At 43.3% G+C, this 142,965-nt stretch overlaps 7 protein-coding genes across 17 annotated transcripts; 3 read left to right on the top strand and 4 right to left on the bottom strand.

Annotated features, from left to right (window-relative positions):
* Positions 1 to 3,927: 3,927 nt before the first annotated feature.
* olig3 (oligodendrocyte transcription factor 3) lies at positions 3,928 to 4,993 on the bottom strand. Of its 4 annotated transcripts, none has more exons than XM_086162346.1 (2): positions 4,781 to 4,993; positions 3,928 to 4,726 (listed from the first exon to the last, which is right to left on the bottom strand). In XM_086162346.1, the coding sequence occupies exons 1-2, from the start codon at positions 4,972 to 4,974 to the stop codon at positions 4,030 to 4,032; spliced, it is 891 nt and encodes a 296-aa protein (XP_086018472.1). In that variant the 5' UTR covers positions 4,975 to 4,993; the 3' UTR covers positions 3,928 to 4,029. The 4 variants fall into 4 exon arrangements, with proteins under 4 accessions (XP_086018472.1, XP_086018481.1, XP_086018489.1 ...); XM_086162355.1 differs by having other exon boundaries at positions 4,787 to 4,993; XM_086162363.1 differs by having other exon boundaries at positions 4,805 to 4,993.
* Positions 4,994 to 21,483: 16,490 nt separating this feature from the next.
* On the bottom strand, positions 21,484 to 25,310 carry LOC147236688 (uncharacterized). Its single transcript, XM_086162324.1, has 2 exons — positions 25,294 to 25,310; positions 21,484 to 23,941 (listed from the first exon to the last, which is right to left on the bottom strand). The coding sequence occupies exon 2, from the start codon at positions 23,894 to 23,896 to the stop codon at positions 23,042 to 23,044; it is 855 nt and encodes a 284-aa protein (XP_086018450.1). The 5' UTR covers positions 23,897 to 23,941; positions 25,294 to 25,310; the 3' UTR covers positions 21,484 to 23,041.
* Positions 25,311 to 33,947: 8,637 nt separating this feature from the next.
* On the top strand, positions 33,948 to 41,706 carry ifngr1l (interferon gamma receptor 1-like). 3 transcript variants are annotated; one of them, XM_086172387.1, is made up of 8 exons: positions 33,948 to 34,209; positions 37,192 to 37,318; positions 37,679 to 37,863; positions 38,183 to 38,376; positions 38,857 to 39,028; positions 39,679 to 39,703; positions 39,915 to 40,027; positions 40,134 to 41,706. In XM_086172387.1, exons 1-8 carry the CDS (start codon positions 34,128 to 34,130, stop codon positions 40,172 to 40,174), a joined length of 939 nt encoding a protein of 312 aa, XP_086028513.1. In that variant the 5' UTR covers positions 33,948 to 34,127; the 3' UTR covers positions 40,175 to 41,706. The 3 variants fall into 3 exon arrangements, with proteins under 3 accessions (XP_086028513.1, XP_086028522.1, XP_086028505.1); XM_086172396.1 differs by lacking the exon at positions 40,134 to 41,706 and having other exon boundaries at positions 33,950 to 34,209; positions 39,636 to 39,703; positions 39,915 to 40,028; XM_086172379.1 differs by lacking the exon at positions 39,679 to 39,703 and having other exon boundaries at positions 33,979 to 34,209.
* A 1,723-nt stretch (positions 41,707 to 43,429) lies between these two features.
* il22ra2 (interleukin 22 receptor, alpha 2) lies at positions 43,430 to 47,039 on the top strand. Its single transcript, XM_086162313.1, has 6 exons — positions 43,430 to 43,517; positions 43,840 to 43,960; positions 44,733 to 44,914; positions 45,240 to 45,382; positions 45,883 to 46,040; positions 46,709 to 47,039. The coding sequence occupies exons 1-5, from the start codon at positions 43,448 to 43,450 to the stop codon at positions 46,030 to 46,032; spliced, it is 666 nt and encodes a 221-aa protein (XP_086018439.1). The 5' UTR covers positions 43,430 to 43,447; the 3' UTR covers positions 46,033 to 46,040; positions 46,709 to 47,039.
* Positions 47,040 to 47,540: 501 nt separating this feature from the next.
* Positions 47,541 to 72,938, bottom strand: map3k21 (mitogen-activated protein kinase kinase kinase 21). Of its 2 annotated transcripts, XM_086172366.1 has the most exons (11): positions 71,192 to 72,938; positions 59,059 to 59,239; positions 57,830 to 57,978; positions 57,241 to 57,416; positions 55,190 to 55,430; positions 53,585 to 53,707; positions 52,209 to 52,304; positions 51,420 to 51,570; positions 51,154 to 51,248; positions 50,105 to 50,938; positions 47,541 to 50,025 (listed from the first exon to the last, which is right to left on the bottom strand). In XM_086172366.1, the coding sequence occupies exons 1-11, from the start codon at positions 71,985 to 71,987 to the stop codon at positions 49,661 to 49,663; spliced, it is 3,207 nt and encodes a 1,068-aa protein (XP_086028492.1). In that variant the 5' UTR covers positions 71,988 to 72,938; the 3' UTR covers positions 47,541 to 49,660. The 2 variants fall into 2 exon arrangements, with proteins under 2 accessions (XP_086028492.1, XP_086028485.1); XM_086172359.1 differs by lacking the exon at positions 52,209 to 52,304.
* An 832-nt stretch (positions 72,939 to 73,770) lies between these two features.
* pcnx2 (pecanex 2) lies at positions 73,771 to 112,479 on the top strand. 5 transcript variants are annotated; one of them, XM_086172335.1, is made up of 40 exons: positions 73,771 to 74,171; positions 75,786 to 75,988; positions 76,673 to 76,790; positions 76,883 to 76,928; positions 79,574 to 80,079; positions 80,157 to 80,351; positions 80,551 to 81,033; positions 81,103 to 81,280; positions 82,249 to 82,399; positions 82,488 to 82,630; positions 83,440 to 83,515; positions 83,639 to 83,774; positions 84,525 to 84,667; positions 85,642 to 85,795; positions 86,298 to 86,330; positions 87,522 to 87,693; positions 87,807 to 87,917; positions 88,247 to 88,338; positions 88,667 to 88,776; positions 89,630 to 89,738; positions 90,778 to 90,870; positions 90,974 to 91,124; positions 91,805 to 91,946; positions 92,025 to 92,202; positions 95,571 to 95,679; positions 95,767 to 95,896; positions 97,013 to 97,071; positions 97,154 to 97,369; positions 97,452 to 97,705; positions 98,452 to 98,685; positions 101,927 to 102,030; positions 102,953 to 103,097; positions 103,349 to 103,579; positions 105,232 to 105,389; positions 105,499 to 105,615; positions 107,989 to 108,167; positions 109,382 to 109,548; positions 109,633 to 109,707; positions 109,815 to 109,991; positions 112,046 to 112,479. In XM_086172335.1, exons 1-40 carry the CDS (start codon positions 74,019 to 74,021, stop codon positions 112,217 to 112,219), a joined length of 6,405 nt encoding a protein of 2,134 aa, XP_086028461.1. In that variant the 5' UTR covers positions 73,771 to 74,018; the 3' UTR covers positions 112,220 to 112,479. The 5 variants fall into 5 exon arrangements, with proteins under 5 accessions (XP_086028461.1, XP_086028451.1, XP_086028442.1 ...); XM_086172325.1 differs by having other exon boundaries at positions 83,440 to 83,518; XM_086172316.1 differs by having other exon boundaries at positions 81,103 to 81,298.
* Positions 112,480 to 119,937: 7,458 nt separating this feature from the next.
* Positions 119,938 to 135,072, bottom strand: rgs17 (regulator of G protein signaling 17). The gene is made up of 6 exons (XM_086172349.1): positions 134,935 to 135,072; positions 130,052 to 130,433; positions 127,197 to 127,327; positions 122,662 to 122,736; positions 122,338 to 122,569; positions 119,938 to 121,611 (listed from the first exon to the last, which is right to left on the bottom strand). The coding sequence occupies exons 2-6, from the start codon at positions 130,052 to 130,054 to the stop codon at positions 121,423 to 121,425; spliced, it is 630 nt and encodes a 209-aa protein (XP_086028475.1). The 5' UTR covers positions 130,055 to 130,433; positions 134,935 to 135,072; the 3' UTR covers positions 119,938 to 121,422.
* Between the last annotated feature and the right edge of the window lie 7,893 nt (positions 135,073 to 142,965).

The raw sequence follows: 142,965 nt of genomic DNA, 5'->3' as shown, positions 1-142,965 counted from the left end.
GCGCTTCGTCCGACCAACGCCTTGTTAACTTTACGCCCATTGTTCCCGGCGACCCGCGTCGGCAGATGATTCCCGCCAGGCCTCAAACAATAATACACATGGTTGTCGCTCTGCGGCCCCATCCTCTCACTTCCCGCGACCCCCGTGTGGACAAAGGGACGTGTCAACGCCACCTCTCTAACTGCACAATTAACATGCAAATGAGCTCTGTCGCTAATGGCGATGGCGGAGCGCTCTTATGATGGAAATATGCTTTCTGTTTTGGCACTATGTGTTAAACATTAGTCTACTGAATCAGCTGAGGACAAGGGGGGCTGGAGGGGGGGGGGGGGTTGCAGAGGGCCCCCCCCCCCCCCGAGGCGTCCCCTAGGGCAGAAAGAGAGAGAGGTAGACACAGAGAGGGGACGGCCTCTGCACCTGCTTCATGACACACACACACACACACACACACGGAGACACACATGCACCCAGAGGACGACCAGGCGGTTATAATCAGGCTCGTTCAGCCTGTCAGCCCGGTCAATAAGTTATCCCCTCAACTGCTTTTGTTCTAGCAGGCGGCGGCAGAGCCGACGCGGCCGCTGCCCCTTATTCAACTGACATTTATTTTCAATTGCTGCCCTCCGGCGCAAAAAAACCCCCGGGCGTGTAAACGGAGCGGCGGTTTGCGCGCCGCCGCGGGCAGCTCGCCGTGAATATCCCGATGCGCCGAGACAGCGCCGGGAGGAACTCGCTTCCACGCCGCACGTGGATGCCTGCCAAATGAGATGGGTGTGTAAACTCTCCAAGCTCTTAAAGCTCATCCGCACTGAATCCGGCATCTGGATATGTTAACTTTTTAGCTCCGGATTTTGTGCGGAGAGGCGGCGGGGTCAAAGGGCGAGCGCCTCCTTGTTAGCTCGGTGATAAAACCCCCGAGTGGCTGGCGGTAACAGGTGTGCGTCTCCTCCGAAGCACCGGTCGTTTGTCAGGGAAAGTGGCTGAAAAGGCGACCCCGAGTCCTTTCAGCGAACCATCCTCCGAAAAAAGGGATTTACGGGGACTTTTGATCCCGTATCTCCGCACCCGTCGTTTATTTTGGGCCGATCGAGGACTGAAAGAAAAAAAAAAAGTTTACAGCAACAGAGTTGATCTAATTCGCCTCCTCCTCGCGCCGTCATTTTGACTTATTTCATCATCTCCGGGTAAAAAGAGCCTCTCGGGCCTCAGCTGAAGAGACTTTTTGTCAGCGGGGATCAATATCCTCCCGCTTCACTTAATCATCTTTCCGGACGTGATTTAACACGCCAGACTCCGTTCGGGTTTCTCGCCGGCTCAGGGGCGGATGAATAAAAAAGTTCTTGTTATTGCAAGAGAGCAAAAAAAAAAAAAAAAAACACAGTTTAATCCGATGGCGACTCCATTTGTTTGGTTTTGTCAATTTATTAATGCACGGCCTGGTGTTTTTTTTTTTTTTTTTTCTGTTTTCCGTCTTTGGCGGGATTTACGCGACCGGGCGAATAAAAGTCCCCGAGAGTCTAATGAGGATCATTAAGTTTCCGCCGTTTGCGAGAAACACGACGAGAAAAAGGATCCCGTCCCCTTTCACGGGCCGGATTACAGTTGGATAGACTTGGATGCAGCCCTCGCACGCCGTACAGGAGGGGATTGTTCTAAAAGCCTCCGTTTCGTATTCGGCCCCCCTGAATATGTCACTGCTATTTGTCTTGCGTGCGTAATTTGCATGTGCATGATCACTCTGTGCATTATTTTTGCAGCTTTCTTACAAATGATCCACACACACACACACACACACACACCCCTTCATGGGTTTAGCCGTGTTTGATGGCGGCGGCAGCAGTTGTCTCCGCTTCGCTCGGCTCCTAATTAGCCAGAATTAAGAAGTATTTCTCAGCCCATTGAAGAGTCCATTTCCTTTGAAACCAGAACATAATAAACCTTAAGTAATTACCCCGACTCGTGACTATTAACTCGCAAACCGCCGGCTTCCCTTGACAACATCCTCCTCAGTGTTGTGTGGTTAAAAGGCCACTGCAGCTACCCAGCTATTTACACCCCATCTGGCGGCCCCCGCGACGCTCAGACGAGCCCCCTCATTCCTAAAGACAAAAACAAGCGAAGAAGAAGAAGAAGAAGAAGAAGAAGAAGAAGAAGAAGAAGAAGTGTAAAATGAAGTCTTTCACTCCCTCGCAACTTCGCCACACAACTTGCGCTCGCTCCCCCTGCCGATAAGTTACAAAAGGCCTTCTTCTCCCTCTCTGTCTCCCCTTTATTATTTCTTTTTTTTTTTAAATCCACGCTTTTCATTTGCATCGGGCCGTGGAGGGGGGCCTGAATATATAATCTCCCGCATTTAGTAGCCTGTAATCCCGGTGCCTTTCTGTGATGTGATTCTCTCCTCTTGGTCCCACATGAACAATTAACTTGTAATCTCCACAAACATACATTCTGTCGTTGCAGAGATGAGACGCGGGGGGACGCCCATGGGACCCCCGGCGGACAAACCGCTCTGCTCTGCCGAGAGCGGATCAGGGAACAATTCGACGGGGGCTCCATTAGTCTGCGGCCCCGGCCGGCCCTCCTTTCTCCTCCATTGTGGCTGCTCACACACACACACACACACTCACACACATATATATATGTAGAGATATATATATATCCCGTCCCTGCATCTTAGCACACAATGGCACATGTGTGATTGAGGGTGTAAAGTGAGTCTGACTGAAAATACACAAAAAAAAAAAAACAAAAAAAAATGTGCAAGTCAAGATTTGAAAATGGGATTTGTTTTAATATAAATTTGATCAATGCAATCCAGACTGAATTTTTTAAAATTTTGATCCATAAAAACACGTCCTCTTGTGATTACAAATTACAAAAACATTACAAAAAAAATGGAGGATAATGTCCACTGTTATTATCATTAAATTCTCTCACCTTTTATTTTATTTCCCTGTGAGGGCCATTCTTAAAAAAACAAAAACAAACAAAAAAAATTTTTTTTTTCGAATCTGCATCTGTTATTTTGAGTGCAATTATGATAAATAACATAGTTATAAACCGCCCCAGGGTCTCACGCACTGATTTAGGAAAATTATCCCGATTATCTTGATATGAATTGTAAGCAATCGAAGTAAATGTGGAATTTAAATATACATTAATAGATGGGTAAAATAGAACGTGGGTCTGTAAATAGGCCTCAGTTTTATTTTTTTCTGGATGGAGAGTGAGAACGTGCACGAACAGACAGCAGTTTTATATATAAATTAAGAAGCGAGCGCGAGAGAGATAGCAGGAGACGGTGAATACGATCCATAATTTCAGTTTTATTGAAATGTCATCCAGGGATTCTCTGGGCGTTAATAAATATTTCATCAGTCATCGACAATGTACAAAAATAAAGACGCGGGCGTCTCTTGGGCAATAACAAATTCAGCAGTTCAGCAAAAATAAGAAAAAAAGAAATTAATGATAATAACAACAACCATGCTGTGATGTCATCGTCTCCATCATGCACAGAGAAAAAGAAGTTACCACGACATGAATTCCAGTCAATGAAAGAGGCCTCACATTTAAGGATAAATCTAAAAAACTTAGATTATTTTTATTCATTTATTTTAAAATCACATTTCTGCTGGAGCAGGAGTCATTTTGCAAAACATTAAAAATAACAATAATAATAATAATAAATCGTTTTCATACTGGACTGGAGTTTAAAAATCCTTGGTACAAGGCACAGAGAGCATTCTTCGTTTTCACAAAATGACGCCTGTTAAAAAAAAAATAAAAATAAAAATACTCATGCAACCGGCTTCACAATTCGACCCCCCCCTCCTCCCACTTCCACGTGAAACACGCACATCTGGAAAATCTCCCCACGTCCTTGCTACAAGGAGGAAAATAAACCTTTTTTGTGTGTTCTTTTTTTTTTGTCTTCTCATGAACCGAACAAGATAAACGGACGAAAACACCAACATGCGCGCCCCCGACACTTTCCTATTTACACCTGTGCGTGCGCGTACGTGCCCATCATTTCAGGTCGTCCTTGCCCTCCCCCGTGAGTCTCGTCAGGCCGGCGGAGGTGATGGGGATGTGCGGAGGTGGAGGAGGCGGAGGCGGAGGTGGAGGCACCTGGCAGATGGTGCACGGGCACGGCAGGCCCGCCCAGTGCTGGAAGCCGGAACCGAGCTGCAGGGCCGGGGGCGCGGCGGCCGCCGCAGCCGCCGCCGCCGCCGCCGCCGAGCCCTTCATCATGGCGTGCGGCGCACGGATGGAGGAGAGGCCCGGCAGGCCGGAGGAGGCGGAGGAGGACAGCGCGCCGCCGAGCAGCGGGTGCACCTGGTGCACGGCGGCGGCGGCGGCGGCCGCGGCCGCGCTACCGGCGTGCGTCACGGTGCCGCAGTGGAAAGCCGAGTGCTGGCCGCCGTAGATCTCCCCCACCAGACGCTTCATCTCGTCCAGGGAGCTGTTGAGCATCAGGATGTAGTTCCTGGCGAGCAGCAGAGTGGCGATTTTGGAGAGCTTCCGCACGGACGGGCCGTGCGCGTAGGGCATCACCTCCCGCAGGCCGTCCATGGCCAGGTTCAGGTCGTGCATGCGTTTCCGCTCCCGGCCGTTGATCTTCAGGCGCAGCTGGTACATCTCCTCCTCCGTCACCTGCTTCTTCAGCTTGTACTTGTTGCTGCTGGAGCTGGAGCTGCTGGAGCTGGAGCTGGAGCTGCTGCTGCTCCCCACGGACGCGGGCTTACCGTCCGCGGCGGCTCCGGCGGCGACTGCGCGCAGGTGCTCCGGTGCCTTCTGGCGCGGCTCGCCGCCCGGCGTGGATGAGGACACGGGGGAACCCGCCTGGTGGTGGTGGTGGTGCAGGAGGTGGTGGTGGTGGTGATGGTGGTGGTGCGGGAGGTGCTCGCGGAGGAACACGCCGTCCATGTCCGGGGAGGAGGCTCTGCTGCTCGGGCTGGAGTCCGAATTCATCTTACGCCGTCGCGCCTCGGAGTCCGGCGGGGGTTTGGAGGTGGCAGCCGGCCCGCCCCCCCCTCGCTCTCTCTTCCCGGCCCTCCGCAGCTCCCGCTCCCGCCGGAGATGTCGAGTCGCTCCCGGGTCAGCCCGGTGCCTCCCGCTTTTCTGCGTCTCCGTGCACCGCCGCAGCTCAGAGACCCCCCAACTCTCTCTCTCTCACTCTCTCTCTCACTCCTCTCTCTCTCTCTCTCTCTCTCTCTCTTTCTCACTCTCTCTCTCCGCTCCTGCGTTTCTCCGCGGTGAGGAAGACTCCGAAGGCTTTTTATACGCACGGGAAGACAAAAGCAGCTTTCCCTTTTTTTCTCCTCCACAGCGCCCGGTTAGGAGGATGACGTCCCGTCAGGGAGGAGGAGGAGTGTGTGTGTGTGTGTGTGTGTGTGTGTGTGTGTGTGTGTGTGTGTGTGTGTGTGTGTGTGTGGTGCTTGGACTGTCCCGGTGACCGCGAAGTGCAGCCATTCAGTTCCATTGTCGGACACTGCTGGAGGGCGCCGCGCAGCTCCTCCTCTCCTCCTTTCCTCCTTTCCTTTCCTCTCCTCCTTTCCTTTCCCCCTCTCCTTTCCTTTCCCCCTCTCCTTTCCTCTCTTGTAAAACAAAAAAATCTCACATTTTACGCGCGACCGTATTATTTCCAATGCGCACTTTTACGCATCTTTTACGCAACTCCAAAAAGCGACCAGAATTTTAGTTATTGTATTGTATCTTTATGAAATTAATTTTTCTTTTTCAGTTTTTTTCTTTCTGATCAGTCGAAATATGTTTGGTGGGGGGAGAAAAAAGTAAATAAGTGTCGGTCCCTCGGTCTCGCCCGAGGGGACATTTGCTCTCCCGTTCGCAGGGCCCCGGGGGGGCCTCCGCCGGGGGGGAAGCGGGGGGACCGCGCTCCTCTGCCGGCCATATGGCAGCGTGCGGCCGCCGGGGTTTGTCCGGCCGCTCGGCCGCGTCTGGACCTCCATAAAGCTCCTCCTGTGACCCCTTTAGAAAAAAAAAAAAAGGGGGGGGGGGGGATTCACCAATATATTAAGTTCTTTCAGCGATGAAAAGTTATAATTTAATGACTTTTAAAACAATTAAAAGTTTTAAAAATTTTGATCGGACGGATAGCAACTAAATTAAACGTATTATTATACTATTATCACACTGTTACAGGTCGCGTTTCAGCTCCCCGGTTCAGGCATGGAGCCCCAATATGTTTGGTAAATCTGTCTGAAAATGCATAAAAATGAAAATATTTTTCGATTAATGTGTTTTATGTAACGCAACGAATTTCACTTGTTGACCCCCCCCCACACACACCTCCATGGAGCCACTTATTACTTTGTCATGACAGCTGTACCTGTATTTTGTCTACAAACCTCATCTTAATAAATAAATAAAGACACTAAAAAAAAAATAAAAATAAAAATATGTATTACTAAATTAAATTAAGTTGTATTAACATGATATTAAATAGCCTTATTTTAAATTTGACAAAGTAGTACTCTGGATACTTTGCAAGTTTTATTTCGAATGCATTTCCTCGTGCAAAATTCAACCGTGCCTTTTCTTTTTCTTTCTTGCTAATAATGTTCACAAATGAAATAGAGTAAAATCATATCCAGCTACGCAACAATCATGATAACAAAAGGTTTGACCTAATGAAATCCACTTCAAAAAAAGTTCCTGGAAAAAGTTGCTCAGTTCTTGCAAGAATAATGCACATTTTCCAGAGTAGCTTTAACTTATTTAATTAAGATTTCTGCACTGTTTAACAGTGTTGTGATTATATGATTTATATAATTAAATTAAGCCATAATATCGTTTTATAATTATATCCTCACAACAGCCCTGACACAACTTATAAGATTAGAACAAATATTTATTCGTATACGTGCACGTTATTTCTATTCATATTTATTTATTCCTCCATTTGAGACAAAAACATGTTTGCTGAAACAACAAAACGCTTTGCAAAAAGCAGATGAAAAAAAAACTCTTTGTTGTATTTGATATTCTATACAGGTCTTTTCACTTTTCCACCCTTTGAAATTTTAATTCTATACTTCTTTTCTTTAAGCAACTCACATTTCTATTCCAATATATATGTGTTCTTATGTTCTGCTTTTTTTATCCAGCATATATTTTACTGTAATTTCCCAGAAATCAGTAAAATTGAATGTATTCTGATCTAATATGCCGAAATGCAGCTGTAAACAAGGGAGGGAGGAAAAAAATTTGGTAGTTAATCCGTTCTTACTGGCTTCTCTATTAGAACACAGAATGTGGGAATAAAAATGTATTTTATTCCTTGTTTATTGGTGAAATTGGTGACCGTTTCTGGGTGAAAATCAGGTCCACGGGCCTGGGACGTCCTCAGCGGGAGTTGAAAAAGCAGCTATTCAACCATTTTTGGCGCGTTTTTTTTCTTTTTTTTTTAAACAAAGAATCAATCTTATCGTAACTTCATTGAGTGCTTTTCAAAATGACAATTAGAAAGCAAGTCGACAACGAAAAGGTAAAACAGACAACCCCCCCCCCCCAAAAAAAAGAAAGATAAAGTTGTTGGAACAATAACTTCAATTGAGTGGCGTCATGGCGATATTGTGGCGATGAGAGCTTTCTCTCCACTCTGAAGAGCCTCCTGATCCGTTTTGTTGAGCTGGAGTGGAGGAGCAGGCCTCGGACAATAACGCGCGGAGGCGAGGGGGGCGCTCTCCTTCCCCGGACCGCCGCCGCTACATCCTTCCCTCCATCCAGCCGTCCATCTGGTCCCAGTAGCCATCCATCCGTCCGTCTGTGCTCTCCCCCCAACACACACACATACATACACCCTTCCCGATAATAAAGTCTGTCCCAGATTCTAGTGAGCGCTGGATCCTTGGCCAATGAGATCCCCCTGGTAGAACAGTAAAAATGTGTATTCACGGCCTCATTGTTGGCCCAGCAAAAGAGCCCTCCTCATAAAGGTGCTGCCAATGCAAAGGAGAGCGCTGGTCGGCTTTGCTCTCTCTTGGTGGCATTTGAAAGTGTAAAGCTTTGAATACCAATTGCTTGAACTGGACATATGTGAATCCGCTGTAAGCCTACTAATCCTGTCCCCGAGTGTTCCTTTGTGTGCGTGTGGGGAGCCTCGCACACCCAAGAGAAAGTGTTCCTAATCCGGCCAATGTGGAGAAATGTGTGAATGAGAGGGACAGCGGAGAGCCGGACTTGTGTGTGTGTGTGTGTGTGTGTTTGTGTGTGTGTGTGTCAGGTATCAATTTGTGCAGGAACACAAGGGTTTCTTTCGCTTTATTTATGTATTTTGCTCTGTTTTTGTTAGCATGTGTGTGTGTGTGTGTGTGTTTCCATCTGAGGCTCACGCCTGCACACCACCCATCGAAGGGGTCTAAACAGTGGCGCTTAGGCTGTCGCTCTCCCTCTCCTCTCCTCTCCTTTTCTCGCCCTCCTCTCTCATTTCCATCTCCCCATCTGCCATTGGGACAATTAGCCAGCGTAGCGTAGCGTCTGCACGCAGCTCCCCGCTCTGGAAGTCAGACGCCGCATCCACCGAGATCTAGAAACCAGTTCTGGATTGGGAGAAGTAAACTGATGCTCCTCTTTGACAGCCAACCCTTCATCCCTCTCTCTTTCTCTCTCTCTTTCTCTCTCTCTCTCTCTCTCCTGGGTGGGCCAGGCCTCCGGCCCCTCCCCTCCACTAATAAGCTCAGGGCAATAAACAGTGAATGGAGGCTTCCCCGCAGTTCCTACAGGAGGACGGTATAGATGAGTGTCTCAGAAACCGCCACGCCGCAAACTGTGCCAGTGAAACGTGTCGGAGCTGAAAGGTGCTTAACGCCGCACAATACGCACTCGGAGGGAGACACGGGGTCAAGGTCGTGGCCGGCACGTCCTTTCAAAAGTGAAATCTCTATCGGAAAGTTGTGACGGCGGCGGTGGCGGCGGCGGCGGCGGCGTTGGAGCCCGCACACTTTGGAAACGGGACTCTGCTGCAATTTTCCGCTGTGATTTAATTACTGAAATTACGGTGCAGGAACGTAATCTCGTTTAAGGTTTTTTTTTTTTTTTTTTCTCTTAAAATGCATTTCAATTTATTTTCTAATTATGGAAATGAAAAAAATCTGTGCAATTAGCCCGAGTGAGATTGGGGAGTGCAGAGCGAGGCGATGCCGTTCAAGTGTTTTCTAATTTGTCCTCTTTTCATCCGTCCATGTTTTCCCTTTTCAATATTTTACAAGGTCATCAGGTTAGCCTTTTTTTTTAAATATGTGACATCCCTGGGATGATAGCCCCTGAATTCCCACTGGTTAGGGAATATCTGTGTAAAGCTCTCCTATTCCTTTATTTATTGTCTCACTGTTGTTTTTAAAAGTATTTTCCGAGCCCCAGGGGGGCCACGAACCACAGCTTTAACCACTTAGAGCGACGTCAGCAATGCTGGGGCCTTCATATTGACTCGTGGAGATTTGACTAACTGAGAATTAGAGCCGTCAGAAATGCACTGAAAGTTAATCGCCTGTGGTTTTATATCTCTAACTTTTCCAAGCAGCTGTTGATGTCTGTCATTAAGAAATTATTATTATTATTGTCGTTTTTTTTTTGTACACAAAAACCTCCTTTGCCAATCACCGGATTTTAACCAAGTCCCGCAAGCGAGAAAATATATGAATAATTAAATACAAACATACATACATGTATAGACACACACATACATACATGTACACATACAAATAAATAAACACATATGTATACTAAAAAGTGAATATAAAACACATAATTCACAAATTGATAAAAATACTTATACACGCATAAATAAACAAATTGAAAAATTAAAGAAATTATATGTAAATAGGTAAACGCACATGCATACAAATTAGTAAATATATAGGTGAAACTTTTTCCCCAGAACTCAAATTAACACTTTAAGAGCTTTCTGGGATATTAAAACAAACGAGATATGACGGTTAATAATTATATAGACCAATAAATACAAAATGTGGGTTATCATGGAATAGAGGTTCAAGTCAGTCTCTGTCAGATGAAACCAGTGCAGATCTTTGTGATAAATCAATTATTTATACACTATATGACTGTTCGTCTATAAATATAGAATGTGTGTGTAGAGGTAAAGAAGGCGGAGGTCTGCAAGTACTGAGATTCCAGAGTGTGTGGAAAACAAGTGAAGAAGGTGGAGAAAAGCTGTTTGGTTTGGAGACACTGAGGAAAAGACAGGAGGCGGAGCTGGAGGCAGCGGAGATGAAGATGTCCAGGAGGATGGAGAGGATCGAGGACGCTGGAGATCCGGGTAGAAGGATGCTGAGGTTGGAGATGTCAGGCAGGACGTCTGGAGGAAAACCAGAGATGGAGGGAAAGATGGAGGACATGATGCTGGAATGTGTGAGAGAAGAGGTTGCACTGCAGAAGGTTAGATGGAGGCAGATGCATGGACCCCTGGAAGGAAGCACCAGAAAGGAAACCATCTATAGATATAGATAGAGATAAATAACATCCATTAGGCTAACCAGCCGTCTCTGGTATTTATTCACGCTCAGACTTGATGAAGTCTGAATCCTGCTGTTTCTTCCAGAGGCAGACTAGCTGCATGGAGCTGCGCATGGATCTGTCCTCCTTTCATTCCGGGGCCATCAAAACCGCGGTTTGATGTTTCACAAAAATCACTGAAGCCTTCAAACAGCAGGTGGACGGCGGACGCCGAGATGAAACCGAGCAAAAAAAAAAAAAAAAAACGGCGTGATTTATTTTTTTCTTTCGCATTTGAAAAAAAAAAAAAAAAAAAAAAAAGGATGAGCAAGACTTCTTAGACGCGTCTGGGAAACTTAAAAAAAAAAAAAAAAAGAGGCCTTATTTGGCTCCTGAGTTTTCTTTGGGCAAAGAATATCAATAAGATTTTTCTTTTTCTCATTCTTGTCATATGAAAAGTAAACAAACCTTCAAAATTACAGTCCGCCTTTAATTAAAGAGACGATCAAACGATCCGAAGCCTGTTAATTACAGACCTCACAACCATCTAACATGAATATCTAGGTTTTAATTAATATTTGTGCGGCTGTTTTGTTCTTGGAAGATGTCGGCGTTAATTAAGCCAAAACAAAGGAAATAAAAAAAAAACCTTCATGTTCTTGATTCTTTCCGTTTAAACTCTGGTAGAAGTAAAGTTTTCCGTCGGGAAGTTTTCATCTAAGTTCCTCCGTGCGTGTCGCAAAAACATAAATAACGGCATCACGATTAGAAGACACCGTTTTTTAGATGTTCTGGATTGTCAGGATCAGGTTTACCGACAGGGCCCGTTCCTGTTGCCATGGCGAAGCGAAGCGAGAAAAATCGGGTAAAAAGGTAATCCAAACCTGCACACCAAGACATAGTACGCAAATCTTAAAGCGGGTAATTCCGGGCTCACTGTCGCTGACTTAAAACTGAAAATCGGAAGAAAATCTTAAGAGTCCTGCTGGAGTTGCGGCGCTCACCCATGTCTTGGTCGTTTAGTGTAAGGTGATAATCTTGTAATCATTGTAAGTGTTGGGCTTATGACAATATCAAACATGTTTGATATTATCGCAAGTTTTTCAGTCTTTACAGTGACGTATCGCAATCAACCAATCGATGAGCTCCAACAAAAACGAAAATAGGAAAAAGTTGGTCGACGAACAATCGCCAAAGTGGTATTGGTGACTGGTTGCTGAGGCCCTGCTTGGACAACGTCGACTTTCCGATGTATCACGACATAGCAGAGGATCTCCAGATACCTGGTGGAAAAACTGCTGAAAGAATTTAGCTGTAGTTTTCCACAAAGTCTTTTCAAATTCTATAGATATATGAGTGACTAAAGGATATTCATATGGATAGATAAGTATTATGTGCTCCTATTACATTTATGTTATATGTCCATGTACGATTAAATATATCTGTATATTTACATATGTGTATATTCAAAAAGTTATGAATAAATAAATGAAATAAATGAAAATCCACCATTATCGTCATCCTCATCATCAGCGTCATTATTGGAAATAATAATAATAATAACACTAATTAATAACGATAATCATCATAATCAGAATAACAATAACTAGTATTATTAATGTTGTTGTTATTATTTTTGATAATAATAATAATAATGTTGATTATGATTTAGTTTTAATAATAAAATATTACAAATGACTCAATTATTCAGAATTAATACATTTGAGTCAAAGAAGCCGGAGTTGCGTCTCGTTTTCTTAAATTCATGCATGAAGTGGACGCTTCTCCTCGTTACCTCGGTCATCAGTCATCCATCCTCCTCCTCCTCCTCATTACTCTCGCACAGACACATGTACACTAATACACGCCCACACACACACACACACACACACACACACACACACATGCACCACTTAACTAGCCTTCAGCCCTGCCCACCAGCTTTTGCAACAAGGTTCTCCTTTTAACTGTCCCTTTCACTACAGGACAATCAGACACCTCCCATCGCCTCCTTTCAGGCTCCGGCCTCAGCCTCGCCTCCTCTCCTGCTCCCGGTGTCACTTTGTGTCCGCTTCGCCCCCTCGCAATGGGTGCACATGACCAGAAAATGAAGAAAAGGGGTCTCTCTGCGAGCCAGGGGAATGAAAGCGAGTGTGTTTGCACGTTTGGGCCCGGGGAGGGAGACGGGAGCAGGGGGGGATTAAGACCCAGGCCTTTGCCAGGAGGCGAAGTCTGGCCTGTGTGAAAACACCAGCGTTTGATCCTCTTGTTATCGCTCATAACAATCGCGCAGGATCGGCGACACGCACTCGGACGGGGATGCGCTCTCTCTCGACCGCGGGGCGTGACGCCCGGTTCCAGTTGGAGAGATTATCACATCATTAGCTGTTAATGGAAAAACAATCCAGACAGTGCCTGCTCCTCCCGCGCTCGCCTCTCCTCGCTCCACTGGACAATTCCAGGCGACAAGGGCGGCTGACAAAATAAGACACCCATGCCTTTTTATCCCGGTCGCCGCCTGGGTCGGGTAATTAACGACAAATTGCCGGGCAGAGGCAGAGTTGTTCAGTTTGGCCTCGCAAATGAAGATCATGCACAGCGATGAGACCTTTCTGGAGCGGCAAATCCACTTTTGAAATAATATACCGGCACGCCGGTGTCCCACTGCGGAACAGATCGGCGCTGAAGTGGCAAAATCTTGATAACCGCCACCTCCTATATCACCCGTTGCGCTCGTATCTTCAGAGGAAAGGTATCAAATCCTCCCGTCAGAGGAAAATATCTTTATCCGCGCCGCCGTCTCAGCACATCCATGAAGGGTAGCTTTATTACCATATACTCTGAGGCGGACGCAGTACGGAGAAACCCGGGATCAGATGATAAATATACTCACTGTACCGTTTAAATCATCGTCGAGTTTGCGGTAAACACATATTTGTGTGTCTGTCTTGTGTAACGAGTAGATCTAAATCTGCCGTTTGAATGTGAGATGATGCATTTAAATACCAATAAGCTCATGCGCAGATACTGTGCATGCAAAAGGGAAAAGGATATAAATATTTTCTTTTGTTTCCAGTAAACATGACGACAACTAGGCCTGACAAGAAGCTTCCCCAGGCTTCAAAAAAAAACCAAAACAGGACAATGAGTGCAGGATTAGTGGTTTTGATAATGAATGAATGAATAATCCGGTCAAAAATGGAGGAAAATATAGTTTCTATCGCAACTCATTCATACACTCATTGTGTGTGCATTTGTCTGCTGTTAGTTTACATGTTTGGCACCAGTGTTTATATTTACTTATATTTTTGTGTGCTACTGTTTTTTTTTAACTTATATATCTGATTCTCCTATCTACTTTCTGGTGTGTAAATTGAAATTTAAGACACATTTAAGACAATTTAAGACACATTCTATTCCATTCCAGGCTGTCAGGATGCTAAACTCTCACCCCACTCTCACACTCCCTCCTTCCTCCCACTCTGCCCCCCCGCCGGACCCCAAAACACTGGACTCCGACAATATATTGCACTATTTTGCACTTTGCACGATTGCTATTTTTGCAGAGTTACAGTCAAATCCATCATGCCGCGAGTGTACTATTGCATATAGTACACTAGCAGCATGTATACTAAACTATATATGCCTTTTTTATGCCTTGAAATCCACTTTTTCTCACCAAATTCTATTCCATTCAACTATTTTCTTACTTTCACTTTCATGTTCTCTTTCTGGTTTTTGCACTAAACTGTACAGAAAACTCCGCTGCTACTCTCTATTCAAATTCAAATGACATATATTCATAAACTTCAGGTTTTTATGCGGTAGCATCTGTCATTGTTCACCAGTAGATTGTATATGCGTGCGGTTTATACTTGTTTATTGTTTGTCTATTGCGCACTTTATGACTATTTTGTTCATTTCAAGTCACTGGAGAGTCAAAAAAACGCATCTCGATTCCTCTGTAATGTTGAGTACATGTGGAGAAATTTTCAATAAAGCTGATTTTGACTTGACCGTAGATACCCGGCAGCCTCCTGAGGAACTCATTGCGTGCGTTTCGATTTTGAATCACCAATCGATGTTTAGTTGGTGACAGGCGTAGCCCTGGAATGGTTGCTTTCTTTTCCCCAAATATCCTGGAGCAGCGTGGGTGCTCTGCGGCCTGCGCGTTCATGTCTGCAGAAACTCTCGGGGATTTCGGTTCCGCCCGCCATGTTTACAAGCCGAAAGCTGTCAGTTTTGCAGGTGTACGCTCAATTCCGAAACCCGAAGCGTATGCTCAGTCACTGAAAGGATTCATCTTCGGGCCAAATGAATTGCCCGCGTTTACCGGAGTTTGTGGTGCGACGGAATGAGAGATGGTGGAGACTCATCTGTCCCCTGACTCTTTGCCCGGTCACACTCGCTCCCGTTACAGCGGGTTTATAATAATGTGTCTCGCTGAACGCTTCGCTGTGTGTGCTTGACAGCACGCGTGGCGCGTGTATGTGTGTTCTGACTGCGCGCGGCGATAATAAAAAAAAAAAAAAAAACACACACAAACGCACCCGTGCAGACCACATTTTTCAAGTTTGTTTGACACATTTAAAATGCTAATAACCAGTTTATTATGTGCTACATCAAATGCAAATGCTTTGTTTTACTGCGGCGAAGTTGGGCCAACGTTAGCATTTGCATATCTTATGTCCGTCTCCTTTGCATGGAGGAAGCGGATAGCGGGCAGACTCCCAATAAATAACATTAACAGGCGCAATAGATAAACAAGCTCCGATAATGCTGCGATTAGGGAACGCGGAGCCGTAGCCTCACGTTTAAATGTAGGTGTTTGACACGGCAACATATGGTGTGCAAATTCACCCGAATCAACGGAAACGCCGACGTTATCTGGGGATGTCAGGCGGAGCAGACGGATTGAAAAAATGGTGCTTTAATGGCAGACGGTTTATGATGTTGAGAAAATGCTGCGGAGGAATTTGCCTCTTTAAGACCAACTGGCGGTGTATGTGTGTGTGTGTGTGTGTGTGTGTGTGTTTTTTGAGACTACAGTTAAGAACACAGTTCAAACTTTAAAATTGCAAATGGGAAATTTGATTCGGTTAACGTCGCCTCCCTTTAATGTCTTCCGTCAGCTTCGGGCCTCGTTCTGAAACACACTAAAGAACGGAGATAAAAAGTCACACGTTGCCATTCGAGGCGTTTCCGAGGGTCTCGGTAGCAATGGATTAAGAAAACGAGGAGATCCGGGATGACACATTAAGCTGTTTGTTATTCATCAGTTTTATAGTTTTATACTGCGTCGCGTGGCTTGTTATAGCGGCGTTCTGCTCGATGTTGACTTGTTATCGCACGACCCCCTGCAAGCTGTGTAGGGGAAATCACCATATTAAGGGGTTATTTAGGGGTTATATTAAGGGGTATATGAAAAATCAGCACCTCCAAATGTGAAGTTGTGCCCCCTCTGGGTCGGGGGATGGGAATCCAGAGGAGCTGGACAGGATGCTATCACCGCACACCTGCTCGCATCTGAAGACTAGTTTAGCCTCGGCTGAGACAGAGATTTTATAAAGAATGTGAATCTTGCAATAAAAATATTTGAAACAGATTCGTGGAAAAGTACAACCAGATTCTTTGAGCAGTTTTTCCCCCGCTGTGCGATGTTTCCAGCGGGTTGACGTTATCCAAGCAAGGCTGTTTTCGGCCCACAGCTCCAACATCTGCTCCTCTTTCTGGACGCTCCGTACCGATCGGGATGTGCCCCTCGCCGTCGCCGTGGCAACAAACGCCATCTCTGCCACCAATACCGCTCTGGCGATTGTTCCTCGATCAACTTTCCTATTTTGGGTTTTGTTGGAGCTCATCTGTTGGTTGATTGTGATACAGCACCATAAAGACTGAAATACATGTTTGATATTATCGCTAGTTTTTCCAGTATATTATCGCCATGGCAACAAGAAAACATAGAACATCTAACGTGATAGACACCAAAAATGTCTTCTAATCACGATGGTGTTTATATTGTCTTGACATGCACAGAGGAACTTAGATGAAAACTTCCTGACGGAAAACTTTACTTCCCCCTGAGTTTAAACGAAAAGAATCAAGTTTTTTTTTAAATTCCCTTTGTTTTGGCTTGATTAATCCCAAAACAAGGAGCCAAAGTATCACAACCTTAGCTGTGGATCGCCAGCTTGCCATTTTTTTTTCGGTCGAATCTTCACTCCCTGGCCCGCCCCCCCAAAAACAGGTCTTTAATGATTTTAGGGGGCTAACAAACTGAAGGTGAATATGAATTGACGAAAGCCTCTTCTTTTGGAGCAGCCGTTGTGCAGTAGATCTCTCTCATTTAGTGAGGAAGTCATTCAACGCGCCGTTGATCTTATTAAACGTCAAGGTCGCCTGCGCACAAAAAATATAATCGGATTTAATCAAGGAAACATCAGTTTTCTCATTTTATTAGAGGCGCAAGTGTGATGAAATACGATGATTACGGAAGCGATCGGCCCACTTCTGTCACTAAATGAAGTGCCGTATATTCATTTAGTTGATTCTTATAAATAAGCAGGGATTTAAGAGAAGTGTGCGAGTTAAATCAGAAGCAGAATCATCTACGGGTCTTTTGGGCGTAATTGGACTTTAAGATGCCTCGTCACGTCACGGCCCATCGTCGAGAATCCAGAGGATTCTTCCATTGGGTTCATTGGGCCGTAGAGGATAACGCTTGAAGAAGTCAACAAAATGTATGGAGGAGGAAAAAAAAAATTGTTTTTGTTTCCATCTCCTGCAGGATTAAAACATATAGGACGGTCTCTTTTTGACACGACGCTCCTTCCTCTGTCCGAACCCCTTCTTGTCCCCATCTGCTAAAAGGCCACTTGTGAAGATGCTGCATTCGCTTGTTCTTTCATTTGTACTCGCTGAAAACTGGTCACCGCAGATGAGTGTCGGCTACATACCACAAACAAACGTTGAAGTGCAGATGCTAATCTTCCCCTTTTTTGGCGAGTCTCCACTTCCTCCTCCTCGCCCGACCATAATCTCTTCTCCCTCTCTCGCTCTCCTCCCCGTCTCCTAATCCGCTCCACAGCCGTGAAAACTCCCCATGAGGGAGAGATGACCCATTCTAATGGGTCCAACACACCACCCACACACACACACACACACACACACACAACCCCAGAGGGTCTGGCCAAATGCACCCACACACACACACACACACTGAACAATAAACACTAAGGATAGAACACCACCATGATTTAAATCCCAATTTAAATCACTTATAATAATGGCTCTACTTTATTTTGGAGGAGACAGTGTTGCTTGTGCAGAGGGCAGGTGTTTGCGTCCAGCGCGGGTTAATTAGTTGCTGACCAGTTAACCGACAATCCAAATGCTAACCAGCCGATGGTTTATGTTAATCGTGACATTCAAACGGCAAACGTTCTCTGCTAGCTGCTTAAACTGCTGTTCTTTTCTCAATTGAAGGGTGTTATATTTCATTGTTAAACATTCTCATGTTTGTTTTAATAGATAAAAACTTTAAATTATTATAGTTGTTGAAGTTACAGAAATGTCTTACAATGCGCCCTGGCTGATTTATAAATTGACATATTTGCATTTGCCGCTGCTTTGCTGCATGTTTACAGCCGGGATGTGATTTAGGAGAGAAATGAAACCCAGAAATGAAAAAAATTCAAAGAATATTAAATAACAGGGACATTTAATAACTTTGAAATGCTTATGAGTGACATTAGAAGTTATATGATGCTAAAATAAAAAAAAAAACGCACTACACAACGGTGTGTAATATTCCAATAGCCTTAGCAATGAGTTAAAGCTAAATTATCATTCGCTTACTTCCTTTGCAGCAGACATATGGGTTTAAAATCTGAGAACATCTAAATATTACTTGCTGGCGATTCTTTTTCTGATCGCATTTGTTATTAATTAGAAAGTTCATCGTTTCCCCTTTGAGAGATCATATTTATGTTGTTGCAGTGATCTTCTAGTCCCAGTAGTCATTTGGAGAGCGATACTCGCTGATGCAGGCCAATTCACATGCCAATATGGGAATAACAGGGACAATTGGTACACACACACACACACACACACACACGTACGTGCACGCGGGCTTTTTGTTAGCGATCGTGCTTGCCACATAGCCACGCTACAGTAGCAGTTCCTCTGGTTCTGCTTCAACAGATGGCCTGACACATCCCTGGACGGGCCTACGAAGTGGAGGAGGGTGGGAGGGAGCGGGTGAGGATGGTGGTGGTGGAGTGTGTGTGTGTGTGTGTGTGTGTGTGTGTGTGTGGGGGGGGGGGTCTGGCACCCTCTCGGGAGGACGGCGGTGGCGGTGGGGTTGCGGGGTCGACGAGGGAGAGAGAAGACATATGTCCACAGCCCCGGCCTCTGCTGAGGAGCAGGCCTTGCTGAGACAAACGCACAGTCACAACGACTTCTTCTCTTAATTTCTGTTTTCACCTGAAAGTGAACCAACCAAAAAAAAAAAAAAAAAAAACCAAGAAAAAAAAAATCGTTGTTTTCCAGGTGAAAATCTGCTTAATCTCCTAAATAGAAAGGGATCTTTATCTACAGTTCCCCCTCCCTTCTCCATCTGCACCTAAATGTCCCACACGCCTTACAATGAGGTGACCATGTCATTGCCGGAGACCGAGCAGAGGGCTGGATAAAGAGAGAGCAAAAGGAGGGCAAGAGAGAGAGAGAGAGAGAGAGAGAGAAATTCAAGACTGGGGTGGGAAGGGAGGGGACAAGGGAGGGACACATTAACAAGCTATAATCTCAACTGCCTTATCCATAATGCATTGTGTGGGCCAATTTACATGGTGCTGGTCCCTCTGGGAGAAAGAAGATCATCCATCACGTCACTTTATTAGCTCCCTCACAGTCTCTCACAGATGCACACACTCGCGCGGCGTGCACGCGCACGCAAACACACACCCGGTCATTATTTATCTGTCCCTCTCCTTCTCTCTCTCCCTCTGTTTTGTGGGCCTGTTTTGTCATGGTTGTTGTTTCTAACTGCTGCTGCCTCTATAAAACAGCTCCGAGGCCGGCCGTGTCGTGCAGGCAGCAGCGGACAGGAAGGGCTTTTTGTTAAAAATGCACCACTAAATTATTGTCTTTTTTTTTTTTTTTTTTTGTAACGTCACAGGCACAGGTTTTGTTTTAGACTCTTCGGGTTGAGTGTCGATGATAATGCCTTTTTTTCCGAGCTGCTTTAATTTGTAATGTCGGCGTCATTATTTGTCATTACATAGCTATAAAGTTAACTTTGGCTTCTTATATTATAATACGGTTTAATTTGCTTTTGTGATTTTATTGATGAGTTTTGTTTTTATAAGCCGTTCACAGTCGGCTACAACTGACCCTGTTGATATTTCAACAACTTTGAACAATATGTCCAAAGTCATAACTTAATTGTAATTAAGCGCTTCCTTTTATAATTGGGGTTTTAATTTGTGGATATAATGGATATAGATTGGAAATGGATAATACATAAATGTAGAATACAATATTCAGTCAGAGGGCCTTTTTAGGAGAAAAAGTTAAGTTTGATCAAGGACTTACAAAAGCCATTATCGTCAAATAGGACAAGATTGTTATTCATTTGTCAATAAATGGTCACGAAAAAACAAGAAACGCGCCCGATATCAAAAACTCCTGTAAAGAAAACGTCGGAATTCTCTGCAAAATTAACAGCAGAGTTGGATTTTGCCAAAACAACCCAATATTAAGGTCTCGTGACTGCAGTGGCCCCGCGCTGGCCTGCCGTGTTTACCGGGAAAATGCGTCTTTTCTCTCGTCGTCTGCGACGTAAATTTGAAAATAATGCATTCGATGGCTCGTATCGTAGTTTACATCGAGCCGTAATTACCCCGCTCAGAGAATTTGCAAAAAATGCTGTCCTTAAAGGAGCTAAAATGCTTGCTTTGTTAAAATTACATCTATTTCGCGAAGCCTGCAATTACGCCCAGACAAATTAAATAAACAAGTTTGAGGGAAAAGACGATTTACTGTTAATTTTCAGTCTAATTTTCGGTGCAAAACCGTTTTGTCCGGTTAGTATGTAATGGCTGATCGACACTTAAGTCAGCCAAGCATGTGTCAGGGAAATTAATTGTCGGCAACGCACACACACACACATAGGCACGCACAGGCACACACAATATGACTGCAGATCCATCAGATTCTGCTGTCATCCTGTGAATAAAAGGGCCGTAATTGCAATCATATATGGAGCTTCGACACCGCGCGCCATACCGTACCATTAGTATCACAAATAAGTAATAATTTGCTAATGATAACATTATGTTGAGTCAGTTTAGGGGCAATTAAAGTGAGTGATATTTACATATGCCTAATGAATCACCGAGCGTGGCAGTTCAGACGGGCTCTAATGAATATTCATCCAGGCATTTCTCCCCTGTGCACCGCAGTTTATAAACTGAATTATGGCTGATTTGCCCTTTCAAAAAATGAACATGGGCGCATCTTCCACAAGGAGGCGGTGAACAATAACGTCTGATTATAAAAATGTTTTACTGCTTAACTGACGGCGAGGAGACGGCGGCAGCTTGGTAAAGGCTCACTTGGAGGGTGCAGAGGAGGGAAAACCCGCCCAGAATCAATCCAACCTAGTCTCGGCCTGTCCGACCATTTAGGCTGACATGAATATTTACAGTGTGCATTGAGAGAGGTCTATACATCACCAGTATCGGACTAAACGTGTAATTGATTTCATTTTTTTTTTTCTCTAATTTAAAAGCAGTAGTTTGTCTTCAGATTATCCAGAGTGGAGGCCATAGCTCCCATCAACCTCTGCACACACACACACACACACATACACACACACACACACACATGCACGGTTGATTTCCATAAAGGGACAGACCCTCCGAAAGCGGTGATTTTCACAGTAATTGCTCCCGGTGTGTGCTGACCTCTCAGGTGCAGGATCAACAGGCAGCATCAGTTTGCATTCACTGGCCATTTTAACAGGACGGGCTACGCGTTTATCATGCAAATGCTCAACTCCGTAGCAGGTGCCGGCTCGCGCACTAGCACGTGCACGCTTGGAGCGAGCGTGTGGGATTGCGGCCTTTATCACTGTGAAAAATGTACCCTCGCCGCGGACATGTGTGAGCATGGTGTGGATCTGACAGATGCAGCTGTAGCTAATAATGATTTAAAGGCAGTTATTATTCTACAGTGGAAAAACTTGCAAAAGCAAATGACAAAGATGAATATACGTAATATATAACTGTGAGTGCTCACAGAGAGCACAGACTTTTCTGGAATATTTTATGACAAATTAATGCAAAATGTTCAGATCCACCCTAAATTCAAGACTCCTTGGTACTTCCTCATAAATCCGAGCTTGTTTTCGTTCTCTTAACAGGCGAGCAAAGCCGAAGGTGTCGCACCTTGGAGGTGGACATCATTAAAAATCAATAAATGTCAATGAAATTACACAGGTTAATTTAAGATGATTTATCAAACAAAAATTTTCGATGTTTTCTCACTATTCATTTAATCCACCATCAGACTACAGGCACATTATTTGTCTGTAAAACAAAAATCACATGATCATGTGCAAGAAAAATGATAATAGACAAAATAATAGTATTGTGACGTAATAGTAAAAATAATCAATCTATATGACTCATATTTAATGTTAAATTAATTGATCAGATGACATGTTTCCATTATCTTTTTAAGTGTTATCAAATTGTTTTCTGCATTCATTAAATGGTGAAATCCTTTAAAAGTTAGAATTTTGAATATTTTTATCACTAGATTGTGTTATTATCATTAATATCACCATTATTATCATTATTATTATTATTATTATTTTTATTATTATTATCATTATTATTATTATTATTATTATTATTGTTATAGCAGCTTAAATATGTTCCCCTCGACTCCTTAAAGTGCTGGGATCTATCCACGTCTGTTTTCGACCCTGTTTCACTTCCTGCTCGTTTTCATGGCACCAGTCAATATTTCCAAATCACCCATATGTATCTGCTGCCCTCTAGTGGTTTCATTTGAGCAGTTTTCCCCACATATAAATTAATTTTACGTTGCAATTATTCCTAAAACAGACTATTTTACCTGGAATTGAAGCTTCTGATGTCCCCACACAGAAACACTGATTCTAACTTTCTGACGGAAAGCAATTCTTTAGACATAAACAACAGGAAACAGGGGATTTGCTGTTGTTAGTTCATGCGTTCATGCGGTAACTGTAACTTCTTTTTTTTTTTTTTTTTTTTGCAATTCATACCTTGAGAAACATCAGAAGAATCCAGAGAGACAAAAAGGAGAAGTAGAAGAAATAAGGAATCCCCCCCCCCCCAAACTGATAAGAAAATATCAAAATAGCACAGCCGTTTCCTTTTAGACTGTAAAGAAGTACATATAAATTGTGGAAAAGAACTTTTAAAGGGCAACATTTGTAACTGTATAAATTAACAACCACTTTATGTTCCGATTTAAATTTTTTTTCCCGACTGATTCTTACGCCCCACCACACGGGTCAGTACACAAAGCTGACGTATATGACCGAGGTCTCCGGTAACTTGGTCAGGTGGAGCTCTGGGAAGGGCAGCGCCCCGTCGCTGTCTATGTGTGTCTGGACTGTGTAGACCTTGAGTGTAGCGCCGCCCTGCAGGACGGAGCTGTCAATGATTCCCAGCCTGGCTTGCTCGTGAAACGCGGCTCCCAGCTCCCTCCCCAGATAGATGTCCTGGATGTGGAGTGAGGACCGGGCGGCCGACAGGACGTCCGGGTAGGGGTTTATATTCCCGAACAGGTCCAAGTTCGTGTCTCTGGCCTTGTATCTGTTGGTCTCAAAGTGAGCGCAGTTATCTCGCTCTGTGTCTGCGTTCGTCTCCGCGTTTTTGGCCTTCTTTGGATCCGTGTCGGGCCCGCGCGGTAGGTTTACCACGCTCAGCCTCTCCAGATGCTGCACGGCGAAATGCTGCTCCGGGAAAAGCGATCCGCGACCCGCCGATTCCCTGGATCCCCCCGGACCGCAGTAGATCAGGGTGAGGTGCCTCACCTCCGAGTTGTTGAGCAGACGGGCCGTGTTGGACGCCGACGTGTACCAAACGGTCAGACGCCTCATCCGGAAAACCGGCGAGGAGTGCGACTGGGGCCAGTGCAGCGCGGAGAGCGGGATGTCCTTGCACCTGCAGTTTGCCAAGGCTGAGAAGCTGCAGGGTTGAGGGTCCTGGTTGCAGGAGTAGTAGAAGAAGCTGCTGTGGGTCACGTAGGCCAGGCGCATGTCGGAGCGCTGCAGAGCCACGGACACGCACAGCAGGATGCACAGCAGAGGCGCGGGGGGGTTGAGGGCGGGCATCGCTGCAGGGAGCGGGGGGTTAGCTGGCATGGTGACCGGGCCACATGTGTGCGAGCGTGAGGTTGTAACCAAGGCCTGGGAAGAGGACAAATGGAGACCAGCTGAACAGAGCAGAGGGAGAAAAAAAAAAAAACATTCATCAACGAATTACAGTCGAAATCTTCTTGTTGTGGCAACTTGACTTGAATTTCTTCACTTGAGGATGTTTTGCCCCCTCACCCGAGAGGTTTCTGAACTGTCCAGTTGCCACGACAAGACGATTTCACCGTGAGCTGGGTGACTCAGAACCTCCACAGGCATAATCATGAATTATATTCATTAAATTGCCTGTTGAAGACAGCATTGCATGGTATCTAAACCACTGTTTCCCAACCTTTTTTGACCCACGGCATATATTTTACATTAGAAAAATCACACGTTTTTAATGAAATAGAATGAAATTGTAGTCTTGGGCTTTTTCTTTAAGAGGGGTTGAGCATTTCTTCTTGGATGATTTTGCAGGCAGGTAGTATTGATGTCTCTGCTGCTGTGTGTGGCTCTTTGGATGTTTTGGATGTACAGTAGCTCGCTGTCTGAGCTTTCTCACTCATCTTGGTGATTTTCTTCAACAATGGTGGCTGTTTCTCACTCTGTTTTACTCAGATGAACGAAATAGTCCGTGTTTTTATCTTGAAGTGAAGGGGTTTTAGTTTGCAGATGGAGTTTAAGTTGGCTTGGAATCATGGCACCGTCGGACAGCTCGGGCGGCTCGGTTGGTTCCCCAGAAAAAGTGAATCCAAACGCGGTCTAACTTTCATCGCATCGTCTTGAGCTCACTTTTTTTACTTGATTCTGACCACTATTCAAATGGGCCTTCATCTGGGTCTGAATGCTCTTCAGTACCAGAGGGTCCTGACTGAGCACTTTTTATTTATTTCACAACCTGTTGCCATCTAGTAGAAGAGCATTCAATTGTTCTGCCTGTCATTTCATGCTGGCCACATAGATAGACGTTCGAATAGAAATTATTTGTGTTGAATAAATAATTTTTGGACCAATCAGGTGAAAGTGGGCATTTTTCCCTGACACACCTGGTGGCAGTGGGTTGGGAAACACTGGTATAAACCATCCGTATTTGAAAATGAGATTTTCTATGTAAAGCACACACAGGCACACACACACACACACACACCGTTTTATCCATCTCATGACAGTGTTATATCCTGCTATCACAAATGCCACTTGTGCAAAATCATGCAATTTGGTGATCCTGACATAAGTTGGAATATAAGCAGTGACGTGCAGTCAGAGCCAAAATGCAAAATAAAAAAATAGATTAAATGGTTATATTTATCCAGTGATTTATACCATAAAGTCATTTTCCATGTAGCTTCACCATTTTTAGTTTTTTTTTGTGTCAAAATTGCCAAAAAAAAATTCACATTTACCGTTCAAATATGAAGAAGAGACGTCAGCGCCTCACCAGCCATGAACCTCACCGCACGTCACTGAATATAAGATATGATAAACCATCGCCAGGGAGGTGTGACGTGTCACGTCAGTTGGAGGACAACAGAAATAAAAAAAAAAAAGGAAGGAAACACCAAGCAGGGTGATATGGTGGCATGGTGGGTGGCACGTCCACCTCACAGATAGAAATTCCCTCGTTTGATTCCAACAGGGAAACCTCTGGTGTGGAGTTTCTATATACAATGCAAAAACATGCAGGAGGTTCATCAGACACCAGATCTTTCTACATATGTAAACAAATTAGCAAATGGTTGCATGTCTCTATGTGAGCAACCCTGTGTGCAGGATAAGTGGCACGGTTGATGAACAAATAAAAGAAAAAAATAGCACAAGAAACTTTTTTTTTTTTTACACTGTAAATGGTATGCATGGCGGGAAGAACGAGTTGATCTCCACGCAGGTTCCTGTTTTTCGCGTAATCCAATTACCTCGGCGACTGGAAAATACCATGGCTTTACCTCGCCGCGGATATTATTGACATGATTGCAAAAACTCATCCAGACTAAATGAGAAAGCCGGTCATCTTTTATGCAGCCGGGCTCTGAGGTCAACCCCGAGTGTGTGATTAGTCCTTCGTGTATTGCGTTACAACAGAATGAGGGGAAAGGGTGTGGACATCTTTAACATCTGGAGTAAATCATTTCTCTGTCACAAAAGCAAATCTACTGAGAAGCAGGATAGGGAATCCGCTGACAAAAAAACTCCAGATGCACTGTTGCGTTTTCAGCGGGTAATGAAAACATCAACACTGTTAAATAAACGGCGCTGATATTTAAAATAAGCATCGACTGCAAAAGTTCTCAACCTTCACTCTGTGTGTATGCATGTGTGTTTTATTATTTTTGGCAATTTAGTTACTCCCATATTTCCTCTGCTTTCAGACTGCCAGTGCTGGGTGTAATATTGGATATGACTTTACAGTAACGACGAAGCTTTTGGTGATAATAGATTACTGTACATTCATGCCATTTCTATGACTAAAAAACACAAAACATACATATATGTGTGTGTAAATATATACGGCACAGTTGTTTGCACTAACAGCAGAAAGGTAACCGCAGATCTGTGCTCTTCACGGGTTCCTCACTTTCCTCTCACAGTTTGAAAACATGCAACAGGTTCAGGTCGGAGACCCGAAAATGCCCAGACTTGTGAATGATCATACCTCTCTATATGATTTATGATTTATGATATGATTTATATGAGAATGAGTGAGCGAATGGTTGTAGGTCGTTATGTATGGCTCCGTGATCGACTGGCCAACGGTCAATTTTCATGCCTCTCGCCAAATATATGTATATTATACACACACACACACACACACACATGTATACATATTTATATAAAGTATATATATGTACACAACATAAAGTCTGTGATGGGTCAATTCCCACAGAGGGTTGCAGTCGGTGGTTTTAAGCTGAAGTTCTGGCCGGCGCCGTCTCGCTCTTTGTGTCATTCTGAAAGTTTTTCCTCGAACATTTTGGTCTAAGCCCTCTTTTTTTTCATCATCTTTTTTTCATTTGTTTTGCTATTACTTTAATGAAATGCATCCACATTCAGCACTAGCAGATTCACTGTGGAGTGGTGTTTGAAAAATATGAAGAATATAAATGTAACTTTTCCCAATATCGGTCACTTGGCCACTGGTTTTGATTCGCTGACCTGGCCGAGTGGGTTTTGGATAACCAATGAGACAATTATTATCTTTCAAAATCAGAATTGGAGTCGAAATTATTGCAGCTTGTGTTCACATACTCGAGGGATTCGGCTCCGGTCGGATTGAACAATGACTGGACAAGTACATCATAAACAATTCAAAAGTGCAGGGTGCGACGTCTGTTTCGAGTAATGGGGTCAGCGGGGTGGTGCAAAAATGAGGTAATGAGATAAATAAAATAATATTTGAAGCGATAATCAGGTGCAGATGTTATTGTTAGTGCATGGCCAGGTGTGTGTGTGTGTGTGTGAGCTGAGGCACTGCAGGGATTTATTCATTTAGCAGTGATGACACGTCAGGAAAAAGCCAGTGTCTGGTAGTTGACGTCGAGAATCTGCTGGATGATACAAAACTTTTTCCAAAAACACGCACGGTACCTCCCCGTCGCTCTCGTACGTGCTCCTCCAAAGTCAAACAAGGCGTGTGGTTCACTGCGGCCCGGCCTCTCGGATAACGGAAATGTGCTCCGCGGGCCCTTTCCGAACAGCCGGGTGAGAAAGCGGCCGCTTTGGTCTGGGTTGAGCGTTAAAACCGAAGGGCAGATGTGTTTACAAATGTATCCAGCTTGATGTAGACATGTCTGAGATGGGTGTGCTCTTCCTGCACCACAGTGAGGAATAGATTGTTTGGCACCGAGAGCCTGCATTGGATTTCATATATAAAAGCCAGACAGAGAAAATTATAACTGTGCGGAGGTTCCAGGGTCACAATGCTTTGAATTCTTGGCTTTAAGAACAGTCTAAGTAGTTTTCCTGGTCTGGCAAATACATGTACATCTGACAAAGGATACGACTTTCTTCTGCTCGGAGGGGGTTGGGACGCAGCTAACCGCTGCATTCCTCCGTTGGCATTTGATTGAATTAAACCGGAATTCTCGATCAAATCGGGGGCTTTGTGAATTAAGATCTCTATTTACCGACGTCACGATTTTTCCCCTCCGAGTTGAAAATTCTTTCCCCACTCTTCATCAGTGTTCTGTATCAGCGTGCCAGAGCCCGCTCGTAAAACTGTCATAAAGATGCTAAAAAAAACGACACGACTATATACTGAACAGAATTAGTCTTATGGAGTGGGTGGGACGGATAACTTTGCTGTTTGTTTTGATTTGCTGAAAAATAAAATTACAAGTAAAGGTTAACCAGTACTGGAGTTTTGAGGCACATAATACTGCTATTAGGCAGAAATGTATCCCAACATCAATAAATCAGTTGACATTCGAGCCCCAGTAAAACATACTAGAGCTGTGGGCTTGACTGGAACAACAAATACAAGTTAGCTGGAAATGAAAATTAGGTTCATGTTAAATGTAATGCCTAAAAACCGTCACGCTGTGGATGTTTACAAGGCACTGGTTTGTCAACAGCACAACTTTAAATCAAGATTGTGTCTTTGGCATCTGTTAATCATCATTGTCGTCATTCAAAATCAAAGTACTCTAAAACCCCGGATTGACATTACAACCTGCATCCAACCACGCTTCAAGGTCTAAACAATGCTGCTTCCAATTAGCAGCCAAATGTGATGTCAAGGTCAAAACAAATCCGCTTTTCCTGCCAATAACTCATGTCACGGAATATATTATTATGAACATTAAAGATCAGAAATTACATCAAAAGCATTCTAAGACGGCAAAAGAGACAAACATTAAACTAAGTCTCCATAAAATAAGCTAAAACACCCCTCTTTATTCCCCCTGTAAAAATGTTCAGCATGCCCGTTGGGTGTTTTCCTAGTGGTTCTTTTGAAACATAAGCTCTGTTTTCCCTTCTTCCACCAGCGGTGAAAATAATAGTGACTTTGCCAGCGCGGTACGGAAGGAGTTGAGAAAGCGATCAACCGCCATCAACATGGCAAATCACAGGAAGCACTGAGAACAGACTTGAGGTCGCGGTCAAAGTGTGGTCACATCGTACGGCCCAAAATTGAAGAAAATGCAGAAAACACAACATGGTGCTCCAACCAAAAATACTGTCTCCTCCCCTGCTGATGTCAAGAGTACCAATGAGTCCTTCATTGCTTTAGCATCTCCACTCACCAAGATAAATGAGTATTCTAACAACATCTACCTTCAGCTGAAAATTCGATTTATTCAGGCGGTGAATCAAGACAGATTTTTTTTCTTCTCGGTCAAACTCGTGGTGAACTTCTCCTCTCTGACCCGGGGAAATCTTTACCACCGTGGATTCGTTGGAAAGACGCTGCCGCTGGGAGACGCATCATCCAGCTTTCTACGCGAGTAAGTTCACCAGACTATTTCTGTTACATAACACCGGCAAAGGAATGCAGAAGATTTACAATGTATTGTAGGAATAGATGCGAGAACCGTCTTTTTTTTTCGCTTTTCAGACCTCAGCAATCACATCAGCTGCCCCCCCCCCCCATTGCACACACACACACACACACACACACACACACACACAAAACACACACATACAAATACTTGTCAGTGCTGCTTATATCTAGTTCTGAAGCCCAACTCACCTCAGGGTGCTGCTGAAATGTGAATGTGAAAGTTTAAGGCGGGGATGGAAAGGAAAACCCCCTCTTCCAGCTGACGTCAGGATGAAGGCAGAGTCCTACAGAATAAGGTGTAACTGAAAATGAGACCGGGCTAAGTTTATTCACCCGTGGTTCTGTGTAGTTGACAACTTCTCATCATAGCTTGTTGGTTGTTTTTTTTTCACAATGGGTTTTTATTGCCACAATTATGAAAAATAAATCCAGCTCAATTGAATTTAACAATCAGGCCAATTCATTCAAAGCCCCCACATTGTACTGTAGTGAACTTTAATATAACACAGCTGTTAAGAGTGTATTCAGATGTCATTTTGGGCCGGTGTTGTTTACACACATTTCTTGCAGGAGTTTTATCCCTTCTTGTGTTGTGCAATGTTATTTCTATTTTCCTATGCCAGTTATGATGACTATTGGGAGCTTCTCATGGTTCTCTTGGTGATGAAGCTTTCATGCTAAAATGGAGAGGAGCCCCAACAGACGTATCTTATACAGGTGTGAATGTTGGCACAATTCAATAAGTGGCCCCCTGAGGAAACAGCAACCCAGATTGCTCTGGCTCTTGTAAGGCCCGCCAAATCCTTACTGACCTCCAGGCCCAGCAATGGTTCAGTTTTCAGGCCATTGAAAGGGTCCTGCTCCAACGGTTTGGTTGCCGTTTCCTCTCTGAGGATGCTAGGAACCAGCTCTCCAACCGTCAGAGAAGGGGGGAGAACTTGGGGGCTTGGGCAGCAGATCTCCGGACTTATGCCGGACAAGGATACCCTTTCATCGGGGGCTCCAAACCCGCTGCCTTAAAGAGCATATCATTTAGGCCCTAGAGCTTCCACCAAGCTCTAGGACCACCTCCCAAGACCTGCTCCACTCTTTCTGCTTCCCCTAGAGTCTAGGGTGCAGGAGCAGGTCTTGGGAGGTAGAGAATCCCCTTGACGAATGGGCAGAGAAGGACCAACTATCTGTCGGGTGGAAGATGTAGCAAGTGAGAACGAAGGCACAACTCACCAGGCTCCAAGGGGAACCCTGCGACCCCTACAAAGGAGAGTGTGTACAGCTGGCAAACACATGACAGAGGAGAGTTTGGAGTGTAGGGAGTCGGGACATATCGCCAGTGCCAAAGAGTCCAGCTCCATGAGTTGCCACTTGAATCAACAACCCTCCCTTCCAAGGGGTCACGATCACGACTGTGTCATATTGGCCAACCCCAAGGATTTTATTTGGACTGTAACATCGATGTCGGGCTCTGGTGGACACAGGGTCCGCCATTTCACTTATCCGGCCCGGGGTTCTTCCTGGCACCACTAATCCGGAAAGTCACCACAGCCACTGAAATACTGGGGAACACTATCCTTCCAGTTACTGTTGCCTCCTGCCATGTGGAGCATAAATTCTACCAAGCAGGAATTCAGGAACCCTGCATCATTGGGCTGGACTTGCTGAAGCAATTGAGTGCTGTGGTTGATGTTTTGGGGGAAACTTGGGTTCCCAAGTTGCCACACTCCACGCTACTGATGAGGAAGGACGGCAGCACTCCACAACTCAGGTAGTAGGAACTTTGCGTGAAGCCCTGGCTGATGATGACCCTTCAGGCAGCATTGAGCTCAAATAGTTCTGGCAGGAGCAGGAAAACGACCAAGCACTCTCCCTTGTATGGAGATGGGTGGCAGCTGGTCAACGGCCCACATGGTCAAGGGTCTTAATGCAAGACACAATGCTATACATAGACACCTGGAAACCCCCTACAACACAACCAGGCTCCTTTTTGCCGACTTCTCTGCTTTTGACAACCTTACACTCTGGCAGGGAAGCTGATGACCCGTTTCCACCTCAACCACCAGCTCATCAGCTTTCTCCCCGACAGATCCCAGAGGGTTCTGGCGAACAACGTCCCTCTCCGACACTCTCTTCACCTCCACCGGCTCACCGCAAGGCTGCATCCCGTCTCCCCTGCTCTCCGTCCTCCACACTGATGACTGCAGGTCCAACCGACAGGACTGTCACCTGAGGTTCCCCTCTAACACTGAGGAGATCATCCGGAAATGTCACCAATGGCAGTACCTGCTCAGGAAGCTGAGGTCATTTGAGGTTAGCAGCGCAATCCTAACCACATTCCATCACGCCTTCATTGAGAATATAATGACCTTCTCCTTCCCCTGCTGGTTCCACTCCATTAACCAACATGACAGGAATCGCCTGGAGCGAACCAACTTGGTCTGCTCTATAATAATTAGCCAATCCCTCAGACCTCTCACCTGCTTGAACGACACTCAAATATTAAAAACAGCCAAAAAGATCCTCGCAGATCAGTTCCACATCTTACGCCCAGCTTTCGAGCTATCCAACTCCTCAATTTCCAGTAACCCTGCAAACCCCTCATCACCGAGCCGAGCACTTTGCTCACCGCCGCAACACCTGCGCCAACTGGAGAGGACCAAACCGATGTCTGCACGCCCCCATGGAATGTGAGGGCAACAACATTCCTGGTCATGGAGAGGATGTTTGGATTGACCGCCCAGAGAGGAAAGGAGGTTATTAAAAGGTTGGGGGGGAGGGAGGGGGGACCCTCAGGCCAACTAGTACTGCTTAAAAAGACCCCCCCTGCAGGTTTCCCCTGTTCATTGTTTGTAGAATTAAAACCCCCTTATAAGGAGCATAATCCTAAAAGCAGCTATCCTTGACTCTGATTGTTACTTTGTAAAACCAGAAGCTCGCCACAATATATTATAGCGAGTCATGAATGTTGAGGTTTATGTTGATGCTTGTTTTCGGTGTAATTTTGGGGGTTGCTGGGACTGATGTGGGTATGGTTTGGGTTGCAATGAATTCTGTTTTGTTTTGTTTTTACCTGGCATTAAGCGGAAACAGTTAGTTATATCGCAGGCTCATCTGGCGTGGCTGTGGCCAACAACAGCAATTGTTCATTAAACAGATGTTTTACCGGCAACCGGGTGTTTATCTAAATAAAACGCTACAACCGGTTGTCAGTTACTGGAGATAATGACTAGGATACTTTTCATGCTCAATTCGAATTTTTAAGTCATGCAAGTGGCAAAAAGCCCTCCAGCTCACCCTCTGTCTGACGGATGATGCTTTGTCTTGCCTGCCGATTTTAGACCCGAGTGAGAGAGCTAATTACAGCGCGCTTACGGGTGCGCTAGGGCGATGCTTTGGACGGTATTTTCATTCAGAGCTCTCGATATCGGAGCTACAGAGATGTCAGAGATGCGGAGGGGAATCACCGAGGGCCCTGGCAAATGATATTGAGGAGTTGGCACGGTGGACGAATGCTCATATGTGCAACCTGAATCGGCACGAGACCAGGCACGCCTCTGTTGGGGCCGTGGTCGAGTTGGACACCTGAGAGGTTCTTCTTCAGCCAATCACATTGTGACAGTAATAATAAAGCAACCAGTTTCTTTTTTCTTTTTTTACTCCGCATGTCATGATATCTTATATAGATATGCACGTGAGACACACCAACGATTCAGCAGTCCAGCAGCAAATAATTGTCCTCTATTTATTTCAAAGAGGAAGATATTCGGGTGAGAAATACAAACAATTTAGCAGTAAATCATTTAACCATTACACCCACACGTGTCGACAAGTGCCTGGATCCGGGTGCTGCGACGGATCCAGGCGGGGGGCTTGAAGTTGCATCCCGACAAGTGCTTCCTGGGTCATCGGGAAGGGGGCGAGGGAATCAGCACCACAGAGGAGAAACTGAGCATCATACGTGAGCAACAGACCAAAAGGCACTTAAGACTTTTTTAGGACTGGCTCTCTTTTACAGAAAGTTTGTGCGGGGGGGTTTCATGCATTGCTGTTCCCCTGTACAGGCCTCTGCAGGAAAACACAGTCTTTCCAGTCTTTTTCAGCCTTGTTGGGGTTTATTTTGATGCTTGTTTTCTGTGTGATTTTTGGGGTTGCTGGGAATTTTGTGGGTATGGTTTGGGGTGCAGTGAATTCTGGGGGGGGGTTACCTGGAATTGAGGGTGAACAGTTATATTGCAGGCTCGTGTGGCCAACAACAGATATTTAGTCAGGGTGTTTCCCTGACTAAAAGGCCACAATATTATTGGTCTGCAAAAGCACAAAGTACACACAGGGACTTTTTATTATGCTTTTCACAAATCCAACTGTTTCCCTGTTTTTCAATGCTCTAACTGCTCTTTCCCAGAAAGTGACGTCATCCTGCAGATCAGGGAAAACCCACACATGCTGTTCCCTTCAGGGATCGTCGGATATTTCAATGTTACCAGAAATGTAGAAATAGCAGAAATATATAGGGATTAGAGTGAAGCTTGTGACATTTTATTCGGAAATCTGAAGAGACACAATCGTTTTTCTTTGCACTGTGAAGACTTTGATAATCGGCAGCGTTTTTTTTTTTTATTATATCTGTCACGAACTGTGAAAAACGGGGAACACCTAAAGTGCTTTCTGCCTTGCGTTTAGACGGACGGTAGCTTTCCTCGTAGCCCTGCCGTAAACGAACGGGGCAACCGACATTGGTAACCCACGATGACTCTGTCCCACTCGGTGTTTTTAAGGCTCGTCGTCGTCCTTTTCTTGTGGTTACAGGTCAACGTGACATCTTTCCACGGTAAGGAACAACCGGTTACCTCAAACCCAACTCGTAACAGTGCAGTCCGACAATGCAACATTTCGGGCTACATTTCGAAGTAATCAAGCTAATCACGCTAATGAATTTACTGTTAGCATCGGTCCGGTTGTCTTGGATGACGGAATAAATTATTGGGAACCGATGTGACGCAGCATTTGTTCGTGACCGTTCGGCGACTGTTTATTTCGTGTAATATTTGTGTGTGTATACGCGTTTTACCCCCCTCTCTAAATCCTCACTTTTTTATTTCACGTTGACGCCTTGTGGGGGCGTGAACTGTATGGAGAAATTATCTTAACGTTATCTTACCGCCACGCCGCCTTGAAGCCGCTCAAACTACAATTTTCAATTACGATAAAATGGTCCACAAATCAGATTTTCAGTCCGTTTGCTCGTGAGTTAACCAACATTTTTCAAGTTTCAGATCAACATCCCCATTTTATAAGAATCGGTTCCTTTTAATTGTTACTTGCAAGGTTGCAATTCATCGACAGTGCAGTGAAACCTTCTAGACAAGAGGAACCCATCAACTCCCTATACACGACACTGATCACAACAAACGCACACTCATCAAAATGTAGTGAAAAATATATAAATCATAAGAAAGATTGAGGAATGCAGACATTTACAGTCTAAAGGCGTGTAGAACAATATGAGGTAAGTGCAGTTTGGTGCCTGCACTTAAGTGCAGTAAGTGCAGACGCCAGGTTTAGTGAGGTCAACGAGCCACTCGTGGTAACATTTCTTTATCCAAATTTTTAGTTTGGATTAGTGTGTTTTCACTTTGACATTATCGAGTTTTTTCCTATAAATTTTTGTGTTAAAAAGCCAAAGTTTATTGACCATGATTGACGTATGAAAGCACTAAAAGGGTAAAACATCCAGGGGGGTGAATACTTATGATAGACACTGTACCTTGTTGTGAATCAATCATAGGTAGTATACTGCAGTACACGTTGTTAAAAAATAAAAAAAACGCCTCTTTTTGCAGCGTCCTTTAACCAAAATTATTTTCTCCAATTTTGATTTTAGCTCCCTGATCAAATGAGCCAATTCACATTCAGCTGTTTTGCCAAAGGACTGGACTGCAGCCCCTCCCCCTTTTTGTCATGATTTTATTTACTTCATACATGAGAAAAATCTAATTTCACTATGATTCATTCAACTTTTGCTTCCAGGAGTGACCAACTGTCACTCAGTGGTTACTGTGTCACTGTGGTAATGACACCTTTTGTGAGCTATTTTCTATATCAAGCTGACATCAAGGATGTTTCTCATCCTTTGTTTGTGCGCTGTATAATAACTGGCTGTTTTGTACAAAAAACTTCAGTGAATGAAAAGATAAACACAATTTCAGCGTGAGATCATGGTCAAGTTATTGCTCGTTGTGGGTGCTTAATTTTGAAAGCTGCATTAGAAATCATTTTAGAAGTAAAATAAATATCTGTCTGTCATATGTATCTGTGATTAATATAAAGTTATCACAATGTCCGGATGCTTTTTCTTTTGGTCAGTTTAATTTGACTATTTGCCAGTTCTTATTGTTGAAGGGTAATTTAACTTCCTGGCAACAGAAATCAAAACAGTCAAGAATTGTTGTACAATAGATCATAGATTAAAGGGAGACCAACCATTGTGGAGATTCATGGAAGGAGGGAAAGAGAACTTGATGCTTGTTGTTGTGAGAGAAGAGGATTAGATGGAGGCTGATGATCCACTGTTGCAACCCCTGAAGGAAAGAGACGAACATAAATGGTTCGGAAATGGTGCTATCACTCAGCTCTAGTCTGAACTGGTGGAGTTGTAAATTTACTATTTAGCTCAGTTGTTATTTTTGGGTAACTGCAAGCTCTTGTCAGCCAGTGTGGCAGTGGCAGTCTTACAGAAATGTTTTGCTGTTCCTTCAGTAGAACACTGACTATTCTTGGAACTGGTCAAAGGCGGATACGGTAGAAGTGCAGCGATAATATCTGGTCTCTGGTGACTGGTCACATATATTGTGCAGGGGTGCAGCCTGTAGCACTTTGGTTGTCAAACCCCTGGAACATAACCAGCATATAAAGTCCAAGCAGCCCATAGAATACTAAAAGGGAGCTCATGGTTACTTTTTAACTGGAACATGTTAATCAAAGTGTTTGGTCTGTCAGTCTTATTGCCTGAATAAATATGCATCTAAACAGTTAATACAGCCAGGTTTCCCAAATCATTGTTGTGTCAGTGGGCACGTGGTAAGCGCTTCCACCTCGCAGCAAGAAGGACCATGATTCAATTCCCACAGGGGGCCTTGCTGTGTGGAGTTTGCATGTTCTCCCTGTGTGTCTGCTTGGATTCCTTCCAGGTTCTCTGGTTTCCTCCCCAAAGTTGCTCAGATGTTTGAATGAGAGAGTGAATTGTTATATGCTTCGACATGTGGCCATACTGTATCGCTGGAGACCTGTGACAGCTACGATAGGCATCCCTGCAACCCTGGGCGCAGGATAAGTGGTAGATAATAAATGAATGTTCAGTTGTAAAGCCCAGTATCTGAATCAGGGGTGGGCAAACTACGGCCCGTGGACCTGTTGGTCTTTTTGATACGGCCCACCAAAGATTGGTACAGAATTCATAGTTACTGTGAATGATTGGATCAATGAATGTGGGCGCTCAAACTTGGAGATCATTTCATTTTTGGAGCTACATGAGAACACTTATGAATTTTCCTGAGCTGAATGACACAGATTGGTTTTGTGATTTAGCCTTTACCGTGGACATACTGACACACATGAATAAGCTGGACTTGGGACCGGCACAGGGAGACACTGCTCCGTGTCCCCCCAAGGCAGGCTTGGAGAGGCACGGGCCAGTGCCGCCCTGAGGCTGCATTACTTGAAGCTACTATATATCCATAAGTTATCCCTGTGTTTGCATGGCATGCCGGTAGTTTGCTCTAAACCTCAAAATATCTGCATCTGTTTTCCCCAGTGCCTCCACCGACAAATGTGACTCTTCACTGCCACAATATGCGGAACATCCTTGAATGGAATTACAATACTTCTTCTCCGGGAATTAAATTCAGGGTGGATATCGGACAAGTTTCCTATAAAGAGGGGTTTGTATTTCTCTTTGAATCAGCACCACCAACGGGATACCGCATTATGAGATTTAAAATCGGGACGTTTACATAAATATTTAAAAGAAAAGTAATTGAATTATAAGTCAAGATTTAGATATTTCATTTGAAAATACATTTTTCTTCTTCCTAACTTTTTTAACTTGCTTTTTCCCTGAGTACTTTATTCAAGCGTTCTGCGCTCTGTTTGTGATAATACAATTTTTCTTTCCCGATGAACAGTACATCAGATGCAGTCAAATAGTTACACTTTCAAGTCAAATAAAATTTGTAACTTTTTTTCAAAAGTTTGAACTCTGTGGAAAATGGCATGAATAAGATTATTCTAATCTTTCCCAGGATTCCCAAGGTGCTGTGGGTGAGCCCACCAGATCTAAAAGCAGACGTGTCCTTTCTCTCTGATCCGAACAATGACTACTTTTTGCAACTAACCGCCGTGGACTCCGAAGGACGGATGTCAGAGCCTGCGCCTCCCGATGGCATCGCCTTCAGCTACTTCATGGAGTCTCCTGCTGGGCAAAAATGTGCGTTCTGTAACCATCACAAAATGTCAAAAGCAACAGCCTGTCCCTTTTTAGTTTGATCAGATATGAGGTAAACCGTTTGCCAGCGATAACGTTTTGAATTGATTTGTTTTTGTGAATCTAGTTGCATATTTGTATTCACTAGCAGTGTTCACATGCTCTTCGAAGTTGATTTTGCACCCCTCCCACACACACACAGCATTTGGTAAACCACAAAAAACACATGAAAATATGCATCTCTTTTAAATTTATAAAATCATACTGCAGGCAAGAAAGAAAAACTATCTTTTTGTCATGATCGTGTTGTTGTTTTTCCCAGGTTATTTGGACTCCCCACCTATCAACATTCAAGAGCCAACAAACAACATCCATGAGCTTAAGTTCAGCTTCAAGCATCCCTGGCTGTTGTACTGGCACTCCTCCACGTACGGAACCACGGAGACGTACTCCCTCGGTGACCCGATGATCAGCGACGAGCTGCCTGTCTTCAAGTACACTGTGTCCATTAACCAGGTCAGAATGGCAACAGCAACTTCGCCTTGTTTCTTTGTGAAGCGTATTCTACCTTCAATGAACAAATAAGCTCCAAGTGTGCACGATTCCTTGCTCCTTCACCCACTGGTTTACAAAGCTATTGACACTTATCTTACGAGCAGAATGTGGAGTTGTCACATGTGGTGGTGCTCTGGTTACCTTTTAAATTGGCAACCTCATTTGCTCCAACTGTGGCAGGAAAAGGCCACGTTTATTTACTAGGAGTTGTTTTTGTAGCCTTTATATACTCTATATACTATACTTTTGCACTTTATATACTTGGAGCCCCCTAATGGTTAGTTAATGCTGTTTTCGTTTCCTTTTTTTTTTTTTTTTTAAATTGTTTCTATTGTTTTTTTTGTTTTTTGTTTTTTAATTTTTATAATTCTCCCAAGCCACAGCACAGATGAAATCATGTTTTCTCTCCTTAAACTGAGCCTGGGTGTTTCCTGTGTTTAGGAGGCCCCCTATGAATTCAAATGTATGACAGCCGAGTGTGGGGAGACGCTGCCAGTGGGTGTCTCACTGAAGAAGCACTGTCTAACCATCTCAGGGGAGCTGAAGAACGCACTTGTTAAAGGGACACGCGAATACTGCAAGGATATGAGCAAACACCCAATGGAGACAAAAGGTTTAGTATATCTATAATTAAGTCTTTGACAGGAAATGACTGATGTGCATCATATGCAATTCATAATAATGAATTATATACACAAATAACAAAACCGCTCACGCCAAAGCAGAAAGATCAGCCGCATTTTCCAGCAGATGCGCACAAAATTCAGGAATTCGATTCACCCTGGAAACTACAAACAATAGTTAACCAAGGTCCCCGTCCTGAAGAATTCATTTTAAGTGTAACCTGGAAATATTGAAAATGTTCTTTCCCATCCGTGATCTCCATGAATAGATAACGTTACAGCTCCAGGGGACAAATTAGGGATCACAGTGAATAATGGTAATAACAACCACACCACTGTCGGTCATTGGTCTTTTTTCTGCACAAACACGTTAAGATCGCAGACAAACGTTCTCAGAATTCTCAACAACGTCCTGCTCCGCTCCTGATCTTGAGTTGGGACAGATCTTCTATGTGTCGACTCACCTAAGAGGTTGCAACTTCCCATCTCTGAATTTAATGACGTCACAATCAAACCATAACCTGCTCTTACTTGGCATTTGTATTTGTTTTTTATATCCACCGACAATTGTGGCAAATGTGCAATCTGGAATGAAAGTTTTTTCGATGACTAGAGGCCATCACGTTGTCTTCTTCATGAGATGAAGCCAAGACACGCAGCAAGCCGTAAGCTCGACTGTACTTTCTCAGATCGCATCATAGCTTAGTCGACTGGACAGTCCTTTTCCACAATCCTGTGTGCTTTTACTGTGATGCAGTGTAGAAAATCTGCCACCTGTAAGCCACATGTGAGATATCTGTACATTTGAGTGACAAAATAGATCAAGTAGCTGTATTGATTGTACATTTTTAATTTTCTTAACCCTTTTCTGTCCAGTTATCATCCTAATTGCTATGGCGATAGTGGTGTTCTTCATTGCTGTATTAGTCATCCTTTGGGTTGTATATCGGAAACAAACACAACCTCACACACAGCCGCTACCTTTTCTGGTGAGTTTGTGTAACAGATTTTAGTTTTTCAGTGAAGTGATGTCTTTTGAATGTGTTTGAATAATTTTTCAACACTGTCGTTTCACCTCTTGCTCCTCTGAAAAAGGCATTTGGACGCGCAAAGGAGCATGGGACATTGATACCTGAATCCGAGGCGCCGCAAATATCTCCAGTGTCCCAGGTGTCAAAAAAGGAAACGTCTGGTAGTTCCTCTGACACAGATTCCCATCAACCTTTAAGAGATGAAGGCTCATGTGTTGGTGATGACCAACAGGAATCCTGTTATGAGAAACGTGACACATTTCCTACAACTTCAGGCTACAGTAAAGGACTGGAGGACTGTGATGCATCAAACATTTGAACCTGCCCCGATGCGTTGGGGCAAAAATGCTTCTCAGCAACCATGCTGGGACCGGATGCTGATGTTGAACTAGGAACCCCTTGCAAAGGAATTGTGGTTGTAAGTTTCTCTTGACTCTATCGGTGTTCATTCTTGTCAGCATCTCATGGCGTTACGAAAGTAGCTTGAGCATTCTGTTACGCGTCACCTTAAATCACTGCTATTTCTGTGGGCGTATGGCAGTTTAGGCCATAGCCCTCCCTCACATATATTTAAATATAAAAGAGCATTTCATGATGACAGTTCAATTCATATGTATGTGCTAATGTGTCAAGCCTCATTCACAGTACTCTTTATGGTTCCGGCCATGAGATCAATGTTGCAGAGATTCTTGTTTTTCTTTCATTATGTCCAGGCTACTGCAATCACTGTCTTCACCAGGCATTTTATTTCCTCACTGAGGTGGACTGAGTAGCATAGAATGTCCTTTTATTGTGTTGCATTTCAGAATCCAACGAAGGAGATCCATTCAGCAGATCCGTTCGGGGGGGGTTGTTTGTGCGTGTCTTTTGAAAGCGTTTTGCACTTCTACTAGTACTTCTGGTAATGTTTTTATAGGTCCCTACTTCTAGAATGGAGTGAAACCGATTTGCGGCAACACTGTGTTCACCTTGGAGAGATATTCTAAACAAGCCTTATTTATTTGTCAGACTCCTGTCCTCTTGTCGTCAGGGACGTTTGTTGCACCTTAAAGGTAAATGAAAATGTGACGCTTAATTAAATTAAAGAACCTTTTGGCAGCAGGGGTTTTTCAGATTACATTGATAATGAGGGAATGTTAAAGATACTGAACCCTTTTTTTTTTTCTTTTTTTTTTCACTATATGAAGTTTTGCTTGCTGCAGTTATGGTATAAAGAAAAATAAATTGAAAATGACTGTTTGAGTTGTTTTTGTCATTCTAATGTCAGCCTCAGGACTTATTGACCACTTATTTTGCTGGTAGAACACTGTTCAATTTAGTCAACCTGTTTTCATACTCTTCCAGATGTTTCCTTGCCAATGCTAACTTATTTTTGAAGAAGGACTGCAGTGTCAAATTTGATTCAATTACTACCCTTTTCAGTTTATCTGAATTGTAAGTCTTTAGGCTTCATAAAAATCATGCTACACAATATACTAATAAAATGGCTGTAATACATTTATCTCTAAAGGCTGTCTGACTGTCTGACTTTCTGAAAACACCATCACAAGAAAGTGGTGCGTGTGTGTCACTGAGACACAGAAGTAAATGTTACTTTCTTCTCCAGCTGATGCGCAAATAAAACCTCTGACATCTGATTCTCCCGCTTTTGGTGTGTTGGGTTTCCCATGTGTGTAAATGTGTATTTAAAATGAATATCTATTTAGTTTTTTGATAACTCAAGGCCGTGAGGCATCGAAGTGCACCGCCTGCCCAGAATGGAGAATGTCACAATTTAATGACGTGAGCGCTCCAAGTAGTTCCTTCCCCTGGAACCAGACATTTAAGCGGCAGGTCAGACCTTTGTGTTTATGCAGATGCGTTCGAATTATATTTCATTCCTCTTTTCTGTGTTTTATGTGCGGCAGCCATTTCCGTTTCTAGTAACAGTCGATAACGGACTTCACTATTGGGTCTCATTTTCAGAGCTCAGGGTTCTGGTAATAAGCCGGACCCCCTTCCTCCCGACCGCACGTTTAAATTTGACGTCCGCTACCTCAGCTATGTTTTATTTTCTTTCTCGCCCCTCTTTAAGTGCAGTGGCCAAATAAGACTCAACATTTCACAAGCTGATTGAGCGTTCCTTTCCGGTCGGCTGCCGGCCCCGGAGGTTCAGCAAGTACAGCAGATAAATTGACAAATAGTGGCTTTAAGATCTGCCCTGTATTTGCATGTGTTTTTACATTTTTATTTTTTTTTTTACATTAGTGAAACGGCTAAAAAAGTATTTCCGTTGCTGCGGTTAGTGTATGAAGTAATGTTTAGTGTTTAAGCAAGGGCCTAGATATGTCACAGCCCCGTTTGTCAATCTTACACACACACACACACACACACACACACACACACACACACACACACACACACACACACACACAGAAACAGTTCTGACAGGAAATGCTGTTGTTCCCTTGGTTTAGACATGCTTATGTGGTTTCCTGTCACAGAACCTGAAGTGGAATACCAATACGCCACACACAGGCATGTACAGTCTTGGACAGAGTTTCCCGTCAACTTTACGATAAGGTTCTGGAGGCTTTCGGGGCAATCTCTGTTTTACCATTTACATATTTTCTGTGTTTGGATGTTTCACGTGTCATTGGATTCCAATCTTGACTTGAGGATTTTTTTTCTCCAAAAATCCTTTAACACACTACTTAGATCAACCTACACCAAACTCGGGCATGTTACGGCCCGCGGGCCACATTCGGCCCGTTTTGCTTTTTTTATCCGGCCCGCCAAACTATTTTCTTTGAATATTTTAACAAGTATTTTCAATCATTATTGAATTTAGAAACTAATTTTCTCCTTTGGTTTAATTTTATATGGATGATTACATATATACATACATTTATATGATCATTAATGATTTTAAAATTGAAACATTTAAATTGAAATTTTCATTTTGTTCACCTAGTTGGCCCACGCATTAAATAAGAAATGTGGCCCGCTTGCCAAAATAATTGCCCACCCCTGACCTAGACATCTTTGAAACCAATGATTATTCTCATCCTTACATTATTAAGCATCGTATTCTTTTATTTTTCTTCTATTTTCCCTACTGTTGATATTAACTGTGACAAGCCAACAGTTTATTTATACACTTACAACTGTTTCAAAATATGTATATTTGTAGTCATGTGATGGTCCGTGTTTGTTGTACTGGAACCTGTCAATGGTCCAAACGTGTACTTCTGTAAAAATTGGTAAGTCCCACAACATGAGCATCTTATTTGTGCCCATGATGGAATTGAAAAGGGGGAAGTTGATGCACGTTAAAGGCTGTCGTGTGTGTGTGTGTTTGTCCAGTGTGTGTGTGCGTCTGACATCCAGCCTGTCATCATGGCAATGACCCGTCTGCTGCTTGGAGCTGCGCTGGTGGTGAATCTGGGCGTCTTCCTGACCCCGCGAGGTAACCCGTTGTCTCCGTTTTATGGGATGTTTTGAGTTTGACATGCACTCCCTTCACGTTGACCTTACAGGAAGCTGACAAAGAATGTCGGAAATAAGGAAAAAGAATTTAAGTCCTGACAAAATGGAATACTTTTCTTGGATTTGTCAGATTGATTTCTCAAAATGAGAAGAAGCGATTTTGACTTCAGTAAAGCAGTTACAAAAATGTAGCAGATTGAAATCTTAAACCTATAACGTTTTTTTTATCTATTATTTGACTTCGATTCAATTAGCAAATTAAAAATGCGGGAAAAAAAAATTACTTAAACTTATCTCTTCAGTCTCAGGGATTCCGGCTCCACCTGTGCAGGTCAGGTTTAAGTCTGTGGACTATAAGAATGTCTTGCACTGGGCTCCGGAAAGCAACGGCAGTGGTGTGCACTATTACGTCCAGTGGAAAATGTGAGAGCTGTGCACGCACACACACATACACACACACACACACACACATACACAAATCATTACCGAGTAAAACTGAGTTTAAAAAAACAGTGGCTGTGGAAAAAATGCTGGTTTTATTCTGTTTTCTTTCCACATAGAATATGAAGAAAGGGGGAAAGGGGTTGAGTTTGCAATCTGATGATATGGGTAAAATCCAAACACAGAAAATATGTAAATGATAACAGATTTATCTCTCTCCACACTGCCCTCATGTAACCACCCGTGCCTCCGTCAATCTCAAGCTGCTCCAAACTTTCTGTAAATAAACACATAGAATATGTATATGATAATGTCATCATACACGTGATTTGATTGGATTAACTCAACTTCATGACACAGTTTATCAGGGAGCCAGAAGTGCAAAAAAAAAAAAAATGAAGTAAAGATATAATAAATAATCTAACTGTATGTACACAGTATTTATGTCTGTGATTTGACAGATAGGGTACTTTGTGATATTATCCACATGGATATATGTGTTAAATGTAGTAGACTATAGATGAGAAGAATTTTCAAGTAGAAATGTACAGGTTAAAAGTTGCACGAAACAAAAATATAATTTAAATGGAGGTTAAGCAGTACATAAATAAATACGGACAGTCGCTGCCCAGGGTTACTTAACTTGTAGCATTATTGTGAGGAGTTTGTGCGTGCAACGTGTTTGCGAGAGAAGCAGCTCCTCCAGGCAAGCGGCGGTTGTCCTATATCCTCTCTGTCTTCTCCCCTCTCTCAGTTATGGTGAGTCCAAGTGGCTGGATGTAGACGGTTGCCAGGGGACACAGAAGCACAAGTGCGATCTCAGCAGGGTGACCTCCGACCCCTCCGAGTGGTACTATGCCAGGGTCCGGGCCTCCGCCCCGCCCTCCGGCAGCTCCGGCTGGACCCTCTCCCTCCGATTCAGCCCCCGCTGGGACAGTGAGTGATTAAAAAAGCAACAAAAATCTTTATTCACGTCCACCTTGTGAATTTTACATGCTAAAAACAGTATTTGTCAAAAAAATGGGGGGCGCTCAAGTATTTCTGCAGTCATTACTATTTGTCGTGTCAAATGTTATTTTTGGGATGTCTTTTTTTTTTTTTTTCTCTATGAGTGTCTGTGATACAATCCTTTTTATTTCAACCTAATAAATCTCAACTTCTGCTTTTTCGCTCATGCCTCCCGTTTTGTCAGCGTGTGAACTTTCATTCTTGCATAAATGACCTGAAATGTGTGAATCAACAAAATCTCCCCCCCCCCCAGCCACATTCAGCGAGCCCGCTCTGAACCTGAACGCCACAGAGGGAGGGATCCTGGTCTGGGTGGAACGGCCCCACCTGCCGGTCTGGAAGGTGCACAGCAATCTGTTCTACAAGATCTTCCTCACCGACAGCAAGGGAAAGGAGGTGGGTGAGAGGACGACTGATTTAGACCCTCCCGGTGTGACGAAAAGCAGGGGAATGGTGGGAGCTTCTCAGGGCAGATATTAACCATTATGTGTGAAATTGAGGAAGCGGGGGCGGTTTGTATCGAAACAGCTGTAAATAAGCGGAACAGGCGTCGGCCGGGGGGGAGGATGAATGAGGAAAAATGTACAAAAGGTCAAAGGAAATTCACTGTGGAACAGCAAGGGGGCCCAAAAGAACAAGTCCGATCGGAGTATTTTCCGTATTTCTGTAATGCTTTTGTGTTTCAAATGGAGGCTTGCACACGATGTAAGCTTTGTGATTTATTTGCACACGTCTGGATCTTCTAATGCGTTGAAGTGCATAGAACATTCCCTGCAGGAGCAACGGGATCGGTAGAAACACAAATTTGAAGCGATTGTAAGAGTGAAAGCAGCTAATTCTGCACAATTTTTAGTTCCAACCAAACACCGGGAAACCGTAGCGCTTGTTGTCCCCAGGAGGAGTTTGACCTGGCCTGTTGCTCCGCCTCGCTGCTTCTGAAGAAGCTGCAACACAAGACTAAGTACTGCATCCAGGCCCAGACCAGGATCCCCTGGGTGAGCAGGAGCAGTGCTCGAAGTGCCCCCGAATGTGTCATCACGCTCTGACGTCACAGGTGCGGATGGAAATATGACCCAAAGCAAACTGTATTTTGATTTTTTTTTTTTTTTGCATTTATTAACACACAACCATTAATACTGTCCCTTGTGCTAAAATCCTAGATAAAACACATCTAGAAGCCCAATTCTGGCTGTAGTGACGCTATCTAAAACAAACAACAAGCAAGCTACTCTCCATGCTACATAGCTGATCCACAAGCAAACAATCTTTTCCTCAGCGACCTCTCATGTTTCCTCCTTTAACACAACCATTCGCTTGCTCGTTCTGCCGCCCGAGACATGTTTCTGGCTGCACGTTTCAGGCTCCGGATGCGAATGCTCAACTCAGTAGAGCAACGGCAGACTTTGCCTCAAACCCACGACAACCCACATGAAATACACTACACTCTCTACCGCAAACCACAGCAACATATCAGGCCGTAGGTGGGTGCTAACTATATATATGAGACAACCACCTTTTCATTTTTTTTTTTTTTTTTAATGTAACTTCGATTCTGCACCTTTTCCTGATTTGAATGTCTGCTTTGCGCTGCACTCAGACGCCCCCGCCCTGCGGCTGGTATCGATGACAAGTGAAAAGCGAAACCTCTCCTCTGCCACAAAAGATTACACGATGAGGTGTGTCTAGTCCAGTAACCTTTTTTGTTTGTTGTTGTTGCTGCAGGACACCTAAATGACTGGATCAGCAGGTCCGTCTGATCAGCTTCAAGCGTTCGCCTCTGACATCCATGCCAAAGAGAGAAAATGCAAAAAAACACTAATTTCTAAAGAACTAAAAACAGGAATAGGTTAACTTTATTTTTTAAGAAATTGCTCCTCCGTGCTTCACCCACTGCTCTAAATTACATGTCAGGACTTGTGGGTTTATGGTTTTATCAGATCAATCATAAAACAATGTACTTTTTAGAAATAGTTGCAAGATCTTTTCTTTTTTTTCGGTGTGTTCCCACACAGCGTGTTCTGTTCATTGGCTGCAGCATTTCACTAAAAACCCTTTAACCGATAAAATGAGTTCATGGCTTTGATTGCTCTCCCGAAGTGTGTGTGTGTGTGTGTGTGTGTGTGTGTGTGTGTGTGTGTGTGTGTGTGTGTGTGTGTGTGTGTGTGTGTGTGTGTGCGTGTTCAATATGCATTCAGATGTGGGCTAAATTGACAAGTGACAATGAATGCTATCTATTTATGGATAGATATCAACACATTCGAGTCATTGCTTAAAATCTCCATTTAGTTTTCTCCAGAATGCCTTTCGAATTAAAAGACATTTAAAAAGGGAGGAATCTTAGGAGACGCTGAGGTTTTAGAGGTCAAACTGCGGCAAACTCAGTACCTGTTTATTGGTTCTTCCCATTGACGGGGACAGCTTGGTGTTAAATTCCACCAATCTGAAGTTCATATTTTGTTTTCTGTAGTCTTTCAAGTACAACGCAAGTTGCACATTAGCGAGCTGCCACGTTTTTTATTGAAACAGAAGTAAATTAAAAAGTGGGGAACATTAGTCTCAATTTAGACTTTATTCAAAAATCTTGATACTCTTGATCAATAAGGCATGGAATGAACAATACTGTGATGACAAAAAAAATAAAAATAAAAAAAATAAAAAAAATCACAGAAACTGATGTACTCCAAGCTAAATCAGATTTTTTTTTCTTTTGAGAGGAAATGTTGCGTTTTAACAACAAGCCCTTGTCGCAGTTGTGCTGTGTTGCTGTTTTCTATGCGGAAACGTCACTGGCGTTGGGTGACATCCTTGCAGTTTTGGTCCTGATGGGAGGTGTGTGTGTGTGTCTCCAGCGCCGGGTCGTGTTGGGTTTGGTCCCAGAGACGGGCGGCTGAGTGAAACCCGCCTTGCAAACAGACGTTATTTCTCCTGCTGTAGAGGAAAGTTCATTTGGGAATGCCTTGTCGTTGCCCGCTTTGACAAAAGATACCAGGTTGTTTCAGTCGAAACCCGTCGGGGGGGGATGTACAAGGAGATCACGAAGCACAACTTCATTTTTCCTCGTTAAATATGCCCTTAAATTTGCATACCATGCAGTGCATTCTGTGCTTTTCATCTGTGTCTCTTCACAACAGGGTGATTATTAATGTCATCAGAGTTTGAATGGATTTGAAAGTAATATATAACTAAAGAGAAAATAAAATAAAAAAACAAACAAAAAAAAAAAAAACATGGGATATTTCACATTCTAAACCGTCACAAGATGCCAGAGTGACAAATAAAAAAATCCATAGTACATTTACACCGTTTAAGAATTCGTATCTTAAACGTGCATAAAAAAAACAACAAAAAAAGGCAGGTCACACTTTCAAACAATCCTCTTAATCACAGTGAGAACCCTCGAGCGTTTGGAATGAAAACTGTTTTCCGTAGTGTGTGTATTTTTGTGTGTGTGTGTGTGTGTGCGGCTCAAGTGACCAACATGGCTGGAGAAACACATGTTCACCCTCAATTCTGCAGCATCAGACACACACACACACACACACACACACACACACACACCATCAGCTGGCTGCAAGGTGACACTTTGGTGAAAACTGAGGAATATTTCTTGAGGGGTCAGTTTGTGATTGAATCTGCAGACACTTCACTTGGCGTGGAGTTTAGATTACAATTAAATTCCAACAAATTTATTGATATGATATAGAGAGATCATGGGGGGAGCGAGGCGTCGCCCGAACCAAGATTCATCTACGTGATAAATATTTGCAGTTTTTTTTTTCCAGCGGTAAGTTCTTAAAAAGATCCATACCAGCGTAACAAATGTCATTAAAGATTCAATCCAGCATTTTAAGTTTAAATAAAAAAAAGATTCTAGTTCTGTTTTATCTGACCCTCGTGTGTGTGTGTGTGTGTGTGTGTGTGTGTGTGTGTGTGTAACCCGACTTTCAAAACAATCATAAAACAGAGATACAAAACAAAATGTCAGCATTAGGCTGAAAAGCAATGGAAAGGAATATTTACAAAATGAGACTTTTTTTTTTTGTTTTTACCTTTTGTTCAACATTTTATGGGTGCGTACATACACACACACACACACACACACACACACAAATACATGATTTTCAAGTAAAAAAAAAAACTAAAAGTGTGATCTCACAACTTTGATGTTGACATGGAATGTATGTCCTGCTGGTTGCTAAGGTAAGCTTGAGTCTCTTCATATTAAATTACCTATAAAAATATATATATAAATAAAAAGGTGAGGGTACTGTGTTGCAAAAGCTGCAGCAGCGGTCAACGTTAAGCTGCACCGACAGGAGGAGGAGGAGGAGGAGGAGGAGGGTGGGGAGGGAAGGATGTGGCGAGACAGAGGCTGAGGATCAGTGGAGGAGCTGCTGATCGGCCACTGGAATGTTCTGCTCAGGTGTGGGAGGCTTCACGTGAGGGAAGCTCGCTCTCAGGCGTAGACGAGGCTCGCTCCGGATTGCGTACGCTCTAAACTAACCCCCCCCACCCACAGTGCTACGCTCGAGGACTAAGGAAGCTGCGTTTTTTTTTTTTTTTTTTCAAAAGTGTTTATTTTAAAAAAAAAAAAAAAAGGCAGCCTGGTTCTAAAGACTCCGGGATTTCTACGGGTGTGTCCTTGGGGCGAAGGCGGGAAGGGGGTGTCGCTTCTCACGAGAGGAATTCTTTCTCCAGCTCGAAGACGGAGGGCCGGGCCTGGGAGCTCTGGATGCGGCAGAGCGGCACGGTGCAGTCCCGCTTCTGGCCCTCCGTGTCCATGTCCAGCAGGGAGCAGCCCGTCCCCTCCCCCGCCTCCGAGGACAGCACCATGCTCAGGCTCTGGGCCGTCTTCTCTCCGGAGTAGTGGCCAAGGGAGTAGCTCTTGTTGCGTCCCCGCAGCAGCGCCCAGGTGTGGGGCTTCGCCCGGAACGACACGGGCCGCGGTCTGGAGCAGGTCTCCCCGGCGGAGCGGGGCTTCTCCGACGCGGCGTCCTTCTTCTGGGACGCCGGAGGGGGAAGCGCGGCGGGTCCGTTCACTACGGACAGAAGGGATTCATCTTAACCGCGTTCACTTCATAAGAATGCTACCAAAATGAGCGCTCGTGTTCCACTCACTGCCGTGGTTGGTCGCGTATTTCTTCCGACGCAGACGCGTTCCCGTGTTGTGGTTCCTCGGTTCTGCCGGCTGGCTTTGGGTTTGTCCCGGTGTCTGCGTTTTCGTTGGAGTCTTGCCGCCTTTTCCGTCCGCGGGTATGGTCGGCCCGGGCCTCGAAGGCTCAGCCGCGTGATTCGCGGCGGCGGCGGCGGGCTCGGGCTTCCCGGGGACGGACCGGGACACGTCCGCCTCGGACTGCAAGAGACACTTGGTGGAGTTACATTCCATGATGGCGGACATGGAAATGAGATTGGCCGGCTGGCTCGGGGCGTTATTGGACGCCGCCTCGTCCTTGCGGGGGCGACCGCTCGGCGGCGAGGTGCTGCGGCGGAATCTGGTGGCGCGCTGGAACAGGCCCTCCTTCTTCTTCTTTTCCTTCTCCTCCCGCTGGGGCTCGCACTCCTCGCCGGGGGTCGAGTTCTTTAGGGCCTCCCTGATGTCGTAGCCGAGGACGACGGAGGCGAGCAGCGAGCCGCAGCCGTACAGCACCGAGTCGGTCTTCCGGCGGGCCGACGTCCGCTTCAGGCTGTTGGTCGGGGTGAGCTGCGGCGTGGTGGAGGCCGACGAGGTTGACGTGGTGGTAGACGGGTCCTCCGGGCTCTCCGCCGGGCCGCCCTGACCCGGCGTTCCCACGCCGGCGTCCCCTGGCCCGCCGAGGCCCCCGGGGCTCTGAGGCTGCTGCTCATCCCTCCACAGAGGTAGATTGATGTACACCTGGTTGGGAAACTTGAGCTGCTTTGGTTTGGAACTGCTGTCTTGGCATTCCTGAGAGAACGCCTCATCGGCACCGCTCCCTGCGAGAAACACCGGAAATCCCTAATTATGAGCAAATCCTGAAACAACCTGCCCTTTGTCAGAAGAGGCTTCTTGGCAACGCGAAAGGCCAACTCAGGATGTCGACCGAGACTTATAAACTGCTCGGTCAGAACACGAACGCTCACAAAAAGCGTGACACATTCGTTGACGTCAAAAAAGCCCAGGGCCGTTGGAGCGCTGGCACTTTGCTCACCTTGTTCTGCAAACAGGGCGGCCAGAGGGACAGACTTCTGCGACTTCACCAGGCTGGTGGACCAGGGGTTGCTGCCGTCGGACAGCGGCCGCACTCTGAAAACGAACACAGTGGGGGAAACGGGCGTTGAGGAGCGAGCGCGTTTCATTCTGGGACGTCCGCTTGTGTGACGACGGCGGGGGTCAATATTTGCCGTGCGAATCATCTTTGTGGGTGGTTTGTAAAATGTTTCTAAGCGAGGTTGGCGCATCAACGTGTGGGTTTACCTCTCGGCGGCGGCGGGCCTCTCTTTGCTCTGCACCGAACTGGGGCCCCAGGTCCTTCCTTTCTTCTTGATTCCTTTCTTCACGTCGTCAAACTCCTCTGGCCTGAAGAGGGAGCTGCGGCCCCACGTACGGTTGCTCTCGTCTTGAGTCACTGGAATCACACGGGCTGCCGATGTGAGCGTGGGCGCGAAGGGGTCGAAAAGTCATTTCGAATCCGAATCCCAGACATGAAAACTCCCAAGATTGAGATGGTGGGAATAGAACGCCCGTCGAATTGTGCGTCCAGGGACGTTTCACGCAGGAAGTTGTATTTGAGGTTAGTTTTTCCCAACCCAAACAGAAGACACAATCCCCTTTCCCTAAAAACAGGAAACATTATAAAAAGCCTCTTGTATGTATTATTCAGTGAGGAAGAGGCAAATATAAAACCCAATACATCGAGGCATTGGTTAGATCTGCGAATCAACAGCAGTGGTTTTAAGAGCACTTTTTGGCAAGAACACATTAATGTGAGAGGATAAAGAAGACGAGAAAAGGATTTGAAATCACAGTGAAACGTGTCTGTCGGGTCAAGAGGCGATTCTCAATCTAAAAGCCCCGCGGTCTCGATTTGAATCCGAGCGGCACTTCCTCCGAAACCCAACCAAATCCCTGCCGACGGGAAGCTGTTAGGCGGCGAACTCTTAATCGTCAAGTGTTAGCGAGACGTCACATGCAGCGCTTGTGCCGTTAGTCCCCGCGAGGCAACCGGACCGGGCACGGGTTACGCGCGAGCAGCCGATGGCTTGCGTTTCCTCTCGGGCCCAGAGGAGGCCGCGAGCTCGCCGGACAGATCGACGTCCTGATGGTAAACATACAGAGTGTCGCGCTGCACGTGGGACGTCACTGAGGAGGGAAACACACACGTTATCTCCAGACCGCAAGCAGCTTCATGCGCGTAAAGATTGAAGACGGACTAGACTAAGTATAACTAAGTTAGGACTCAAATCGGACGTGAAACCGGATGTGTAAAAATTGCATTTAATGATACCTGGATGTTTCGCCGAGCTCGTAACTCAATTTTTCGTGTACATCAAATTTCCCCATTAAAATGAATTGAAATGCTTTCAATCTGTTACGGCCCCCTGGTTTTGTTACGTGTCTTAAACACAAAAATGTTTAGGAATAACAAATAATGTTTAAAAAAACATTATAAAAGGACAACGTAAAGAAATGTTAATGTTTTTATTTATGCAATTTGCCTTGAGGATGCAATGAAGACGTCCGAGATCACTTAACTTACTAGTTCAACACTTAATGCGACAATGTTTCGCTGAATGTAACGTGCAAACTTTGTTACACTTTATCGCTTAACTTCATTTAGTGAGGCAGTGAATGCTGCTCCAAATTTTTTAAAATCGTCAACCCCCCCCCCGACCAGCTTTGTATGACTCTTCGGAAGCTTCGGCCGTCTGCTGCACCGAATCCCCATAAATGTCTCCTGACTTCTCACCGACGACGCTCTCCTCACCAACAACAACTTCTCCGTGTTTCTAAGAACGAGTCCATAAAACGCACACCTCATTGGTGTTTTTACATGATTTTCTCTAGGCTACCTGGCGGCCCCTCCCACTGTTTTTAAACGCCATTTCACCGACAGCGGCGGCCACGTCGGTGTGAAAACACTCGCCCTTCTCACTCCTTAGATGTCGGCTCGTATCACAAAGCGAAATATGGACCGAGCGACGGCTCGCATCTCGGAAAATTGACACGCTTGTAAGTCTAGGCTCCGGTGTACCATAAAATATCTTGAAATGCTACCTATTTCTACAATTGCCTTGAACAGATCATAAACGGTGATTCAGAGTTTGCACCTCTGCGCCCCTGTCTTAAGTGTCACCGCCCCTCAGAAATGGTCGAGAGGAGTTTGTTCCAGTTTTTACAAGGCTGTTGGTGCTCGGCTAAAAACATCACTATGAAACTGTCCAAACATCCTGCTTGTGGCTTTTTGTTCCTTTGTGTGTTAGCGTGTTACCGCCTCCGATCGCCGAGCTGTACGATCTCTGGATTCACAAATGCGGTTCGGTCAAAGCCAGGAAACACATCGTTTTGGGGTGGGGGGGTTGCTGGGAGGATGCGATCGGACCGTGCGGATAAGGGGAATTAAAAAAAAAAACCCCACTCACGCCGGATGGCTCGTAGGCGGGGGATGAGCGTGGGACTGCTGGGCGGCGAGGAGCTGGTGCTGTGGAGGCTCCGCCTCTTGTCCATGGAAGGCGATGCCTGCACGGTGATCTTGTGCTGGAAATCTGCAGCGTGTATGTGGACAGATGCAAAATGTAGCAGTGATTATTTCAGAGCAACTCTCGGATTACGTCCCTAGAATATGAGTCAATATAATGTAAACATATGGTGGTCATGAGCAGCAGGTGGCCTTGCAGTGCAATGTAGTCTCTATCACCAAAAGCACTGTCGAGGGGACAGAAGCGGCTAAATGTCCAGCACGCGCCCTGTCAGAGGCGATGATGCAGTTTGAGCAAATTAGACGCAACAGCATCAAACCCACTCCGAATTAACGACAGTTTGCGTGCACCCTCGGCTCTTCTGCGGACTGATGGGAGAGACGGAGAGGGAGAGAGATGATCTTCGCTTTCCCGGAATGAGTATGACTCCTTCGCTTATTCTCCAATGTGTCATAAACAAAAAATGACTCATCGATGAAAGTGTCCTGGACCGTCGCAGTCTCTCTTGCCTTGCAATTCGGTTGCCTAGCAGCGGAGTTACGCTCATCTGGAAGCCGAACAAGCAGACTGACCTGAACTGGTAATCTGATAAGCTACTGAACCATTTGAAATAACTGAACTAAAATAATAAGCTACGGAATTTCAAACTGTAATCCTTCTGGTAAAAGGTACAAACATGAAGAGCCCGCAGTTGAACCAACTGGCCCCTGATGACTTCTGAATTTTACTACAGATGACGTAATTCTCACAAGTCCTATTAGCCCCTTTTTAGAGGGAGAGAAAACACAATTTTTATGTTCCTGGTCTGATTTTACCCTCAGGGACAATTCGGATGATGTGTTAAAGCAAGACACCGTTACCTTTTTTATACCGTTCTTAGAAAAAATGGACACCATCGCCACACCCTGTCCCTAAGAATGGCCTGAGAATGTTTGCAGGAGGTCATCGACTTACATGAAAATTCTGTTCCTGTGGCGTGATGGCACACTATTTTTGCCCTAAGTCAGACCTCACATACTGTACCTAAGTACCCATGTCACAAACATAGTGGTAAATAGATTATATCTCAGACAAAGAAATAGTGTACAGTAAAAAATCTTAAAGTAAAATTGAAATAAGACATTTGCTTGGGAGCCATTATGAAGAGGAAATAGTTTCCAAAAAAAAACAACCCAAATGAAGGAAAGTGAATGTAGCATAAATCCAATATGGCGTATGATCGGGGGCCGTAAACAAAGCGATCTTCCTCATGTAGCACTGAGTGATGACATATTCCTACCTTCCGCTTACCAACTACTTCCTGCACAAAATGTGTTTAAACATCGCAAAACACTTTATGTCAGCACGATGGAACAAGACTTTCTTGATCAATTATTAGGAGATGGCGACCACGAAACCTTGACGGCATAGTGAACTGAGGACCAGCTGTACGATTGTATGAAATTAGACGTCTCCATCCATACGCTCGACCACAGCGAGCGGATACACCACGGGAGGTGTTAGTGTGGTCAGTGTGTCAAACGGCGCCGTTCGAGTGCGGGCACCGACCTGAAGGCAGGCTGATGCGGTTGCCGTCCTTGAGTTTGAGGCGGGACCGCTTGAATTTGCCTTTCCTCTTCTTCACGTTGGGTTTGTCCTTGTTGAGCTGGAAAATGAGGATGTTGAGCTCCCTCTCCAGAACGTTGATCTCCCTCTCGGCCAGCTGCTGCTCCCGCCGCTTGAGCAACTCCTCCTGGGACTTCTGCTGGAGAGCGGCGCGCGTCAGCTCCTCTTCCCTGGAACGGAGCTCCTGGGAGGCGAAGAGACGGGTGAAGTTAGATGTATGGGGAGACAAACTTCGGCATGAGCTACAGGGATGATAAATATTTGCCGGAGGAAGATTCCTCAGACGGCAAGACCAACAAGTAGGATGGGAATGCATGTTCAATTCAGGACTTTTCCTCTTAAATCCATCGCTTAGTTACTTAATCGTAGAAACAGGAGCTAATTAGGATTCGGCTTGTTTGCAGAGGCACAGATTGATATTACGGCTCGCATAATTCCCCGTCTTAGTGAGAAAAATCGGGTCTAATTGATTATGCATCATTGAACTACTTTTCTTATCGTGTTGTTTCAACAGGTCAAAGCCTGCAGCTTCTGGCGGTGCCGCGCAGCTAAACAGGCCTCTCTCTTCCTCCGGCTCACGCCGTTTTCCATCCCTCTATTTTCTCTTTAATTGCTCTCAGCTGAGAATTATTAATCCTTACTGGATGACTTCCATGAAGCAGCTTTAGAGTCGAGCCCAGGCCACCACCCACATAGACACAGATTACTGGAGGGGGGTGGAGGGGGTCTACAGGAAATCTGCTGATGTCAGGGCTAATTGTACAAGTAGCCATGTGGAAAAATGTAAATGCTGAAGGCCGAATGACTTATTTTTATGAAACTTAAATATATCTGGTAGATTTAAGGGTTTGCCTGAGATGATGCCTTTTTTTCCAGAATATTTCAGGTTGTATGAGCTGAGTGTTTGACAAACTGCAGTTGACACATATAAATGTGATATTAGCAAAACCAACAAGATTGAGGACATTGATTTAAGTAAGATCCAGGTGGCATAGATCAATGCAAAGTAAGGAAAAATTTGAATTCTGGTAAGGCTCAAAAATATCTGGAAACAATGAACGCTTGTAGATTTTCACATTTCAGTGTTTGTGTTAGTCAGTTAAACATTGGTTGACCCAGCTCTGTGTGCTGATCCTGCTGTTTCTGTAAATACTAATTACCCCCACTCGGTTTTTAAGCCAGTGATGGGAGACTTACACAGGAAGCAGCTTAAAGTCTTAACAAACGCAAAAGAGCCCCAGTAGCAATGGCTTGTTTTGTTAAATGCACATTGAGCTCGTCGACTGAACATAACCAATTAAATCACCAATTTCTAGTCAGTTGGAGCCGACAGGTCATGCTAACACGCAAGCACCGTGACGAAGCATTTTTTTTCCCTCCAGAACCCATTTACATTAACAACATCATTGTGACGCTAAACTGACTTTTAAATAAGAATGATGGTGCCGCTACTTTCACCACAGCTCAAAACACCCTTTGTTTCAGCCAATTTTACAAGGTACCCTTGCTAGTCTGCAGAATTGCTTTTAAGGTAGTGTATGCCGATTTGGAAGTGCCTTAAAAGAAAGGTTTGGAGGTTTAAAGGAACAAAATAAGTGTAATTCATTGAGTGAAACATCTGCCATTAGCAACATCTATATGGGTTTAAAATCAACTATAAAAGGCTTATTTTCATATTTAAATGACATGTTCTTTCCTATGTTTCCTGCAGCAGCGGCAGCGGCCAAATTAACATGCAGCACTCCAGCAGCTTTTTTTTTTTCTTTTTTAATAATTGGTGGGATTGATTTTTGTATTCAGTGGCTGGCAGTCTGTTGACGTCACATTTTTTTGTATTGGCCCTGTTAGCCTCACCAAAACAGGTGCTAAAAAAACAAAGCACAGAGTACCAGGTACTATCCCTATTTGGAAATGCAAAAATAAACCCAGAAGTGGCCCATGGTTACGTGTGTGTATATTTCAGTTCCGTGTGTATGAGAATCTCATCACTCCACCTTCTCTTTGGTCCTAAGCTCGTCGAACATCTCCTGGATCTCCACGCGCCAGTCGTCCTGCATGCTGTGGAAGGAATCTTGGGGCATGGTAGCCATCACTGCCTCCTCGATGGCCGACAGTTGCTCGAGGATGCAAGAGAATGAGGGACGCACGTGTGGGTCCTGGTCCCAGCACTCTGGACAAAAAGTATGACAAGGCATTGCACCCAATTGCAGTCACCATGGCAAGCTATGTTAATCCATTTATTTTGTTTGCCGACTGGAGGAAAATACAAGCGTGATTAGCTTATATTCCAAGATCATTTGCAAAATATGCATGAATTAACCTTAAGGGCACTAAAAATAGTGAAATAATAAATTGGATTACTGCTCTGAAACTTTTGAAACAATCTGGTTATTTCAGATGTATTCACTGAGATAGTCTAATCATAATTAAATCCTTTGGGGCATCATACTAGGTTCCTTGTAATGCAGTGATGAGCAGTAGCTAATACAATAAACTCCTCAACTCTTTGTTTATTTAGCTGTAATGTGAAGGATTCATAAAATAATCATAAGCATCACACAGATATCTGCTCAGTAAATTTACCTTCCATAAGCTTTGCAAAGGGCTCGGGGCACGTTGAAGGGATTGGCAAGGTTAATTTATTGACTGCTACGCCGTAAGCGACAGCCAAGCCATCGATCCCACGATATGGCACCTCCCCGGTTAACAACTCCCACAGCAAAACGCCATAGCTGCGTTCACGTAGACAAAGAAGACAAAGTAGAATATTCAGTGAGACGAGGAAAAGAGGCATGAGTTTCTTTTAAACCAAGGTACAGCTATGTCACATCCAATTAATCTGAGCCACTCCAATATCTTATCTTACAATAGAAGTAGGATTTTATGCCAAAAATTAGGTTATTGAAAGTGTTTAATTACTTTGCACCAATTATTTTACTCCCTCTCGAAACATAAAAACATTATAATATCTTAATAAATGTATGATGAGTCCATTCACAAAAGACGTAAAAATCAAGTCATCAAACACGAATTACAATCAAGAATGAAGCTCATTCATCAGGTTTCCAGTCCAAAAAGCACATTACAGGGATCAAATGGTTTAGAGTGTGGAGGTTGTGCCAAAGTACATAAACCCTTAATTGTGATCATCATTTTGTTGTAAAATTGAAAGATGATATGTGAGCAAAGTAAAGGCAAATGCGATGGATGCTGTTTATCTATTCATAAAAAGAAAAGAGGAAAATTAAAAGACAGGGGCACTAAAGCATGTGTGTCACCCAGACCATATTGTAGTATTTTCAACGTGCTCGACTACCCGAGGCAAATCCCCGATCCGAAACACTAAATATTACCTGTAGATAATCCTAAAAAAGGACTATAACTATCATTTCGCTATATGAATCGCTATGAGCTTTGTTACACCAAGTAATGAGATGATGAGAGATGTGATGAGATGTCCTTTATTGATCCCTGTACCGGGAAATTTGGCAGTAGCAGCAGCAGCATAACATACTAAGAACAGACAATGGCATGCTAAGAAAATATGAATGAATGAATGAATGAATAAGTAAATAAATAAATAAATAAAAATACAATCTATATACAAGTATAGAGTATTATCTAAAAGCACCAATACATATTTACCTCATATACACCAAGGAAATAGAAGCAATGTGCAAAGTGGCAATGTAGCAATGAAAAGTCAGTAGTGTGGTTAATGATTGAAGTGCGTCATTGTACAGGGTTACGGCATGTGGTGCGATGTAATGTAAGCTGAATTAGCGGGGCTACGTCTGTGTTACTTGTCATACCTCCAGACGTCACTGCCTTTTGAGAAGAGAGATGACTTGATGACCTCTGGGGCCATCCAGGAGTAGGTGCCAGCTGCTGACATTTTTGTGGTTTTGTGCCACTCCCTGGCCAGGCCAAAATCCGTGATCTTCAAGGTCTTCCTCCCAATGTCGTCATTCTCTATTATTTCAAGTAATAAAACTAGGGAGACAGAGGCAGAGAGAGAGAGAGAAAGCTATTAGAGGGGCCATGGAAGAGATTGGAAAAAAAAGCAAAACACGAAAGGTGAATAAAGAACGGTGATGCAAGTCTGACGGGGAGACAAAGTACAGCCATCGGTGCAGGATTCAGAGGAAAGGAAAAGTGGAAAGACAAGATGGGGATGAAAGTGACAGGACAAGAGGAGTATAAAAGATAGAAGAAGAAAGACGACAACTGTGTAGGTGAAGAAATGATAGGTGATACTCAACACGGCAACCAGTGGTATGCGGGTCATTCATTACAGTAAAAACAGAGGGCTGACAGCCCCACAATGCACCTGTCCTCGGGTCCTAAAGCTGTTTTACACTTTAAAGTCAAACAGAATCCTACGGATCTGCCTGTAACTAAACACCTGGCCCCTAGAGCCACAACCCCCTGAAATGTGAGGTAAATAGCCCTGGAAAAAAAAAAAAAAGGCTAATTACATGCGCTGGCTGCTTCCTCTGAGGACGAAAGGAGATTCAGGAAGTGTTTACATGGAGTTTGGGAATGATGACACAGGACTTGACAGAATTATGCAGGCACCGTTACGAACAGTAACTTTTGTCAACGGGCAAGCTGCATCAAGATCTGTACTTGTACTCTTCCAGACACGGACTGAAGAGGTAGTCCACAAAATCACTGCAAGTAGGGGAATAATACAAATAACCAGCCAGACAAAGAAATAGGGGGAAAAAAATACTGCAACATAAACAAAACATTTTTCTAAAATCAGAAAATACAATTGTAAATGATACAAAACTGCAACAAAATGTCATTGCACACAGCAGCATCTTTTTCACAGATCCCTGCTCGCATGGCACGTACTGTCATATCTCCCGACAAAAGGTTAAAGGCTATTTTGTAAGTGCTGAAGTAAGTTCCAATTTTGCAATAACAAAAGAGGGTAGCTTGAGCGCGTTAGTTACACAGCGTACATACTCTGCTGTCACTGACTGATCTTGTCCTCCTCCTACGCTGCTTAACTGAAACGTGCACTGAACGAGTAGATGCGATGACACAAGTGTTTATTTCACATACTCAAAAGTCATCCCATTTTCTTTTTTTTCTATCAATGCACCTGTCCCACAACTTTGCCGGAACAGCTCACATGTAAACACACAGCCGCTTCCGACACTGAAGGTTTGTTTCCGGCAGAATGCATAATAATCGGCATGATATTTCGAAACCAAGCCTCACTGTATTACCAAGTTACCTAGAATGTTAACATACACCATGTGTTCTATAATGTATTTGGTTGTTCGATTTTACTGTTGCTAGCAGGGTCGTGGCATACAAAATGTCCAAGAATAGATGGATGAGGGGGTAAACATGACTCAAAAGGTATATCTCTGCTTATTAAAAGGTAACTGATTCTTGTTTCCTTCACAAACTGCCAAAGTGTCCTTGAGCAGGGCAAAGCAGAAAGATGCAAAATCCTTGCATTAGCAAAACTGAGTCTCAACCCCAGCTCATGCAAAGGAAACAGATATGTATCTGGTTCTGATTTAGGCCGTCTCCAACGTAACGGCTGATTTGAAGTGTGACAGATGAGTCAGACCTTTGATAACATCAACTGCAAATTATACTTTCAACAATGTGCATAAGTATAACTGTTTTAAACCACAGATTTTATTCAGCCTCATATTTCAACGGTACTTGTTCAACTGGAACTGGTTTGAGATTGAGACGCCGGTGCTGATTTGAGATCCTTAGATATTCCCCATCGAGTCTGAAATCATTTCACAGATTGGAGCAGTATTTTGGTGTTAACTCATGTGGAGAATAATGGAGGTAATGGTGCCATTACATGCCTTGGGCACCGAGGGGATCCTCTACCCAGGCAGCAACAATGGGAATTCCATTACAAACAGGTTTCACTAGACCAATGATATACTCCTATTTTCTGTTGTCAAGTCCTCTCAGTGATTCCATAGATTCCTCCCAGCAGGCTGTGTGGCTAGTTAAAAAGCCTAGTAGGAGACTGGTTTAGAAATGAATCGGTCTATATTGATTGCCAATAGAATATCATGCTATATAATTACTTTGCTGCACCCTCATACCTCAATATCGGCCCACTAGAAATATCCGATAAGACGCGAAGCACAAACTCAACGAGTGTTACACAATCTTTAACGAATACATTCACTGTGTACTATCCATACATCCATCATTTCCAGGTGACTAGCTAGGGAGACACATTGGAGAATAGCTGTGGGTTTTTTTTTCTCAAACACATTCCCTGTTAACACATTTATATGATGAAACAAAACTTTTGCACTAAACTGTTAAAAAAAAAAACAACATCTGCTGCTACTCTCTATATTCAAATTACACATATTTATACACTTCAATCTTCATGCCGCCAAATGTCTGAAATCTTTTCACCTTCCCAGTAGTTTGTATCTGTGTGCAGTTTAAACTTTATACCTAACAGTTTAATATTTACTGTTTAATGTAATAGTGCACTTCACATTTTAATATGCACTTTATTAATATTTTGTCCCCTCGATTCCTCTGTATATCTTGTACGTGCAGTAGGAGAAGTTGACAATAAAGCAGACTTTTACTTTACTAATACACACTGGAGCATCTACGTTACAAAGTTAAATCTTCCATTACTGTTTTCGTATATGTGTGATCTATAACTAAAGATTTGCTTTAACTGTCAGATGCATCAAACTGATTTTATTTATCAATACAAGTTCTTAATATCACCCTTCATCTCCCCTATACAAAACCACGTGCCAGTCGCTAGACTATACTTTCCACTTGTCAGACATATTGACAAGTAGGCCAACTCAATAACAACCTTTTGCTGCTGCTTTGGTTTTCAGCCCTGGCAACGTGAGATCCTAATTGATTATTATAACCTCTCAGTCCGCTATTGACAGCTGACCAGAGACAGCCACTTTAGCTGCAATGTATACATCACAGAAAACCATACATGTTTCAAAGAAGAAAATAGATATTTGAAAAGTAATTTTTTCCACTGTGCATTCCTGCACTTTTGATAGCACACAAAGACTCAACAGACTTTGCTTTTTTTTTCTTTTAAGAAAAGCTGATCTACGTATGAAAACTGCTAATGGATTGTCCAAACGTCATTCTTCCAGAATGTATTGCCGTTTTGATGAAGGCCTTGTTCAGGCGGCTTGAAATCTGCTGAGTGAAGGAGAAAGCCAGCTTTTCACATCAATCCTGTGTTATAAATCTGTGTCTGTGTTAACACACAAACAGGCCATGGTAAAACTAATATCCTTGATCTTGTTAACATACCAGAGCCATGAGCAAACAAACCTACTGTCACAATCCTCGGCAGGTACAAAAGCCTTATCTCCTGCCCAAGTCTCTCTGCTCAGTACTGACGTCCGGACGGTCTTCTGGAGTGTTGACCCTTTCAGTAAATAACTATTCAGTTTACTGTAGGGTTTTATAGCTGAATGTTTAAAGTGCAGTGCAATGACAAACATTAAGTTATTCTTTACTGTAAGTTTCGCATCAGTTCAAGTGTGAAACACTGCTGTAGAAATAAAAAAAAATGAAAAGAAGTCCAAAAGTACTTTCTGCAAACTCCGACTCTGAATTAAAGTAGGGATAGGATCGCGCATATCCTGTAATCCTTTTTGTAACCCTTTAAATCTTACAGATACAGCAGTTATTAACTTGGGCCATATGTTGTTTTCAGTTTTAACTTTTTTCCAGTCTATATTTTCTTACTCCTGAAAAAAAGTTTTGAAGGAGACAACAGGGAATGCAATTGGAGATGGATATGCCCCCAAGGCAGACCCCACCCTCAGTCCAACCCCTTAATTCCCCTTTCCAACACTGGATCTTCAGGCAGACCCATCTTTCATGGTGGAACAGTGGAAAGATCAGAAGGAGAGCTGCGGCCTTCAAAGCAGGTCCCACGCTTCTTCCCATTGCTTTATGCCCCCCGAGCTAAAAAGAAAACACACTCTCATGCAAACATGACCATTGATTCTATCCTAAATAAACCAATTGCAGTATTTTTACTCCCTGCATCTCTGCACTTTTAAATAGACTTTTAAATAATACACTGCTGTACAGCCCTTGAACTTGCCTGCATAGTTTTAGTCATAAGCTAACGTTACTTTGGTTAAACTACACATTCTATAAATATGGTGCATTTCCGTGTGTTACGTAGATGTCAGGTTAAATTGTGAAAATAAAAAAATGATAAATGTTATTGCACGCATGAGACTTAGTGATGAATTTGCAAACCCAGAAATAGCCTTTCAAGGTGTTACACTGCTAAAATATCAACAATCTGAATAAATCGCTGCGGGATTTCTTTTACTGTTTCTTCTAATGGATACCCCAAGTGTTCAGCACAATGATGATGTTCCTTTTTTTGTCTGGAGTTGTAACCGAGCACTTGGATTACACAGATACTGTAAAAAATTAGAGGTGCCACCTCCTAACTTGATGTGCTAGTATTTTAGTAACTGTGCCAACGGACTAAGCATTAGTACAAGTGGGTTTCCTGTAGTAAGCAGAAACAAGGCTGCTAAACATTCCCCGACTGGTCTGTCTCTCCCAGTTGAAATGAGAATGCCCCCAGGCATTCTGGATGATGGGAAAAGGATCAGGGCTAATGGCCAGCAAAATCCATCTATCATGGTCATGTCTCTCTGGGCCACTTGCTCTTTGTCTGCTCTCTTCCTCTCATGGTTTGTATCAGTTGAGGCTTGAATTATCTTCAAACTGGCCTAATTGAAACATGACAAACCTTAAAGGTATATGGCTGGTACCTTTCAATGCATTAGCATCTATCCATTTGCTACAGAGCGACAGAGATGATTGGCTGATTCGGAGGACAGCCCTTCTCAGCTGTGGGCCCTTTTCCTTTTCACCCTGCCCTGCAACAATAGGTGCAGTCAGGGAGAGGTCGTAAAAAACACAGTGAAAGCATCTCCACTCCTCCTCTCTCCCCGCTGCCCATTCTCTTGTCAGAGAAAAGACAGGCAGTAACTGTGTCACCAGGGGTAATTGTGGGAAGCCAGAAAAAGTTGCCCTGCAACCCTTTCTCAAGTTTAGGTAATTTTTTTCCCAACATTATGAAGTTAATTAGGAGCGCTATGACGAGGGTTTTTCTCCAGAAATCATTTTGCTGAGCTACATACATGTTTTCTCTCTTGTCAGGGGTTCCCAAGGTTTTCTTTTTTGTTTCTGCCAAAGTACTTCTTACAAATGCAGGTTTGTTCAACTGGAACTTTACCATTGGTAGTTAACTGTAAAACCAAGTGTTTGAAAAAGAGGCCACTTTGCATGATAAATGGCTCAAGCATGGTTCAATTATCAAATATGATAATCATATTCAGTACTAGGTGTTATAAATACAAAATCATTTGTATTTTTCCATCACACAACTACAGAATCCATTAACATAACAGTAAGTCGACCCAAACTACTTTCATTATCAGACCAATGATTACCAGTTATTCTTGTTTAAAATTAAAGTTTGTAGCGCACGCTGTGACAGTGTGCTGAGAGGAAGCGTTCCAGTTGAGCCTGGGGATACAGACACGTAGGACATGTGACACCTGCTGTGTTCATGTTCGAAAATGTTCTCCAGTTTCATCGTTTTATTCCCAGTGACATATAAGTTGTTTCTGTTTTTGTCTTCGGCATACTGACGATCCGCAGGACGTCCCATCACGACATCCTTTGAATGACACAATGCCCAATTCAACTCTGTTATCTCCAAAAAAAATCCTACTTTTACCCTCCTACTTGAATTTTATGCCTCTAACCATGCACAAAAATGCATTTGCAATAATACGGTACCTAATCACATTATAGTATATGTGGATGCACTGCAGAGAGATTGTGGGGCTGTTCAGATATGGCATGATGTGACAACACAGAACACCAATGTTGATGCTATATAAAAGTCAGTCAACATTAAAAATAACTATGTTGGCCAAAATATGACTTCACACCAGTGTCTTGTCCACATAACATTTCTCGTGGTCTTGCATAACCGAAATCAAATAATTACAAACCCATATGGAGACAGTCTTTATCTGTAAGGGCTATCATCACTGTCCTCTCCCATCAGTCTTTACTGCTGCATTAACTGTCACTCTCTTCTGCTTTTATTACCAGCATTCCAGATACTGAACACAAGTTGAAAGTAAATGTAACCACACACCTACATATAAGGCAACCGGCTGTTTTTCAAGCTTTGCACATTGGGGAAGGATGAGACTTGAATGGTTGAAGGGATACCATTCTTAGTGTGGAGGCCCGTTAAGACTAGGTATGAATGTAATCAGCTTACGTACTTTCACAGATCTTAAGGAGTATTACATGTAATTGCCCAACTGAATATTTAAACACATTAGCATCTGTTCATTATACAACCAACTACAATGTGTGTGTGCCTGTATGGTGACTTGTCCAGGTAAAAGCAGGAAAGCAGAATCGAGATCAAATATATATAAAGTGTCGTTTATCTTGTGGCAACCCTTTTCACACTCTGGTTCAAAATGCAATTCAGGGCAGTAAATTAAGTTGAGCGGACTCTCGGCTGACTTTTATTCATTGATATTTAATAAGTCAATCTGAGGTAACGGTTGGGAGTCAACTATCAGGAAAACACATTAATTGAAGTGAAGGGGCTCGGACTACATTATATCATAGGCCTGTGTACACGCTTTGATAATACTTTGCCCTTAATTTCATTAGTTACTGTTATCTAGCAGACTTGAGACAAGTGATTAATGCTGAAAGGAGACTGTTCCATATCTTTTTTCTACTATTGCACTCCCTGTCTCCTGTTTTGGGCTTTTTGTAACTGTCCTTTTTCAATAGAGGAAGACATGGGGTTGCTCTAAAGTTTTATGTTACACTGCAGGCCAGCATAACATGTATAGTAAATTGTACGTCATAATGGATTACCAAAACATTTATCCATTAATACAATTAAAAAGAAAGATTAGAGTTTGCACTACATGTTTATCTAAATGGTGTGTCTAATGATTACAGCATGGAGCAACATCGCCAGAGTGTGCCAAATGGTACAAGTCATCCTGAACCCCTGGAATACAGTGGTAAGAACATATTTCCAGTTATCTTTGAACTTAAACTATCTTTTCTTCAGAGAATGCAATGACCTCAAATTTGATTCCCATGTTGTCATGCTTACAGTCAAACCTTCAGCTTTACCGATTGATGGACACGTGGAGAGTAAGGGAGAGGTTAAGTGAGAGAGTGAGAGAGAAAGTAAGGGAGAAGGAGGAAGGAGTAGATCTAAAAAGATAGATTGTTAGTATGGAATGCATCCATGTGTCTTACTGTTTGTATGCAACGTGTTGTTGAAACTTGAATCGAAACCCCATAAACCTTTCAAAAAAAAAAATTGGATTCTCTAAAAAGACTTAGTGCAGGGCTGCTAACATCAAATTGATGAATGAATATACATTTATATGCTCTCTTGTCTCAAAACAACCACACAGAAGTGTGAGTTTTGACTTATTGTTGGTAGCTGTTGGACATCCATGGTTTAAGAAATAGGCAGGCAGACTCATAAGGTTTGACAACACCTGTTTAAAGTAGTCATCAACTGTACATTTTATAAACTCACTATGTTAAACAAATCAGGTAAATATTAAAGATGCTTTTTCTAATTTTATTTGCACTATCATTTCATGTTAATCATTCTAAACACTATATCTGCAGTACTTAAATGTCCCGACTGACTTGGCCTTGTCTACATTAACATTAAGGAGGTAAAAATTAAAATCTGAAGTCTAAAAATGACTTTTTTGGGGTCTTTTTGCAGGAAATTTTATGAAACAATGGAATTATTTGTAAATAAACACACTGTATGTACAACTCATTCTTGTCTTGGACAAGAGAGAGAGAGAGAGGGTCACGCAGACACAGTGAAACAGTCCAACAATAGCTTCAGATTGATGGGAGAATGTTGCTGCACACGCTCCACACAGAACGCCGTCAGTTTCAGTGGCAGTCAAGCACACATTCCTGGCATACTACTGCTCACAACAAGATGTGAAAATCCAGAGTTAAAATGTAGGTTATGCGTCCTGGCTGGGGGCCAAGTTTCAGTGTGATTTCTTGTTTATATCTATGACAACACTGAGAATATTCATCCTCGCTCATCTGGTGTGACGGCAGATATCAAAGCTGTAAGATGGGGAGGAAGAAGCGTCAACTGAAAAAGTGAGCTTAATATAGAAAGGATCTAAACACCCTTCATGCAAGAATTAACAAATGACGCAAAGTAAAAAGGAATCTTTTCTTTACAGCAATTCATGTCAGTGCAGTGGATATAAACAATGCACCCATGTATGGCACTTCAATTGTGAGCTAAAAAAAAAAAACTGTAACAGCCATACCATTGGAAAAGCGGGAGTGCAGTTACTAGAGTAAAAACTATTATTTCCCGAATGAGTGTGTCTCTCCTTAACATGAGAAATGAAGGCAATCATTTAAGACAACCAATCCAATTCTAACAGGAAAAGAGGTTCATAGAGGTTCGTAGAACACAAACACAAAACTTGTCATGAAAAAGTTAAACAACTCCATCACAATCATGCTCTTCAGTTTTGAAAAACGATCTTGGCCAAAAATCAGATAAAATCATAAGCAGTGAGTGGTCTCATACAAGGAGCGCAGGATGGATGGGAAGGAAGGAGAAAAATAACGAAGTAAGAAGGGAAACCCCCTCAGTTTGTGGCAATAAAAGAGTACCGCTGCTCTCTGGGAGATTAAATATGAACGGAACAAAACAAAACGAGGGCTTTGAGACCCTCCGAGTCCTAGCCATTCTTCTGGCCACAGTAGCCTAGCAACCACTGCTTGACCAGTCCATTGTGCAAACGTATGTTAAGCTTTTATCCCTCATTAGCAACATTCCTCCCTGCAGGCTGGGATTTTACAGATTAGGTTGAAAAACACAAAAGAGATTGGACAAATCTTGCTGACTTCCAACATATTACTTTACAGGCTAATCATTGATCAAATAGCTGTATGTTTGCCTGTGTGGAGCATGTATACACTTCAAGTTGATAAATGACAGGCTGACTAATTGAATGGCGGTGGCAAAGTTAAGGTGTTTTTCTACCTTTTACACCTTAATGCCATCTGTCCTGGTTTACCCTGAGAGGGGAAACTGTAAACAAACTGCAACCAAGATGACAAAAAAACAAACCTGTAAAAGAGCCAAAGACTAACCCTTTCGCTCATTTAATATTGCGACGGTGACAGATTGGTAATTAAATCCCCGATACAGTGAAGCATAATTTTCTTTTTACCCCCCATGGCGATTATTCCCACTGCTTTTATCCTCTCGGATTGTTTGACGGCCGCACACACAGCCAAGGCAAACAGACATCAGGCCCACGACAGCAGATGCAACAACTTCTCTGAGCTGCATTATTCTAGGTTTTACTGGGAAAACAACCCAACACACCATGGGGTGCCGTTTGTGTGTAGGAGAGAGTCTTTTGTGCACACATTGCACTGGTTCAAAGTAAACAAATACTGCTTCTTTCATTTGCACTTTATTTAGACAAGACTATATATTGACAGCAAATGCTCAGACTTCTGACCCTGGTCTGATCATCTACCTGAAATGGAAACGCTGCAATAGCAAATGCCAAATGTCTGGCTTGTTTCGCAGTCTGCAAGTGAGCTGTGCTGATGAAGGGATGAAAAATTACTCCTTAAAATGATTAATTCCTCCAAAAGCTTTCATGTTTGACCGTTTTAAAAGCTCAGACAAATTTGGAAAGGCACATTTCGGATGAAGTTTCAGTTGAGGTCACAGCGAAGTGGCAGGGCAAGCACATACACTTGTGTTAGCGGAACAGGGTGCAGTGGAGTTTGTTTTTGCTCACCAAACATCCAATTAGCATAACATATCTAAACAGTTCGGTCCTTCATATCCATCTGGCTTATTAGTAACCCAAATCTTTCTCCTGTTAAATAAGAACATTTCAATATCTTGGCTCTTCTATGCTTGCAATGGTCCCATGATGTACATTCGAAGCAGCCCATTTTTAGGTTTGATAGGTTTGATTCAAACCTGCATGTGGAAATAAAACAGTATTATATTGCCAGAAGGATAATGGGTTTGTTCTGCTCGTGGAACACCTACCTTGCAATTTTTCATGACAATGGATGTATTATAATGGATGTAATATAAATGATCCATGACTCTTAAATGGATTAAGCGTTCAAATTTATCATTACATGGGATATGCTAATTGTAAACAACTGGACTGACCCATATACACCTACCAAAAAATGGAATATTGAATGATACCTGGAACTAAAACTGGCAGAATTTTGCTTGTTTATACATTTTTTCTTGTCATAGCCTACAGGGAAACAAGGAATTGTTCATTATAAAAATTACTTTGCTGATTTTGTGCTTTCAGCCCTTTGTTCACATCCTGTTATGAAGACAACAAGATGATAATACAGGTATTTTGCCTTAGTGCTTCTGTGATAATTAAGTACTGTAAGACTCTGAAATGTGTTGGCAGGGAAGACGAGGCTCAGATACTTTGCCTTGTTATTACAGTGCATAAAGTTCATGTTTGGAGCATGAAAATACTATCATCACTGAGATAGTTCATTGTAACTGCACAATTCTATACACTATTTCCATGTCCATAAAATACTGAAAACAAAGAGTCCTATCTATTCAATGAGAATTTTCTGGACCTCCTCATCATTGGAGTGATTGAGTTTGTGTACATTTCACATTTTGTCTCTACATTCACTCTCACAGCTGGAGACAGACAGTCTCACACCAGAGTTCCTACCTACATGGAGGATGGCTTGGGGGTTGATAAGACTTGGTGGTGAATAAAGGAGAAAATACAGTGTTGGGGGGTCATATTACACATGTACAAACACACCTCAGTGGAAGTGGGGGAGCCCATGTCAGTGGTTATATGACTCAGACTCTTTTTTCCCTGAGTCCTCTCCATTCATTATTCAGTCTTAGAACTAAGGTTTGCTGACCTGTTGTCAGTTGCCAGTCCTGAGGGGAATAACACAGTTCTTGCCCTTCTCCACTGCACCAAGTTCAATTGAGTGACCCAGCACTATAACAAAGGAATTCAAATGTGATACATGCGGTTACTCTGCATCAGTTCCCCAAACAGCAAACCCCAAATCATTTCGAAGCTTAGGATCAACAAATCATTCTTAAACCCTTGCATGAAATATATCACCATGAGATGCCTTTGAGCCTCATTTGTTGCCATTTGACCACCAGTCCAAGTTCTGACGAACAAAGCACATGGCCTGACAGTGTGGAGCGACTGGTGCTGGCTATGTGTTTGGCAAATCCAACTATATTTGAACAACATTTCGGTTACGGGTGCATAGGGGGTTGGGAAGGGAAAGTGTGCGTGTGCTAAATAATGAAGGGTTGAGAGTGGGGGGTTTCAAGCATGGAGGGGGAAAAGCCCAGCTGAGCAAACTCTGACTTTATTTCTCATCCTCTTGAAGGTCCCTCCACCACCACTTCATAAATCCACAGACTTCTTACACCTCTTCAATTCCAACCAGAGCCAAGAACTATACTATGCTGTTCGAAAATAAGTCTTCATATACCTCAGCAGCCCACCTTTCAGGTAGTAACAGCACATGAGTTTTCCTCTACGACTACACAAATTAGATTAACATTTCAATATCCCGTCCATGTGATCGCAATATTAAACGATCCTCTATGCACTAGATAGGTTGAGAAATACCTGTCTTGGGGAAAGTGTGGTGAGTAATTGAAAAGTTTCCAAAACATACTTGCACAGGGATGAATAGGGTGTGCTTCACGTGCAACAGATGGTTATTATATTCTCGTGAGAACTCGTTGGCGAGATTTTATCTATTAATGCACTCTCTTACTGTTACTGGACTTCAGGTCCCGGTGGATGATGGGCACCACGGCCTCCTCGTGTAGGTAGTGCATCCCGCGTGCAATCTGCACGGCCCAGTTCACCAGGATGTGCGGAGGTATGCGCCTTCCGGTCAGCACACGATTCAGTGTCCCGCCTCGGGCGTACTCCATGACCAGGCACAGGTTGGGCTCCTCCAGACACACGCCTTCCAGTTTAATAATATTGGGGTGCTGCAGCATGGAGAAAAGTTTCGCCTCTTGTTTAACACTGCCGGCGGTGGCCGTTATGTCCTCGTCCGGGTCCTGCCTCGCCGCTTTCACCGCGACCTCTTGGTCCTTCCATGTGCCCCGGTAAACTTTGCCAAATCCACCCACGCCAATGATCTCTTCTAGAACCAGTTCACTGAACGGTATCTGGACGGGTGAGCTGGGAACCCGCTCGCGTACCACCACCGACCCGCTGGTGGCGGGCAGACGGTAAATAGCGGGCTGGTAGGTGACATAGTTGGAGGGGAAAATCCCGACCCGATGGTTGATTTTACCCGTCCACCACCCCTCGTCCCCGGAGATGGCAGCGTCTTTCGATAGGACCTCTACCACATCCCCCCGCCGCAGGTTGAGCTCGTCCTCGCCGCTGGCCTCGTAGTCGTACGCGGCTGTCCACAGGGACCTGGTCGGGCACAGCGGGGCCGAGTGAGCCCACGCTCGGACCGAGGGGGAATCTGTCCAGGCATGCTCCACGGTCCCTCCGCCGCCGCCCGGCCGCCCTTCACCGTTTGGGAAAGCGGCCTGCGAGACATCCATTTCTCGGTGGCCGTAGTGGCACCATAGGGTGCGGAGCTCGGAGAACGACCTTACAACTTTGAAACGGGGAAAAGGCTAATTTTCGAAAGCATTATGCGGCAAAATCGACGAGGACCAGCAAATGGGGGAGAGGGGAATTCCCCGGTGGCTGGCGACGCTCCGTGTCCAAAGTCCTGTGGTGAAAAGTCTAAAACACTGTTCTCCACGTCGCCACCCCAGAGAAGTATCTGAGGTCAATATCTAGCTACAAGTTGCTGCCGGCTAGGGTTAGCTGAAAAAGTTTGTCTACTGTTACCGTGAGGTGGACTGACAATTCATTACCGTAAATGATAAGATGTCGTAAACGTCTAATAACACCTGTTGTGACCAAATAAATGGGGCTATCCAAACTACAGCCTAAACTCCCACAGTCGGATGCTAACGCAAGAAGGCTAAAGTTAGCTCTATCGAAGCGGCTAAGTTAGTTTTCGCAGGTGCCGCAGGAGGTGCACCTGCACCGTCAACTCCGAGCGAATGAAAGTGGGACGGCGAGAGGCCACTTTCCCCGGGTAGCGAATGTCATCCAAAGACCGTCTCCCAGCGATGTGAAGCTGCCCTGGTCTTCTGTGAAGTTGTTTCGGAAATTTAAGTGGCATTCCAGACTTTTTTTTTTGCTAACGTGCTAGCTTAGCATAGGTCAGCTCCAGCACTGGTAAGGCAGTTGGGGGAAAAAGTTGCTCCTCTCAGCTTTTAACACCGGTTATTCCCAAGTTTATCTCCCCTTCGAGGACGTAATGAACAGCCGTCGGTTGAACAAGCACTACCATCTCCAACATACGTGACCTCATGGAAAAAAATGAATCGGGAATAGAAAACATTGAAGGAATCCATCCACTTCTACCAAAACAACCCCCCCATCGCCGTGGTCACCAGTCGGAGTTGGACTCGGGCGAGCGGCTCTACGGCGGATCAACGCCGAAGAGGCTCGAGCTCCCGGCAGGGCTCGCCTCTGATTGGCCCATTTCGAAACACGTGATCGCCACAGGCAGCAGGGGGGGAGGAAGGTGGGAGGAGCCGCCGGAGGAATGTGCGCGGGGAGCGCGCCTTCAAGGAAATTATGGGAATAGTGGACCGTATAATCACACGCGCACGCGTGCGCGTACGCGCGACGCGCACGTTTCGCGGTTACTCCTTCCAAACAACCCGACGTGAACAAGGTGTTACACAAAGGGCGAGAATGCACAAGGGCGCGCCGTGCGCAGTGTGATTACCAATGTTTGACGTGGAAAAAACATTACAGTTATTTTCACAACACTATGGAATAATTGCAATGTATATGCACGCAACAATGTGCAAGACAAGACAAGGATGCATGTAATTAATGACTTCATGATAAGGGAAAAGCAATTGTGAGTCGTTTTGATAAACCTGTGCTTTTATAGACATGATGGTGAATGTGTAGTGCACGCTGCAGGGAGAGGGGGTCCCTCAAACAGGAACCTGCGTGTTTATATAGGTTCATAGGTCAGATTGTTCAATGATTTGAAATGCACGAAGTCCATGCTGCGATATGAGTGATTTTGCATGCAATCCGCTTGTCTTTGCCGATCAGCGGTGACGGAGGGAAACATAATGGGAAGGGATGGACGAGGGGGTGGGGGTTGAACGGGAGGGTGTGAAGGGAGGGAGGCGGTCAGAGCTGCGCATCTGTACAGGCAGCTAGAGAGAGAGAGAGAGAGAGAGAGAGAGAGAGAGAGAGAGAGAGAGGAGAGAGAGAGGGGAGGGGGACGGTGGGGGGCAGGAAAGCCAACAGGACAAGATGAGGACAGCGGCGATAGCTATGGACGAACCGACACCGGGATGGGGGAAGGCAGATGGGAGGACCGCGCCGAGGACGACGGATGCGGCGTGAAAGAGAGGGCGTAGGAGGCAGAAGCGCTGCAACATGGAGGAATAGCCTGCCTTGTCATTTCATTGTAGCCTAGCAGCAGCAGCAGCATCAGCACCATTCGTCCGTCCGACCTGAGCGGTGAGGAGGAGAGAGGAGGAGAGATGGGCTCGCAGGTTGTGCAGACCCTGCGTCAGGGGGTTTGGGCATCCCTGACCGGAGGATGGTACCATGATCCGGACCAGAGTAAATTCAACAACTCCTGCCATCTCTATCTGTGGATATTCCTCCTGATGCTGCCACTGTCTCTTCATCTGGTGAGTTTTTTTTTCTTCTCTCACATCAAGCTGGGAACATTTCGTTCAAGGCCTCGTAGGGGGCGTGAGGTGATCACAATATCACAATACCTGTTTTTTTTTTTTTTCATGTGGCCTTTTATCCCCTGGTGGATAAACCACGATGATCTAACATAATCCATCCTCTGCTTCCTATAGAGAGGAATAAGCTATAAACCAGCACTGTCGCAGTGTTTTCCCTGCATGCGGTGACTGAACGCATGGTCGCTCCTGGATGTGGCAGTGAGAGAAAGCATGAAAACGCTTCCATAGCATGTTCATGTCATGGCTGCATAGAGGTGAAACAAGGGGCTGCATGCCTCCCTACACTGAGCACTTGTACAGTCAGTGTGGCGGAATGAAAAAAAAAAAAAAAAAGTCCCCCGTCCCAACTTTTGCTGGAGGGAAATAAAGTGGCATTAAGTTAAAATCCAGGGATAACGTTGGCGAGCGTCGCGTTCCCATGTGTTGGTGAAAATTCGAGCGGAGCAATCACGGGAACAAAGAGGGCAACAGGTCAAATGTCCACAAAAAATAATAACTAATGAGTTTTTAGTATTGAAACCTTTCACTTTTATAACATTACCTTCAGCCATGTGAAGTAATTACACATGCAAGACGTCATTGATAAATAAATAAATATCTACAGAACTGATGTATTACACTGAATGAATATGAAAATATTTTTTTCATCTCCAGATAACACAGAATATACAATTCTTACACATTACTGGTTCAAAGTTGTGAAATACAAGTTGCAGATGCATGTCATACAAACCCTTTATTTTAAACAATAGGCGTGTTCAACAATGCCTCCCTGTCTTTTCTAATCAAATGCAAAAGTCTTAATCCTGATTTTAATTTCAACCTTTACAAAAAAATAAGAAAACGTCATATTAATGCAATATATAGTGTAAAGGCGTTCATATGCATAGGGTTGGATGGAGGACAATGAGGCTGGTTGAGAGTCTCTGTCAGTGAAAGGGTATAAACAGCCGTCTAGTGTTGTATGCAATCTGCTGAATAAAAAAACAACTATTATTTCAAGTGTGATTGCAGCTTAACCAGAAATGATCTATTCTTGTCCTGTGATCAACATCAGGAAACCTTTCTAATAGAAGATTTTAGCCGCGTGTTTATGAGCAAATTATGATACAATAATTGTGGTTGATATTGTTTTGTAACATTCTGAAACAGTGATCTCTCATCTCAGTTTAACTAAATTATTTATATAATTCATTATTTATATTATAAATAGAAGTATTTGTTAAAACGTACGATAATGCAAGATATTTCATCCAAAAATACATGAATTAGTGCTATTTTGGGGGGGGGGGGTTGCTACATCCGCTTAACTGCAGCAATATGTAGCACTAAATAACATTAGTTTATTGCACAGTTGAGTAAAAGCAAAGTCACAGTTTCAGCAGGGGTCACGGCTCAGACGTCTAAGAGCTTTGCTGCTGAAGCTGCATGAAAGTGTAGCTACAACAGTTTAAATAGCTTGTATGAAAACATCTTGAGCCTCCCCAGCAAAGGAGGAGGAGAAAAAAGAGGCACATTTCAAATTCCTTTCCTTTTCTCTCCTCTCGACAGGCATTGCCCCCTACTACCGTGGCGTTGAGCATCTACTGCACCTCCATCACTGTCTTCTTCGTCCTCATGAAGCTGGCCAACTATCGACTGCACCTGATGTTCGACGAGGGCGAGGCCGTGGTGCGAAGCAGCCTCTCTGACCTCAGCAAGGCTCCGGAGAAGAAAAGCAACGCCTCAGATTCCTGCTTGCCAGCAAGCATCAGGTAAAAAAAAAAAAAAAAAAAAAAAAATACAGACATGTTAAATCCAGAAATCAGTGTTGACATTTTAGGATCAAAGAACACACGCATGCACATGAACACACACATGTATATTTATATTCAACAGACGGTCGGTACTGCTGGCTCTGCTCCCCTGATGGGTTAGTATTTAGAAGATTTAGGCCAGGGGGTTAGCTCCCTAATGATCGCAGCTTGTGAAATGGCACATTTAGGCCCGAGAACTTCTTTTAGAACATTGTATGACGGAATCTGACAATCTTCCTTTTTTCCGTTTACACTTTTAAACATGTATTCCTCTCTTTGTGTCTTTATTCTTCTCATTCTCTGAGTTCTGTCAAGGTTCTCAGGGTAGGATGCTTTGCTCCATTTCAACTGTGACAAAGCGGTATGACGAGGGAAGGCCAGTTATCTCTAGATCTTAAATAAGCTCTGACAAGCTTGATGCGCGCGGTGACTAATAAAAGACAATGCTTTACTTCCTGTTCTGTTTGTTTACTCCTTATTTTTACAATCTTTGCGGCAGTTGCAGAGCGATGAAAAAGTCAGCTCTGATTAATATGAATGAGGGTTTTTAACTATTCGGAGAAAAGTGCTAATGAAGGTCACAAAAAAAGTGTCTTTGCATCATTTATCTCAACCCCCCTGTGTCTCATCTGTATCTGATAGAAAGAGCAGCACGGTCCCGGACAGTGTTGCCATGACGATGTTGGCTCGCAAGCGTACCAGTCCGGTGATACAGGTGACAGTGAAACAGACTGAGACGGACCCAGGACTGATCGGGGTGGTAAGTGACACTCGCCGTTGTGAATTTTTTGGATTGGAAGTTACATCGTCGGCGCATCTTGACCACTCGTGTCTGGATTCTCTTCTGCATAGGAGTGTTCGAAATCAGACGACACCAAGATGGGGGAAGTTGACGCGGGTATGTTACAGATGGTTCTCATACTGGGGAAAGGGTATAAATAACTGGATTAATCAATGGAAGGAATGCTGCTTGAATTGTTACTGTCTCAAAACACTTGTCTTCCAAAAAAAAAAAAAAAAAAAAGGGAAAAGATAGGAGACCCCTTGTCTTTCTCTGCCCAGAATTCCTTTATAGTATGTGCATCTGACACAACCAATTACCATTTTTACCGATGGGGCTTTGCCGTGCACAGCCTGAAGGAACGCCATGGGTCACTCTTCCCCTGGGCTCACCACCCACAGGAAGGCCTGTTGGGTGCAGTGTGAGCCAGGCGGCAGTCAGAGCGGGGGGACCTCGGCGGTCTGATCCTCGCTTGCAGAAGCTGGCTCTTGGAACATGGAACGTCACCTCTCTGGCAGGGAAGGAGCCTGAGCTGGTGCGCGAGGCTGAGAGATTCCGACTAGATATTGTCAGACTCACCTCGACGCACAGCGTGGGGTCTGGAACCGAGAGGGGCTGGATTATTTTTTTGTTCTGGAGTTGCCCCCCCGTCTCGGCGCCTGCATGTTGGGGTTCAACACGGTTGAGGAGAGAGTAGCTTGTGGCTATGCACCCAACAACAGTTCGGTTTAGCTCCCCCATTTGGGGTTCCTAGAGGGGCTGCTAGAGAGCGCTCCTACCGGGGACTCCCTTGTTGTACTGGGAGACTTCAACGCAGTGGGCAACGACAGCGCGACTCGGAAAGGCGTGATTGGGGGCGGTGTTTTGTTATTGGACTTCTGTGCTTGTCACGAATTGCCAATGACAAACACCATGTTCAGGCATGAAGGTGTCCATATGTGCACTTCGCACCAACACACCTTAGGCCACAGTAGTTGTATCCTCGGACTTGCGGCGGCATGTCCTGGACACTCGGGTGAAGAGAGGGGCGGAACTGTCAACTGATCACCACCTGGTGGTGAGCTGGCGCCGATGGAGGGGGAGGATGCCGGTCCTGGCAGGCCCAAATGTAATGTGAGGGTCTGTTAGGAATGTCTAGCAGAGTCCCCTGCCAGAAGGAGTTTCAACTACCACCTCCGGAAGAACTACAACCATGTCCCGAGGGAGGCGGGGGATATTTAGTCCAAATGGGCCATGTTCCGTGCTTCCATTGTTGAGGTGGCAGAATGGCGGTCGAGGCTAGCGGCAACCCTCGAACCCGCTGGTGGACTCCAGCAGCAAGGGATGCCGTCAAACTGAAGGAGTTACCGGGCCTTTCTGGCCTGTGGGGTTCCAGAGGCAGAAGTTAGGTAACAACAGGCCAAGAGGCATGCGGCTTCGGTCGTTGCTGTGAGAAAAAATTGGGCGTGGTAGGAGTTCGGGGAAACCATGGAAAACGACTTCCGGTGGGCGTTAAGGAGATTCTGGTCCACCATCCGGTGGCTTGGGAGGGGGAAGGGTTGCCGCTGACCTCAACTCAAGACGTTGTAGATCGGTGGCAGAAATACTTCCAAGACCTTCTCAACCCCAATGAAACAACTTCCAATGAGGAAACAGAGCCAGGGGACTCTGGAGTAGACACACCTATTTCTGGGGCTGAAGTTGCTGAAGCAGTCAAAGAGTTCTTCGGTAGGGAGGCCCTGGGGGTGGATGAGGTCCACCCTGGGTTTCTCTGGATGCTGTAGGGCCAGTGCTGCTGGACTGGCCGACAGGTGATGATCCCCCTGTTTAAAAAGGGGGATTGGAGGGTGTGTTCCAGCTACAGGGGGATCACACTCCTCAGCCTCCCAGAAGGGAGTCTCTTATTTGTGTGTGAGGAAAAAGAAAAGCTAAGAGGCCGAGGTTGATCTGAGCTTCTGATTTTGGTTGATATGATGTAAAATGCATAGGGCTGACTATCCTTTGGTGAAAAATTAGTTTTTTGTGCGGTCTACTCAGGTACGGTAGGCTAGAGCGATGCAGAATTGTGCATGGTTTGGACTTTGATTTGCAAGAGTGAGTCCACAGAGTCCAGTTCGGTCCCTCTTCGCAGTCGGCTTAAAGAGGGGAATAAGTGGTGCAATGCATCAGCCGAGTACACATACTTAACCAAACGTTTTAACTTCTTTATTTGATACAACTCATAGAGCCTTATTTTATTTTATTCAAAGTCGAAGCGTTTCGATTGAGCTTGATGTATGTTTTTGTTTACTAGGCTACGGTTGTGCAGGGATGACGCTACTGAGGCCGAAACGAGACAATATTAATGGCAGCGAATTGAATGACGCCGAAAGGATTAGACAGATGTATTAGAAGGAACTCCTGACCTTACAAACAGATGTTACTTATTTCCTGTCTGCGCAAAGTATTTCTTACGCTGCTTCTTGCATTTATTTTGCATTTCAATCCGCTAATGCAACCTGTAATAAGGGGCTTCCTACTCCAGCATCCCCCGCGACCCTGAGCGCAGGATAAGCAGCACTCAGGTGGACGGATGATGCTCACGTATCGAATATAAAAATATACAACATATGCAACCATCCACTTGGTAAACAGCATGTTGTTACATTGAATGGCGATAATTAATGTACTTAAATAAATACAGTAATGTAAGAGTTCACATGTTTTGATTTATTCATATGATTAATGTGTAACTTTTTAGCATTACCCCCAGCCAGTCACAGGTGTGTCTACTCTGACTCCAGGGCAGGTAGAGGCCCCTCCGGAAGACAGGCCGGCGGACAGATCCCCGCAGCCGAGCCCAGACCCATCCCCAGATGACCTCTCCTCCCCCAACCCCGACCAGGCGGCCCCCCTGCTGCGGGCCCAGCAGAGGCCCCCCTCCCGCGCTGACGCAGAAGAGACCAGGCCCGGATCTGTTAACGGGATGGGGAAAATGGACGCGGAAAGACTTGACGGCGGAGCCGTGAAAGAGAAGGCGGACGGTCAGACCTCCCGAACCGGAATGGACAGAGAACTAATGGAAAGGGAAATAGTAACGGCAGAGCAGGAAAGAACTGAGTGGGAGAAAGAGAGCAACGATAAAGAGACCGCAGACAGAGAAACAACAGATGAAGGTCTTCCTCCCTCCAAGGGGAGCGAAGATGAGAGTGAGGATCGTAAAGAGCCTTCTGATGCCAACAATAACTCATTGGAAACCCCTCAGGACTGCCAGCATGACTCAATCGACATCCCAGAACCTACCGTCCAGGTAAATCCACCGAATATAAATACGACTAGATTCCGAAGGCTTGAATGTGACGAGTGTTTCCTGCGTTGTTTTTTCAGGTTGAGCAGGTGGAGGAGACGTACTGCTCGGATGAAATCGAGGTGGTCCTGGTGGACAACTCCGGGCCGTCGCCGGCGTCCGCTCGCCTGGATGACAGGGACACGGTCAAGATAATCATCACCATGAGCTGCGACCCCCAGACCGCAGCTCAGCTGGAGGAGAGCGTGAAGCAGAGCCTCCTGGAGAACGCGCAGGTACCGTCGCGCATTTGCCGATGGGCATCCATGTTTGGCACCCTTTCGTCCCCGTTGGCAGCGTTTAGGCTTTGCAACTAATAAACAATCGGTGAAATGCTTAAACTCCATTTCTCGGCTTTCGATTTTAATCGCAGCTTGCAAAAGCTTCCTCCGCTTGAAGAAAGTTAGATTGGTGATATGTGTGTATGTGTGTCAGGCCCAAAAGGACGCGGGCGAGTGTCATATCAAGATACCTGTCATCACCTTTGACTCCCCCGAGGAGGAGAAACAAGAGGAGGAGCCCGGAGAAGACGGTGGCGCCTCGGAAGACGACCCCACACTGACGCAACAACGGACGACCAGCCAAAACGAAGAGTTTCACCTGTGCAGGGAGACGATCAATTCGGAATCGACCACCCTGGAATGTCCGGGACAGGACGGGGAACATCTCGGGACGACGTCGATCCATGACGGCACACCGAGCCCGCAGCTGACCAACGACAACAGCTCATCTGGAATCGATGTTCACTCCCACCACGATGACACGGACCCCCTGGATTCGAATGTGGATCCGCAGGGTTTCCTGCGTCTGCCGCCGGCTCTGGGTCGCTACGGGCCGGGGGGAAGGACTCACATCCGCGGGTTGAGCATGGACAGCGGGAAAGACGCCGTGCTGCTCTCGGATCGTAACCACAACACGGTATGCTCACGCCGTCTCGGTTTCGATGAAACCCTTCCGCGCGAATACAAAAATCTCTCTCTCCGTCAGACCACCATGACCAGCTCCAAGTCCGATCTTGAGGCGAAGGAGGGCCAGATTCCCAACGAATCAAACTTCCTGGAGTTCGTTTCCCTGCTGGAGTCCCTCAGCTCCAGAGGAGGAGGTCCGAGTGCCCAGGAAGATAAGGTTGCCAGGCCCAAAGCGGAAGAGAGACCATCAGTGGAAGGTGAATGCCTGCAACAGGGTTTGTTTCCCTCCCTCTTTAATTTGTACAGTTTGTATTGGTTGAAGTCTTTTGTGGTTATTTTGGCTCTGCTAGCATTGGTACACAAGCTACAGAGACTGCTCGGCCAATCTTCTGTTCTTCAGATATAACCGGCATTTTAGCGGCTATTATACCGTGCTACTTTCAGTACCGTATTCTATTCACCGTCTTTTTCAGACTCCCAAAATGAAGGGAAAAGTGCACAAGACGGTGGCGAGAACAGCCATGATGTCTTGTTTAGATGCTGAGGATGGATAGGGTCAGGAATGAGTCCGACAGAGGGGAGAGCACATTAGAAGATTGAGATGGTTCGGACGTGGACAGCGAGGGGTGGTGAGGATCTGCCGGGCTTGGAACCGCCAGGCAGGAGGCCTGAAGGAAGACCAGAAAGGAAATATATGGATGGAGGGAAGGAGGACATGATGTTAGTTATTGTGAGAAGAGGATGCAGGGAATGGGGTTAGACGGAGGCAGATGATTGGCTGTGGCGACCCACGAACAGATATCCTTTTCAAACTGACTTTGTCCTTAAAAAACTCCAAAACTCCTCTCAATCACTGGGTGTGAAATAATTTAAAAAAATGATCAAAAAGTTATATATATATTGATTCAACATTGTTGAATTGATTGACATTTCTCTGTTCGATTCATCGGGTTTTGACCATCTTTAACCCCTTCGCACTATCATTCAAACAAATGGAAGAATTTTCTGGCACACCAGAAAGTCTATCGCTGTCATGTTGTGGGCGCCAGGCTGTGAATCATCTGACAAAAACAGGCAAATCAGATACGGAGGAGAAGATCGACCATCACCGTGGCGACCAAACCAAATCTGCCGACCGATGCCAGGCTGGGAAAACGTGAATTGTTGTAAATTATAATCAAATCCCCTTCTGCTCTGTCTCAAATTTCGATACCGCCGTTTGCAGAGCCCGCGAGTACGATTTCGAAGCCGGACGAAACCAAGACGGAAACCAACTCTGACAGCAAAACAGAGAGACCCAAACCTCCCACCAGCCTGGCTACAGGGACACAACAGGCTATACTGCCCTCTCACATCCCTATTGTCTCCCCGGACAGGTTTGCGATCCCGGTTGCATGTTTTGATTCAAATTAAAATAAAATGTATACCAGGCTCTCCTTGTTAGTACTCATTTTCTGTCTCCAGTCCTCAGACGGACAGAGAGAAGGACCCAGACTACGACTCTCTGCCCTCTCAGACCTCTCAGTCAGAGAGCTCCATGCTGCAGGTCATCTGCAGACCAGAGGCTACCAACAAAGAAGATGCCTACACCTTCCATACTGTGCACAGTAAGCGAGCATTTGGATTTTTATGCAGCTGATGCTACAACAGCTTAGCGCTTTTTTGTCTCCGTCAGAGAATATCATGATCTTTTGCACCAAAATAGGAGAAACTCTACCTGCAGCTTTACTGAAAAATGATACACATTTATCATATATGCAATATCTACACTGCTCAAAAAAATAAAGAGAACACTTAAAAAACACATCCTAGATCTAAATGAATGAAATATTCTTATGAAATACTTTGCTCTTTACGCTGTTGAATGTGCTGACAACAAAATCACACAAAAATGATCAATGGAAATCAAATGTATTAACCCATGGAGGTCTGGATTAGGAATCACACTCAAAATTAAAGTGCAAAAACACACTCCAGGCTGATCCAACTTTGATGTAATGTCCTTAAAACAAGTCAAAATGAATCTGTGTTGCTTCCTGAGTGGACACTATGATTTCACAGAAGTGTGATTGACTTGGAGTTACATTGTGTTGTTCAAGTGTTCCCTTTATTTTTTTGAGCAGTATATTTACTATATGATTATAATAAAAAATCAAAAGTGTTTCTGTAAAATTTTTTTTTTTTTACAAATGAATTTTTATCTGATTTTTGAAATGCACGATTGGACCCATCAGTGCTTCAATAGATAACATTATAGTTACATTTAAAAAACATTTTGATTTTTCTGCACTTTGGCCTGCTCTGTTTCTGCACTTCAACCATCTCCAGGGTTGATGGCGAGTTACGATTCTCCCTATTTCCCGTACATTTTAAGAAATGTTTTATCCTCACAGATGTACTTTATGTGTCCTGCCAGGAGACAGGCCCCGGAAGCTGTACGCAGAGAGAGCCCTCAATCTGCCGCTGGGAGCCGAGCTGATCACCGGCAACATGTGGTCTCATTTTCTTCCTCTTCATCTAATTTTCTTAACTTATCTCTTCCTGCCTTATCACATTTCTTCTGCGATTGCCACTGTGTATTGACATCAATCTCACTGTGTGCGTTCCGCATCCAGTGATCTGCTGTCGACTTCCTCCAACTCCGAATGTCAGGATGGCCTGGCGGGCGCTCACGCCGACTGTCCTTTCCAGCGACGGATCATCCCCTCGCACAGGCTGCGCCCAAGACGGACGCATCCTGAGATCTTTCAGGTGATCATCCGTTCATCGCCATCCTAATGCGGCCCCGCTTCCCGTCCCGATCGATCATCTGCCGAAGACCGTTGCGCAAATGAGACGTCCATTCAGCCTTTATATTTAGAGACATGCAACTATTCTCTCTCCCTTTCTTATGTCATGTAGAGAAATACAACCACTCACGTCATATAAAGACATATAACCATTCAGCCTCTTGTTCAAAATGACTGGACAGTTTATGTTTTTTGGATTTTGGAAGGAAACCGGAGAAAAGAAATCCGCTTAGTCGCTAGCCCAACCAGGGAAGCCTCACCTTCCGCTGTCTTGAGGAATAATAGAGGGAAAATAGCGTTTGCTTGTCCTCCCATGTGATGTTTCCTGATGATTCATAAGATGCCAAAGTAAATATTACATTTAAAAAAAAAAAAAAAAATTTTATCCATTCAGATTGTTTTGGCGAGAACCGACAGATTTGATGGAGATGTCAGTTTTTGCTTTAATATACAAAAGCTGTCTGTTATTGTCTCCATGGTCAAAGTAGAGAATGGCATTTGTGCTAATATATTGAAAACTCGACAGAAACGTTCCTCTCGCTGAGCAATTGACTGGAAACGCAAGATATGTCCACTAAGCATCTCCTCTTTTTCTGAATCAAGTGCGCTGATGAAATGTGTGTTTTTTTTTCCGCCTGTGTGTGTGTGTGTGTGTGTGTGTGTGTGTGTGTGTGTGTGTGTGTGTGTGTGTGTGTGTGTGTGTGTGTCTCAGGAGGTGGACTCTCTAGACGAGTCGTCAGACACCTCCACGCAGGAGAAACCCACCAGGAAGATTTACTACAAGCTCAAACTGCTTCCCGGAAAGTGGATCAACATTTTATATGACCGACTGACCCTGCTTGCCTTATTGGACAGGTAAACGCACACACAATCACTCTCACACACACACACACACACACACACACACACACACACACACACACACACACATATACTGTACATACACACATACACGTTGTAGACATAACACACCTTCCAGCCTGTGCTCTTTAAGGTGAGCCTATTTCTTTTTTAAACTTTCTCCTTAAACACAAGAGTTAAATCTCCCTCTCTAAGGGTTTAGCCGCAAGGGGAATTTGGGGGGAAAAATGTAATGGAATTTGTAAGAAGTAAAATTCAAACATGTCATCCACCAAGACAATTAGAAAAAAAACAATTTTTGGTATGGTATTAGTTTTAGTATTTCCATGACTGTGAACAAGCACATTTAAAGTGTAGACATTTTTAGGATGATTTCTTTTATTATTATTATGTACTATGCATTATGTCTGTACTGTATCCTTAGGTGTCCAGAAAGGCGCCTTCAAAATTAATATGAAATACTAATTATTTATGTATATATATATATAAATAAGTAAGTATCATATTATATTATATTATATTATATTATATTATATTTGTAAATATGCACACTTATGCATATATGTATATATCCATAGATATATTAGCTATGATTATATATCATAAGTTATTATTTTTGTCATCATCATCATCATCATCATTATTATTATCCATCCATCTTCTTCCGCTCATCCTGCACACAGGGTGGCGGCGGATGCTGGGGCCTATCCCAGCTGTCATCGGGCGAGAGACAGGGTACATGTTGGACTGATCGCTAGTCCCATTACTATTATTATTATAATTATTTTTATTATTATTGATATAAAAAGACATTCAAATACTAACGCGGATCATAATAATAGTTAAATAGTTTCGGTCCAGGGGCCTGACTGAACCCCCTGGTGGCTGAAAGCAGAATTACAGGTGTAACAGACACCGCAACCGTCGTTCGGGCTACTGCATATCTGATCGTGCTCTTTGTTTTGCAGAAACCAGGATATCCTGGAGAATCTGGTTGCGGTTTTTATGGCCTTCCTGGTCTCCTTCCTCGGGTTTGTGCTCCTCAACGATGGCTGCTTCAAAGACTTCTGGGTCTTTCAGTTCTGCCTGGTCATCGCCAGCTGTCAGTACTCTTTATTGAAGGTGAAAAAGACAATTCTGTTTCTGTTCAAGGCAAGAGTCTCGTAGGTCCCCGTATGTCGGGGTTGTGTGATATGAGAAAGAAATTGAATTATTTTATCCAAGACTTCCTTTTTTTCAACTGAAATCTGGTTTTAAAAAAGAAAAATCATTCTTAAAATTAAAAATATAACTTCAAAAGTGAGAAATGATTTCAATAATTCTGTTGCTCCTAATTAAGTAATACTTTTCTGATAATTTTCTTGTTATAATTTTCTTATTTTGTTCTGATATTAAGGTCTTTCCCTTTTTATTGTTCAGTCATTTCTTGAAAATCAATCAAAGAAGCGAACTGAGCATCTGCTGTGCTCGAGGATTCATAGTAAATTATATATGAAGCCATAACCAAAGTAAAGGTGACTTCAGGCCTTCCCCTTCCGATTAATCTTTTTTATTTCAAGCTTTCATTCTTCTCACTACGCTTTCTTCTGGACTCAGCATCCGTCTCCTGCATTTGTTTTTCCAGAGTGTCCAGCCGGATGCAGCCTCACCCACGCATGTGAGTAGTTTACTCGACCCCCCGCCGCTCGATCGCAGAGTCAGGACGCAAACGTTCCTTAAAAAACGAAGTTTGAAATAACTTCAAACTGACTTGTTTACAGAACACCAAGGGAAACCCCTCTGACAAATTTATTATTTTGAAATTAAAAGACACAATCTTCTCTTTGGTGTTCCTCCTGCCTGGCAATTCCAACCCCAACATCCGTCTACCAATATATTCACCGCCTCTGTACATGACCTAAACATCTCAGCCTTGCTTCTCTGACCTTATCTCCAGAATATCTAACATGTTCTGTCCTTCCTGATCCTCTCCATCCTCATCACTCCCAAAGAGAACCTCAACATTTCATCTCTGCTGTCCCCAGCTCTGCTTACCATTTCCCCCTCAACGCCAATGTCTCCAAAGCAGAAATAATCACTGGTCTCACCATTGTCTTGCATACCTTTCCTTATATTCTGGCTGACAATCTTTTATCACACATTAACCCTAACACTTTTCTCCATCCATTCCAACCTGATTGAATCTGTTTCTTCACCTCTTTTCCACACTCTCCATTGCTCTGGACTGTTGACCTTAAGTACTTAAAACCCCCCACCTTCTTTATCTCCACTCCTTGTGCCCTCACTGCTCAGCTTGGGTCCCTCTCAGTCTCACACATGTATTCTGCCTTACTGCAGGTAACCTTCATTCCACAGACTTTTGCCCACCAGTTCCCTGCACTCACTAGAGATCACCATGTCATCTGCAAACATCATCCGTGGAGATTCTCGTCTAACCTCATCTTTTAGCCTGTTCATCACCACTGTAAACAAGAAGAGGCTCATAACTGACCCCTGATGTAGTCCCACCTCCACCTTGAACTTCTCTATCACACCTCCCGCACACCTCACCACTGTCTCACATCGTGCATACATGTCTTGCACCAGCAAGTTGCTAGCCCCCGTATTTTCTGCAACTTTACTATCATGTTATTTCTTAGCGGTTGTAATCAGGATGCTCTAGTGAATATTACACAAAACAAAGACACAATACTTTTCCGATGTCGTAAATTATTTGCCTCCCGACCAGAATATGCCCATTTTAAATGACATAAGATGTTAAATTACTGATTGAACTACAGTATGTCTTATGTTGAAGTAAGGTGAAGCCCGACCTGACCTGAGTGTGTATTTGTGTGCGGGACGGCAGGGTCACAATCAGTTGGTGGCCTACAGCCGCGCTGCCTACTTCTGCATCTTCTGCGCGTTGATCTGGCTGCTGGAGCAGCTGCTGAGGAGGAAGGACCTGCCCGTCTCCACCCTGTACGGAGTCACCATCGTCTGCCACGATGCGCTGGGGTTCTTGAGGAACCTGCTAGTAGGTAGGGAGGAAGTCCGAGGAGAGGCGAAGGAACATGTTGGATAATACACGTCGGATCCATTTCTGTTTGCGCTTATATTTTCACCCGATATTCTTCATCCGCGGCTCGAACAGGTTTCACACATTGCTTCCCCATCACTTTCCTGGTGGGACTTTTCCCTCAAATCAACACCTTCACCATCTACCTGTTGGAGCAGATCGACATGCACTTTTTTGGTGGGACAGGTTTGTAAATTCATCTTTGTATTTGAATCCCTGATTATGTGTTAAAATGTCGTGAATGCTAACCTTCATTAGCTGAGCTAGCAGATGCTATGCTTATCTGTATTGATTTTAAAGCAGTTCTAACACCACTGAATTGAAGTCTGGAATAAATAAAAAGGATATTTTATCACTTTTTTTCTTTGATTTTTATTTATAGATAGTTTTTCTTAACATCAAAAGAATTGTTTTGGGGACATCTCTACAGATTTAGTAAATGTTCGCGTTTTATCCTAATATTTTTTAATGCTAGTTTCTGCATTCCCCTCTCTTCTCTGCTTTCCGTGCATTAGCTGCGACGAGTCTCATCTCTGCAGTCTACAGCATCTTGCGCAGTCTGGTGGCTCTGTCTCTGCTCTATGGCTTCTGCTTTGGAGCTCTCAAGGTAGAAATTTAATGGATGCTCCGCTAAAACCGAACCTATCACAGCCCGGTGAGTTGGGAGTAGGTGTTATCTGCTCTCTGAATCTGGTCATCCTCCAGGGCTGCAGGAATAGAAGGCTTTTTATAAATAGCCCTCAGCCAGGAAGTTTTAATAATGGAGATGAGTAAAGCTGCAGCAAAATGGTGTTATTCGTCCTTTAAAGGGATGAACGCAAGAAAGAAGTCGAGGAGAAAAAAAAGGGCGGTTTTGACAGCGAAAGAATTCAAGTACAAAAGTACGCATTCGCATTCACGTCAGTGTGCATGGGGTTTTGTTTGTGTTCTTGCAGGAGCCCTGGGATGAGCAACACACCCCGGCCTTGTTCTCCGGTTTCTGTGGCCTTCTGGTGGTCTTCTCCTACCATCTCAGTCGGCAGAGCAGTGACCCGTCTGTGCTGCTGTGAGTTTCAGTGACTTACCCTTTGATCAGCCCCTGTATCGCACTGACCATGAAAGTCACAATTAGATATTTCTGTACTTTGTTCAAAAACAACGCGCAATATCAAGCATGCTGTACATATTTGTACACTATACATCAGGTTCTTCTCCCTTCATTCATTTTCTTACTGAACCAACCAACCGACCAACCAACTAACCAACCGACAAACAAACGAACAACCAAACAAACCAAAACACGATAGATTGATATGTAAGAAAGTAGATAGATGGATAAATAGATAGATAGATGGATGGATGGATGGATGGATAGATGGATGGATGGATGGATGGATGGATGGATGGATGGATGGATGGATAGATAGATAGATAGATAGATAGATAGATAGATAGATAGATAGATAGATGGATGGATGGATGGATGGATGGATGGATGGATGGATGGATGGATGGATGGATGGATGGATGGATGGATGGATAGATAGATAGATGGATAGATAGATAGATAGATAGATAGATAGATAGATAGATAGATAGATAGATAGATAGATAGATAGATAGATGATAGATAGATAGATAGATAGATAGATAGATAGATAGATAGATAGATAGATAGATAGATAGATATAGATGGATGGAGTGCTAGAAACATACTATATTTAAATAATAATGGGAGCTACTTAAAGAAACACTGTGCATACTGAAAAAGAAGTAAAATAAGTGTTAAAATTATAATTATGCTTTATTCGCAACAAAGAATGGAAAAAAATAGACTGCATAGAATATATATAAAACAAATGGATAAGTGCTGGATACATTTAGACATTGTATTTTCTAATGTCACATTTTATTTCAAGATCTCTGATCAAGTCGAAGATAATGCCTGCCTTGGTGGAGAACGAGGAAGAGGAGGACGAAGAAACGGCAATAAAAGACCCGCTGCCGAAGAAACTTCAGAATTCCATGGTAAGGTGCAATCGGCGAAACATTACGTAGACGATTCAGACGATGCCTACGTTGAAGCTATTTTAATGTTCGGGGGTCGAAATCATTATTTCGGGAAGCAACTGTTGAAATGCGTCCAGTATTGGCCGGGGATTGATATCACTGGCAGAAGCTTCAGCCTGGCAGCTGCCCATCTCCAATTAAAAAGTGCCCGTCTAGATACTTGTCTGCAGGGACGCATCGCTCTAATGAAGTGTTCATTTGTATCTACTCTATATTTGTTTCAGATGGCTGGCCAAGTCCTCAGTCCCTACAGATACTAAAACCGTTTTCGAGGTCTACTGGGGTCACTGCATTTCGTAAATGCACAATACAAGCCATTACTTATTTTGTAATCAATTAAATTGAGTGGAAACACCAGTTTGTAGTTTTTGTATTTTGATAGTTTTTGTAAAGCAGTGGGCGAGCTGTGTATCCAGATTAGTGAACCGCACTTTTTACTTCCATCCAGCTGATTCCGATAAACAAAGTCACTTCAATAATCACAGAGACCCAGAGAAAAGGCAAACTGTTTGTCAGATTTAATAATAACCCAATTATTGTTAATGGTTTGGGCTCCTAGCCGCTATGTACAAAGTGTATCTGACATGCGTAAACAAACATTTGAATAATCGTAATCCCTTGATCGTTATTTTAACTTTAATTTTCTTTGCCTTGCAGCAGCGCTCACTTTGTCCCCCGCCCCCTCGTGACTATACCAATTAATTCTCAATGACGCCGCATCCCGCTGAGACGATATCTGTAGACCAAATGCTGCTTGCAAACATTTGCTATCAGTAATTTAAGCATTTATGCATCGGAGAAAAGAATATTAATAAGTGACACGGATCTCCTCAACTGCTCCCTAGCTACGAATCTTCTGGAACATCCCTTTGACATTATTTATGGCCGTAGACATAAATAATCACGCACTTATGTGAGTCGGGCGGACGGGTAGTTGTGTTGTCAGCCTGTCGGGGGCTGTAAATAATTGCGATCCCTTCCCTCCTTTGCACTGCAGAGGGAGATCCTGCTGTCGGACGTGATAGTCTGCTCTGTTGCCTACATCCTAACCTTCGCCATCACCGCCAGCACTGTGTTTCTGTCCCTCAAGGTGAAACAACCATTTCTTTTTCCCCCTCCGCCCGAAAACCTCCGATTCCTCGGTCTTCACGTAACAATAATGCCGAACGTTTCCCGTCATGTACCTCCGCCAGCCATTCGTGACCATCGTGCTGTACGCGCTGGCCGGGACGGTTGGATTCGTGACCCACTACCTTATACCGCAGCTGAGGAAGCACCACCCGTGGCTTTGGATCTCCCATCCCGTACTCAAGACCAAGGAGTATCACCAGTTTGAACCGAGAGGTCGGGACGGATTTATTTGTCGTGACGAGTCGCTCGGCAATGATGCACGTAAACCTATCGGTGATCTAGATGCTAACCAAAGAGCACAGACCAAAAACTATAATGGCTAATATTAAGATACGATACAATACCATTACTGATGTTTATAGCTGGTACATGTTTCACCCATATCTATTATACAGTTTTGCTGGTAAAATGACATTTGTAGCCTTGCTCTAAGGATGTGTCTGCAAATTTCAACAATACCTGTGATTTCGGCAACACATTAAGATGAGCACAAAATCGAAGTCGGTCGGAGCGTTCACAAGTCCTCTGGAGGCACTTATGACCCCCGGTGTGGTTCGCCGAGCCCGAATTTTTATGTACCGAGCCCAGGCCACCCCGTGCGTGACCCCCAGATGCACGTAACCTCCTCCGCTGCGTCGAGATGTGCACTCAGAAAACTTTGAGCACTTGATTGAATTATTCATTCAACACAAAACATTTCCAGCTGTCTGGCTTCGCTCGCTGCGGAACGATTAAAATTCACATTGTGTTCGTGCACGCTGTCGAAAGCCAGAGGGAAAATTAAATCTATTAAAACCTCGCCCCTCTGTGTAGCTTTTAAGACCCTAACTGCATCAAAAGCTAGCATCTGTACTGAACCGCTGCTCTCATTGTTTGTTTGTTCCATCTTGAAGAGGACGCCGTGCTGATGTGGTTCGAGCGACTGTACGTGGGACTCCTGTGCTTCGAGAAATACGTGGTGTACCCGGCTATCATACTGAGCGCGCTCACTAACGACGGCTTCGCCCTCAGCCACCGCAAGAAACTAGGAATCCAGTGAGTGTCCAGACAAAGCCCGACCCCCCGTTAATCATTTGATATGCTGCTGTCTGACAGGTCTTTGTCCGTCCGCAGTTGCGACGTCCTCCTGACAACCGTAGCCGGCCTGAAGCTTCTGCGCTCGTCCTTTTGCGACCCCAGCTTCCAGTTCCTCACCCTGCTCTTCACACTCGTCTTTTTCCACTTCGACTGCCCTCGCGCCTCTGAGAGCTTCCTGCTCGACTTCTTCGTCATGTCCATCCTCTTCCACAAGGTGAGAGAGCAAAACACGGGAGCGTTGATACGACTCGAACGGATACGAGAGAGGATTTAGACAATTGTTTTCTCATTGTTTTTAGAAGATAGTGTGGGGAGGGAACATCTGTGGGGACAAGTCGATGGTTTCATAAGACCAATAATGTAATGATCCCCGTAATTTTTGGCGGCACTGATCTTGACTGCTGGTGTAGTTTTAAAGTTTTATTTGCAACCATTGAAAACAAAACGTAAAAAACGACAACCACCGTAAAAGCTTGTGCCCTATTAATGGTTCATATCAAAAGTAGAAAAATAAAACTTCACATAGAGGATGCCGTAACTTTCTCTGGTTAGCGCTCTCGCAATACAACCGTTTTTCCGGCGGAAGTAAGAAAATAAAATCCTCTTACCAAAATAAAATATCAAATTCGGAAAACACAATCAAACCATTTACCTAAAATAATAACACATTTCAGGTGGTTATTTACAGATAACTTATTTTTAAGCTCCACTGAACGTCACAGGAGGTCTTTCCTACCTGAGGCTATCAGACTTTTTAATTCCTCTTCCTTCCTCCGAAGGGAATATTCAAATCTTTGTACTTTTTAAGACCTTAAAACACTTTATAGCCTTGACTTTGACACTTTATGGTTTTATTTGTGTTTCTTATTCTCCTCCTTCCTACTATTATTTATTATTGTTATGTTTTACTTGAAACTCTGGCACAACAATTTCCTTCGGGAGAAATAAAGTTGTTCTTATTCTTATTCTTATTCTTAAAAGAATCTGACGGTGATAGATGAGTCAACATCGGGCTGAAATGTTTACATTCAGCTCAGAAAAGGGTGAGAAGACAGATAGAAAGAGAGAGTCAAATAAATACGTTTTTTTATGTTTCCTTTTAACATTGTGTCCAGCTCTCCTGAATTCTTATCTTACATTTGTAGAATTTTAGTTGAGTCCAGTCAGATTATGCTCATACATTGCTGAATCCCAACACACGTGTCTGGAGGTAATAATAGCTCAGACAGTTACAGGGTGATAGCTGATATGATTTAATAATAGCTTTAATATTTGAAAAACAAATGAGACGCCGCCGTGGAAAAACATCGATTAATTCCTGGCATTTCAAATCACAACTCAAAACACATCGGTTTAAAGCGGCTTATTCTTTGTGACAGCAGCTGCCCGGTCACTTTTGCCTTATATTCTTACCACTTTGTGACTTGTTTTATTTTTAAAACAAGCACATATTTAGTATATATAAATATATATATGTTTATATATCAGAGATGTAGATGTTGAGGTTCTCTTTGGGAGTGACGAGGATCAATGGATAGGATCAGAAATGAGTCCATCAGAGGGACAGCACATGTTTGATGTTTTGGAGAGGTCTGAGAAGCCAGATTGAGTGGTTTGGTCATGTAAAGAGGTAGTGAATATATTTGTAGACGGATGCTTGGGTCGGAAATGCCAGGCAGGAGGTCTAGAGGAAGAGATATGAAGTTAGCTGGTGTGAGAGAGGAGGATAGAGAGAATGGGGTTACATGTAGAAGGTTAATTTGCTGTGGCAACCCCTGAAGGGAATAGCCGAAAGGAGAAGAATTTACTATTATTATTATTATTATTATTATTATTATTATTATTGTTGTTGTTGTTACAATTGTTATGATAATAATAATAATAATAATAACAACAACAACAACAATAATGATAATACTAATTATTATTATCATTATTATTATTATTATTATTATTATTATTATTATTATTATTATTATTATTAATAATAATAATAATAATAATAATAATTATTATTATTATTATTGTTGTTGTTGTTAGTGTTACTATTGTTGTTGTTGTTCTTTTTCTTTTTCTTCTTCTTCTTCTTCTTCTTCTTCTTCTTCTTCTTATTATTATTATTGTTGTTGTTGTTGTTCTTCTTCTTCTTCTTCTTCTTCTTCTTCTTCTTCTTCTTCTTCTTCTTCTTTCTCCTCTTCTTCTTCTTCTTCTTCTTATTATTATTATTATTATTATTGTTGCTGTTGTTGTTTTGTTGTTGTTATTATTGTTGCTGTTGTTGTTTTTGTTGTTGTTGTTGTTGTTGTTAAGCCATGCCCCCTAGGGAACCTGTAGTAGATTCTGTAGAGTCACTGGACCTGGGAGATACAAGGTTACTATCATGCATTGATGAAGGGATGCGAGTGCAGGAAGGATAGGAAGAATTAGAGAAGTGCATTATGGGAAACCCTTTTATAAAGAAGCCACAGTGTGGAGGATGTTTTCATATTCTTTATAATTTTCTTTTAAAGCAGATGTTTATTCAACTGCTGCTGAAGAGTGAGATAAAACCAGCAAATTCTTGCATTTGTGAGGAACGTTGCAAAATCACTGACAAAAAAAACAACAACAATGTTTTGTTTATTTCCGCTGTTGGATTGAACAGGAAGGTGCCTTTTGCAGGCAGCTCATCAAACAGGGATGCATATAGTGATTATTTTAAGTTTATTTAAGATAATCTTAGACCAGGGGTGCTCACACTTTTTCAGCATGTGAGCTACTTAATAAATGACCAAGTCAAAATGATCTTCCAACAACAAAAATGCAAAACATTCTTTATGTACAATATATGTTGATGTACCTTGAATAACCGCATGAGCCAATATTGTACAACACAAAATAAATATGTACATTTTTTTGTCATTACCCAAGTTTACTCTGATGACTTGCACTGAATTGAATCATAATCCGAACAGTACCCGCTTACGGCCGGCCTCATGAGCGATGACGTGACTCACCTGGTCGCGGCTTTCGCTTTTGAAGTATGTTGTGTGAAAAGATTTTAGTTCCTTCACCTTTCTCGGCTGGCTTTTTGACGGGTCGTCGGTGTGGTATTTTCCACGAATGGGCCGAAAACGCCGCTCCACATTTCCCTTCTTGGGTTTTGCGATGTTAGACCGGCAGATGAGGCGAACTCACTCCGAAAAAAAACTCCTCCTCTGCTTCCGTATGAAAATGAAAGTGAAGTTTTTGTCTTCTTACTTGGTCCAGCTCCCCCACTCATTTTATACCCTTGCTTAAATAAAATCGGAGGTAACGTGCTGACTAGCTTGTTAGTTTTGCTGCATTGCACGCCGTTGTTTGTGCACGTGCAGGGACCTCAGTGTCAGAAAAAAAATCACGTCATCTGACCGCCTGCCCTGTATATCAATCAAGTGACGGGATGCATGATAGGCTGACTTCTTTTTTTTTTTATTCTAATGTCACGCGATGGAGTGGTATATCGCGATCGCCCCCCCGGCTGAGACTGTTTCCCCCTGCAATCCCTGCCGGGTCGGCCCGTGTTCGCCCGCGACCAAACGTGTCGTCTGTGTTTGCGTCCAGATGCGGGAGCTGCTGCTGAAGCTCCACTTCATCCTGGTCTACATTGCTCCCTGGCAGATCGCCTGGGGAAGCGCCTTCCACGCCTTCGCTCAGCCATTCGCCGTCCCCCGTATCCTTTCTCCAAGACTTGCATTTTGTGTCTGTGTTAGCGCTTTTTAACACCCCGCTTGTCTTATCCTGACCCGTGGGTGTCCAGACTCAGCCATGCTGCTGCTCCAGACTCTGCTCACGACAGTGTTCTACACCCCGCTGGCTCCCTTTTTGGGAAGTGCCATCTTCATTTCCTCGTACCCGCGACCCGTCAAGTTCTGGGAGAGGAACTACAAGTAAGATCCTCGGGAATGCAACCAGCTTCACGGGGCGGATCGAACCATCTCAAATTTTGATCTAGATAAAGAGAGGGAGTGTATTCTTGACTTTCACAGAAAAAAGAACAAAGTTGATGAAAAGACAATGAACAGCAATGAATAGCCATTCTTGTTTTTTTTTTTAGCTTCAGTCCCCTACAAGATTGAATTCCCTTCAAACTACTTCAAACCTTCCATCTCTTAAAGCCTTTTTTTTTTTCCTCTCTTTGATGATCAGACCTGTTGTTTTTTTCAAACCATCACAGCAAATGTCATTTTTGGACGCTGGGTGAAAAAGGAATAGATGAATAGGTGCATTAGCTCAATCATTGTTCTTCACATAATGGCCACAAATGTGTTTTTTTTTATAGAGAATTAAATGTTTCTCGAGCTGAAACGAACCCAGCAAACCAATAAACAAACAAGAAATCCAATGAAAAAAAAAACAACCGAGCATCGACAAACGAGCAAACCGACCAAACAAAAATCCCCAAACAAAAAAACAAACTATCTCTGATGCTTTCCTTTTCTCAATTTTATTTTTTACTTTTTAATGGGCAGAATTGATTACGTACGTTCTCACACACACTCATACACACCTCAGTCAGACGTTTGTTTACACACACATGCACCGCACAGAGAAAGGTTGGTGAATTAACAAGTCAAATAAGTAAATAAAAACTGAGAAAGTAATTTTCTCAGTAAATTTCTCAATACTCAAAATTTCTCAGTAAATTTCTCAATACTTTACTTTACTTACTTTACTTTAATACAATACTTTCTCAATACTTTACTGAGAAAGTATTCATCCAAATCATCCAAGCACACATTGACGCCATGTTTCTTACTATATATGTGTTTTTCTGCGCTATATCAGTCATGCAGTCCAAGGCAGTGGCTTCTTCCCGCCTCCTAATAGTCTGATCAGCGAGTGACAGGCCCGCCGTCGGAGCCTTTTGAAAAAATAAAGGACGAGCAAAAGGGGTTCTGTAAACACCCAAAGAGAAATCTTGATGATAGCACTGCGGGGAGAGGAGCGAAAAATAAAGATCAAGTATTTTTCCTGCTGATTCCCCTTTTTTTTTTCCACTGCAGCACAAAGCGTATTGACAACTCCAACAGCAGGCTGGTGTCCCAGGTGGATAAGGAGACGGGTAAGATGTTACCGGAGTTATTTATATATTCCGTCAGCGAGACGATCGCGTTTGTCAAATTTCGAGAAAAACTTCCTCCCAGGGTGTGACGACAACAACTTGAACTCCATCTTCTACGAGTACCTGACACGCTCACTGCAGCACTCGCTTTGTGGGGACCTCATGTTGGGCCGATGGGGCAACTACAGCGCCGGGGACTGTTTCATCCTGGCTTCGGACTACCTCAACGCCCTGGTCCACCTCATCGAGATCGGGAACGGTTTGGTCACCTTCCAGCTGAGAGGACTGGAATTCAGAGGTACTTTTTTTTTTTTTTCTTCTCGACCGTCTCCTCCGGGGAATCGATCTGACGGCCGAACTGCGATCGCATCCGCCGAAAGGGACGTACTGCCAGCAGCGGGAGGTGGAGGCCATCACGGAAGGTGTGGAGGAGGACGACGCTTGCTGCTGCTGCGAGCCGGGTCATCTGCCGCACATGCTGTCCTGCAACGCGGCCTTCAACCTGCGCTGGTTGGCCTGGGAGGTGACGGCCACCAAGTACCTGCTGGAGGGCTACAGCATCAGCGAGAACAACGCCGCCACCATGCTGCAGGTCTACGACCTCCGAAAGCTGCTCATCACCTATTACCTAAAGGTAGGTTTTCGTCGCAGCGGTTGGTTTCCCGAACCCATTTATTTAGCTTCCGCACCCCTGAGGTGCACCAGTTTGCGCTGGGGGTTCACGAGCAAAAATGTACATTTTAAATGCCTATTTGATTTGCAAAGTGTTCAGAGAATTAGTCCTTTTTTTTTTATTTGCTCTGACAGCTGACCGCACGTGCCATTATACGTGATAATACAACACGGATGCCATTTTTTGGGCGACAATTTAACGACGATCTCATCGTAACGTTCAACCCAGTCTTTTATTTTCCTATTTTTTGGAGTTCAAGATGTTTTCCCCTACATGCTGAAATGTCATTTTCTCTGTAGCATTGATATAACTACAACCCAATTTTTTTTATTCATAGCATAAAGGAGAAAAAAAGAGATATGCAATGCAGTGTTATCTTTATTTTAGATGTCAAAAAGTTTTTTTTTTCTCTCTTATTGATAAGAATAGAAGCGGTCCTGATATGCAGCATGCCCTTGGCGCTTGTTGGGACGCTTTTGACTCAAACTGGCATTGAAATACATCCGGCATATCCAATCTGACACAAGAGGTCAACCCCCGTTCTGACGCCGGAATGGAATATTCCATTAAGCTAATGGACCGTCCGGCGGCTTCTTGCCAGATTGTTAATTGGCAGATAAACCAAAAGCGGCTGCAATTATAAAAATTACAAATGGCATCCATTCAAATGTGACAATCCACCCTCATGTCTCCCCGTCTCCTCTCAGAGTATTATTTACTTCCTGGTCCACTCCCCCAAGCTGTCCACCTGGCTGAAGGATGGCGCCATCCAGGAGGCTCTGCAGTCCTACACTAAGTGGCATCACATTGAGCGTGACCCTCAGGTCTTCAGTGTAAAGATAGATGAGGACTACGTGCACTGCCTGCAGGGGGTGACGCGCGCCAGTTTTTGCAATGTTTACCTGGAGTGGATCCAGCACTGCGCCGACAAGATGGAGACGGTAGGATTTATCTAGATCCTCTGACCGAGATGTGACGCAGGCGTTCAACCGCCGTTTTTCTCAGCAAGAAGGTCCGCGGTTCAGTTCCGACGGGAGGCCTTCCCGTGTGGAGTTTGCACGCCGGCCGGGTTTTCAGTTTCTTCCCGAAGCTTGAAAAAATGCGACGGGTTTCAACGGAATTGTGTGGAATGAGAGGGTGAATGTGATCCCGTCACACAGGGGAAATACCGGTGTATTTACATTTACAAGTCATGTATAGACATACAACCATTTATCTTCTTATCCGCACACTTCATACAGACTTCATTCACAAGACATACAGAGACATGAAATCACGCGTGCTCTCATTTACATAATCAGACCTGCAACCGTTTACTCTCATTCACATGTCATAAAAATATAGACATACAACCATTCATCCTGTCATTCACTCTATTTCACACCTCACGTAAAGCAGAGTTTGTCCCTCCAAACAATATTTTGTGGCCCACCCCTGCATGGAAAACAAATCTTTGTGTTAGTGCGGCCCATGCATTTTTTTTTTCTCACATGCATCTGAGGCTTTTATACAGTGGGTTTGAAAAAAAAAAAAAACGGGTAAGGAAAAAATGAAAAAGTAACTTTGCAATGTATTTTTTGCTTCAAAATTTGACAACAAAATGATTTTTTGATGAAAAAAATGTCCAGTGACATTGTTAAAATGATCTTTTCTTTTCATATTTCTATAAAAAACACAAAAACAATAGCAAAAAAAGGAGCAAATTTAGAAAGATTGACTTAATAACCAGAATAGCCATCATTAGCCTTGTAAGAATAAGAATAAGAATAAGAATAAGAATAAGAATAAGAAAAAGAAAAAGAAAAAGAAAAAGAAAAAGAAAAAGAATAAGAATAAGAATAAGAATAAGAATAAGAATAAGAATAATAGGAGTAAGAATAAGAATAAGAACAAGAACAACTTTATTCATCCCGAAGGAAACTGTTGTGCCAGAGTTTCAAGTAAAACATAACAATAATTAATAATAGTAGGAAATTGTATAAATAGTTAAAAAAAGGGGGAGAATAAGGAATACAAATAAAACTATAAAGTGTCAAAGTCAAGGCTATAAAGTGTTTTAAGGTCTTATGTACAAAGATTTTGAGATTCCGCTGCGGCTGAAGGAAGAGGAATTAAAAAGTCTGTAAACATGATACCTCCTCTTATACATGCTAACAATTTTCTATTAATAATTCTAATATTTCTAAAATTTCTAATAATTCTAATGGCAAATTTTCCCACAATGACAAAATTTTCTCTTTTAACTCAACAACATTTTTAGAGTGTAATTTCATCAATTCTTTTTTATTTTTAACTTATGATATTACTTTGTCATGTAGTTCTTTGAGGAACAGTTACATATAAAGATTTACACCTTCACACTAAAACAAAGGAAAAATTTGAACCAAGTGTCACTCCTAGGTAATGATTTTACATTCACAAGACATAGAGAGATATAACCATTAACTCTCATTTACATCATATAGAGATATTAATGCATGAATCCTCTCATCCACACTTCATACAGAGACATACAACCATTCCTGCCTTCATTCAGACGTCATTTAGAGACATGAAACCCTCATTTACATGTCACATAAAGATAAAAGGAGATAAGATAAGATAAGATAAGATAAGATAAGATAAGATAAGGTAAGATAAGAACAACTTTATTTATCCCGAAGAAAATTGTTGTGCCAGAGTTTCAAGTAAAACATAACAATAATTGATAATAGTAGGAAGGAGGGAGACTAAGAAATACAATAAAATATAAAGTGTCAAAGTGTCAAAACACAGAAATTCAGCCATTCACTCTGTCATTCCTACATCTGATGGTCTCACATGCACGTCCTGCATGTGTTTGGACTGCAGGAGGAACCCGGAGAACCCAGAGGAACCACAATAAGACAGGTGGAGAACATAAAAACCCCCACACAGGATTCCTTGTGGGAATCCAACCAGGGACCTTCTTGCTGTTGGGGGGCGCTAACTCCCGTCCGCCACAATTACAATTTTATCATGTCTGAAATAAAATTACAAAGCAAGCGTTTGTCCCTCGCTTTCACCATGGACTAAAGGGCGGTAAAGCTTCTTTGTCCAGTCGTCAGAATGATAGCCGCTGCCGCGCCATCTTACCCCCCCACCCGAAAAAAGGAACACTAACAACTACTTTTTATGAAAATGACATCTGGCCTCATTATGGATTCACGGCAGATTGATTTTAAACAGCCGTTTATGGTGAAATAGTGAAAAATGTCCCATTATGGTGACATCAAGCCGCCCGATGGACTAGATCACCCCACGCACGAAACAGACTGGGTGCACGTATCACTTCCAAGGAACAGGGACAGGGATTCGCGGACATTTTTGGAAAAAAAAAACAACAAAACATATTTTACGAAAAATATAATAATATACTATATAGATGTATATACTTGCTCAGGTTCTGCTGTTTGTTCTTGATCTGTGATGTATCAGATTATAAAATTATTATTGTTATTATATTATTATTATTATTATAATTGTATTGTTATTCTATTATTGTTGTTATAATATTATTATTATTATTGTTTTTTGCTTATAAAGACTTTTTTTTTTTTTAACGATTGCTTAAAACAATTTTAACAGAAAACAGAATAGAAACGAAACTCAGCTCTTGCTTTCGATCATCGGCTCATGCAGTATGCCAATAAGATCATGAATGTGAATGTGAGTGTGTGTGTGTGTGTGTGTGTGCGGGCGCGTGTTTTTTTGTGTGTGCGCGCGCGTGTGTGTGTATGTGAGTGTGTGTGTGTGCACGGCTCAGGTGATCAACATGGGTGGAGAAACACATGTTCACCCTCTATTCTGCAGCATCAGACACACACACACACACACACACACACACACACACACACACACACACACACACACACCATCAGCTGGCTGCAAGGTGACACTTTGGTGAAAACTGAGAAATATTTCTTGAGGGGTCAGTTTGTGTATTATATTATTATTAGTATTATATTGTTATTCTATTATTGTTGTTATATTATTATTATTATTATTATTGCTTGTTTATAAAGACTTTTTTTTTAACGATAGCTTAAAACAACAGTATAGAAACGAAACTCAGCTCGGATCATCGGCTCATGTAGTATGCCAATACAATCATGAATGTGTGTGTGTGTGTGTGTGTGTGTGTGTGTGTGTGTGTGTGTTCAGCCTGTTGAAAGCGATGAAGACTCTCCCCTGGTGACTCTGTCCTACGCGCTGTCTGTCCTGGGGAGAAGGTCTCTCGGAACGGCGTCGCACAACATGTCCAACAGGTGAGAGAAGGAACCCGTCATTCTCTTCTACTTCATCTGTTCATTTCCAGTGCTAATAAGAGGTTTGCTCGGTTATCGGTGATATATTCGACTATAAACATCTTTAAAACCACGTTAGATTAATGAACGTCAACCATTTTTCAGTTGGGGGAACATCCCATATTAGATAGATTTATAATTGTAATCCATTCATCCGTCTGTCGCTTATCCTGCACTTTTCCCAGCGGTCATTGGGCGAGAGGACAGGTCGCCAGTCAATAGCGGCGCAATTTTAATATGAAGGTTAAATAATAAAACTTGGAGAGGTGGCTGGTTGGATTCTGTTTTCCCCCTCCATGTCTGCGTGGGGTTTCTCCAGCCTTTTCTAGCTTCCTCCCACAGTGCAAAAACATGCAGGAGGTTCACTGGACACCCACAGTTGGCCAGATGTGTGAATTTTGCACGTCTTTTATAACATATCGTAGCGTCCGATTGGACGTGTTCAACATTTTCGAAGTGGTTGGTAAACAAATTCCAAATTGCACCGAACACATTCACAGTGAATAGGAAATAACCCAACTCTGAACGTTCCTCTCATTGGTTCTGCAATGTTTGTGTGTATTTATACAGCGTGTGAATGAAAGCGTGAATGCTTGTATGCCTCTATGGGACGTCTGAACGAAAGGTTTTGTCTCTACATGACTACCGATGGTCTCCAGCTTCCCCCCCATCCGCCTCGATACAGACTATTTGGTAAAGAAAATGAGTGAACGAATGAAACCAGGAGCAGAAATGCACCTGCAGTTAGACAGACTAACCACCAAGGGGCATCAGCAGCCAAATCTTCTTCCATCCAAAAGATTCAAACACTTTTCCGCGTGTTCACCCGATCTCAGCGTGGTTCTAATGCTGCTCTGTTTTCTCCCCCCGCCGAAAAAAAAAGCCTGGAATCCTTCCTGTACGGTTTCAACACCCTGTTCAAGGGCGATTTCCGAATCGCCACCAAAGACGAGTGGGTTTTCGCCGACTTGGACCTCCTGCAGAAGGTCGTGGCTCCTGCGGTCAGAATGAGCCTCAAGCTGCATCAGGTGGGGGAAAACGCTACACTCTTCTCACTGATTTGATGAGATGAGATGTTTAGCGGTTATTTAGCAGCAGTTGCAAGACACAGTGACAAACTAGCTCAAAATACAAAAAAAAAAAAAAAAAAATCTATATTTATTAACATACAGGAATGAATATTAAGCAAAGTGGCAATGTGAAGTAGCAGCGGATGTTATTCATATCCTATATTTTTCCCTTTTCTCCGCCGGGTGCATTGGATCCTCCGCTTCTTCAGGATCACTTCACTTGTCTGGAGGAGACCGAGGAGGCGTCCATCCTGTACGAAGCCATCACCAACTACCGGAGCAGCCTGGTCATTTGCCACGAGAGCGACCCCGCCTGGCGTAAGGCCGTGCTGTCGAGCCGCGAGACGCTGCTCACGCTCCGACACATGATCGACGACGGCACGGACGAGTACAAGATCATCATGCTGTACAAACGCCACCTCAGCTTCAAGGTCATCAAGGTAAAACTATATATATATATATATGTATGTATAATGCAGATATACTTGCGCTTGTGCATTTTTAAGACGGCTGTTGTGTTATTATTGCGTCTTGAAGAAAATGGGATGAATAAATGGATGTTGAGGGGACGCCAGGGCTTGAATTCCAAGGAGAAACACTGAATAAGTTCACGTAGTTTTTGGAACGACATGCTTTTCTGACTCATAACAGGGACCCGTTCTAATTGCATCTTATTAAAATATCACTATTCAAAATGATAATAATGGTTACTACCCAAAGATGGAATTTCACAAATTTTCCGTTTTTTTTTTTCTCCTCGGTTTATTTTATTTTCTGCGAATTGCTTTACGTCTTCGCCCACCTTTAAAAAGACACGAGGATGACGCCTCCAAATAGGAAAATGATCCAAAACCAGTAAATTGATATAAATTAGCATTTACATGAAAATGACTTGGGAATTGGGTAATTTTTAAAGCTCAGCGGCTGTTTAATGTCTCCGTATTTTGGATTAATTCCTGTCTCTCCAGCGTGGACACCAAAACACAAACTTCGTTGGCTTTCCGATTTATATCGACACAAACCTTCATCAGCAGGAGGCAGTGTGTCGCCAGAAAAGTACATGCTTGAGATTGTTCAATGGCGTTAAATTTTAGTTTTTGAGGAAGAACAATGTTATTGAGCTATTACCAGTTGTATGGCAAGCGACTGATTCTGAAACACAATGAGGTTAAAAGGAAATAAATTCCTGTGGCTCTGCAGGAGACTTATCAGATGGTATTTCCTTGCTGTGTAATCATGATAATATAAATAAATTAAGAAATGAATAAATAACAATAACAACGATAAAACGCAAAAAGAAGAAATACATTGCCCTACTTCTGTCCGAGAATCATGTGATTGAATTTTCTTTTCATTAATACAAAAATAATAAGAATGATAACAACAACAACAATAATAAAAATGTAAAAAGGGACTATAACCTGTTAGAAACCTATGGGACGGAATTTCTTCTTCTTCTTCTTCTTCTTCTTCTTCTTCTTCTTCTTCTTCTTCTTCTTCTTCTTCTTCTTCTTCATCTTCTTGTTATTATCAATAATGATTATATTATATTATATTATATTATATTATATTATATTATATTATATTATATTATATTATGTCATATTATGTCATATTATGTTATGTTATATTATATTATATTATATTATATTATATTATATTATATTATATTATATTAAAATAATAATAATATAATGAAAATAATATTGTAATATTGTTATCATTATAACTGATGTAATATTTATATTGATAATTGTTAATATTATTGAAGCAAAAAATAATTCCATCACCTACTTTAACTATCGTTATGCTCCAAAAGTAATGATGATTACAATAATAACACCAACAGCATCAGCAACAACAAAACTCTGATAATAACATCAAAAATAGTATGTAATATCTTTATTATTATTGGGGCTAGCTGCTCGCCACAGTGTATTATTTCACTCCCAGATAATATGACTTGTTAAGCATCTGTGTTTTCAAAGGTTATTTGCAGTCAATCTGTGCAGGCAGAAAACAATCAGACTTCCATTACTTTACCTACAGAGATCATGTACTCTCACTGCGAACATCCATCTTCCCCCTGCAGATCAATAAGGAGTGTGTCCGAGGTCTGTGGGCCGGCCAGCAGCAGGAGCTGGTGTTCCTCAGGAACCGAAACCCGGAACGAGGCAGCATCCAGAACTCCAAGCAAGCGCTGAGGAACATGGTCAACTCGTCCTGCGACCAGCCGCTGGGTTACCCGATGTAGGCGGCGCTCAAAATTTCAGATTTGAGGCGTGAACTCGCATCCTTCGAAATAGCTTTGAATAAACGGCTTTTTACAGTTTGACATTTACTTTCTTCTTCCGTCCAGGTATGTGTCGCCGCTGACGACATCCTTCGCGGGAACACACCGTACGCTCCGCAGCATAGGTGGAGGGGCTCTGAGTATGGACGCCATCCGTTCCTGGCTCTGCACTAAGTGGCTACGGTCAGTACATTAAAAAAAAAAAAAAAAACAAAAAAACACATCATACTTACCATCCGTCATGCATTTTTTTTTTTTTTTTTTTTCTAAATGGAAGCACTTTCTCTGGAGGCCCCATCTCTGCTAAAAACTTTCTGCACTTAAATCAACACTCCTCTCATGCTAAAGATGGAAGAGAGACTCCCTTGTCATTTCTTATTTAGCTCAGTCTGCCGGGCGGAGGGGTGATGTAACCCAAAGGTCACGGTTTCCCACGAGAGACTCGGCTCAGCCCGAGCACACGTACTGAAACCCTCGCGTCGTCGTCCGCGCTCGCAGGCCGAGCAACCTTTTTTTTTTGCTTTTTTTTTTCAAGCGCCGCTTGTTCTCCGGAGTCTACGTCTGCCAGCAACATTAACAAGTAAACAAAGTTATTATTATTTCCTCCAGATGGGGGTCAGAGGCCAGTGTCCATAAAATTAAAGCACAAAGGTGTAAAATCATGGCGATTTATTTCACCAGCAGCAACTTTTCTTCTGGTTTTCACATTTGATTAAAGCTTTGATACATTTTATGGAATATATCATCAGAAAGTTCAGTATTTTTCATCTCCAGATAGCTCTTTTGTGCTATTGGATGAAACCTTTTATGGCGGATTGTTTTTCGAGGCTTCGGCGTATCGCCGTGGAGACGGGAAGGACGCTGACTCGGTAAATACGTGCATTACGTTGCAATTAGCCCGCTTTACCGGCCACGTCGGGACGCTCGTGTCAGAAGTGCGGCATCAGCACAAATGGGTTTCCTCATAGCCTTTCGGCTATTACCATCTGCTATTAGCCGATGGCTATTAGACTAGCTCATCTTCCCATTATCACACACACACACACACACACACACACACACACACACACACACACTACCAACATGCCTATCAGGCTAAGATTGCAACAGTCCCTTTTTTTGTCCGTTCCGGGTGAACGTTTTCCAAGCATAGCTGGGGTCGGAGGTCGAACCATGGAGCAACAAGCGGGAAAAACCTGCTTGTTGTTACTCCAATGTATAATCCCTCGCAGGGATTACAGATAAAGCAGTGAAATGAAAGATGTCGATGCTTTGGTTGTTTTTTTTTTTTTTTATTGGAGATAAGGGAGCTAATATCGGTACCGCTCCTTCACGGGTCAACGAGTTCCTTTTTTTTTTTTTAACACAATGGATCGGCTCTAGCCGGTCAGCGGATTTCCATCAGGCGCCTTATTGAAAACCTTGGAGTTAATCAGCCTCATTATCGTATTAGAGCGGATGAAGTATATGTGTAATATATGTGACAAGATGGCGACATGGAAGGCTCTTCCTCTTAAAGTGGAGCTTTTTCTGTTTGAATACGTGCTGGTTCGTTCAGGACGGGAGATATTTTAGCCGAGCGTCCACTCGTGATGCGAGGAGGAATCTCAAAGAATACCGAAAAAGAAAAAAATTACCCTTCAATAAATACTAAAACAAATGAAATGATCTGAAAACTTGCAGAAAGGCAATTTGGATAAGGCTCGGAAAGGGGAAAAGGTCCTTCTTTCAGTCGGCGTTTCAAGTTTTCAATTTGTTTTCTTTTTCACACGGAGCTCCAAATACTTCACCACAGCGTCGGATAAGATCACTCTGCTTCCTTTTTTAACAACTTTAAACAATAACTCCCCGGCGAGATGGACCGAGCCCTTGCACCTGAGTGCTGAGTGACCGCTTCTGTGACTTGGAAGGGAAGGGCGACTTCACCACTAACTTAGTGGCGTTGAAAATACACGCGTGTACAGCTGGACTTCAGGAGCGGGATGGCAGCCAAATGTTAAAACTTCCTAAAATTGCAGCCTCAACTTCCCACCTTGCTTCTCCATTAGCATGTCTTCGATCTCGCTTTTTCACACAGCTTATTACATACACTTAGCTTTAACCTCTGCGGGTCAGCTCATTGTGTGTGTGTGTGTGTGTGTGTGTAACTCTTTGGCTCTCTCTTAAGCTTCTTAAAGCGCTGAGTTTTCCATTCAGATTAGATTAGATTGCTAATCCCGTTTCATCGGCCTTGACTTAAAGGTGTTGTCTTAATTTCGCTAAGTAGCCAACGAGCCAAGGAGAAGGGCCGAGCCTCTCAGCCGGAGCACATTTAACTAATTTGACGGGAAGGCTGCACTGATGTATGTGTGTGTGTGTGTGTGTGTGTGTGTGTGTGTCACATATGCCCGCACAGTTACGTAACATCCCCCTCTGAGTGTTTATGTGTGTGGTTAACCAGCTGGAACAGTCAGGACTTGCTAAATTTTTGATGGCCGTTTGCCAGTCTGTGTCCCTCACTCAGATGTGGTCTTGAATTAATTACTTCGTGTGTGTGTGTGTGTGTGTGTGTGTCAGGGTGCGTAAGGATAACCTGAACAGCTGCAACAGCGGCGTGAACATGGAGGATGTGGACTGCGGCGGCGGAGGCTCTTCATCTCTGAGCCATAACCGTCCGTCCTCCGTGACCTCCAACAGCCTGAGCCTCTACCAACACAGAGCCCGGACCACACACGGACACAGGCATCACAATGCAGGTACGTGCACGCACGCACGCTCACACACACACATACACACAGATCGGATTTCATATTAGCTTTAGTCGTTTAAAATGTTAAAAATCCCATGGGAGAACAGAAAAATGCACATAGGCGTCAAACATTTCCAACGTAATGCTTTCTGCAGGATTTTGCAGAGACAGCCAGGAAGTTTAAAAGAAAGTTGAAGAGGAAAGTAAATTTTCCTCGCCATAATTATTGTATCAGTGCATTAAATAGCTGTTAACTTAAATGCAAAAGATAAGTCAAAAAAAATTTGAGATGGTTTAAAAATGTAAGATTATTCACCCTGCGCTTTTATGGGGTTATAATTTCCCCCTAAGATAGGCTAAACTTTATTGATCCCGATTGGAGAATTCCTTTGTCACAGCTGTGTAACACTTACAATGTCAAAAAAAAGAAAAAGGGAAATAAATATGATTATAATTATAAGTATAAATATAAATAGAAAGGCAGAAGACAGGGTTTCCTTGTGACAATGGGTGCAAGTGACCGGGGTCAACACGCACTACTCGCAGGTCGAAATGAAAAATGCCTCCGCCGTTTTTTTCTTCCTCGCCGGCACGACTGACCTGTCTGTTGAAGTGCTGTCCAGGTCTGCCGGCGCAGATGTGACCTGATTTTTCCTTAAATAATCCCCTCCCTGCTCTCTCACCCATCCATAGGACATATTGCCTGTAATTCCCATCAATTGCAATTTTATGAGAATCCCCCCCCCATCCACCCCATACCCGTTTTTTTTTTTTTTTCATCTCCACATCACTCACTGAAGCCACCCTGATTGCATCTTTTTCAAATTCATACTAGATTCTTTTTCACTTACTTAATCTACTTATGAGGTAAACTGACCTCTCCTCTCATCTGTAATCCCCTCTCCGCCTGGTATGTCCCATTCATTTTACCATTTTTTTTTTAAAGGCGCATGCAATATTCAAAATAAATGAATAAACAAAATTACAAAAAAAAAAATCACAATCACAGTTTAAGATATGATAGACTTTATTGATCTCACAACAGGAAAAATTCTGTCATCACAACAACATGACAAATAGCAGTAGAGGAAAAAAAATGTTTAAAAAAAAAAAAAAAAAGAAGCAAAAAATCAGCACTCCCTCTGCATGTGTCAATGCATGCATGTCAGGTATCATGGGATTAGTGTGTTTTACCGTGGGGTTTCCTGCGTGTTCCTGCAGCCAGGAGAGAATATCGCAGTCGGTCCGTGCAGCCTCAGAGCCAGCGCCCACCTGTCAGCAGCCAATCGGGACCCATCCTGGACTCGGGCTCCAACCACGGGCTGGTCCAACGGCTCTCTAACAGTCAGCTCTCCTTTAACACCTCGATAGCCTCTATTTTCTCCCAGGTAAAGGACAGACAAACACAAAAAAAGCAAAAAATATTAAGCAGACTAATGTTGCTTAAATGCTAAAATGTAATCTCTCTTCAGGTTCCTCGTCTTTCGGGAGCCGGCGGGATTAGCTCGCAGATCCAGGCGGCGCAGCATCAGCACCGCTCCAGCCAGGTAGCGACTTCTACCTGTGTGGAACATGGAAAAAAAAACAGACTAAAAAAAGCATTTCACAGTTGATGGCATGGTTTGAACATTTTAAGCGCATCTCCTCCCTCCAGGTCTCCTCGTCCTCGTCCACGCTCAGCCTACTTTTCGGGAAACGGAGTTTCTCCAGCGGCCTGGTCATCTCCGGCCTCTCCGCCGCCGAGGGCGGAAACACCACCGACACGCAGTCGTCTTCCAGCGTCAACATCGCTTTGGGGCCCTCACACAGGTCGGGCAGCCGGGCCACTCAGGTAGGCCGACGCCACGGGGCCTGGAGATGCTCGTAAAATGAATTTACTATGAACGGGTGCCTGGGATGAAGGGGTTTAGAGATTGAAAAAAAATTAAAGGAGTTATTTTTACTGGGTTTCTGTGGGTCATTAAAAAGCATTAAAAGTCATAAAATAGACGGAGCAAAAAAATAATAAAAATAAATAAAATGTAAAAATAAATAATTCATAAATTTATAATAATGAAAATCAAAGGTAAAATAAATATGCATTAATAATTATACAGAAAGTTAAATCGATGTGATTCTTTAGTTCTATAGTCTTATCATTTTTACATATCTGCTGAAATGTATTCCAGATCTAAATGATTGAGCTTTAATAAAATGATTAAATAAATGGATAAAGATAAAAGATAAAAATAAATATGCATTGCAATAATTATACACAAAGTTGTATCTATGACATGAATTTACTGTGAACGGGTTCCCGGGATGGGTTTTAAATTTTTTTTTTTCTTCTTAAAAAAATGAATAATTAAAGGAGTTCTTTTGACAGGGTTTCGATGGGTCATTAAAAAGCATTAAATAGATTTAGTAATAATTAAGGCAGTGGGTGGCATTAAAAAGCATTAAATTTAATGTCTAGAGGCGTTAAAAATGTTAATACACTTGGAAAAACATTGTTTTGTGCAATTTATTTAGATTAGGCTATATAAAAATTTAATAATTTTGATTGGAAATGTGTGATGATTGACAAAGGGAACCCTTTAACTGACTGATTTCTTCCGGAAGATGTTCTGATGGAGCACAAAGTTACAACACCGGAGTTGGAGCAAAAAGGAAACAAAAATAAATAAAATTAAATAGAAAGAATGAGAAAAAAAATATATTACAACTGTTTGTTATGTAGTTGGAGTTTCATTCATGGACTCTTAGCTAGAAATAGACACGGAGTGTTGAGATCACCAGGAGACGAAGAATGAACGGGCAGGCTGCGTTTAAAGCAGATTGGATTTATCACAAATTAGAGTAAACTTTGATGCTTAAACCCTGGATTATGGGCTTTGCGGCTGCAGGAAGCACCCAAAACCTCCCACCCCTCGCCGGGCGGTGGGAGGGACTAAGCTGTTTGGACATCTTGTGGTCAATGGGAAGTGACAGGGGAAGGCCCTCGCTCGCTCCGCAAGCTTGAACCAGCGCCTCGAGCTCAAACAACAGCAGAGAGAGCGCGAAAGGGAGAGAGGAGTGGGGAGAGAAAGCTATTTAGGAGTTGACAGCGAGCAGATGATTGGCTAAATAGCAGCCGTGTCGAGTCGCTAATAGCTGGAAAGCATGGCGGGAAAACCCATGACTTCCAGGGATAGTCGTCCATATTGAATTTTCATTAAGACCGTTTAATGGCACTTATTCTTTAAGAATCGGGATACAAATCGAAATGAGTACATTCATGCTCACACGCCACGAGGAGAGGGTTTTTTTTGCCATCCCGAGGCCGATGAGTCGGCGGCCAGACAGCGTTGCTGTATCTTAAAAAATAAAACCGAACATGTGCCACATTAGGGAAAATGAAATGGTTAAAGTTGGTGAATTTTAGAAAGAAAGTCATGATTTCATGAAGAAAAAAAAAAGGGAGCAAGCCATGAAAGAAAACCAAGTTGTGAGAAATACATTAACATCTGGTGGGGTTATATTGGATTGGGCACATAAACAATGCCATCTAATTACTCAAAATAATTTTACTTTTGTATTTACATTTTCTCATCCTGCTATGACAATTTCCCCCCTGAGGATTAATGAAGTCAACATCTATCCATCCATCCACCCATCCATCTATCTATAAAGATAACAACTTAATACGTATTACTTTCTATTTTCATGCATTGACTTCATAAGATAAGATAAACTTTATTGATCCCAATAGGAGAAATTCCTTGTCATTCATTAAATCAGTTATATTATAGTAATGTATAATATATATATATGTATACATATGTTAAAAATTTTCAATGTTAAAATTTGATTAATAAAGGATACATCTCTTTAAGATTATTTATTCTATGCATTCTGTTTCTCCAGTGGACATCGGAGCCATATGAAAGCATAGACGCGTCGTTGTCTAACGCCGGCGTCACGGTGAAGGGAGGCACACAGTCATGTGACCAAAGCAGCGGACAGGGATTGGACAAAAACCCGGAAGACTCGGCGTCGGCCTCCACCGCTCCGGAGGGGACGGAGCAGAAAAGCGCCTGACAAACAGGATACACAAGGCTTAACGGGGAGGACTTCAGAAAGCGTGACACACACACACACTCTCTCTCTCTCTCACACACACACACACACAAACACACACACACATGGGATCCTACGAACTCACCACCCACGCACATGAACTCGGCTCCCAAGCATGTGGCGTCACCTTGTTGTCTGAATGTAAACACCATCTTGGATTTGGTTGATGAAATAAAAGACTTTTTAAAAAAAAAAAGACTAAAAGTAAGAAAAAAAGAAAAGAGGCCTCCTTTCTTTGGTGTTGTGCGTGCTTTCTGGGGCGCGTCCACACACCACAGAAGTGTTATTCTATGCTAGCTAACAAGAAACCGGAACTAACATGAGCGGTGGGCGGGGCCTAATAAATACACAACATGACATTGAAGTTGAATATAATAAAAATAATAATTGTAATAAAACTTTTTATTTAAGATGCCTTACTCAGAAACTATTTTTCAACTACTGGTAAACTCTATCATATTTACAAAGATTTATTTACTATAAAAATACATTTTTAAATGCGTTATTTAAAGAGTCACGTTCCAGCTGAAGAAAGACACAGTGACATTTGGCAAAAATCTATTAAGTATTTATTGTTGGTTGTTACATTTAGATTTCTTTCTCTAGCAGCACTATTAAATTACAGATATTCAAGGGCAGTTACCATAGACTGGAGTTTTTCTCTAAATGCAAGATGTCGTCGTGTAAACAAAGACAGACTGAACCGTAGACCCGAATGTACCACATCTGTACATGCTGTGATGGCGACACATCATTGAAGTTAAAGGCAGATAAGCAACATCTTTATGTGTTTGAGATTAACGTAAGAAAAAACAGTGAAATAAACCATGTTTAAATAAATTACAAAACAAACAGAAAAAAAAAAAAATGAACAGCATTTTTTTTTTCGAGACAGTTAGAAGCTTAGCTGGATTTGCTATGGCTGCTCAAAAAAACCCCGCACTCGTCACTCAGCTTCTCAGTTACAAGTGTTCAGGTTTGTCGGTTAGATGATTCACAGATATGACACAAACCCACAGCGGTGATGTGAAAAGACGAAGAACAGCGGTTTCATAGTGAACATCGTGAGTCCATCAGTCGTCTATATTCCAACATTTAGCCTGCGTGACCGCTTAAAATTAATAAAAACCAAAATATTTCTGGCACATTTTCCCCACCTAATAGTGTAGTTAAACTCGCAGAAATGGCTGAGACGCTCAGAACATCGGACATTTCCCCACAGTCGGGACAGGATGGCAGTTCACTTGGAAGGAGAGAAGTAAAAATGAAATTTAAACCCTTCTGCTTAGCTTCGCACAAGGACTGCAGCTCAAATTCACCAATCACATTGACTATAATTGACAAAGTTCTCCAGCTTGTATGTCTTCATGTCAGCTGCTCCAATATTTATGCTTAGATTGGCTTATTCATGGAGGGGAAGGGAAAACCTGGTTATTAGGAGTCTCTCTGTTCCCGGTATGGAAGAAGCAAGTTCCCTTAAATTGCTGATTTATTCCTCTGACAGCCTTCCTCCAGCATCCCATCATGAACATTCTCACACCGCTACATTTGTTAAAGTCCAACTGAAATGACATTTAATCATCTCTTTGCAGTCGCCCATATTGGTCCACGGATGAAACATATTCTTATCAGACTCATTGAAATAAAGAATGACTCCGTTTGATGAAATATCAGAAATGCGCTGTGTTGACTCAGCGGGCAGAGGGAATATTTGGCTCTGTGTCTCGCCGGCAGCTGACAGACTGCGAGGGAACCGAGACAAACCAAATGTGCGGCGCCCGCTGCGTCGCCGGTTGAGATTCGAGAGCTCAATGTCACTTCGCCTATAAACCCAGAAAATGAACCATTGCGGGTGAATTTACATTTTGGTTGATACACACTTCCTCAGAGAAAGGTGTCTCTTTTTTATGGCTGATTGTTATAAGAAACTGAATTCGCTAAACAACAAATTTGGTCCAAGTTAATGTATGTAACTAATTTTTGAAGGGAGTAAAAATACAAAATAGCCTCACTGAAATGATGACGAAATGACTTGATCCCAGCGAGAAGTGGATGAGTTTTTCATCACAATGAGAATTTGGGCTCTTTTTGTCCTACTTTTATTCGGCAACACAGATATGTATATCTCCCTTTTGATTTCTGACTTGTGGAGCAGACTTGCATACTGTTTCAGTTGTACTTTAACAATTTGAAGCCTTTCAATATGAAAAAAAAAACAAACAAAAAAAAAAAAGGAAGCGTTAATGCTACTGTAAATGGTGAAAGCCGCCGTGACACATTGTTTCAAACCATCATTCAGAGAAAGGCCAAAGACAACACATTTTAAAAGTCTTTCACATTGCACAGATTCACACGGACGTTTATTTTGCACCAGATCTGTCCAGCGGGGGGGACAAAGTCACATCCCTGTAAAGACACGTCAAGGTGAGACAGGTCAGCGTTGCCCTGATAGAACAGAAAAAGCCTTGTGAATGCTACAATTGAGGGATTCCTACGTCAGCCAGAGCTGATTGAGGGTCGACGACCCATTGAGTTTTCACGATAAAGCGGTCCGAACGCTTGGGCCGATCGAAACAAAAGCTTTCTGAGACTGTTCAGTGAAACTACAGTCAACCAACTGCGCAAACTCACTGTCGCTCGCTTTTTATGAAGGTCAACGCGTCATCGGCTGAACCGGTCACTGCAGCGTTTCAAATCCGGTCACTCCCGTCTGACACGGCGTGATGATACCAATTTAGAAAAATAAATAAATGACACATCACAGTGCCTTGTTTGACATTAAAGAACGTGAGGCTAAATATGCATTTCCTGCCTTTCTGTACGCGCGTCAGGTTCTCGGCCAAAGTTGTCAAGAGAAAAGAAAAGCTGAGCTCCACCGAGCCGACTCAGTAGAACTATCGCGCCGCTCAGTGAACCGGTGTATTTGCTCTGCTCATGCACGTTGAAAAAAACCCAACCATGTTCTGTACTTGAGAATAAAAAGAGGGTCAGAGTCATTCTATTCATGAGACACTCAAAAACAAGAATTAAGTACCCATAACCGTCAATATTAGTGAAACATACTAGAAGAAAAATATGAACCTCTCAAAAGAGTTTCTGATATTTTTAATTGTCTGCATACTGCAGTACTTGAATACATACTCATACAGTATCGTTTATAGCAAATAACTGAATTATTTCATTTATTTAGCAAAAAGCATGCTCAATAGAAAATATGTCACTAACTGTTTAGGTGACAGTAACTTTTTTTTAAATTTCCACCTGCAGCTCAACTTCCCACGACTGAACTATCTACAAAGGCATGACAAAAAGGTTTTAGGCATCTAAATCAATAAAGAGGTGAGCGATTGCCTAAATCCGTTGAACAAGTTGAAAAAAACAAACAATTTCAACAAGTGCCTGCTCAATCAGATTTTCAAGGTACCACAGAACATCTCCAGAAAAGATATGATACAACATGAGGTTATCTGGAGTCATGTTGCAAAGACTGCGGTATTTCTATTTTTTTTTTTTTCAATACAACACTGGGCTATGTCTATTGGAACTGCTTTAAACAGTGTTGCATGTGCATGAGTGTGTATGTTTGTGTGTGTGTGTGTGTGTGTGACATTACAGAAGGAGCAAGTAAGAAAACTACATGGACACTGAAAGAGACAATAAGATCTTGAGGTCTGTTGTGAAACATTGAGAGGCACCAAAATTGAAACGGAGGGCACACATCAACAAAGTGGGGTTGAATCCATCTTTCTTTAGCTGCGATGCGATGGTGAGGAGCTGCGAGAAAAGAAAAAAAAATATTGTCGCCGCCCCTCTTCACCATCTCCACTTCAGAACAAGAGTTAGATTTTCTGTACAAGTAAAGACATTTGGGGAAAAAAATTAAAAGAACATGATAGAACTATACCGAGCCTCGTCACACAGCTTATAGTGGCCCGGACGCACCAAAGTGAATTGTCTCGTGAGTAGGATGTTATTGATTGTTCTTTTATGTTGTGGAGTACGGAGGATTAGAAAACAAACCAAAAAAAAAAACAAAAAACACCCCACTTCTGCTCATGTGCTCCTCATCAACGCTACTGCATTAACACAGTGATAGTCTGAGTAGATATGGCTACGAAAACAAAAGGGTTAAATGATGAAGTACGAGAGAAAAACAAAAACAAACAAAAAAAAAAAGCTCCGGTTGTTTGCAGATGACATGATGCTGCTCATTGCAAATTCAAAACAGCTGTGCATTGTCCACTTACAAACAAGTGGGGGGGGGGGGGGGGTCTTTATCAAACGTGACCTACAGATGTTACCAGGTCTTGCTCAGACTCAGCCCTTCAGACCACAACAACAACAACAACGTCAACAACAACGACGAAAAAGGAAAAAAAAAACAAGAAAACCCAACATCGCAGTGGAAAATGACAGCACATCATCTACCTCACAAGACGGGGTGGGACGACAACATTTGCCATGTGAGTCTGCAGGTGGTTAATTCTCGAGAAAAAGAAAAGTGGAACCCTGGAAAAACCGCCCGACCCTGGCTGGGAAACACCGCACAGGATCAGTTACGGCCGTTTGTAGCCCGAGAGGGAACGTCGGTTTTTCAGTCGTTACATCGTGAGTTCGGGTCGACTACGTAATCTCACCAAGACTCCAGCACACAGCCACATAATGTCAGACAACACATTTATTTGTTTTCAGCAAAGTTTTGTTTTTTTAATCATCACGAAGGCATATACTATTTTCTCTGTATATTACTTGTTTTATATTATATATTTATTTATCTATCTATCAATATATATATATAATATATATATGTATGTACATACATATATATGTATATATATATATATATATATATATATCATATTTTTATAGAAACAAAAATAAGCATACATTTTTGCTGAGTAAGATTGAAGAATATCAGCAAAGGGCAATGTAAACCATGGTCCATCTAAAACAGGTGAAAGGTGCGGTACCTCGCCCTTCCCCAAATCACCGACAGTAACAGATTTGCATAGGCAAAAATGGGATTAGCCCTTAGACAGTGGTTTCCTGAATTATTTAAAGAGATGCAAAAATCTAGTTCAGCTTAACACAACTAAAAACAAACATACATACAAACAAAAAGAAAAATGTAGATTAGGCTAAGCTCTCTTTAACCCCTCTGGTCATATACATAGTCATTTTTCTGTGCACATTTTGTTTACAGTGTTAGGCTTCAAGTAGATCTAAAAACAACTTGTACATTGATAACTAAATGTGAAATAAATTAACCAACATGAGAGGTAGTGAAAAGCCTACAGAGACGTTTGTTGTAGTTTTTTTTTTTTCATAAAGGAGAAAAAAAAAGAAACGTGTCAGTAAGGCCAAAGCTTCGAAAAACCCCCTTCATCCCGTCGGTACACATCAGCTCTCAACCTTTTTTTTTTTTTTGTTTGTTTTTTCTCGTCAGTAAAACCACAGCCATGTTTCAAAACCCACTCACTTGGAAATGGAAATTGGAAAATTTAAAGACAAAAAAAAAAAAAAAAATCTGAACCGAGCGATGACACTACATCACTTCATATCATAATTGCTCGCAAAAATCCACATTTCAAATGCAGTCATGCTGTGTACTTTTTCCTCCCACTGTGTAAGTTTCAATAAATTAAGAGGAAAATATGTAAGCAGAAAGAGCTTGGTTTCTGCTGGCTCCATCCTCCTCGTAATACACTCCAAGTTTGTAACCCATGACTGCACACTCGCGCCAGCATAAAACCTGCAGGCTTCTCTGCTCGCACCGGGGGCACAGTCGGCTACCCGACTGCAAGGAGCGTTTAATAAGGTACACACACATCTCACGGTTTATAAATGTAAACTTGTTTTTTTTTTTTTTTTAATTGCACCATTATTTTCATTATCTGGTTCATGGTAAAACATTCTCGAGATTACTTCCTGTATGGACTCTGCAACAGGGAAACATGATTGGAGGAGGGACTCATGTGCATGGATGTTTTTTTTTTTTTTTTTTTTTTTTTAACTGGGTCAAAAAGTTGTCCTAGTGCAACATCTAAAATGCTCTTTCCTGGAAAACAAAAAATAAAAATAAACGGCTCCAAGAAATAAGTGTGAACGTTGATCCTCCAGTATCAAAACCGGTTAATTAGGTTGTATTCGTCTGCTTCTGATCGACTGGGCGCATGCATGCACAGCTCTTTATTAAAGCAGCTAACCAATATCAATCAAGCCCTTTATGGATATTAGTGTTGTTTGCAAGTGAGTAGTGTATTGCCAAAAAGGTTAAATATAGTATATTTCTTTTTTCAACAAGTAACAAAACCGACACGACTTTTACATGATTATTGGTGTGAAAAGGCTCTCATCTTCGTTTCACTTCGTAACCCCGCAACAGAAAAATCTTCCAGGCGGACAGCTTAATCTCAATTTTTTTTTTTTTTTAAACAATGCAAGCGAAGTGAAAAGAATTTCCTTTTTGTAAAATATCAACTCTCTCTGTCGATTAAAACTAATATGTACAAACCAGAGGCTGCCAAAAACTTTGAATAACGGAATGGCGGCGTTGAAAGACTCGCACCCCTCGCGATCTACAATCAATCTAACAGAGGGCCAAGAGTTCGGCAGGGACCCCCGGTCACCCGTCACTGACAAGATCCAATTGCACTTAATGAGCCTGTTTGGCATTTTCCCACCGCGTTCTCTTCAAAATTTAAACTCCACCAAACTTGGCACGTGAACTTCAGGTAGTTAAATAAAGAGGCGACGATGCCTACAGTTGCCAGTGGGGAGCAGAGCGGCACTGCTCTGTTGACACTTTGTAAGACCAGACTAACCGCCAATCTGAAAGGTCCACTACCCCATCATGAGACACCACGAGTGTCCTCGGAGGCCTTGTTAATTAAACAGTAACGGTATATACTCCACTCGTGTACTTTCGACTTTATATCCACAGGCTGGGAGCAAAGCTCAAATATTCACATCATCCAAAAAACAAAAACAAAAAACAAAACCAAAAAAACCCAAAATGTCCTTTTAAATACTAGAATGTTAACGGGACATTTGGCAAGACCCACTTTAACATTTTTTTGTTGTTTTTTTTTTTTAACTAAAAATCTCAGTTAAGTGTGTAACCGTACCATACAGACACATAGCCATTATCATTGCATGCTGTCAGATTAGAAAAAACAAACCAGAGTGTGCGAGGGCTGGCAGTGGTTAGGCAGATTAGCACGGCTATCACGAGCATGCTAACTGCTTACCTAGAGCATGCTGAAACCCAGTTTGCCTTGTTTTAAAAAAAGGTTAGCATGACTGTGCTAACACTTCACCAACTGGTTGTGGTGGCGTGTTGGCGTTATTGTTCCAGCCCTCCTCACCGAGTCCAGCAAATAAAAAAAATAAAAAAAATTAAATAAATGAAACGTCTTGAATGGGCAGTGCCTGACTGAAGGAATAGCAGACCCTGTTTTCCAGCTCGATTTGCTGGCGAAACAAGACATGCGCCGGAAACGACTCCTGTGGCCTGGTAACCAGTTGAAACAAAAAAAAAAAAAAAAAAAAAAAACTATTCACAGCATCTGAGACATCGTGTTTGGCACCCGCTTTCGCTGCAGCGTGATATTCAACATCCACGTCTTGTTACCGACAGCAACTAAAGCTAACACCTTGAAAACACAGGCTGGGGGGGGGGGGGGGGGAGGGGGCTAGAGATCCCCTTGCAATCAAATCAGTGCCTGCTGCATCTTCTCGTGTTCTCCGGGCAGATCTCAGCTGTCTGTAAGACGGATTCAACAATCGAACAAAAACTGTAGCAACTATTTGGAGTCCGTATGAGTTCTTCTTCTTTTATTTATTTATTTTTTTGATTTGCTGCAGCAGTTTTTTTTTTCTCCTTCGTCTGGCACCTGTGCTTGTCAGGCTGTGATGGTCTGAGTGGGAGGGAGAAGGGCGAGGAGAGGAGGAGAGAGAAAAACATGGGAGGTAGGGATCGTTGGGACAAACTGTGGTTGCTTTCCAGACAAAAAAACTCCAGCAGCGCTTGTGCTGACTTTTCTTATATGTAAAGGCATTGTGTTTTTCTTTTCCTCAGCGGAGAGATTTTTTTTTTTTAAGTTCATGAGTAACAATAATTCGTGTAGCTGCCCAACCACAATTCTAGCCCTTACTTCTCCCAGTCAAAGAATCGTATAGAAGGAAAGTGCTCGGACGGACGGATGGATGGAAAAAGTAGGTGCTGCAGCTGCTGCCTTTGTTGCAGAGGCATCGGATCTCCTCGATAAAACGACCGCGTTAAGCTTAAAATGGCAGAAGTCTACGTTTTCCCTTCACTGGACATAGAGAGCCAAACAAGAGAGACAGGTTCCCTGCCTGAATTCATTTGAAATAAAATAAAGGTTGCAGTCCCCGGCTTACATCGTCAAGCTACTATAGAGAGAGAGAGTTGCATGCAGAGCCAGTGGTTCACCTGGTTGAACGGACACGGACACCGGTCACCATCGACCGGGTGTCACGGTTGGACTATAATGATATGGAGATTAAGAACAAGACACAAAATTCAACAATGCGCGCGCCAAGAATGGGGGAGGGATTCGGAGAAAGTTAAAAAACAAAAAAAAAAAAGTGAAAGAAAGCAATGTGAGGAGAAAGCATGAGGTTTAAATATTACAGTACAGGAATAGTTGGCTTGTCCTTTCTGTTCTCTCTCTCTCTCTCTCTCTCTCTCCTGTTCCCATCGTCTGAGGAGTCCTTGTCAGAATTGAACCCACAGCTGGCCATCGATTCAGCTGACACGTGGGTCGGCCAATCAACCAAAACACACATCACAAACTGCTAGCAAAATAATCACTGGCCAGCATCGATGGCCTTGAATTGACCGATAACCAACCAGCAAAGGCTGACCTGGCTCCAATGGACAACTGGATATAAATTGCTTCAAAAGTATAAATAAATAAAAAAAAAAAAAAAGGAAAAAGAAAAAGTAAAACAACCAGGTATCTCAGGTGTCATTCAGTCTTTTTCCAAATCAAGAAAGAGGGAGAGATTTTCCAAACCGGACTTCTGGCACCATAGTAGTATATGAAGTTTAACTAGTAGTCTTGTTGCTGTTGGATGGCGATGAGGAGCGACCGGTGGGGCGGGAGGGAGGGGGGGGTTGGCGGGGGTTTGTGAGGGCTCTAGGTGTCGAGGCAGGTGCGCCTCCTGCTGGCAAGGAGGTCTCTGTAAACAGAGGAGTTGAGGAAACGGGGGAAGGAGTCGCGGTGCATCAGGGTGTAGATCTGGAGCTGGGCCTCCTCGTACATCAGGTTGCTGGGCTCCGCCAGACTCTGGTTTATTCCTTCTCTGACCCGTGAGTCCAAACTAACCTGGGGTAACAAAAACAAATGGACTTCCTTAAAAAAAAAAAAAAAAAAAAAAACAACTTACCTTTTCCGGGTAAGTTTAGACTTCCTCAACCGTGCATTCTGTTTTACAGTGAAATTGTATAAAAAACAAAAAAAAAAGCACAGCGGTACAACTGTGACGGTGACCGGTGGAACATTCCTGTTGAACTTCCTGACAGAGGGCCGAGACGGATCCCTTTGACACCGCCTCCACCGGGAAATCATTTTTACGTCACTCTTTACAATCTAATTTTTGCATAAAGACGCGATCGAGATGGTGTTGTTTTCAAAAGACAGCTACTTGACGAGTTGGTAAAAGAGCGGCCCTTTCTAAGATTTTTGGAGGACAGCAGATACAATGGTCGGAATCCTTTCCAGGACATATGGAGAGCAAAAGAAAGCATCTGCTGACTCAAATTCCAGTTGCTTGACATTTCCTCGCTACTCCTGAGGTAGATGATATTCAGGAAACAGAAACTTTGTTGTGGACAAACTTTGAATGCGGTCGAAATTATCAGTAGCAGTTAGAACATCTGAGAATTCAAGCTAGGACTACAGCGATGGATGCCCCACACACACACACACACAAACACACATACAAACAGAGGTTATGACAGTAGCTGCAATTTAAGTGAAAGTTTTAGACATTCTTTTTAGACAGCTGTTAATTCTGTGGGACATTTGGATATTTCCGGGCGTAGCCTGTACCTCTTTCGGCGACAATATGGACACGTAATCTTCGTATATGATCCTGGCGTTCTCGTCCACCACCGAGGGATTGGTTTCTTTTTTTAGCTCCTCGCACGCCAGCCAGAAGAGCAGGTTGTCCTCGCTGTACTCCGATCGCAGGAACTCGCGGAAGATCTTCCGACCCTCCAGCGAGCGCAGCATCATCTCGAAGCTCCGCGCCCACGACAGCGCCTCCTCTAGGCTGGGGTGTCTAAGGGACGGACACCCAGAAATGAATGGCATGTTTGTCACGCGACCCCACGGTGATGCGACCGTTCGCACGCGGAGGCGGGTTGGACGTACTGTTCATCTGCAGCTTCAATACTGTCCATCTTGGTGCACGTCTGCGTCTCGCTTCTCCCGATTCTGTCTTCATTCCTGGATTGAAACAGGAAAATTATTGACGCCATTAAGGTTGTTTTAAGATGTGGTGATATTGGCTTTTTTTTAATTTTTTTTGCAAAAACAGTTGATCATGTTGGGAAGAGATGTCACAGCTACCAAATTCAAGCCAAGTTCAAATTTCCAAAGTTTTGAGGCTGCTGAGCAGAACACATACGTTTATCTCATAAAGGGCAGGTCTGACATGGGGAGCGGAGGAGAGGAAACACCCAGGACCACCTTTCTGAGAACACAATCTGCCATCAGAAACATCTGAATCTGCACTGAATCCAATGCTTTGCATTGAGTTATTTAGTTTTAGCCTGCCACGTACCCTTGTTCGAAGACTTCCCACAACTATGATTGTGTTGAATGTGGTCGAAGCCAGTTCTTCAATTACACTGATACCCTGCCAGAGTTCCACGAAGGCGGGTCAAATAGAAAAAGTCGTTTTCTACAGGGTTCATGGGTTACGGACAAAAATCTTCATTACCCTGGTTTTTAGAAACCGATCCAAGGTAATATATACCCTTTCTGTATTGGAGTTCTGCCGACTGTGGGGACCTGGGAGATACTTGAAAGTAGGGCTACCCAAATGTCACTTCTCTGCTGCTTATTTTTTTCCTCTAACAATATCAGAGACTCCAGCTGCTTTGAGGAGAACTGCAATGGCCCAAAAAAGAAACCCCAAAAACAGCCTTAAACACGTTTGAAAATGTGCATAATCCTTGATCAGGCTGTTTGGTAGAAAATAAGACCAATGGCTGCGGGACAGATCAAGTTAGGGAATATGGCGACCCTTCGACCGAGGAAAATAATCTACAGTAAACATCGTCACATATTCAAAGTCAGTTAACAATAAAGCTCCAGTTAAGGCCTTCATGTGGGCACTCTAAACACACATGGTAGCCTCTATGTCTATCGCAGCCCGGTCACACTTGCCGTGTCCACAATACAACACACACTGAGCCGTCTATTTTTGTCCCGCCAAGGAGGATCTTTCCTTCCTCTCGCTGTCTCTTGTCAAAGTCCCCATTGTGCTGCAGTAATGGGGTAAGCAAGCCGCAGCCCCTGGGCGCCCTCACAATACCACTAAATACACAGACTGTTCTTCACAGCTGTTTTGCATGTGATGTGTTGATGAAAATAGAAGGGTATTGTATGATGATAGTGGGTGAGGAGGGGGGGAAGGGTGATGGAGCTTGATAGCAGCCCTAAAAACGGAAAAGAGAGGGTGTATAAAATAAATACATAAAAGCTTGTAATGCGGCAGTGCAACTCCACTAACTTCAACACCTCCACGAGTCTTGTTAATCCCACCTAGATATCAAACCACTTCAATTCACATAATGAGACATTGCCTTCCAGCAGAAGAATTTCCTTTGGGATTAATAAAGTTCTATTCTATTTTATAATATTTACATTTAAGTCTAGTGAAGATTCCAGTGTTTAATGCATGTGCAAACTATCCTCTGGGCATCGGCGTTAAAACGTATAAACGTCGAGCGACGACGCATGAATGCAAGTGTCCAGAGACGTGACTCCGGTGATGGAGGAACACACAGCTGAGCACTCACTGCTGGCCTCGTCTTAAAGCTGCCACCACTTCAGATGAAGTGGTGTGGCAGAGGCGGCGCATTCACCATTCACTGCCTGGAAACAATGTTTCATTCACTGCTCTCTCCTGGCAAGGGTGCAGCCAAAGCTGGCCCACAGGAGAGGCGGCGCAGCCTCTTTTTTTTTTGTTGTTGCCTTGCTCAGGGGTATTCTCGATGTGCTGAGTCTTTGTGCGAGATTCTTACCTACAGTGCGGTCTGTTAATGTAGTGGTTGTACTGTAAGGCAGTTGTGTTGTGCCAGCTGGGTTAAGTATGACCCCATCTATATCAAATATAATTTTTGGAACCTTAGGCCTTTTAATACAAAATCCCCAAATTCCAGTGGATCGATAGTATAATACTCAAATATAACAACCCTCGAGCCACACCTGGTATTTTCCCGACTGACTCTCAGACAAACTCCTGCCAGATTTCGCAGCGGCCTTTAAAAGCACACAGCTGATTTTTTTAGACTGACTTGAAAAGGTAAGGAAAAGAGCTATGTACTCCGTGTTGCTGTGAAAATTTCACACAACCTTAAATGAGTGGGATGACATTTAGGTAAATGTGTGGTTGCCCTTCATTTTGGAGAGTGGGGAGGAAAGGTTGAACCCGCTCTCATATCCGTATGTTAACATGGAACTGGAGCCAGAAGGTAAATACCCGAGATTAACTAAGAAGTCAGGCTCTCCAAAGATTAAAATAATATATATCTCGACCCCTATATTAGTATTTTCTCAATAGATGTCCCATTATCATGCATCACATTCTCCAGTGCTGGGTAACGGGCATATCTTCATTTTCTCGCATTGGAGAATATTTCAGAAATAATTAAAACAAAGAACAAACGGCAGTCAAGAGTTTGCATTGGAAAAACACTGAATATAAAATCAGATTATAAACAAAGAAACACATTGAAGCCCTCCGCAGTGAGTAGCGGGGTAATAACATCCCTTCCTGTAACGGTCAAAGACTGGTGTGTCTCACATGGACTCCATACTCACAGGAGCTTCCAGTCATACTGGGGAGTAGCCCCTGGATGTAATGTCAGGGTTGGTAGCCCTATTAATCTCAATGGGGAAAAAAAAAAAAAACACTTCTCAGTTGAACATGGAAGGAAATTGGTAGATAAGGTGGTATTCATTCCTCTGGTTTTGGTGGAGCGGGGGGGATTGAGAAATTGCATTAGGGATTTCTGCACAACACCAAATAAATACATTTCGGCAACATCATTTTATGATACACACTGTTAGTTTGTCGGAGACACTTTTTTTTTTTTTTCTTTACCTTATCTGAAATACCTCTAAGCTGTTCTTGAAATTCAGTAGTTTGGCAACGGCGAAAAAATTCGCATCATTATCCAGAAGCGTCTGTCTTAATCAATCCGTGCCGCATCTGGCCGTACTTGACGTCCTCATTGGCTAAAGAGTCAATACAATGAGGCTTTGGGTTGTCAGGTTGTGACAAGTCCTGCACGGTTAGCCTGCAACTACAAGCAGATCTAGGAACACAGCTTAAGCCAGACAGAACAGGGTGTGGTGTCTAAGCTTTGCATTTGATCGCACAACGCACCGTATAAATGCATCGCTGATGCATTTATACCTCTGTGGAGCAGTCGGGTGTGTTGAGCCATAATTGCAAAGCTCAAACACTAGCTGGCGCTGGGTCTTAAATGCTGAGTCATCGTTCTTCTCATGGGAGTTTGTTGAGTTTGAGATTTTTGATATTTAAAAAAAATGTCATATTAACTGAAATGACCGAAGTACCCAGCGAGAGCTCAAACTAGAAGATGAAAACGGTGTGGAAATTCAGAGTGCAGATGTTAAGGAAGAGGCACTGGTGTGTGAGGCTTGCCATTATGCTAAAGGCAGGCAAGGACATTAACGCTGTCGAGGAGGTGGATGTCAGGCTACACAGTACATGCAGGTTTATTTTATGTAGTCTTACAAATCAGCCCCAACATGATGCTAGTCAGATCTGAGGGTTCCATGCTCCGGCGATACCTTAAGAGGACTACACAATGTACCCATGTGTCACGGTTTCCAGGGATGGCCATTATATTTTCACAAAAACTAAATCAAACAAGATACTGAACATGTTACAAAAACAAAGAGGAAGAAGAGGATGTGGATGCAGGACTGGACTGGAGCGAACGGCGGTGTATGGTACATTATATTACATTTGTGCAATGCCCAGTCATAGTGACATCACAGACAGTGTGCGTCCCCTGTGTGACACCACTTACTCTCCTTCTGCGGGGCAGGGGGAGTCCGAGACACTTTGGTTAGTCCCATACTTCTTCATTGAAATTTTAATCACTTTTAGATAATAAATGATCCTGTCATTTTGGAGTTTGTTGCTTTATTTATCTATTCATTGACACAGTTCTGGTACTTCAGGGACACTGACTGCGAATGTTCTGCAGACTATCACTTTGTGTTTCTCGGTTGGCTTCCACCAGGCATACTTAAATCTACTTAATTCAATACCGGGGCCAAAATTTTTCACATACACTTAATGTCATGAGGCTTGAGTATTGTTGACAACAAGTAAACCAGAACTGTTTACTAATACACGGAAATGGCGGCGGTGCAAAATATCCAGTGTACTCCCATAAATCTGTTTTACGCACTTCTTAGTATCTGACAAGCATCAGTGCAGGGCGGTTATCTTGCAAGGCAAAGGTTCTGCCAGCCTGACGTGGTGGGTCCCTCCTCCGACATGTTCGAGACTACCCCATCACACGCAGCTTTGCATGTACGTACCAGAATATACAGTGCCGTGGGAAACGCAGCCCCAGTCAAAAATGGTCAATATCTGATTGTTGAGGGAAAAGTACGGTATATTAGTTTGTTCTCACCAGAGACACTTGCAACAGCCGCACCAGCAGAGGCAGCAGGTGTTGGGCCGGGGCTGTCCGGGGACCTGGGGTGGGGCCTCGATGTGCGCCGCCTGCCTTTTTCTCATCTCCACTCCGCTCACACTCCGGGGCTTTACAATGGACACACACGGACACACAGACGCACACACACACACACACAACATAAATACAGCTGACGTTAAGCACCTTTTAAATGAATAACAAAAAGGGAAGGCTCATGTTAAGTATCCGTTTTACTCATACCTCACCAGCAATATAATTTATTAGTGGAGGTGTGTAGGGGTGTGTGAGAGAATAGAAGATGAGCTAATTGAAAGAGAGCGCAGTCAAGTAGCACGGCGAGGGTTTCCTGCCTTGTATGGCACAAAGCTTCCTGGCCATTAGCCAAGTCTTTCACTCTGCTTTGACAGACACTTAGTAGTCTGTACAATTCAGCGAGCACTCTCAGGGATAAGCATAGTGTTGCTATCGCAAACATAGACTTGCACAAACTTTTTTTCTTCCCTTTGTTGACGGAGGCTCATGTTTAAAGATATGGAGCATCTTTTGTACAACCTTTGGAAGAACATGACAAAAAAAGCTCTCCCTTATTTTCGACAGAGCCTCGGTCAAGGACCTGGGTCAAAATCAAAACCCTTTACGAAACCCCGGTTAGCTTCCTCTATTTGAAACAATGAACACAATAACTTCCGACATTTGTATACAACGACAGCAACACTTTCATGTTGCAGACCACAAAGTAGTTGTGAGAGCGGCGGCTGTACTATTTTGAGAAGGAAAAGTTTGGGAATATTTCACATGCGAGAAATGGCTTCTCCGGGAAGATGATGCAAAATCTGCTAGCAGACGAGACTGCAAACAGAGTTTGAACATGACTTGAGCACTTAAGTAACGTAACCCTACTAAGAAGGTCGATGCTTGTGCTCTATACACACGACAACCTCTGCCAGAAAGTTGTTTCCGAGCTATTTGTCTACCTTTCATTAAAATCCTGAACTGATGGCTATCGGCCAACTGGTAAGGGACATCACCTGAGAGAACAACACCAACCTGTGGGTGGGATTCTGGAAACATGGAGGTACTTTGTTGTTGGTTTGCTACTCAAAGCAGCCTAACATATAGGCAATGCTTACTAAGCCTGGGAAAAAAAAAACAACCCAAACACAAACAGTGGAGACAAAACCAGGGTTTCTGCTACTGTATCGGAGAGACAGGAAGCCTGAGATGTTGTGCCTGCGTAGCGTGGACATTTACGCAGATGCAGACATATAAGATTAGTGAGAGAATACACCATTTAAGACCTAAAGCTATGCACTGTCTTGCGGGTGGTAAGCTTGAAGTTAGCAACAATAGCAGCCCTGGCTCAAACGCAGTACAGATTAAAGTTGCTTACATCTTGTGACCACGAACTTCCAAATACCCATTTTACAAAGATTTATATGGCCATCTAGTTATGGTGATAGTTCATTCTGGACAGCTGTTTTTAAGTTAAGCTAGACAGCCAGATTGGTCTTCCATCTCAAAAGCAATGCCAATGCTGGTAATTGAATAGTTTCAAATGAGACAGTTGGTTCATTATGCCATGTCAAATTACAAATGAATGCATATCCTACGTTTTAGTACTATTTTGAGAGCTAAAAACTATTATTTCTTCCACTGAGGCTGGTTTATCAATTTTATGGCACATTTTATGCCAAAGATATTACTGTTACAACAATTTTCTGTCTCCCTCGAAGACAAGAAACCAAACATTCAATTGCTCAGTACAAGCGAAACACACCTCTGAGTAAAAACCTGATCCCGCTGTGCAGTTGCGTGAAAATCGTACCACCTTTCTCACAGATCATCCAAGATTTCGCAGATCAGGAAACCAGACAAACACCCGCTAAAAAGAGAGTGTCATGTCGAAACAGACAACAATACACTCATTTTGCTACCAGATGGAGGCGATAATGACGAACAAAGAGCCCACTTCAACTGCGCTTACAAAATGGGGAATTAAACCTTAATTTTAGAAATGGCTGTTAAATATGAAGCAACGGATGCAGTATCTGTATTTCTGGAAAGCAGAAAAACAAGAATGAGCTCTCACCTGAAAAAAAAGATTAAACCAAGATGAATCTTGGAAATCCAACTGAAAATAAGGGCTCCAAAAACTTGTCACCTCTGTCTTGATGCTTCTTTTCTGTGTGAACATACTGTATTTGCATATACTACAATACCGTTTATACTATGGTGATGACGTAAGGCAGGTGAAGCGACAGCCTGTGTGATATGCAAATATGTGACGAATGTAAAGGCCATTGGACTGAAAACACAAAAGTTATTTTGGTAAACATTCAAATAACTTTTTCACATTTAAAAAAGAATCAAGGCAGAACATGTCTATCAGCAAAACAATAAACTTTATAGCAACCAAACAGGGGCCGCTATTTCATGATTTTAATTGTGACTCAGCCATTTTTCCAAGATACCACATTTAATTAAATGATAAATGATATCTATTTATTTACAATCTTCAACTTGCTGCCATGAATTGGAGGAATTCAGTTAAGTGACTTGTACAGTCAGTGTGTCTGGGGGGATGTAAAAGGCTGCCCAATGAAAACCGAAGCAGCAGTGATTTGCAGTAGTGACTGATTATAATAGGACTTATTGATGAGCCTGAACCCAAAAATGTATTTGTGATTGCAACATCAGTTAGACGCATAATATTGGATGCCTTAAATACCAAGTGACTGCATGTGTGACTCTGGGGACATATTACCGTCTTTGCTAGTGAGTCATCTAACAACAAGTGATCATAAGCACAAGAGGAAAAGGGTCGAACTTACCATGAATTAGTGATTTTCTAAAAACAGGTCAGAAAGAGCAGTCATGGCGTGAGGTAAGAGGTTGCTGGACGATTGCAGGCTGGTTAACGGACTTGTGGACTGGTGGATCTTCTGAGCGTCTTTCTGGAAAATGGACTGGCTGTTTGGCTTGCTGGGGGTGAAGGGCGAGGCCAGGATGTTGTTTTTAGCGCAGGGAAGCGGGGTTACTGATTTCACCATCCCTGACCGACGAGCATGGAGAGGGCTATCGAAGCTGAGTCGAAGTGTAAACGCTTCCTCTCGTTTCCGAATTTCGCTCGCTCCCCTGTTTCTCACACCAGCGCCTCCGAGGCTTCCTTGGGTCTCAGTGAATGGGTCATTTAAGGACTTGAAAGAATGGCATCTGAAAAACAAGAAGACAAACAGGCTTTACATTCAAAACCACAAGGCAATCGACTCATTCATCAAGCAGAATCAAATGTGCAGTAATTTATCTTTCAAACTGGTACACAGAGAAATCAAGGGGAACTTCTGAATCTTTGATAAGGTTCTTAGCAACCACAAGTCTCCAGAACACAATACACCCTTCACTGGATTCTCTAGATTGTCCTGTCTCCAAAAAGACGACTATTCTTACAAGAAGATGATCCCTCGCTTGGCGTTCCTGTGATGAGTTCGGAGAGAGCCGACTTAACAGCTCGGTCCGAAATTTCATCGATGTTAAGCGGGCATGGTGTCTTGTGACTCGAAATGATTCGCATCATTTTTAAATCTCTCTGAGCCTCAATTCTGTGTAAACATTTACCAGACAAAACGGGTTACAGACCGGGCAGACCTGAGTTTCAGAACATTATAACTTTAATATATTATGACTGCAATTGCTGCAAATCCTGACGGGAATAAATGCATGGCCAGTGTCACGTGTTTTTAAGACTTTAATCTGGCATTGTTTGCATTTACATTGAGATTTTTAAGCAAATGCAGAGGTCGATACACACAAAGAACATGCAGCTGATACAGCCCCACCCACACTGGGGAGGCAACAATTCACTCATTGACTTATACGTAACGCAATATTGATAATATGAACAATGATGAGACGACTGACGAGATAAGAGGTCTATCTGATTCAGTTCAAACCATAAAAATCAATGAAAGAATCTGTTTGAGCCACATCATTTCTATTAAGGTGAAGTGGAAAAGAACTATAAAATGTATCTAATAAGGCCATCTTCAAAGTAAAACAACAAAATAAACATAAAAACTTTTTACCACAGTACTTTTTAAAATCTGTTTGATATGAAGCCAGATAGCTGACCGAAATAATGACTCCCAGACTCCAGATATGGCATTTAACTGAGTCGAACGGTCTTTAGCCTGTAAATAACATTGGACCAACTCCAGTCCACCAGGTGGCAGCTCTATTGTTAAATGACTGCCTGCACATGGAAGAAGACATGAGCGGGATGTGTTTTTATTTCTCACGACCATTATCAGTGTGCTATGCGCTGTAACAAAATTTGTTGTATTCAAGGGATTGATAATCTGAAATACTTACCCAAGATTTTTCCTTTTCATTCTACTTTTATTTTCTATTTCATTAGATATAACATACATGGGGGGAAAAAAACAACCGATCATAAAGCAGGTCAACAGGCAAAAACGGATTTGAAAAGACCCATGTAAACGTCGAGGCGACATTATAAATCATATCTTGATCAGACACGGCGTAATGTGTATGTGTTACATTAGGTGAGGTATTAACTTTTTAAGAACATCTTTTTAGATGATGTCGGCCTGCTAATCGAATCTGTTCAATCTGATATTCTAATCGTCGCTTTTGCTGATATGGCTTTGGGGCCGCCGACAGGGATGCTGCCATTTCATTTGCCACAAGCTCAAAATATTACCTTTTCGGTTAACCCCGTTTATATAAAATCCAAACAGTTTAATCTCCTGAATGGGACGAGGCTAAAAGAACATCCCATGCGACCGGGGCTGAGATCGACTATCAACAGCAGACAGAGCTCAGAACTTAGCTTACGAACCTGCCAAACCGAAAACCAGGACCTTTAAGGAGAGAAAATCGGTGGATACAGTCATCAAGAGAGACGCAGCTGGGGGACACGATGTCTCAATGATACCGAATGGAAAATGATTTCATGTCCACTTGTCTGCGCCTCTGCTCGGGAAGCCCGTATCATACTGACAATCGGCAACAGCTTACTAATGCACGGACAAAACAAACCTAAGCTCGAGTTGCTCTTAATGCCAGTACCTCTCATTGATGGCTTGGTTGCTGCCACTGAGTGAAAGGGAGCGTGATTGACTGAATGAGAGGCCATGCTATAAATCGCTTTGAGTGCTAATCAGTTGACACAGTGAAATTGCATGTTTTACGCTTGTTAGAGGCTTTTCAAATAGAATCATTTAGCGTTTCGGCCCCTGCTTGCCCATCGGAAGGCAACTCGTTTTCTCTGGTTAACTCATTTTCAAATAGATCTCTGTGATTATCAGCGAGCAGTTTGGTTTGAATGCATACCCCTACATCCCCATCTGAGAAAAAGTCTAATCAGCTGATCTGAATCGGCAAAGAGGATTAACCTACAGATAAACATTGCCATCGTTGTGCTAATAGCGTTGGTACTGGACTTGGGCTCAGATAAACGCCTCAAACTACGGCTTACTCTTCTAAGGCCATAAAATGAGCTCTTCTGAGCATTTCAGTAATGTCAAAAAAAGGAATAATTGCATTGCAGTTATAGGCAGTTATATAGCATAGCATAGCAGTTATATCCAAACCATTTCCTCAGTTTCAGGCATAGTTGTTTAAAATCGCAGGAGAACCTCGACACCGGAGTGGAACGGCTGCAGGAAACAGCAAAAGCAATGCGTGAACCAAGACCCTCACCATCCAGGGGTTGACTGGGGTTCGTCAATGATGTTCGTCCAAATATATCAATCAAACTTGATTCAGGTTATCCTGATAAATTCACGCAGTGGCCTTTGAACAGGTAAGTAGTTCTTGATTGCATTTACAACCTGTTGGTCAAAATGATCTTCTGGATCAGGTATAGCTTTTCAAGGGAAAATCTCCATATCTCTAGAAACTTTTTAGACAAAACAATTAAGTGCTGAATTGGACAGACACTTGCTAATATCACAGTCAGCACTCTGTTGCGATGAGCCTCTAGGATATACTGTGCTGCAGGAGTAGAAGTCAGGGTGAAATAAGTCCAATCAGTAAATAAGCCAAATTCAGGAAGTGACTGAGGCGGACTGTCATCATTACATCAGATATTCAACATCACAGAAATGATTTAACCCATCACCAATGCATCAACCCGGCACTTCATCACAGTCAAGATGCCATTTGCAGCATTTTGTTCCACGAGGGAATTGACAAGGGGCCTAAAGGCGAAACTCTCCCGGGTGGCACTCAGGCTGCTCTGGAGAGTTGCCCTGATGTTAGCCTTTGTAACAGACACCATCATGCCGACTTGCACGCTTAAACTTCATGGTTAAAATATGCAACAACAAGACAGCGAGGAGAAGCGTATGCGCGAGAAAAAAAGGAGTTACTCAGACATTTTTGAACTTTTCATAGTTTTATCTAGCCTAACCTCTGCGAAACCGGAGTTATCAGGCATGTTGCACATTTCTTACTATATCAGAAATGTAATGGATCAAAGGTTGCTACCATCTGTCTTCTATCACGTAACATACAGTCTAAATCCTGCTAAAGCCTGAACATCGGTATCAGTTCGTGCCAGTTTAAACTGGCTTGGAAATAAAAGTTTCCCTTGTACATTTAAGGCCCATGAAGAGTGATTTTGCATAGTCGTTAACAACGATGAGGCTTTTGTGTTAAGAAAAAAACTGCTGTTTCCCTTGGAGGAAGTTAACCGGAGTCATTTGAGCAAAAATGCTTTGTGGAATAAATTGAGGACATTTAACAATAATCTAGAAAATTCACAATGTGCTGGAATCGTTGACAGATAAACGATGAAGCACTGGGACGGAGATCTAACGACTAAACCAGAACACAACCTGTTTTTGCAAACTGAGTCACAAGTATACCAATGTCATAGGAAGGCTAGCCATTTTAAATCCCCACTCACAACAGCGATCCAAAGGCTTATGGATTTTCAAAAGACACTCGAATGTTCACATGGAGAACGCACATCTGTGAAATCGACTCCTTCTCGCAGGATGAATGGAGGAGAGAAAAAAAGGTGAATGGGAAGCCTCGAAGCGTCTCCCAGGATGTAGTAGTAACCCAACCTGGGCTCCTCTGACTAAACTCCCATGGGAAACTGTGGGCTCTCCCTCAGCTGTGCTCCCTCGAGGATGAGGGAAAAGGGAGATGGATACGGTCTACGCTGTGCAAAGAAAAATAAAATTAAAAAAATATCAAATTAAAAATGGGAAAGTTGGCAAGGCAGTGCATGCACGGTGTATGCGTTGCATCTAGCGAAGCGGCCCTGTGCATATCTCCAGAGAAGAAGTCGGCGTCGGACCCTGCTCCCCCTAGCCGCGCTGGCTAGCTGCTGGGACTTTTGCACGCCCCTCCCTCCCTCTCCCGGCAGCTGTGCGAGACGCTGCCAGTCCGGGTAAGGGGAGAGAGGGTATCCCCCTCCCCGGCTGGCGGGTTGGGGAGGGCGACGACGACGACGACGAAGCCCGGAGAAGCAAGCTTCACGGCGCCGACCGTGACAGCGAGCGACATTTTCCCCCAAGAACACCACCCACTTTCTTCAAGCTAGCTTTAGCCGAGAGCCCGAGATTCCGCTATCTCTCGCAGGGGAGGAGGCGGCGGGCAGCCGAGCGGCGGCTAGCGCCGTTGCTAACGTCAAGCTAGCCCGCCCGAGTGGAGCATTAGCGCAAAATATTCATCGCCTTACCCCTTTGCGCCGGGTTGTCAGTGTCCCAGGGCGAATGTCGCGAAAACGCGGGCGTCCCGACGCTTATTTAATGACATTGTAAATGGGAATCCTGCGGTGTAACGTCCATCGTCTCTGTTTTTCTTCCATCCGCCCCACTTCAGCACCGAACGCCGCCGAGCCCCTGGATGCACTGCGCAGGCGCGCTGCCGCTGCCGCTCCGCGTCTGCAGTCGACGAGAAGATGCGCCGCGGAGGCTGCACACGATCATCACGTCTTCGTCGTGGGGCTGCACGACCGGGCAGCCGAAACCCCACGCGTGACGTCTGCCCGGTGTCAAAACATTTTTTTCAGGACACACAACAAGCCGCAAAGCTCTTCAAATACCCTGTCTTGACGGGTGAACGATCACAGGGGGGTGAAAAAAGTTAAAAGGGACACTTTTTACAGGTCTACCGGGGTATACGCGTCCTCGGGGAGAGGATAAAAGGATAGAAAATGTGATAAAACACACACACACACACACACCCACACACACACACACACACACACACACACACACTCATGCAAGCACGCACACGTCACATCAATGTGATTGCCAAAATAATCTCATCAATGGAGCGTTGTCACGCAAATTTCACAATTTTGTAAGAGTGGCTGTAAGTCTTGGCCCAGATTGGCATAAAAATAAATGTTTCTTTCATTCCTTCTGCTTTCCGATATCCTGTATGACTTACTGTGACTGCAGGCCACAGTAGGCCGGTGATGCAGTGATGGCTCACCATCAGCTAACTTATATTTCAGAGACAAACTTTGTTCATTATCTATGCTTTTGTTGATCCAGGAAATGGAAATCTGATTCAGGTGTGTCTATTATGATGAACACACACACACACACACACACACACACACACACACACACACACACACACAGAGGGTATTGAGTCCCCCATCATCTATATATGAAGTAAACATGAGATCAACTGAAGCTACATGTGAATCTTTCCCGGTTCCGATAACATCTGAGTGACTTCCGTCCAATGATCCGGCATTTTATAGTCAGGCTGTATCAAAACTTTTTTATTTATTTATTTTTTTATCATAGTTTAATCCATCTGCTCCTGTAGAATTCAGAAACAAATCTCTCTGGGATACTTTCAAAGTGCATCACCAGTAATGACTGTACACATAATTATTACATGGCACAAACACAGGGGGGCACCAAAACTCTCTAACTTTCTCTCTCCCTCCACGCACGAACCCACGCACACACACTCACGCACACACACTCACGCACACAAACACATGCACTCAACAATCATAAATGCACATGAATAATTTCCATTTTTTGTGACAAGAAAATTACAAGAAGATCACTTACAGCTTCCATAGCAGTTCAAAACATTTAGGGAGAGCTCACTTTGTTACTCTCATGAATATAATAAAAAATAAATAAAAATAATAATGAACATGCATCATGTGACATCCTCAACATTTGGATATGAAGAGCGGGGAATCTCTTGAGGGGAAAAATGATGAAAAGGTCACTGGAGAGAAGCTAGGGTGGAGCACATGTGTGTGTGTGTGTGTGTGTGTGTGCGTTACCTCACCAGCATCGGCTCATTACTGTCGATCCTGAGTGCCCTCGATCACCTCGTGTTTTCTCCGCCATTCTGCGGTGGATTACTTTGTTTCCCCGCGAAAAGGTCAAGAGACACTAACACGCAGCTCTTTCCCGTCGCGGATCTGAAACAAGTGGCTGGAGAGCGGAGGAGGAACGTGCATCTGATGGATAAAAATACACATTCATCCAGATAAAAGTTGCACGTTGGCTTGTGATGAAGCGCAGAGGAAGGACGAGGAGGGGATGCACACGTGGCTGCGTGTGATGGGAATCCTTTCGGCCGCAGCACTTAAACAATGAAGCGTTTTTCACCCGGCCATCCTTGGGTTAGTGCGATTTATCGAGCCAAACTGAAGTGGCTCTCTGGAGCTTTTCTAGAGCCAATCTTTCTGGCAGCTGCACAAGTTCAGGAGGGCAGTGGGGAGGCGGCGACTGGATAAATGGCTGGGGAATGATACCAGACAACAACAGATTAATCCAGACAGGGGAAATTTATTATTATTATATATATTATATCAATTATTAGTTTTTTGAGAGTAGAAATTTTCACAAATATAATTGGCGAATCTCCACAAAAATATATATAATAAGATTCTTTTGGTAGGAATGACGGACAGACCTGTCCACCACCGCTATCAAAATATTAGCTTTAATCAGGTTAACCTAGTTTTTACAATCTGTGCCAGTTATGGGCTTGTTTGTTTGTGCCAGTAAGAAAGGGGCGAGAAAGAAAGAAAGAAAGACGGTGGAAAACAGACAGGCTCTCCGGGATGGAGAGACATGGCAGCTGGAGCCTGCAGTCACACTCATGGAAGCTGTGTTGTTGTCTCCCGGAGACGTGGCAGGAGCTGGCTGGATCATTACAAGGGCATGACAAGATGGGAAGATCAATAACTCACAACATGTGCTGACTTTCCCCTTGTGCATACTGGCTCACTTTCTGAAGAAAACCAAAACAGGGGTAAAATAAGAATTCTTTTCAGTTCAAATGGTACATTTTTTTTGTCATCTTACCTCATAAGGCTTCCGATTATTTTTAATTTTGTTAGTGGTTCACTGCATCGTTCATTCGTGCAAAAGGTAGATATTTTTGCATCATTTGTAAGATGTTAAGATGGCTGCTTTGTAAATTATAGCTATTGCATCGTAACCGATACATTCTGAGGGAAGATAGCGAAGACTTATATGCTACCGTGCCTCGGGTTGAGGAGTGGCTGTCTAATCCACCAGCAGCTCCTATAGACACACCGGTGACAACGCTGTGCAAACTACACCAATGCCAACCCGGGGCTGGGATGAGTGTTTAAAAGTGAGCATGATTTGAAAAGTGGTTACATTAATCCTACTCCTTGGAGTATCTTTTGGCAGGAATACCCTGATAACTCATTTCAAAGGTCTATTTATGCACTACATGCTTAAGGTGGAACAAGTGTCTCAGGTTCGAACAAGGTACAGGGTACAAACAAGGTACAAACCTTCAAGGGTACAAGAGCATCTCTCAATGAGAAGATCCTCTGCTGCTTTCATACAAGTAAGGAGGACATAGGAGAAGATAATTTGCTGATGGTTCTAGAAGTTAGGTTGTTCATGAACAGAAATAACATCACACATTAAATATGGATTCCAAGAGAGGAACTATGGTGCCAAGAGACGAACTATGGTACTATGGTCTGGTGTGACAGAGAAGTATGTTTGACTGGTGCAGGACATGTATGCACGATGTGAGACAGTGGTGAGGTGTGCTGTAGGTGGGACAGAGAAGTTCCTGGTGGAGGCGGGAGTACCCCGGGGTCAGCTCTGAGCCCCTTCTTGTTTGTAGTGGTGGTGGACAGGCTAACAGACGAGGTGAGATGGGAACCTCCACAGATCATGGACTTGCAGATGACACTGCGATCTTGTGATCATGTACAGAGACAGTGAATATACACGTAGAAGGACACTTGGGTTGGAACTGCCAAGCAGGAGGTCTGGAGGATGACTAAAGATTTATGGAGGTAGTGAAAGAGGACATGGAGTTAGTTGAGAACAGGGTAAGTTGGATGTGGTTGATTCGCTGTGGTGACTCCAGAGGAAAGTAGCCAAAAGGCAAAGATGAGGACTTTTTTGTGAGAAAGAAAAATGACTTCTATTTATTAGAAGCATTCTATCTTCCAAAGAGCCCACATTGTCGCATCCAAAGTTACTCAAAAAGGGAATACTGTCTACATATTTGTGGCACTGTATGTCTTTTAACAGGCATCCCTCCCTTGTTTTGTCAGTAATGATCATTTTTACAAGTTGAAGCAGCACCCCTTTTGTTCAAATGTACAGTACATAGTTTAATTTTTTTTTCTTTCATTTCAGTTGTCAGAGAATTGGCATTGTTTTCACCAGAGGATATTAAGCCACCATCCCGTCCACCACGCTGCGCATCTTTGAATAAATCATCCTGACGAGGAGCAAAGCAGAGAGAGGAGAGAGCCAGGTCCAGACATCAAAAACAGATCACAGACAGATTTAAACGCCTCTTCCTACAATGACAGAGTCCGATTTGAAAGATGATAGCGCTGGATGACGGATGCCGTTTGTGTGAAATCACAGAGACCGCTTTATGTTTCACAGAGATACTGCCAAAGGAAGTTACTCCAGACATATTTTCCGCGAACAGTTTTAGACATTTCCTGCAGACAGGAATACATTTGTGACTGGGAAGGAGGAGGCAGGTGTATTGCAGCTTTAATAAACACCAGATGGTACTAGCATGGTCCATTACGCTGAAGGAACAATACTCGAGAATTGACATTGAGCTGGCAGCCAGTGCGCTAATTTTAAGTCAATATTCCTGCAAAGTTGCGGTTGTTCATTTGTCCCGGATATTAATCTGATAACGGTATTGTCTGCTCTTTGATAGCGAGAGTCCATACGCTTCTCCGTGGTTTCTGATGATTTCCCCGGAGGTATCGCTTTGCTGTAGCTGAGTCTGAATGTAAGTTTTTTCATTTTTTGCGACATGTCCTACATTGTCCAGTAAAGTGCTGTCGTCTCTCTCCAGTGTCTACTGGGCCTCCATGTTGGAATTCAATTAACGCTTCAGGCTAAGACAGACAGGAATTAGAAAGTAGATGGTTGTTGCATTATGCCTTAGTCGGTCTTCATTAAATACTGTTACACCTCATTCTGCCATTGACATGTAGCTTGACGAGTTGCCGTCTTGCCATTTCAGACACGTCCATATTGACAAGCACGTTCCTTAAATTCACCATTTTGATATCAAGTCAACTGACATGCAGTCAGATTTTGACACTTTCCACATGGAGCAGGTCTGGACCACAGAAATCTGGATTTACAGAAACCCAATCTAGGTGAGGAGAATTCGCCTTTTATCGATGTGAGCGCTCTTCTGTCTCGACCAGTTGAGATAGAAAGAGAGAAGAATGTAGAGAAATGATACAATAATCACTTTAAAATTCATAAAAGGAATGAGCCCAAGGACTCGGGAGAAGACACAAGGGTACCGTCATGCACTGATGAAGGAGCATGAGTGCAGCCAGGATGGGAGGAATGGGTGGAGGGAGATGTGCATCATGGGATGTCCCTTAGCAGATTGAACCATAGCAGCATAACTAGGAGCTAGCCCAGTGCTAAATATAGGCTTTCTCTGCAAGAAAAAGTTATGGATGGAGGTTGGAAAATGTTCCAAAGAAAAGGAACTCGATGGTATATTCGGATTATTACGAATTCATAGCGCAACATAAATGGAAAGGCGGATCCCGATTCGCTCAGGAGTATGTTTTTCTCTTGAGAGTGAGAAAAAGTTTTTACCCCAGTTGAAAAAAGCATCCTGCAAAATTTTACCGTTTCACTTATTTGGCTTGAGAATTCCGTGGAATTCTTTATAAAAAGAAATTAGATGAGTATGGGATCTCAGACAACTTAGATTTTTTTTTTTCACAGAATAACGAAAAAGGAATATAATTCTATCTGAGCAGGTTTGCTAGCCAAGGATTATTAGTTTTATGTTTTTTTTTTTAAGAAAGAGTAATCGACCCTTGAATGTAAGCCTTGGAGCACATTTAATCTGAATAAATATATACCTCTGGATATGTGTCAAGATTCGGAGGCAGGGCGAGTCCCGAAACGGCAAAGCACACAAGGCAGGCAGGTTTAAATGGATTACGGATTTATTGAGAGAATCTAAACAGACCGAACGTTTAGCCGGAGTGCAGAGCAGAGCTGGTATTGACGGCGAATGCTGAGACTGAACAGAGCGGAGCGGGACGACCGGGCAGGAACAGAAGCAAAGCGGAGGAACACCACGGGACGGAAAGGCGCTGAGGAGGACTGATGATCTGACACGGGCAAATTACATCAGGGCAGGGGGGGAAGGCGATCGCAACAGGAATGCATTTGATGAAAACCAAGAAGGGCAAACGGGGAAAGTCACCGCAAACAAAGAGGCATTTTTGAAAATATAAGGGGGGGGGGGATAAAAGACGGGAGGCCTAAACGTATCAGACAACTGAATCACATCAAATGTAAAGTCAAAAGTTGTAAAATCCTTTCCATCTGTGACGTTTATTTGCTTTCTTCTCTGCGGTCTGACCGCCAATCTTAGTCCGAAGCGAACGCACTCTCATTCCAAATCCATCGGTATTTATAAAGATTTGTTCAACGTCTGAAAGAAGAGCACAACGCTGACGGGAAAAGGAAACAATGGTTTCAGGCTCGGTTTAAAATGGGTTGCGGTAACCCCGTGGGGTTCTTATCTCAGCGAGACAAGGTGGCAGCTCTGAAATTGTCCTCTGGCAGGATTTCACCCGCCCATATAAAGTCTTTACCCGCTTGTATCCCGAGGCATTGCTGTCAAAACTGATTTATCACAGGCCTGCACAGATAATGCATTGCAGTTATCGCGTAACTTATGTAAATACGCCACAATGGTTTCACTGGGAAACGGTTTTTCGATTTTTTTTTTTATGCAAATAACGTCTTTGTGCCGAACGACTGCGTTTCTAATTCGGTTTTTACTGTCACAAAGTCGCTCAATGGGTCATTACCTTGTTGAACGCGCAGCAGCGCTCATGACCGAGGGCCAAGAAGCAGCTGGGCGAAGGCAACCCGCGGGAGCCATGTGTGCCTCGGCTCCGGGCTCGGCCGACCCTGTGGTGCCGGAGTCGCCGAGGCAAAGCGGGCGGCTTTGTTTACGACCGTTTCGGAAAGAAACTTACGTCATTACCGTTAAACAGAGGGGATTGTAAACCCAGCTGTTAATCATTGTGTAGTCATTTCTGCTCCTTGTGGAAATGAAAGTGACGGCTTTCAGGCCCGTTTAGTTGATGATGTATGACGCTACCATGATTTCCGGATTATTGAGCGCACCTGAATATAAGTCGTACCGGCTTATAATAAAATAAATGAATATATGTGTACATATATAGGCTGCAGGTGTCCGCGTTGTAACATGAGATATTTACATAGGAACATATTTTTTTACTTTTAATCAAATACACACTGGTAACATCCACGAATGTGTACTGGAAATGCTTTTTCGGCTGATGAAAAAGATTAACAATAAATAACACGAGAAAAAGTCCATCCATTCATTCATTTTCTATCCCCGCTTTGTTCTACTCTAGCCGATCGCTATCTTCGCTTCCTCCAGCGCACAAAAACCATTAAAGTCTTCCTCTTCAGTGTCGGAATTGAACAGCTTCAGAATTTCACGGTAATGTCATTGGTCCAATGTGACAAGGCTAAATATTTTGGTGGCATGATGCTCATTAGGTCCAAAAAATCTGTACATTAGATGCATCATTGTTTAAGCCCCAGTGTTCAAAGCATGTGGAAAAAGTAGCGGCTTATAGAAATTACAGTACTTAGATAAATCATTTTCTTGCGTGGAGCTCCAGTCCTCTATTACCACCTTGCCAGCCCAAACCCCAGGATTTGTCATCGGCATGTCTTGCTCTGTCGCTGCATTCATGTGCTGCAAAAAAAAAAAAAAAATTGTCCTTCTGGGACAAAGCGACAAATTGAGTTTGGAAACCTTCGATTGCACAACAGAGGCAATTTCACCTTGACTTTTTACATTTTTATTAAAAACGAATACCAGATGACATGGTGGCACAGTGATAAGCGCTTCTGCCTCACAGCAAGAAGAACCTCGGTTTGATTCTGACAGGTTTCTGTGTGGAGTTTGCACAATCTAGATTTCCTCCTACACTCATAAAACACAAAGCGGTAACAGCAGAGAGAGAACGATTGCGGGTCTCTATATGACATGAATGAGCGGGTTCTTCAGAACTAACGAAGCCTCCCGGATGAGAGGTGAAACTTCTTCAAGCGAAGAAATGCCAGTCCATTTGCCATGACAAGAAGATTTCGACAAGAATTCACCATGACCTGGATGACCTCCACAGAGGAGCGGGTGAATGGTTGTATTGTATGTC

The sequence above is a fragment of the Fistularia commersonii genome, chromosome 2 (genome assembly GCF_037954325.1).
Source record: "Fistularia commersonii isolate RoL2024-O1a breed Wild chromosome 2, RoL_Fcom_v1.0, whole genome shotgun sequence".
In the NCBI taxonomy this organism is placed as follows: Eukaryota; Metazoa; Chordata; class Actinopteri; order Syngnathiformes; family Fistulariidae; genus Fistularia; species Fistularia commersonii.
The sequence above is the reverse complement of the archived record's forward strand: the minus strand, read 5'-3'. Positions and strand labels throughout refer to the sequence as shown.

What these genes read in the sequence shown, in the direction of transcription:
- il22ra2 (XM_086162313.1), top strand. Translation starts at nt 43,448, where the DNA reads ATGGCAATGACCCGTCTGCTGCTTGGAGCTGCGCTGGTGGTGAATCTG. An exon ending in TATTACGTCCAGTGGAAAAT is followed by an intron (nt 43,961 to 44,732) that starts GTGAGAGCTGTG and finishes CCCCTCTCTCAG; the next exon opens with TTATGGTGAGTCCAAGTGGC. An exon ending in ATTCAGCCCCCGCTGGGACA is followed by an intron (nt 44,915 to 45,239) that starts GTGAGTGATTAA and finishes CCCCCCCCCCAG; the next exon opens with CCACATTCAGCGAGCCCGCT.
- pcnx2 (XM_086172299.1), top strand. Translation starts at nt 74,019, where the DNA reads ATGGGCTCGCAGGTTGTGCAGACCCTGCGTCAGGGGGTTTGGGCATCC. An exon ending in TGCTTGCCAGCAAGCATCAG is followed by an intron (nt 75,989 to 76,672) that starts GTAAAAAAAAAA and finishes TGTATCTGATAG; the next exon opens with AAAGAGCAGCACGGTCCCGG. An exon ending in AGGTGAATGCCTGCAACAGG is followed by an intron (nt 81,299 to 82,248) that starts GTTTGTTTCCCT and finishes CGCCGTTTGCAG; the next exon opens with AGCCCGCGAGTACGATTTCG.
- ifngr1l (XM_086172379.1), top strand. Translation starts at nt 34,128, where the DNA reads ATGACTCTGTCCCACTCGGTGTTTTTAAGGCTCGTCGTCGTCCTTTTC. An exon ending in CAAGTTTCCTATAAAGAGGG is followed by an intron (nt 37,319 to 37,678) that starts GTTTGTATTTCT and finishes AATCTTTCCCAG; the next exon opens with GATTCCCAAGGTGCTGTGGG. An exon ending in ACACTGTGTCCATTAACCAG is followed by an intron (nt 38,377 to 38,856) that starts GTCAGAATGGCA and finishes TCCTGTGTTTAG; the next exon opens with GAGGCCCCCTATGAATTCAA.
- map3k21 (XM_086172366.1), bottom strand. Translation starts at nt 71,987, where the DNA reads ATGGATGTCTCGCAGGCCGCTTTCCCAAACGGTGAAGGGCGGCCGGGC. An exon ending in CCGCCTACGAGCCATCCGGC is followed by an intron (nt 52,305 to 53,584) that starts GTGAGTGGGGTT and finishes TTCCCTCCTCAG; the next exon opens with TGACGTCCCACGTGCAGCGC. An exon ending in CTCTGGGCCCGAGAGGAAAC is followed by an intron (nt 51,571 to 52,208) that starts GCAAGCCATCGG and finishes GTGTGATTCCAG; the next exon opens with TGACTCAAGACGAGAGCAAC.
- LOC147236688 (XM_086162324.1), bottom strand. Translation starts at nt 23,896, where the DNA reads ATGCCAGCTAACCCCCCGCTCCCTGCAGCGATGCCCGCCCTCAACCCC.
- olig3 (XM_086162337.1), bottom strand. Translation starts at nt 4,974, where the DNA reads ATGAATTCGGACTCCAGCCCGAGCAGCAGAGCCTCCTCCCCGGACATG.
- rgs17 (XM_086172349.1), bottom strand. An exon ending in GGCTGTTGCAAGTGTCTCTG is followed by an intron (nt 122,737 to 127,196) that starts GTGAGAACAAAC and finishes GTTTCAATCCAG; the next exon opens with GAATGAAGACAGAATCGGGA. An exon ending in ATTGAAGCTGCAGATGAACA is followed by an intron (nt 122,570 to 122,661) that starts GTACGTCCAACC and finishes TCCGTCCCTTAG; the next exon opens with ACACCCCAGCCTAGAGGAGG.